This window comes from Erigeron canadensis, chromosome 4, assembly GCF_010389155.1.
Source record: "Erigeron canadensis isolate Cc75 chromosome 4, C_canadensis_v1, whole genome shotgun sequence".
In the NCBI taxonomy this organism is placed as follows: domain Eukaryota; kingdom Viridiplantae; phylum Streptophyta; class Magnoliopsida; order Asterales; family Asteraceae; genus Erigeron; species Erigeron canadensis.
In genome coordinates, this window is record NC_057764.1 from 7,610,631 (window position 1) to 7,754,809 (window position 144,179).

Here is a 144,179-nt window from a genome sequence, read left to right on the forward strand (position 1 = left end):
GATGAAAACATAGATCCTAACATATGTGAATCAGGTATTACTGATAATGGAATAGTACAGAGTTGTATCATATTCCCTTTTATTATTATTATTATTATTATTATTATTATTATTATTATTATTATTATTCTTCTTAAAATTATTATATTATATTTTGATAGGTCCACTTAATAACTCAGGTCAAATCGGTTCTCATGTGGTTGTTCCCCTTGTGTCAGAACATACTCAATCGTTTGTTGTCACCACTTCTCAGATAACGTTGCTATCCACAGAAGCTAATCCTCTCTCTGATAGAATGTTGCAACTGCCTAAGTGTTGATGTGTTCGTTCATGTCTGTCTATGAATGAACCCACGCCTATGAGTTCTTCCCCTGTTGTTTTACAAGATAATAACGCAAACGTAAGTTCAAACACATCTAACTTCCTGCCTGATGCATCTACACATGCAACTGAGTTATCTGAATTTGCAACGAACACGACTCCGCGTCGACGTGGTCGTCCCCCTGGATCTAAGAGCATACCAAAGGTTACAAGTTCTGCATTAGTTCGTTTACCATATAATGATGAAAACGTAGATGCTAATATATGTGAACCAGGTATTACTGATAATGGAATAGTACAGAATTCTATCATATTGCGTTTTTTTAAAATTATTATCATTTTTTATTCTTAAAATTATTACATTATATTTTGACAGCTCCACTTAATAATTCAGTTCAAATCGGTTCTCATGTGGTTTTTCACCTTCCGTCAGAACATACTTAATCATCGACACAAGCAACTGAGCTATCTAAAATTAAAACGAACACGATTCAGCGTCGACGTGGTCGTCCTCTTGGATCTAAGAATAAGCCAAAGGTTACGAGTTCTGCATCAGTTCGTTTACCATATAATGATGAAAATGTAGATCCTAACATATGTGAATCAGGTATTACTGATAATGGAATGGTACAAAGTTATATAATATTCCCTTATTTTATTATTATTATCACTTTGTATTCTTAAAATTATTACATTATATTGACAGGTCCAGTTAATAACTCAGGTCAAATCGGTTCTCCTGTGGTTGTTCACCTTTCGTCAGAACATACTAAATCATCTGGTATTGCAGTTGTGTAACAGTTTGATATAAGCTTGCCATCTTCAGCTTGAACATACTCAATCCAACTGAGAGTCGACGTGGTCGTCCACCTGAATCTAAGAACAAGGCAAAACCTAAGATTTCTCAATCTGTTTGTTTACAAGATGAATATGATAACGTAAATCCTAATGTAACAATCTCAAGTAAGCAACGTATAACTTCAAGGACAATTGTAGATGCTAATGGGGATGTGTTTCATTATACTTCTTCTGCTCCGGTTACTAATTCGGGTGAGAGCCTTTCATGTATTCGTGATCGCATTCCCTCGCAAAATACTGAGTGTGCTGATAATAAAGCTAATCATCACAATGAACATCGCATCAGTAAGATACCGCATTCGTTGTTTATTCATCGTTGTTAAAACAAAAGAATTTTATTTTTTTGGTAACATGCTGATAGTTAATGTGCAACTTTGCATCAGGTGATGTTGTCTACTGGGATGCAGGTGATGCACAATATACATGCCAGTGCTGCCAAGCGAGGGTTTGGTATAACGAGAGGACAAGAATGACTTGTAATCCAATAGTACATAAGTTCTCATTATGTTGTGGTGAAGGTAAAGTTCGGTTACCTATGCTTACCAGACCTCCGCCATTATTGGATGAACTTATGGATTACAATGGAGGTCGAAGTTCCAAACTTTTTAGAAAGCATATGAAGCTTGTGCCGACACATCAGGATGGCATGCCTAGGTTTGCGCAATTATATATAAATGACACCGAAAACGAGGTTGAGAATCATTTTTTTGCGCTTAATTGTTGGCTGCCCAATTCGTCTGATGATACACTTCTACGTCAAATTGTTCGACAATTGATTGAAATGTTAAACCGTCATAATCGGTTGGTTCAGGTGTTTCTCATGGCTAAGGATAGGTTGTCCCATGGGTCAACGCATCCTGTTAGGCTTCGCCTATTGGCTACCCATAACCGTGACGGTAGGCAATACAATCTGCCAACAGCTTCAGAAATTGCGGCTTTGATTCCTGGAGATGGCAATCCGACCGATAACCGCAATGTTATTGTTGAGGAGATAGGTTCTGGAAATGTTAGGCGTATATCAGAGTTGCATCCAAGTTTTATGGCACTTCAGTATCCGCTTCTTTTCCCTTATGGTGAAGATGGTTATCATTTAAAGATTCCCTTGAGTCGGGAAGATTCGCGGCGTCGGTTTGTCTCGCTTCGTGAATATTATGCTTTTCGCTTGCACACGCGGTTGGATGATGGAGGTGTTCTTCAGAAAGCTGGCAAGTTGTATCATACATTCATTGTCGATGCGTATGCAGCTGTTCTAGAAAACAGTCTTGAATGGTATAGACGTAATCAAAATACCATTCGTGCGGAGTTGTATAACGGTTTGCAAGACCGGATTACAAGTAGAGAGACGGACATGAATGGAGTTGGAAGACGAATAATTTTGCCGTCGTCTTTCACAGGTGGTCCTCGGCATATGGTTCAGCAATACTAAGATGCAATAGCGATATGTCATTGGGCGGGTACTCCTGACCTTTTCCTTATAATGACTTGTAATCCCTGGTGGTCTGAGATAGAGCGTTTTGTACAGCAACAGTATCCGGGACAACTGTCAGTTGATCGTACAGAATTAATAACACGTATGTTTAAGATAAAACTTGATGAATTGCTGAATGACATAAGTAAGAAAGACTATTTTGGAAAGATTAAAGCAGGTAGTGATACAATTACGTTTTTCTAACGTGTTTATGTGTAGAATTTTATGTTGAATACGTTGATTAGTTTCCTGTTTTAATTAAATGATTTAATTTTGCAGTTATCTACACAATCGAGTTTCAGAAACGTGGATTACCTCATTGCCATACGCTCATCTTCCTAGAAAGTAATGTGAAGCTACGGACAGTTGATGATATTGATCGTTTTGTAAAAGCTGAACTGCCGTCACCGGTTGACGACCCTATTGAATTTGAAGTTGTTCGTCGACATATGATGCATGGCCCATGTGGTGAGAAAAACCCTCGTAAGTCGTGTATGTCAAGATATGGATATACCAAGGGGTTTCCAAAAGATTATTGCAATGAAATTGTTATTATGGGAGATGGGTGGCCGAGATACAAGAGGTCCAACAATGGCCGCAAAGCGAAGGTTGGGCATAAAGAAGAGGATCTTGATAACAAATTTGTGGTTCCGTACAACAGAAACTTACTGGTGAAATTTGATTGTCATATGAATTTGGAATGGTGCAGTCAAGGTTCATTGATTAAATATTTGTTTAGCTACTCGACCAAAGGTTCCGATCGAGCAACTGCTATAATACAATCTGATCGTCCCAACCAATCGCGTAGAAACCAAACTTCTTTTCTTTCTTTGATCAATACAGAAAATGAAATCGAGGCGTATATGAACTGCCGATATGTTTCGTCTTCTGAGGCTTGCTGGAGACTTTTAGGATTCAATATTCATTATCATTCAGTTGCTGTTGAAAGGCTGCCGTTTCATCTTGAAGGTAAGCATAGGGTTTATTTTAGGGGTTCTGATAATCCTAGAGCAGTTGTTGCTAGAAGAAGTTTAGCTGTTACTAAGTTTACAGGGTGGATGATTGCTAATGAGCGTTATCCAGATGCACGTAATTATACATATACTGAATTTCCCAAGCACTTTACATGGCATGATGATACAAAAGAATGGAATCCTCGTGGGAGTAAGGCCAACATTGGACGAATGAATTATGTATCTCCTGCTGCTGGTGATGAATATTATCTTCGGATGTTACTAAATGTAGTGAAAGGCGTTTCTTTAGAGGTTGTGTTGAGTATCTAGCCCCAAATGTAATTCACCAAAGAAGATGTCTGTTTCGTAATGCTGCTCTTGAATTTACTCGGGAAGAAATTCAGAATTACATTTTGGAGGACATCCAAAGAGTTCTAAATACCTATGGAAAGAACCTTTCAGATTTTCCTGGTTTACATGAAATTGACTACCGTTTGATTAACGTGACAGGAAACATGTTGATTGCAAATGAGCGTGCCTACAATGTTAACGAGGAAATCTCTCGGTTTCACACGTTACATAGTGGCCTTAACCCACAGCAACTTCAGGTTTTCGATACGATAATGCAGCACGTTGATGCACATAATGGCGGAGTGTTCTTTGTTTACGGCTGTGGAGGAATTGGAAAGACGTATTTTTGGAAAACAATCATTTCAAAAATACGTTCACGTGTCCAGATTGTTTTGTCTGTTGCTTCTTCTGGCATAGCTTCTTTGTTGTTGCCTGGTGGTAGAACTTCTCATTCTAGGTTCCGTATACCTATTGAAATAGATCATGATAGCTGATGTTCAGTCAGCGTTGACTCCGATCTAGGTGAGTTGATTAAAGTTGCTTCTCTTATTATATGGGATGAGGCTCCTTTGCAACATTGATTTGCTTTTGAAGCGGTCGATAGGACCTTTCGAGATGTTTGTAAGGTCAATCAAGTTTTCGGTGGTAAAGTAGTAGTGTTGGGTGGAGATTTTCGTCAGATTCTGCCGGTTGTGCCAAATTCACGTAGAAATGATGTTGTTGGTGCTGCAATTAACAGGTCGGCATCTATATGGAGGAACTGCCGCGTTTTCCACTTGACAATTAACATGAGACTTCGCGACCCGTCTGTCTCTGATGCAGACAGAGCTCATATGGCACAATTCAATAAATGGATATTGGATTTGGGGGATGGAAAACTTCCTGCTGTAGCACTTGACAATGAAGACGAACCTACTTGGATAACCATTCCTGATGATATGTTGATTCCTGTTTGTCGGGAACCTATTGCAGCCATTTTAGAACACACATATCCTGATTTGCAAAACGGAATGACTGACATATCATACTTGAAAGAGAGGTGTATTTTTTGTGCAACCAATGATGATGTTGACACAATTAATTCTTACATAGTGAATAAGATTCCTGGGAATCTTCATGAATTATATAGTGCTGATTCTATATGTGCATCTACTGACCACATTGAAGAGTTACAGCTGATGTACCCACAAGAATTTCTAAATTCTTTAAGTTTCTGGAGTTCCGAATCATAAACTTGAGCTAAAAGTTGGGGTTCCTGTTATTTTATTGCGGAATATCAATTTGTGAAGGGGTTTGTGTAACGGAAAACGGTTGTTTGTTACTCAAATATCTAGGTTGGTTTTGGAGGTGAAGATAATTAGTGGTAGTCATAAAGGTGAAAAAGCGTTCATTGGTCGTATTGATATGACACCGACTGATACATCGTGGCCTTTTTGATTAAGACGTAGGCGGTTTCCAGTTAAGGTTTGTTATGGGATGACTATAAACAAAAGCCAGGGTCAAACCTTTAAGTTCGTGTGTGCCTACTTGAAAAAACTAGTATTCACACATGGCCAACTTTATGTTGTGTATCTCGTGTTACTTCACGTTATGGTCTTCGTTTTTACATTGATAATAATGGTTTATGTGCGAATAATATGACCAAAAATGTCGTTTTCAAGGAAGTTTTTTATAATATTCCTGAAGGTATCAGTTTTGTTAATATTTTTACTTCATTGTAAAAAGTTTATGTTAGTATGGTGATTTCAACATAGTTACTTGCTTTCACTTTCTAACGTTTTCTGTTTTGCAGGGCCCAACGAGCCAAAATGAATGATGGTTTCCGATATATTGATCAATTGCACAAAACTTCTTTGGCCGAATTGAATCTAAATATAATGGTGTCTCGAAAATGGACAACGTTCAATCCAATGAATAACAACATATTATCTGATGACATGATATTGGTAGATGAAAAGGTAACCAACAAATCTTTTAATTTTTACAATTTGAAAATTTTTATTTTTTTTTTTGTTTTGCATGTACTATGTGTATGATGTCATTGAGAGTAACTTTATCTTCAGGGTTCTTTCATACATGCAAAAATCACTAGGCATCTACGTTCCAAGTTTAATTCGACTAAGGAAGGCCAAGTGTATAGGATTAATAAGTTTGCGGTATATCGCTATGACTGCAAGTATAGGCCCGTCAGACGTGAGATGCACATACAATTTATGTTTCAAACACGAGTTACGTCAACAGGGATTATGCCATTTAACTTCCGTTGGTATGTATTTGATTTTCTGCCATACCAGGATATTCCTAAGCAGCTCGATGATGATCTACATTTAACAGGTTAGTTAATTTTGACTTGATGTATGATATTAATGCTAACTTACATATTCATTGGCTTACGAGTTTGACGTATATTATTCTTTTAGAGGTGTATGGTTTGCTTAGACAATGGGGGCCCATCGAACAAATTAGTGGTAGAATCACTTCAGATGCCAGGAAGATTATTATTTCTGATTTACAGTATGTAAACGTCATCTATATATGTGTACTTATTATCTGAGTTGTTCAGTTCATTATGACATATACAATATTGTTAATATTGATTTGGAATTGTATAGGGATCAAATGTTGCATGTTACGTTGTGGGGTCAAACATCTAAATATCAAACTGATGATACAATTCTTCAGAAAGCTAACAGTAACATTGTCGTGACGCTGACAGGCTGCATGGTTCGAAGACATGATGGTTAGTTCCACTTAGTCATGATATGGATATATAATATATATATATATATATTTTTTTTCATGCTATTAATTTGATTTTTATCCATTTTATTTCTATATCTGTTGAAAGTCTCTTTGCCACCGGATCAAACGAGATTAAGTATTTAATGTATAAGTGCGAAAATTCTTATACACTAGCAATCAACAATAAGAACACGAATATGAATAAACTGGAACTGTATATTACTTCGGTAAATACAATTACAAGTAAATACCAAGTCCCTAAACATGAAAATACAATGACTAGAAGATTAACCTTAAACATAAGGTTTAATCTCTATTTATAATAAAACTAATGGACAAACGGACCTCGAATTTCATGGACCGTGCCCAACTCATATGCCCATTCGAGCTTGACCAGGTCGAGCTCGACCAAGTCAACTCGTTGACCAACTTGAGGTTGACTTTATTATATGAAAATCTGAACGTTTATTAAAAGTACATATTCAATAGACTCAAGACAAACTTCTATAATGATGTTGTCACCCGGAAATGCACCAACAGACTCCCCCTTGACATCAGCATTTAGAAGTTTTCATCGGTCTTCAAAGTCTTCACTTGTAATGAATATAAATAGTAACAAAAATGCTCTATCAAGCACTCATTGACTATTGTTATCAATTCTGACAATCATTATTTAAAAAATATGCAATCAACAAATTTTCGTTAACTAATAATATTATGTCTTCTTTCGGTAAGACTTGATCTTTATACGCTACACACTGATCTCCAAACTGCAAAATCTTTGTATCCTTATGACAATTAACAAATCCAATACTCAGATTGTAATTCTCCCCCTAAACAGTAACATCCAAATTAAGCTCCAAGCAATATTATCATGTCAAACATCATCACTTCAAAGTAATACACATCATTGCCTCCTCATGCAATTTGGATATCATCACTCCAGACATTATGCAAAATAACATCGCTCAATCTATTTTGATCTTCAAGCTTAACCGACATATGATAAAGAAGTTTAATCTCCAACAATCAACATCGAATTTAATCAGCTCTCACAGCGACAAGAAATTTTGTAACTTGAATTTCAGATATGCAGCACTCACAAGATCCATGTCTTCAACCAATAGTGTCTGACTTTGCCTTATATCTTCATGAATCCACCAATCACCTGAAGTATTTCATATCAAATCTCCCCCTCAAGGTAAGCATCTCCAAAATACATAGAGAACCACTTAATCTGCAACCTCTTCACTAGTCACCGGATTAATCATATCTACATCATTGGCATTAAATAAAGGTTTGATTTTAATTACTCGGCTACAAATGATTAACTTTATCAACAAAGCTTTTCGACAAAATCCCAAACACATGTTAAGCGAAGATCATGAACAGTTTACTCGGAGTTTCAATCCTGGTCTTCAATCTTCATTTGATTCATCTGAATCACCTAATCTTTAATCAGGCGTCTTTGATCCAAAACTAGGTCGGACACATGTCACACAGATTCAAAACCAAAATGATACCATGACTAAACCCCATCGAAACACCATGATCTTCATTGCTACGAACACCAAAGAATTTTGCATAGAAAACATGGAAGCTTTGAATTTTTATCCCCCCCTTTTCTTTACAAAATTCATAAAACAACCTATATGTTTGTTTTTGGTTATAATACATCTCCCATTCTCATCTTCATCCAACGGTTGTTCACATATGTAATCCAGAGATAACACAGTAGCTCATTACCATAACAACATCATGACACAATTGTTCACATATACAATCAAGAGATAACCCCGTAGCTCCTTGCCAAAACAACCTTTTTAATATAGTCTTGAATTCCCTCTAAGATTTCTCAGAATCTTCTATAAAGGATAGACCTTTAGTCGTCATTGATTCGAGTTGTCTAAATTTAGAACCTAAAGGTGATCAAGTTTTCAAATCTATTGCTTTATTACAGAAATCGAACCAAAACTCAAAGAGTTTACAAGTTCAATATTCCAACAAGCTTAGACCAAGATTAAATCAAAATCACAAGTTCTTGACAATTCGAAAAGTAATAAATTAGATCCAACGTTGATCAAGTTTACAAGTCGAAAACTATCGATTAACAAATATCGAACCTAAACTCAAAAGAGTTTACAAGTTCAATATTTAGACAAGTTCGGAACCTAAACATAATCAAAATTGCAAATTCTAAAAAACCAATCACTTGGAGCACAAAATTTGATTATATAGTCTAACAAGAAAAATCGGAACCTAGTCATTCGAGCCCGAATAGGTCGAGCTAGGATAGGTGTAACACCCCGAGCTAGGCTCGAAATATTACCGAAAAGATATAGCGTATGCATGAAATTATCGCAGAATAAGTCTAAATGAATAAAAGGGATCCGGTGAATCCAACCGCGATATAAAGTACAAAATGCACAATTAAAAGACGGCTATCGATCCTAAGCATAAAGTTAAGCAAGGGGCGAATGAATCATTGATCCACGAAAGTCTAAGCCCGAGTCCAACATAAGTATCAAACAAACTTCACATCCAAGAAATTCTTGATTTCCTGAAAAGTGTACAAAACAAAGTCAATACTAGGTTGGTGAGTTCGTAGTAATGGTTCACAAGGAACCATTGACAATAGTCACAATGTAAAATCACAACAAGGATACATGGTATAAAATAGTCACGTGTAAAAGATGAGCACAAGTGGTGAAAATATCCAAGTCATGTATTGTGTGTATGCATATGTCGGGACGGATATCCAATGTAGACTAACCATGTCACAATGTCATATCAGAATAAGATCATATATGTAGTTGCGTGTAAAGCGCGACAATATGTATAGTTGCGTGTAAAGCGCGACAATATGTATAAGTTGCGTGTAAAGCGTGAAAATATGTATAGTTGCGTGTAAAGTGCGACAATATGTATAAGTTGCGTGTAAAGCACGAAAATATGTATAGTTGCGTGTAAAGCGCGACAATATGTATAGTTGCGTGTAAAGCGCGACAATATGTATAAGTTGCGTGTAAAGCGCGTACATATGTATAGTTGCGTGTAAAGCGCGTAAAGTCTCTCATCCCACAAATCATTCAAACCACCATGAACATACATTTCATACGACTTTACATTTAAGGAATCATTGATGCTTATATATAGGGTCACCCGCAGCCTTCCCACCATATCTCAAATTCATTAAATGTATCATCGTCTTCCATATATGTACAACTATCCTAACCACATCTCATAATCATAAACGAATGTATAATCAACCAACTGACATATGAGTATATGATGCATAGTAAATACGTGTAATGAATGGCCACAAGTAGTGCCAATATCGAATCATGCATAGTATGTATGTCCATGTCATAATGCATATCAAACGTATGTCAACCATATCACTAAAGTACCAAATAAGGTGTGCTTGCGTGTAAACCGCTCCAATCGTGTATAACAATGCGTATATGTTCATAACATTACAATTAAGCCAAACCAATCCAAACAATCAACAAATCCATCAAACCGACAAACCGACAATTCAAGCAATCAAAGAAGTAGTAAGACAATCGTAACTCAAGCCAATCAAGCAATCAATCAAACAATCAAGCATGTATGTATACACTTTTCAGCCCGAATCTCAATTGAGTAGGAAGCTACGGAACTCACCTTGATCGGCAATGAGAAGTTAAGATCGAGTTAAGCTGGGTTTATAAACGTTCAACGATCGCCACGAGTCCACAACCTATCAATGTACATCACATTACAATCAATCCCAACTCTAATAACCTTAACAAGTTGGTCTAGCAAGTTTAAGTCGAGTCACAAACCCACTAACGCTTAAACAACCTTCCCGAGTATAAATAAGACACTTAGACTCTACATATTTAGAAAGATGTAGGAAGATTCATCCCACATAAATGTTATCAAAAGAAACTAGACTCTCTTACGATTCCAACGATAGGTCATATGACTCGATTGGACTTACGGAACAAAAGTTATAAGTATATACATATATAGTTTGAGTTAAATTCTCAAGTTTGATTCCAAAAGTGACTCTCGACTTTGAACGGATGGTTTATCTTGTGTAGGGCACCAATAAGGTCATAAGAGTACATTCCAGAAAGGTCGGGACGATCCTAGGATTCTAGAACCGAAGCTAGGAAAAAGTTAAGTGACTAAGACCCCCTATTGCACCGCAACTTAAGACTGCGCCGCAACAGAAAAACAGACAAGTCTAGCTGCGCCGCAACTAGTATAGTTGCGCCGCAACCCACCCAGTTCTGAACCATGACGAGCCAAACACCTTCCAAACACCATTTTTGACTTCCAAAATGATTTGTGATGATCCAAGACTCGAATTTTGGCATTGTTAGTCATAATTAAACATAAACAAACATAACCCATCTCATAATCTTCTCCCAAAACATCAAATTCATCATCAAATCCTTACAAATCAACCCAAAACCCTAATGAGTCCTAATTCACTCCAAATCCATTTTTGACTCAATTTGTGAACTGTAAACACTTGAATACAACTAGAAACATGTTCATAAGTATAAAATGATGATTAAATGATGAGTTTCACTTACCATATCTTTCACCAAAAGCTTGAACCCGAAATTGACTCGAAAGAGGGGTGCTTTCTTACACTTTGAAACCCAAATTTTTTTATATGATGATAAGGAAATGATGATGATTATTATTCTAGTTTTTTTTTTTTTTATCTTGCTTAAGCTTCATTAAAAGGGATGGAAATCTAGTGAGAGAGTGAGAGTGTGTATGTGTTCTTGCAAGAGAAAAAAGAGAGAGAGAAAGAAGATGGAGAATGAATGGATAGGAGGGGGATAAGGTGGGTAAGGAGGATGGGTGTAAGGGTTGGGGTCATGGGTTATGGTTAGACTCATGGGTTGACCCGTCAACATTTCTAGTTTATTAATCAACGTTAGTTATCGTGTCATGTAATAAGTCGATAGTTTGACCCGTTAAGCATATCACTAGTCATAATGTCTCGAGACAAGACATTTTTATTAATAAATTAAGTTAATAGTCAAATTACGTGAAAAGTCAAACGGTCAAAATTCACGGATGTTACAATAGGTCGAACTAGGATAGGTCGAGCTTGACTAAGTTGAGTTTGACTAGGTCGAGCTCCAGACTAAATCGAGCTCCAGACTAGGTCGAGTTTGACTAGGTCGAGCTCCAGACTAGGTCGAGCTCTAGACTAGGTCGAGCTCGAAAGGTCGAGGTCGAGCTTGATAGGTCGAGGTCGAGCTTGAAAGGTAGAGGTCGATCTTGATAGGTCGAGCTCGAGTGGAGCGGCTGAAGCTTGTCTGAACCGAAAAACCGAAAGAAAACACCTTAATCGTTGCTGAAACCTTAATCCCGAACCAATAGAATACCTCCGTTGGCTCTGATACCAATTGAAAGTCCCTTTGCCACCGGATCAAACGAGCTTAAGTATCTAATGTATAAGTGCGGAAATTCTTATACACTAGCAATCAACAATAAGAACACGAATATGAATAAACTGGAACTGTATATTACTTCGGTAAATGCAATTACAAGTAAATACCAAGTCCCTAAACATGAAAATACAATGACTAGAAGATTAACCTTAAACATAAGGTTTAATCTCTATTTATAATAAAACTAATGGACAAACGGACCTCAAATTTCATGGACCGTGCCCAACTCGTATGCCCATTCGAGCTTGACCAGGTCGAGCTCGACCAAGTCAACTCGTTGACCAACTTGAGGTTGACTTTATTATATGAAAATCTAAACGTTTATTAAAAGTACATATTCAATAGACTCAAGACAAACTTCTATAATGATGTTGTCACCCGGAAATGTACCAACATCTGTATACGGGTTACATATTTGAAAACAACATGCGCAATAAGCTTCTCCATTGATCTTCCGATTCCAGAAGTTGCTTAGTTAAAGAAAAGGTTTTTCTTATCAACTTAATGAAATTATTTACATGAACTATACGTTGAATATGATATGTCTTCACAGACCACATCAACATGTTTTATTTACGGATTCTGCCCCGGTTGTTGATTTTAAAGCAACCAAAGTAAGATCAATTTTCAAGCTTCTTCCGGACAATGTTACAGTGGTATGTAGAAACGCGTCCAAATTTTACACTAATTTAATTAAAACTTAAAATAACGATGTTTTTTGTTTGTAATAAAAACAAAATTTAACGTAATTAGATGTTGTATTGCAGAGAACGGTGTTTGTTGTTCAAGGACATGTTGTTAGTGTTGATCTGTCAAATGACTGGAAATATGTTAAGTGCTCACGTTGCCATAAGGGTGTTGTCATGCATTCGAATTTATATTTTTGTAATCAAAAATGTCATTTGCTCGTGAAAAACCCACTGCTTGGGTAAGTTTCTCAACCTATATGTTTTTGTTATTATGCAATAGTTTGTATTTGCATATTTTTTAAATATTTTATTTTATGATGATGTACGAATTATTGTTTTTATAAATACTTTTATTTGTAATATTTGTATGCATGTTTGACATTCAGCAACCTTTTTTTTAGGTATAAATTGGTAGTGCAAATCAGTAATGAAAAAGATATAATGAATTGTACATTTTTTGATACTGATGCTTGTAAGCTACTTGGAATTACAACAGATCAACTTCATCGCGAATCTATAGAACAGGTAGCCTTTTTGTAAGACTATGTCGTTCATGTTGCTTAAATGTGTTTACTGACCAATATTATTTTTTTATTTTTTTCGTGTAGGCACCTACTAATCCTACTACCTGGATGTATAGTTTCTTTGAATCACACCTATTGATGGATCAAATAACATTAACTATTTGAATAGACCCTCATAATCTGAAACCTAAATGTGCCAAAGTCTTCACTGTATTTAAATACCATGGACGGAATTTGAATATTGAATGGAAGGAAGAAACACCAAATTTGATAGGTCTGACACAAGATCATACAATGCTGAAAGATATTCAGAATATGCATCAGCAAGATATATCAGTTGTAAATGTTGCATCAGGTGATGGTGTTCATGTGTATCCATCTGATAACATAAATGTCGCAACATGTTCGTCTTCCCTCAATGTAACTGATATTGGCATTCAATCAAGTCCAAATTCTAAAAAATCTGGTTTGGATGTTCTGGCGGAAGTGATGTCTTATATGTCGTCTGATAACTCTTCAGTATTTTGTAGTAACGCTGTTTAGTTGTAGTTGATCAAACTTTTAACACATTCAGCCCTTATTCAATATACTTGTAACTTTAAATATATGTCTTATATAATTAGGGTATGTTACACCTTTTTTGATGCAATTTATTTTATGTGTGTATTTATTTTTTATTTTCTTGTATGTGTGTTGATTATTAATCTGAAGATAACCCAAACATAATATTCACAATTAAAAATATTAATTGTATTATAAAAAAATCTTGATAACTAGATCATAACTAATAGTTAGAATAAATTGATAGTACTGATTAAAGGATTGACTTTTTTCAAAAACTGATAAGACATGGGAAGTGTGAACAGGCTAACATTAATTATTTTTTTTTAACGACAACAGGCTAACATTAATGTGTTTACATTGACAGACGGTTCCAATAACGTGTATATATCCTTCTAACAAAAAGATCATTACACATGACAAAATGAAGGGGTAAGATAATATAAGAGAATTAGTGGATTACATGTGTCAACAAGTACTGGTATTGATCATTTTGCATATATATATATATATCGAGTATCATCGTACATTGCATATTTAAATTCTACAAATTTTAGTAACAACATTCTTATCAAATGGCAGAAGAAATCCTTTCAGTATGGTGGTTTGTGATAGAAAGTTCTTTGGGATAAGTATCCTGAAATGTAACAAACTTTGGACTAATGTCTATAGTAGAAAATAACTAAAGTTGTGTGTATTGTATGTAAACAACTTTAAAAAATGTTTATTGTATGTAAGAAAACATATGTGGCAACCATATAGAGGTAACACTTGTCTGATTTTAATTGGTTGAACACATTTTCTTACATACAATAAACATTATTTTCAAGTTATTTACATACAATACACATAACTTTAGTTATTTCCTACTATAGACATTCGTTCAAAGTTTGTTACATTTCAAAATACTTATCCCAAGTTCTTTCTCATAATGACCAATGGAATCAAAAAGATATACGAGTCGGCACGAGGAGTGATTAATGATTCTAGCCGAGATAATCATAAAAGAATGTACGAGTTGGGCATCCCTCCAACATGTTATACGGATGAGACTGAAGCACTTATGAGAGTTTTGGGCAAGATGTTTGATCAAGAGAATGAGGATGATATTGATACTATAAATGTATCTTCATGGGAACTGTTACCTGTATCATTTGATATCAGGGTTACATGGAGTGATGGACAAGTTAAGGATTTCCAACCCAGGGAAATATCTTTCTCAGATGATATTGATTTTTTAAAAGAGCTAAGCAAAATCGAGTTGGTCAACACAGGTGATGAATTATTTGGATCCAGGCTTCAAGAATTGGTGAGAGCTCAGGTTAGCCTTTGGGAAGTAGATCCATTTTCTGATGATGATGGGATGGATGAAGATAAAGATGAAGAAGAACTACAAGGTAGTTTAGGATTCGAGTGTGAACGTGCCTTAGATTTTATTGTGACAAAATGATTAATTATTATTAATGTAATCATTTGAATGGTTTATATATAAGTTATAGTATTTATATAATACTGTTTTTTTTATATAAATTTTTATATTAACATATTTTTATATTTATATCTATTTCTAATATGTTACATTTCATTATTTTAAAAAAAAGTGTAAAACATTAAGTGTTTTCTATTAAAAGAAAAAATGTCAATTTATATAGATGATACGTATTTGTGTTTTTTTTTAACAATTTTGTTTATTATTATTATTATTATTATTATTATTATTATTATTATTATTATTATTATTAAATATTATTATTACTACTCCCGGACAAGGTCTGGGTATGATACTAGTTATGACATTAATAACATCCTTTATAAATGTAACCGCATTGTAGATGAATAATCATCGGGTGGCATTTTGATATTGTGTATATTTCTTCGCTTTTTTTAATCTACTATTAATTATGAATTAAAAATCTTGAATTCAATCCCGTTCAATTTTATATATCCCGACCTAATTATACTTTGGTTGGCATGTAATGGTCATTTAGTTGTGGGTTTTTTTTTTGTGTTGATTAACAATTATGAATCAATTCTTTATGACCTTTAATATTGAATAATTGAATAATAATGATAATGAATGTCAAAGTGATGGTTGGGCTTCCTAATTCCCCACCAAATCAATTAGATAGTTTCCATACTGTGATTTTCCATATCCTAAAAGAGGTATGTATGTCTCCTCTGTCTCTATGTAAAATGTGATAATAGCCTTTGAATATACTATGAATGGATTCATCTCTTTTTTTTTTCAATGATTTTGGTTTTGCTTTATTGTAGGAAAAGTAGTTGCCTTCAAGGTGTTTGATGTTATGTCTCAAAGAAATGATTGTATGTGAACAAGGTAATCGTTTTGATCATTCACACTCCTTGAATTTAAGGAGAAGGATATAGTAGTGCTACAGCTAGTCTAAACGCTAAACTATGAAATATTCTAATATTTTATGTTTTGCAACATAAATTTTTTTGTATAGTGAACTGCTTGATGGCTGCTGTGGACTGTTATTCATGTCTGTTGTTACCAATTCAGTTAGTTTTGATGACCTTTTGAAACACACAAGGTTGGTTAAAAAAAACTGCAATTTGGCTACGGTTCCTTTTTGTATTCAGCTCTTCAAATGTGTATTTTGCTTCCTTTTTTCCCCTCTTTTAATTAATTTACTTTTTTCCCTGTTTAATCGATCCCACACTATTTATATGTACGCCTCATACAAATTTGACAGCCTTATATATTTATGTGAGTTGTTTAATGAAGCAAACCAATCATAAGAGGAAGGCTTCTGAAGGTTTGGTCCTCTCGGCCTAAGTAGTTTTTAACCAACATATCACCAGCAACCTTAGATGTTTTAAGGGGAAGCGTCGTAAAAGGCAGACTGCTACTCCCCAAGGTAAATGCCTTAGGTACTTTAACCTATTATATGTATTAGTTCTATTGTACTCACATTTTACAGTCTTGCACGTTGCTATATAAGGATCCCTACACAAGCAGCTTTCTCCTCAAGAGGTGAACCCCCACTTTTTATAACGTCATTATGCCTTGGTTTCCTGTACCGGGCTCATATCTCCTACATGATCCTAATGTGATAATACATGCTTTAGTAACGTGTGAAAGCTAACAACGCTGCCAAATACATGAGTCTGATGATATTTACATTCTTACCAAATATTAACAATGTCCATAATACATGTGAAGGGGTGCGTGTATGATGCGTAAAACACGCAATAACTTAAGCACAACGGAAATTAAACAAAATGGAATTAGATATTTTTTGTATTTTCTAGATTTTATGAAATGAACAACAAAACAAGACGATAAATAAAAGGATAGATAAAAGAATCCACCATTAAGATTCATAAAGGCCAAGCCACCGGAATCAAGGATAAAGGAAACACTCCAACCCACCACTATGTTTGATAAAGGTCTAGCCACCACAAACACAGATAAAGGAATCGAAGATTTAAGATCTCACCACTATATTTGATAAAGGACGATTCACCACAAATATAGGTAAAGGGATCACTCCAAAACACCAAGATCAAAGATCTATAAAGGTAAATGAAGATTTTTGAATAAAAAATAGAGGTTGCTCTATTAATTTTATTCAACAACATAATATGCTTTTCAAAGAGGAATACAATGCCTATTTATAGCGACATAAACTATTTCCTAGGAGTTATCGAAATAATAATAAAATAATCTAAAAGTTGTCATGTGCAAAGAACAACCACTAATTTATTAGCCAATGAGAAATGGACAGATAAAGCTTCTAAAAAGATTCCTTTTGCAAGAGGGCCCACAAACTGTTAGAAATAACATGGGCACTTATTCCTTTGTTGTCATCTTCTTTGGACAGCTGTCATCCTTCCTTTATTGGACCCGCAAACTATTAGAATCTTGTACCAGTTCAGAAATAGACTTCAGCTCAGAATTTAACTTCATTTCAGAATCTTCTTTTCCCTCAGAAATTTTGGTCATTTCAGTTGTTTTGCTCCGCTCACTGGCAAGGGCCAGTTCAACGAATCTGGACATTTCGTCATCAATGTAGCTTATCTGAACTTAGTAAGACGAACATGCAAATGTCAATCTTGTGTTGCAATCATGTGGTAGGAAGAGAAGAGCAAGAGCACAAAAGCAACTGATATGCGTACATTCTCACCGATCTGCCAAGATGGCAAAGTTTTGTTTGTTGGAATAAACATGATTCGATTCGAGTGATAAAACATCTCCAATCATCCTGTGAAACCTGTAAGAGCATAAAGCATAATTGCTATTGATTTCAGGTTCCCATAACAAGGTGATTGAGTAATAATGGGATGATAAATTTGGCTGGAACATGATGCACGAATTAGAGAGGAATACCCACATTTTAGGGTTTATTATGTGTCGTGATTAACCTTAACTTAGGGTTAATTACCCTCTATTTATAATGAGAGTAATTACACATTCAACCCTTTAGTATTTACACATTTAACCCTTCTGGTGTTTAATGTGTGTATCATTAGTCCTCTTAGTTACAATCACCTAGTGGGAAACTCTATAGTACGTCTCTAAGAGTAAATACGCCCATCATATATTACCTAGACAAAGGGATTTTAGTTATTGTCAATTATCATATCAGGAATGAGACATAATTAGTGACGGTCACACTAATGTGGTTCCAACATTCTCCCACTTGACCGAGCGATCATTTATCTATGAGTATTCAAATAAGTTCCGGAATAATACTCATTTTGTTTTAAACCGAAATCATAGCCAATAAGTACAGTCGTAGAGAAGAACATCAACTCAGGACCCCCACTAGTCAAACTATGACTCAAATTTAAAACTAATAAGCAATGATCAATTGACTAAGACAAATTTTGTTATATAATGTCTTTACACTGTTATGAGCTCGAAGTGTAACTAATAGACAAACAAAATCTGAATAAGGAGGAAAATTTTAATTAACATAATAAGAATGACCAATAAGTACAACATGCTATCATAATATGTTTTTAAGTAAGCCTCATCTTCGATACGTATCCTACGAAGATTTTAGGAGGAAGACCTTCGGTCATTGGATCCATTAGCATATTATGTATACTTATGTACTCAATACAAAGAACATTTTCTTCAATCCGTTTACATAAAATAGATACTTTATATCGAGATACATCTCAGCGCCAGTTGAACTGTTACTGTTCAAAAAATTACGGTAGCTAAGTTATCACAGTAAAACTTCAATGGTCTAATAATAAAGTTGACGACTTTCGAGTCCACTGACGAGGTTCTTTAACAACATCTCATGACATGAAATTATGAACGTTCAGACATCATAGTAGACGTTGCAGTCAGTTTCTACTTATGACTCCGTCAAAAGATATGTTTGCCAGCTAATCATAAATATACATCTAGAAGTAGATTTCTTATTGGAATTAGAACATCTCACTACTTCTAAGTTGTCACCTCTCCTATAAGTTAATATGTAGTCTTTAGTCCTTTGCAGATATCGTAGAACCTTTTTAGCCATTTTCCAATATGCTAATCCGGGATTATATACTTAACTCCCAAGCATACCGGCAATATGAGCGATATCTAGACGAGTACAGACCTGAGTGTACATAATGCTCTCATCTACTTATGAGTAAGGTATCATCCTCATTTGCCCTTTCTTTAATCTCAATGTTCAGACTTTGGGAACAATCACATACGTTTCCTTTTTACTAATAGATCTATAGTGGGTGTGTAGTGTTGCAAGTTATTGCGTTCTAAGATATGTTCAATATAAGTCTTTTGAGAAAAAACTAGAACATCATTAAAGGCATTAAAGGCATCACCGAGATCTTTTATGTCGACATTCTGCGAAAAGTAAACGCTTCGACTAATGCAACATATCCAAGTTGTTACTTGCAAGTATATCATCCACGTGCAAAACAAGGATTGTAAGTTTACTCCCACTGATCTTGAGATAGGTGCATTAATCCACTTGATTTTCTTAGGAAGTCTTATCCTCTTATGACTTCATTAAACTTAATGTACCATTTTAGTGATGCTTGCTTCAACCTGTATATGGACTTATTCAACTTGTAGATCATGTGCTATTTACTTTATGGAACTTTAGGTTCACATGTATCCTTCTTAATGCAAGTTTGCATTTAGGAAAGTGGTCTTGACATCCATCTAATGTAACTCTAAATCATAATGAGATACGAATGCCATGATGATCCTTAAGGAATCTTTATGAGACAGGAGATAAGGTCTCTTGATAATCGATTCCTTCCTTTTGAGTAAAGCCCTTCGCAAATAGTTATGGCCTTATAGCGTTTGACGTTTCCATTCGGGTCTAATTTGGTTTTGAAGATCCACTTACAACTTATAGATTTGGATTCTTCAAGAAATTCAACCAAGTCCCAAACGTCATTATGCTATATGGAATTAAGCTCTCAAATTATGGCTTCATTCCAGTAAGCGGCATGATCGCTATTAATGGCTTCTTAATAAGAGTTAGGATCAGTAAGCTTTCCAATGTCCCCAACTTCAGTTAAGTTATGAAATCATCAAAAGTTATGGTCATGAGTGACCGAGATGATCTCCTGAGTTGATTTTCAGGTTCAATAAGGAAGATGCTTTAGCATTAGTAGTAAGATGCTTTGCTTTAGCATTATTAATAAGATGCTTTATCATTAGTAGTACTCTAATTAGGAGGTTTAGAATTCTGATAGAGAAGGTAGATCAGTGATATTAGGAGCAGCGTTGGGTACAAGAGGAGTTATCGGAAGAGTAATAATAACCGACGAGTGGTTCCCCCCGCTTCTTGTACTTCCTACAAATCTTAAGTTATGATTTGTCGTGCTCCCACTGATCTTTTAGTTCTCGAAAAAACATGACATGCTACGTGTCAATAATGCTAGTAGTGTAGGAAAGATAGTAAGACTAATAACCGATAAAGAAACAAGTAAGTGATTTAGGATTCAAGTTAGGGTTATAGAGTTATGCTTTGGCAGAACAGCCTCATACGTTCATATATTTTAGACTCAGTTTCTTTTCTGTTCAGGAGTCTTAAGGACAGATTCTAATGGAACTCTTATTGAGTATATAAACAGCTGTGCGTAAGACCTCAGTCCAAAAGAAAGTAGGTAAGTTAGTGTTGACAAACATACTTTTCACCATGTCCATTAAGGTTCTATTTATCCTTTTAGCAACATAAAATTTTGTTGCAGAGAACCAAACATGATATATTGGTTACTTATGTCTTGTTCCTTTCAAAAGTTATGGAAAGGATTAAGAGCTTAACCAATATCAATATGTCAACTATAATACTCACCTCCTTTATCTGATCTCACAACTTTTATTTTATGATCAAGTTAATTTAAAACCAAAATTACAAGATCAATAAAAGTCTCTAAGGGTTCAGATCAAATATAGGTGCATATAATGTGAATAATCATTAATGATTCTAATAAATGATGCATGGATGCGGGATAGGGGCCACTAACATCAGAGTGAATTATTTCCAACAAGTTGGAACTTCTAGTGGCTCCTTTCTTAATCCCTTAAGCCATTGAATACATGTTTCAAAATCACAAAAGTCAAGAGAATGTAATATTCCATCCTTTATGAGTCGTATCATGCAAACTCGTGAGATGTGGCTAAGGTATTTATGCCACTATATGGAGTAATTCTCTTAATTAGTTAGGTGATTTTGTCTTTGTTTTAGTTATGTCATCAATATTAGGAGACAACAAAGACTGTGAGAAAGTATGATCTAGTTCTAACTTATACAACAATCCATCAAAGAAACTATGACCAAGAAATTCATTATTATGAGTAATGGCAATCTTGTCGTAACCATGAATTATTACATAACTTTCAAGGTCTTAAACTAGAGATATAGATACAAGGTTCCGAGAAATTCTCGGTACACATAACGTATCCACCAGTCTAATACGCTTTCAAGTGTTTATATGTAAATCATAAGTCTCCATGGTTTCAACATATGAGAGATCAACCCTTCCAACTCTAAGCTTTCTTTGGTCATTTGATAGCTTCTGAATTGTATGGAATGCTTATGTTGAGTTAATCACATGAACCATAGAATTAGAATCACTCACACATGTATTAGAAGATACATTAAACATAAAAGAATCAAATATTACATGAAATAAGTTACCTTTCTTAGCTAGCAGTTCCTTGAAATTAACACAATCTGGGCACAATGAGAATTTGCAATTAGGATTGCTAGTCAAAGACTTAAAGCTAGAGGCAATAGCACCATGATTATTCTTTTGAACTTTATTTGTAGTCTTATTATTGTCATATCTTTCCTCTTAATGGAATTAGCAGTGGTAGTAAGGTGAACACTGTAGGTTGGCCCAACTTAAGACGACCATTTTCTTGCACACACATTGCATTTAGTTCACTCATCGACCATTTAATATCCTTCATAGCGCTAAAGTTAATTTTTGAAGGTATCAAAATGAGCATGCAATGGGGTCATTAGAAAAATGCACAAGAAAATTATCAAAGACTTTCAATTTTAGGACTCTTAAACTTATGAGTCATGTCAGTCATATTCATTATGTGTTCACAAATACTGTTATTTCCTTTATTCTTAAGCTACTTGCATACGTTTTATACATTCCCTCAGATACTATGATTGATGAAGTTCTTGACCATCATTAGTGACAAGTGATTTGCCCTTTCCCACTTTCTTAAAAATTCGCTTTATGAGCTGCAGAAAAGTTAGCAGTAATAGCAGTGGGTTCATTATGGCGAATGACATAGTCAAGGTCTAGCATCTTTAGAAGTAGAGGTAATTAACCTTTTCATGAAGCAAAGTTTGCATCAATAAGTGGCTCAATGCCTAAGTTAGGTACTATAGTGGAAATAAGGAGGATATCAATTTATGATACAAATAATAGAAGATTATTGAAGTAATGCCTAAAACTAAGGGCAATAAGATTATAGTGGCATAGTTAGCTATCTAAGGCAGACTAAGCAATATCTATAAAACTAATGGAATTAAAGTAATGCCTAAACTTAACTAAGGGCTAATAATAAAGTTTCTTATAATAACATAATTAAATATCTAAGGCTTATTAAGTAATGTCTCTAAAAGTAATGGAACTAACGTAATGCCTAAATACGTAAGAGGCTAAAGTAATGTTCCTAAAAGTAATGAGACTAAGACCATTATACTAATAAAGTCAGTGATAAGTAACCTATTGTAAACACCAAAAAAATAAGTTGACATAAGGCTCTACTTAGATTTACATCATCTTTGGGCAGAAGTAACTAATATCTAAGTACACATGAGCATTAGGGACATGCGGCACAACGCTTATCTTTTGACCTTTGGGCACAAAATTAAGAATCGTGTATCTTATGCGTGAAAAAACATTCCTTTTAGCACACAAAGTGTATTAAATCACCTTTGGGCAGAATCAATATACTTAGTGTTCATTATCCAAAAGGAAAAGAACGCACCATGAAAATCATATTTGACCTTTGGGCACAAATGATGAAACCATGTACATTAGTGTGAAGCCCCCACACATTATGGGGGTCCGGGGGAAGCGCCCCTGGAAGCGGGGTCCAAGGGGCGGCAGCCCCTGGCTGGGATCGAGCTGGATATGTCCTATGGCAAAAATGTCTTAGAAAAAATTGTTTTTGAAAAAATTAGAGACAAATTCAGCCATAAAGTTATAGGGTAAAATAGTAAGCACGAACACATTCATCAGCTAAGATCTTCTTTAGTATAACACGAACTTAAGTCATAACTGGTAACTTAATAAGCATGAAATAGTTAGTAAGTTCGTGATAATGTAAACACGAAGACATCCTTTAGTCGTGGAGACGTAAGCACGAAGATGAATTCGGTTCGTGATAATGTCAGCGCGAAGTTGTCATAAGCTCGTGATGACTTAAGCACGAGTTTGTATGTAATTCGCGTATGAGGATAGCTGAAGTTCGTGTGATGACGTAAGCATGAATTCGCCATGACGTAAGCGCGAGTTAGAGATGACATAAGGGCGAAAATGAGCAGAAGGCATGATGATGTCAGCACGGGATGACGTCAGCACGAGGATGACGTCAGCACGAAGTGAGCTTTAGTTCGTGATGACGTCAGCACGAAGCTCGTGTGATAATCTGCAGATTTTTAGTTCGTGAAATTCATCAAATTCGAACCAAATCACGACTTATTGTTCGTAACGAGGCTCTGATACCACATGTTGGAATAAACATGATTCGATTCGAGTGATAAAACATCCCCAATCGTCCTGTGGAACCTGTAAGAGCATAAAGCATAATTGCTATTGATTTCGGGTTCCCATAACAAGGTGATTAAATAATAATGGAATGATAAATTCGGCTAGAACATGATGCACGAATTAGAGAGGAATACCCACACGAATTTTAGGGTTTATTATGTGTTATGATTAACCTTAACTTAGGGTTAATTACTCTCTATTTATAATGAAAGTAATTACACATTCAACCCTTTAGTATTTACACATTAACCCTTTTGGTGTTTAATGTGTGTATCATTAGTCCTCTTAGTTACAATCACCTAATGGGAAACCCTATACTACGCTCTAAGAATAAATACGCTCATCATATATATACCTAGATATAGGGATTTCAGTTATTGTCAATTATCATATCAGGAATGATACATGATCGGTGACGGTCACACTAACGTGGTTCCAACATTGTTGTCTAGGCTTCTTGATGCTCCCGAGCCACGAAGAAGATTGTTAGAATGTCACGGCCTGCCTACGTCTAAGTTCAGGGAACAGATTAGAGTTTACAATAGTATGTTCTATTTCGCATCCTTTGGAGGAAAAATTGACCACGCTTTAAACAGCAGAAGGGAGCCTGTACACGTTTAAAATAAGCGACAAAACTACCGTCGAATGGGTTATATGCTTCCTGTCGAAAGAGAACAGCCTAGATGTGCTCAGCTTTACTTTTACGCCACCCAAATGAAGTAAGAAATCGAATTGCTGCCTTGATTGGGAATCAGAGTGATGACGATAAAATAGGCGACACAATATTTAAAGAACTAATTACGATAATACGATGTTAGATGAGCATAGTTATGTAGCACAAGCATTTCGTATGGCTCGAGACTGGTGAGCAGAATGCTAACAATAACTATGAGCTGCGACTGGTCAGGTAATAAATGCATCACAGTATAATCGACCACATGTTTTTGTAAATGGTACATATTTTAAATTGCCATTTTAGCATATCAGTAGCACCTTTGTTTATTGATATTTGAGGTTTAATCACCTGATTCTTGCTTATACCTTTGTTGTTATAACCGATCTTGTGGATTTAATTAAAGCTCAATAACTAGATGCTTAAATATGTATATATAAATTTTCAAAAAAATATGTCATGAACTTTGATAAACTTATGTACTCAAACTATTGAGTGTTCTACTGTTTCTTAATTTTTTTCAATGATTTTTTCCTTCTTCATTTATCTTCATTCATACCGTTGTGTTTGTTTATCTTTTCTTTGTTGATCTTTTTCATCACAAAAACAGATTTGATAAGGCACTAAGGCTTTTTTAATTCTCTAAAAGAAATTGAAGGCTATACATGCTTTATACGGGTGGTGCCTCTTTCAATTATTCAAACTGAAAGTTCGTTAACTTGGCCTTGATATTCATATGCTCAAATAAACTTAAATACATAGCTCAAACGTGGTGTTGATAGTTAGCTGGCCTTTGTTTCCATATTAACACCAAAATATGTTTCCATGTGAACCTGTTCTAGGCCGCTGGTACCAAAAATGCGGGTACCAAAACTATAACCTTGGTACCGACCGGTTTGGTACGATACATTCGGTTGGATACCGAGAACCATCCCTACTTTCCATATCAGTTTTAGCACCCTTATTCCTTTCTTTGGCTCCAACCTTGTACTACTTTGCGGCTATGGCAATTTCTTTTTCATTTTGCCTGGTGTACATGAATCAACTTTTCCTTCCCTTTTCTTTCTTCCTTCACCATGAGTTTCACGCGTTCCTACAATGAAATTTCCGCCATTCTTTCACTTTGATACATGATTTCCTTAAACTAATCAAGGTGTTCCACAAGAGTATCCAAAATGTAATGCCCCTTGCTCCTAATTAATATCCTCTGCATCCATTTTCACTTGAGTCTCAATTTAGTTTCCTATAAATTTGAGATCAACTTGGTCATCACTCTATTCTTTTCTTAAACTTAAAAGTAATATTAAGTTAGACTTTTCTTCTTCAATAGAGGTCTATGTACGTGGTGACAATTAGTTATAGAAAAAGTAGTTTTCTAGTTTTGCTTCACTAGTGTCCTTCGAGACACGTCACTTTGTTTGTTCTCTTCAACTAATTATTTACTTGGTCTTATTGTAATACCCCAAAGCCTAAAGCAATGAACTACTAGGATATCCTTTCCGCGGTTGAACTAAACGTAATGGTGAAAGGATACCCGTAGTGTATAGTAGTACACAACTTTAAGCTTATAAGGGCCTCATTGTTCTTTGATGTGTGTACTTGACATTGCGTTTCATCGGTGACATATATATAGGTTATGTAAGCATTCTTAAGCAAACAGTCCATCGCACAATTAGCTTAATCTTTTTGTGTCAGTTTCCTATCAAATTCTTTTTCTTCTTTTGTTTTGTTTTTTTTTTTTTTTTTTTTTTGCCCGCTTCTTCTTACCTTGCAAAATTGAGAAACTTCTTTGACTTGTCTATTTTCTTGTGAGTATATCCTCCATAGTGTTAGTTCGATTACTGGTCCATCTCAGCAAGTCAACCTCTTAATCTTTAACTTCATAGTATGTTTTATTTGCTGATCAAGGATTACTTATTGGTCCAATTGTTGGACTAACTAGCGTTGTACCCGCGCGATGCAGCGGGGAATAAGAAAAAAACGCCGGTGGTTTGATGGTGGTTTGTGGGGCGGCGGCGAAAAGAAAAAAATAAACCGGCGGCAGTGGATGCTGGTTTGATGGTGGTTTTGGGGGCGGTGGTGGATGGTGTTTATGGGGGGAGAAAATCAGAGAAGGGGGGAGGGAGAGAAAATCGGAAATCGGATGAACGTATGTGTGTGTAATGAGCGTGATAGAGAAAAAATAGGGTAGTGTAAATTAGGAGGGCATAAAAGACATTTTAAAGGTAGAGGTGTTAAAAGGGGGTGGGGTAGTTTGCTTATTAATGGAGTATAAATAGACAGTTATAATATAAATTACTCCGTACCTTTTTAGATTTCTCTCAGTTAACCTTTATCTTAATTCCCAATCTCTATATATATATATATATATCTCTATCTCAAAGCGTATACGTGGCATGTCTCTGGTGTCGCCACATCATCTTTTTCCTACGTGGCGATCATATGTTGATCATCTACCAGAACTTGACAAATCATCATCCAATCAGCAGCCACATGGGCATTTGCTTTTATCAAATAAATAGGCAATTAAAAAGTCATAAACGAGATTAGAACCCATAACATCTAACTTTTAATGTGAATCATAAACCACTTGATCTAATAAGATTTTTATTTATTTTTTGCAACACATAATTATTATACGGTCTAAAATCTCCAAAATTTATAAAATATATTATTTACATATAAAAGATATATATATAGTTATAGTTTCTTACCAAAAATATTGAATATTAATAATATATATTATGACATATATATCTTAATGACATATTCTAAATTTATAAAAGTTTTCATATTTTAAAGATTTTGTCTAATTACTACTAAAAAATAACCATGATTCTTTTTTTAAAATATCTTTTAAGGATATAAAATTTCTAATTTATGTTCAACTTTTACCTTCCAATACAAATCTATTGCAAAAAGATAAGCTTCATATTACTCGAAACATAAAAAATAAAAAAATAAAATGCGAGTGATGTTATCACACTCAAGTTTAATTTGTTAGTGCTTCGTAAGTTATATGTATAATTGTTAATAACAATTGATCATTACAATAATAGTAATTATAATTAAATAAGAAAAGTGAATGTAAGATTGTTATGTAGCTAAGTTTATACATAAATACGTTCACATACTTTACTTTTTTTTATTATTAAGTTTATAATGAATAAGTGATTATATTCTCATTTTTTTTATAATTGTACATTACGTGAACAATTATTAAATAAGATATATATATATATATAACTTAATTATATAATATGGGTTTATGCTTAGTTTTATAACTATCTTTAACCCACGTGTATCAAGATGAGTTATTTATAAAAAATTTCATTAGTATTATAAGTATCATCAAATTTTTAATAATGAGTGAGCAAATTCGATGAATATGTTTTCTTAATCAGGTCTACATAGAGAGTCCACTCGCAATCCCTGATTATATCTCACCTCTTTCATTCCAACATTTTTTTTTCAAAATATGTTATTATATATTGATAGTAAAGATAATAGTTGTTGATGCTCTTTATATTATTTTCTCTATAATAGTCGTCTTTGTCACTGTCTGATTCAAGATTTCTCTAAAAGAAGTTATTAGAGAGTATATAAACACATAATAAAGTGTGACCTTCAAAACAACTTTACTATATTAAAAAGTGAGATGGTTAAAATTATTTATAAATATATACAAAACATGTAATTTATAATGTATCTCGTTTTGGCTTTTAATTTGTTAACCATTATGATTTTTGGTTGTGTTACATAACGAGTCACTGCAAAAAATGTTGTATTAAAAATTGAATTTATGTTTTTATATACTATATGTTTAGTTTTTTGATGATGGACGGAGTACGGGGTAGCAAGGTGGGGACCGATCGGTGACCAGGTGGAACGCTGACCCGCCTATAGTACCTATGGGGTGGGTAGCAAAGTGGTGATGGTGTTGACGGTTTTTCCTCACCCTCTCACCTTATTTGTTTTATTTTTCCTTGTCTTCTTTTAAGTGGGAAGAGATGGAAAAAGAATGGTGAAACAATCTTTTCTTGTGGGGAGAGGATAAAGAATAATGAAAAAAGAGATGAGAAGTGGGGAAGCACTCCGCTTAGGTGCCCACCCTTGATATTTATTTATTTTTTTTGTAATAATGTTTAATACTTTGTGTTTTGTTGACATTTTATTTAAATTTCATAAAAATTATATTCATTCCTCAATGAAAGTTATTTTTTTATATTAATTTTTTATTGAATTATTTTTTATAAATTTGTGTTAATTCGTGTAACGCACGTGATAAAAACTTAGTAACCTTCAAGGCTATAACATCTAATTAACCATCGAAAAAAATATTAAGGAAACAAACTTTACTTTTTAAAAGACTGTCTAGATAAAAAAAAACTATTGCCAACAATTGTTTGTCCTGAAGCAAAAGGTTAATGGCGGCCAATCTACCACTTTTCTTTACTATTATACGATGACTTTACAAATAAAACAAGTTTTTATATTTGTCATGATACACGAAAATCCTCACGTTCACCGATTCTTCACTGGTTGTCTTCCTTTTATTCATACTTACTTAGGTATTTCTAGTCAGAAATTTATATTATCTTTTAGATTTTAACATATTATAAACCTAGTTGCATCAAAACATAATATAGACACAAGAAGACTACGAAGAAAAACAGTATAGAATAGTCAGATTCATCAGTTTTAATATATAATAATGTCAAACTGGCGAGGGATTATTCTTTGTACAAGCTAGACATCTTGTGGTACTATAAATACAAGCAACTAGTTAGTTTAGGAAAGTTATCGATGTGCAGGTCCAGCAACAAGAGTTTCTTGGAGAAAAATTTTGAAAAATGGTGAGGACGCCGTATTATGACAAAAACGGAACCAAGAAAGGTGCATGGAGTGAAGACGAAGATACGAAGTTGAGAGCATATATTGAGGCAAATGGCCATGGTAATTGGCGTGAACTTCCTAAGTTAGCTGGTAAGATAGATAAATATATACACATACAAGTTCGCGTCTATGTGAATATTTATACTTAATTGGTTCCATTTTCAGCTATAAAACTATATAGTACGTATATTAAACTTACTGCTTCGCTTTTATTTGAATGTTCAGGGTTATCAAGATGTGGTAAGAGTTGCAGGCTTAGGTGGGTAAATTATCTTCGTCCAAGTGTGAAACGCGGAAACTACACAAATGAAGAAGAAGAAACTATAATCAATTTGCATAACTCTCTAGGCAGAAAGTAAGTAAAAGATTATTGCATTATTTCTTAATCCAAATAATAAGTTAGTTGATCAACACTATAAATAATAAGTATTTTGTCCAACAAGATATAATGTATAAGATGTAAATGTAGATGGGCAATGATAGCTGCAAAATTACCAGGGAGAAGCGACAATGAGATTAAGAACTATTGGCACACACATTTGAGGAAACGTTCTAAACAAATTTACTCAAATGATGGACCCCCAAATCTAGAAACAGGTGAACGAAACAAAGACATAAAGATTTCTGATGCGAAGGGAAAAGTTAAATCTGACATATTAATAGAAGTTTTATCTTCAACAGCATCATCAGTAGCAGACATTAAACAATCTTCATCTTCAACATCTAACAGCTCATATGATGTGGCTACGACTAGTGGTTCATCACTACTATCTAATGATGAATCATTTGAAGATTTCTGGACAAAGCCGTTTTTGCCAGATGACACTACTACCTCTAACGGATGGATGTCATCTATGTTTATAGAGAACATATATTATTCTTTTTCATCATATGATCATGAGATGATCATCGTTGATGACCATTTGTGGTGAATATATATATATATATATATATATACGGGGGAAGGGAATATGAGGCTGTTAGGCACTCAAGTTGGGTGAAAAACCTCTCACATACCTTTTTTTAAAAGGTAAAAATCATGGGGGGCCATGTATTTATTTAAAATATTAAAATATTAGTATGTGAGGGGTTTTTCACCCAAGTTGGATGTATAACAGCCTCATACTCACTTTTCCCTATATATATATATATATTGATTCATTATTGAATTTTATTTTTTTTTACATTACTAGCTTATTACCCGTGTAACACCCGGGATTTGTACAATTTTTTGCATTAAAATTTTTTTAGTATCTGAAAACTATTAACATATAAATAAATATTTACAAAATTTTGAACCATAATGGTAATACCATATTCATTATTAAGGAAAAAGGTTAATAATGTTGTTAAAATAACTTATTTGTATAAAGGTAAAGTATGAGGGACTAAAAATGTTATCGACTAATTCTTTGGTTAATGATGATGTTATCAAGAGAATCTAATGGTAAAAAATAAAAGTTAAAACTTAATCAATGGCTCATACCTTTTCAATTTTGAACTAGATTTAGACTCGTGTCCAATATACGGGAGTTTATGATATCAATATTAGATACGGAGTATTAATTTATTATACTTTAAAACTTAGTTTACTATTTTTATTATTAAAAAATAATTTATATAGTAAACCTTTGAATATTAATCTTAATTCTTAATGTATACTATAAGATAGTTGAACTAATGACTTATTAACTAATCAAATCGTTCAATTTCATCAAATTAACTATCGCTTATGTCATCATTTAGATTAACTATGAATAAAAAAATCCCAATAATCATTATTCAAATATATTATTATATTAGTATTTATATTAATTTGTAGAAAAAATGTCATTAATTTACACTTTTTTGTTTTACAACAATAATTTACATTTTTTAGCTCTGAATACTTAATTTATATTTATTTTTAACCATCAACTTGAGAAATTTTTAAAAAATTTACAATCATTTAATTAGTTAAAAAAAATTTCAATATATTAAATATTGTCTACAAAAAATTATTTCAAAACCTAATGACTTATTAATAAATATTAGATTAAATTTTTATAAATTATTATAAATATTAATATATAGTTTAATATTTAATATAAACACAATTTGAACTCTAGAAACATATCCAAAACATAATAACAGATGACAATATAACATCTTTATCCTATACAAATTAGGAATCACAAAACATGAAACGGTCACAGAACAATACACGATTACAACACAGGGTTACTTGAATACTAAATTGAAGTCAATATGAACTCTATCCAAGATGCATTATATCTCTCAAATCAAAAAAGTACATAATTTTTTAATTTTTTTTTATATTAGGTGATGCAGAAAAGAAGCGATGAAATGACTCAAGAACATAATGAATAATCAAAGACTATAAAAACGAACCTTCTAACATTATTCTTTCCATTTCAATAATCAAAACTCTCTGTCTTCTTTTCTAACATATGAAGACTATAAATAATTTAATTAGCTCCTTAAAACAAGAAAGGCAACCAAATCCTATCAAATATTAAAATTCTAAGAACACGGCAAATAGATAATTTCTAAAGCTTAGAATATATGCAAAACAAATAATCTCCTAAGATATGCATGCATTCCAAATACATGTTTTGGCATTTGTGTGCTACGATATGTATCATCCCACATCATACTCCTCGTCTTTGAAAAATCTCGTCCTCGAGTTTTGCCTGCGGACCAAATCCATTTGAATAAAAGAACCACCAGGGTCGAAGGGAACATTAAACCGCTTCCAATTTACTTGCCTCTTGGATTGAAACATAACATCATGCTCGTGATACTTAGGTGAGACGAAACAAAGCTGAACTTGATGGCCTACTGCTGTAATTGACTTAATTTTTATTGTATCAACCACATCTCTTTGGCTAGTAATATTATGATATGGTGAGACTATAAACTTTTTGACTTCACCTATAAGCTCCACCGACCCAACCATTGTCCTTAATTCTTTGCAACACTTTAATTCTCTTGAAATAAATGAATTACCCATGGTAAAACTTCCATACCCACGTTTACTTCCACCAATCCAATGCTCAGATTTTTCAATTAAATCATCATCATCCACATTAATTATGTTATCTTTTTCCTTATACTTGACAACTGTCTAGCCTTTATTTTCGGTCATATCCTTACCTTGTGTGCTTGGTCCTTTAGTTGAGATCTCCGAAATAAATGGAAGCCGAGAATTACTAAGATTATCTCCCTCTTTGACAACTCGTATTTCCTCCTTATTTTGCAAACTCAAATTTGTAGAATCTCCCATGTTTAGCAAGTCACCAGTCAATTTTGCTATAATTAGTGGCTCAAAAGTTAGCACTTCCAACGATCCAGCCATTCTAAAACCTGATTTTTCGGATCTCTCACACACCTCAACGAATTCCTCTGCTTCATACGTATCAAACACGGGTAGAGAAGCATAGCCAAACTCCTCATCTTCATCAAATCTCGGTGTCTCTTCTGCTACAAAAACCGGATAGATTGGTTCAAAGAATTGGGGGTTGGAATCAAAAGAAGGATACTCCTCCTCCTCGTTCACATCGTCCTGGATGACGTATCTTGATTCGGTTTCCTTCTTTGTCTCCCGTTGTAGCTCGATATCTTGAATCCTTTTCCGGATTTGCTTGATCTCGTGTTGTATTTCAAGATCTCGGACTCGCCGTTGGAGCCGTTTGATCTCAAAGATATCTCGTGGGTCACGTTTCACCATCTCGTTGCCTCGGTCGGCGGATCTACGGTTACGGTAGAAGCAATCTCCACGAGCACGTGTATCATGACCATGTTTTTCGTTGCCTCGTTCGGCGATTCTACGAATACGATAATCAAAAACACGTTGAGCCATTTTAAACCAAAGCTCCAATACCAAATGATGCGGAAAGGAAGCAATCAAATGGCTCAAGAACGTAATGAATAATCAAAGACTATAAAAACGAACCAAAAGGTTCAAGAACATTGTTCTTTCTATTTCAATAATCAAAACTCTCTGTCTTCTTTTCTAACATATGAAGACTATAAATAATATTGCTCCTCAAAACAAGAAAGGCAACCAAATCCTATCAAATTATAAAATTCTAAGAACACGGCAAGTAGATAATTTCTAAACCTTAGAATATATGCAAAACAAATAATCTCCTAAGATATGCATGCATTCCAAATCCATGTTTTGGCATTTGTGTGCTACGATATGTATCATCCCACATCATTAGGTTTGCGTATTAATATTTAAAGTTACAATTGTCAAGAATCGTAATTGTTATCAAAGAATCAAAGAGTATGAAAACAATCTTAATTGTTATCTAATTATCATAGGACAGGTGATTAAAAATAAACCTATGCGTGTTATGGGTCCGCATCATGATCACATACATATATTTGAATGTCAAATACATGATCAAAAGTATGTTTATATTTTAATTCATAATTATCTTTCATAATAATATCACATTATGAGTACAGTTAGTTTTCAAAAGTTATATAATAGAGAAATTATTATAACATGTGTCTCATTTATCCGTTGAGTTTGCCATGAAGGATCTTGGTCCTCTCAGTTATTTTTTGGGTATCTCTGTCACCCGCTCTTCTAATGGGTTATTCTTGTCTCAAATTCATTATGCCTCTGACATTATCCAACGGGCTATGATGCAAGATTGTAACCCTGTTTCTACTCCTGTTGACACTGCGGGCAAACTTGGTGCTCAAGCCGGTGTTCCCTTTGATGATCCTACATGGTTTGGCTGGTGCTCTTCAATATCTTACCTTTACTCGCCCAGATATCTCGTATGTCGTTCAGCAGGTGTGTATGCACATGCATGCTCCTCATACTGATCACTTTCTTGCATTAAAACGCATATTGCGTTATATTAAAGGGACTATTGATATGGGTATATGGACGCGACCATCTTCTTTATCTACACTTGTTGCTTACACTGATGCTGACTGGGCTAGTTGCCCTGATACTCGACGTTCTACATCCGGGTATTGTGTTTTTCTGGGGGACAATCTACTTTCTTGGTCCTCTAAACGTCAGTCAGTTGTTTCTCGATCTAGTACTGAGGCGGAATATCGGGGCATTGCAAATGTTGTTTCCGAGTTATTTTGGATTCGCAATTTATTGCTCGAGCTTGGCTGTCCTCTTCGTCGCGCCTCCTTAGTATATATCGATAATGTTAGTGCCATTTATCTTCTTGAGAATCCGGTCCAGCATCAACGCACTAAGCATATCGAGATTGATATTCATAAGTTCAACGCGGTCAAGTTCGTGTTCTTCATGTTCCATCCCGGCATAACTTCTCTGACATCTTTACCGAAGGGCTACCGCATGTTTATTTCATTGATTTTCGGTCCAGTCTTAGTCTCCGGAATCCTCCGCCTTAGACTGCGGGGGTATATTAAACCGTATTATGTATTAGTTTAGATTTAGAGGTAGTCGAATATAATAATTCAAGGTAGTCAAATGTAATTTGTAATTCTATAAATTAAGATCAATGAGAAGGGAAAACCCAAAGGGATTTATCATCTTACATTGTGTCTAAATAAAACTCTTGATTTTTACGGAAAAAAAAACCCTTCATTCAAATGTGTACGTACATGTACAACTCAACAAACTGAAAGGGATATTTTTAAAACGAGAAGCTAGTATGTAAAAAGGAGCGATGCATATATTTAATAGTCATGATAAGTACGTGTCCCTCTTTTCCTGGTATCATATTTCCCATCCTGATGCAATGTCCTGTTTTGACGACCTTTTTAAACCATTTTACATTCGTCAAACCTATACATATAAGTTTTCATCAGAAGTTCAAAACTCAACCATTTACTATTTAATTAAGTTTTGACCATGCAATAAACTTACAAACAACAACATAATCGGTACAAACATAATAATTTTACACCCAAAAATGCTAATCATTGCAAACGTCCAAAAGAAACTTCTATGGCTATTAGTTATAATCGGTACAAAAAACTTGTACGACTAAGCTTGGCTACTCTTCCCTTCATCGCTAGCTTTCACAACACGGCAACACCTATATCAACAACAGAGGAGTAACATTTATCAGCTTCGTGGGTACCAAGAGCGTTCAACATTTAATCACAATTTTATACAAGTAATTATCTTCTTTGTAAAGGACTAGAAATACCTTGTTTACGTATTATTAGGAAGTACATTAACATAAATACGGCAGTAAAAAGCGACAATACAATCAAGAGAAATATTAGAATTACAAATAATTTACAAATAGAAGTTTCTAAATGTTTCTTAATGTCTAAATACAGAGAATTTCTAAATTCTGTCATTAACTTAAAATCTTAATCTTCACAACCAATAACTGAATATTTTTTGGTTTTAAAGCATGTATGTTGTATTAGTAATAAGAAAAGGAAACACGTTGAGCAGCTCATGCCTCATCATATCATGCATTTTTATTTTTTTATTACTAGAAAAGGAGTTACAGATCTTAAAAGTTTAAATTCACTAAAGCCTATCCATCGTAGATTCATAGAGCAGAATACTAAGAAGCCAACATACTTCTAATTTAAACATTGCCACAACTCATTGTTTGTTACTTCCAGCCAAGTAAATAGAAGTGGATTTGTGCTATTTTGGATTTCCACATTAGATTCCTGCATCTACTAGAGAATAACAAACAGACTCGACTGAAAAAAGACCAAGTTAGATAACTAGTGTCAAACACGTAAAAGTCATCTAAATTTTATCCAAATGCAAAAACCCTTACGGGTTTATTTACTAATTTCGACATACTGCTCAATATCTACCTTAAATTAACACGGCAGAAGAGATTAAATTCTACACTGGTTTCTTATGACGGGAAGCATTTGATCATTGAAAGTACAATGTTCTTCAGTATTGATATACAGGATTCCAGGCTAGAAAATCCTGCCAAATGTTTTTATACATAAAACATGGATTGTTAAGCAGCCATGTCTGCCCATAAACCACGCTTTACAACACTTCTAAATAAAAAGCCCTTTCCCAGAAAATACTATATCCAAATGGCTACTTACAAATAAATACACGATCAACTTCATTCTTACCCAAATCACGACCAGAAGCTCTCTTCAACCTTCGGATATATGAGAATGACACGATGAATTTACATGTACTATTCTCCAATATCTTGAGTTTGATATAAACCTGAGTTTTCATTAACCAACTACTCCTTTGTAACCCACCTACGTCCACGAATCTGATACCCACCATACATTTGCTCACTACTGCTTTCACCACCGCTTTCTGCACTTGTATATCCTGACTTCTTACGGTGTCTCTTTTTCTTGGTGGTTGCACTGTCACTAAAGCTTCCATTTAGAAGGGGATCATCAATTCCAGATATTATTCTTTTCTTTGGTGAAGTGTTGAGACAACTATCATCTTTGGTTCTTCTGTTTATGTTTTGGGAGATCTTGTGCAGTTTTTGATTGAATCTTGTGAACCCTTTCTCTACAGGTTCTACAGCTTGGGTCATGGTGAACCTCAAATCATTAACTATCTGTGGTCGGAGGTAAGAAATGATTACATCAGCTAAGTATTTAGAAGAAAAATACTACAGATGTGTATGCCAAACAGATTATATGGATCAAATGAATGTTTTTTAGCTATAAATATAGAGGGTCAAACCGGTCACCTAGGTAGCAGAGTCAGCGATATTTGTACAGTAATGCATAGAGCCCTAATTCAATGTACTCAAACATTTAGATTATAATTGCACTGATGTAAGTGTATTTAATGCACAATTATTTATAGATCTTTTTCAAAAGTTTGCTTGGTCAACGCACACCCAGTCTTGTAAAACTGGGCCGACTCGGCTGAGAACTTGGACTCGGATTGCGGATCGGATCCTCTACAAGTCAAGTTGAGCTTAATCGGACTACAAATCAGTCAACAGCCCAGACTCACGTCAAGTTTGGTCTAGCTCGTCCGCCTTGGTCACTCAGGTCAACTTTGGTCAAATTATTTTTTATTTAATATTATAACTTTTGTTAAAATCCTAAATTAGTGTAAGTTTATGTTTCTAATCTACGAAATTTGAACTTTTGAAGTTTAACACATACAATTTCAAAAACATTATTTTGCTATATACAAAACCCAATCCGGGTCCGCCGAAACCGATCCAAGTTTTCAGTGTTAAACTGTTGAGTGTTTGACCCATTGTTTAGTGTTTTGAATAGATCTCGGGTTATAAACAGTTTGCAATGAAAGTAATCACACTATCTCGTATTCTCGTGCAGTTGAGTCGGTTTCTCAATCCAAGCCACCAGCCTTCTTCCAATGATTATTTCTGCAAGTAGTAACGTATGCATTTATGTGTATCACCACATTCACCACAGTATTGGACTTGTTATTTTGACTCATATAGCATATATATTTTTTAGTGTAACACCATTCTACCATATAAATTCGTAACTGGTCTTCCTTTAAAACTTGCCTTTAAATTTTAATGATACTTTGTGAATTGTGATTGTATCTGGAAGTGTATGTAACTTAAGTTTTTTTTTCTATTGTATGGAAGAAATTTAAATTCGGTTCAGTGTATGTAATCAACCTGTAATCTTGTGCATTGTATGTATCCGGGTATATGTGGCACCATTATAAGCTGCCACTGGTAAGTATTTGATAGGTCGAATACATACAATGCACACGATTAGCACGTTAGTTACATACAATGAACCGGATTAAAGTTTCTTTCATACACTCCCAAATACTTAACCCTAAAATAAAACACCTCATTTCACCGGATTTTCACCTAAAAGGCTATGACTACGCTAATCAATCTCCTCAACATCATTTATTATTAATTTAAGATAACAGATTTCATCTAGACATGCTACATTATTTGTTCCCAATACACACGCTAATTAAGTGCCTTGTTTCATGCTATCAAAACCAATTAATAGCAACGTATTTCAACATAGTTCCAACTTTTCCCAAACAAGAATAATGGCATATCATCATCCACATCCTTCAAAATCTTGTAAAAGAAGGATAGAATGACAAGGGCTTGAATGACTGCTTGGTGTAACCCCATTGAAACAAGAAAAAGGTGATGATCCATACACCACCGTTTTTAGCCGTACCCCACCAAACATGTTTTAAGGTATTGTACATTTGTACTGTACAATATTGTCAAGCATGTTTGGTGGTGTACAGCAAAATAATTAGTGGTGTACACCCATTCCTTTGTTGCATAGTAGCATTATTTCTACAAGGCCATCAACAACATTATTTGACCACTAAAAAGCACGATTTTCTACTTATTCTATTGTAGTTCTCCATGGTTCAACTAGGAAAACAATTATATTCATTCCTGATCTTCTAGGTATACAACACAACAGATTTCAAGTTGTCTTAGTCTAAATCTCCCATGCTCACATAGTTCTCTTCTATAAAAACTAATCTTCTACAACACACTGATCTTCAACCCCTCTATAGTTTGTACAATTCACATATCCTATTAATTCTGGTTAGATTACAGCCGATTTAATCCTGATTCATCTGACATCTTCTTTCAAGAGTGTGCAGAAATTGTTCAAACAGTAGAAACCAGTAAAGCAAAGTAGAATACTGTGTGCTTGGTTCTTGGTTACATATATTGTGTAAAACAGAATTTTTGGTTCAACTTGCTTTCGCACCAGTTAAAACATGACACAAACCGAGCTTGTCTGGTCATAGGTTTCATTTACACATTGTCTAATCTACCCAAGATCAACTCTGAAGATTATTCTCATAAATAAATTAACTGATAAAGCATAAATTAGATATCCCTTGTCATCTGAGCTTGTACAAGGAAATCAAATTATGCCAGAAAGCCATACTAAAAATAGTCAATCAGCACCAATATAACCCACAATCCTAATTCTTGAGTCCTGATGCACCTAATGTCTAAAAACTAAAAGATTTCAAGTTAAATACATATAATCAGATAACTATAGTTATCAAATTTCTTCTGCAATTTAATTGTTATGTGTTATGTAGGCTAGATTTTAACAACGCAATTTATAAATTACTTTTTTTCCCGAACATTCAGTCGGTATACGACATCGGGGAAACCTCACCGTATAATGGTGAAGCCTTGCACATACCCTAGACAATGAGATGTTGATCATGAGCCGTTACAAGTATTCAGAGGGAAAAACCCCAAGGTTTTGCCATCCCTAAGGATCGAATTCAAGACCTTGGGTAAAACCGGGAGTGCCTCTGACCAAGTAGCACTAAACATATTTTAGAAAAGTTAACTCGCCACATCAGAGAATATGTTGGTATGCACATATTTCATTTTATACTCAGAATTTATATGCAGCAACCATAAAGTCTCGCACTACGACCAGTACTCTACCCTCTAGATATACTGGTGAGTCAAAAGAAATGTAACAGCTTATATCTGCTGCTAAGGCTAAAACAACATAGAGGGGAGAATAAACCATTCGGCGTAAAAAAATAAGAAGATTTTTCTAGGCCTTACGTGAATATCGTCAGACCATATCTGTTTTGTTATCACTCAAATCCTGGTGAGTTTCTAGCACTTAATACTTACATTATACAAAAATAAAAGTTGCACACTTGCCCAAAAGATAACTTACGGGTGATATTAGTCAAAGACACATACTTGTCTGTTGCAAAAAGCCGAACCCAACTTGATAGAAAAAATTAATAATGGAACATGTATAGAAGAAAGGTATCTCGAATCTTCTCAAGTTAAGACTACATATAATCTATATCCTTTATGAGTTCTTTGAGTAGCCACTTGTTCATCCAAATGATGGTACTTACTAAGTCTAGAACCAGACTTTAGAGAGAGAATACCATAGCTAAACCCATATCTAAGTTGACTTTGTAGGAAGTACATACACCCATCACTAGAGGATTTGTATGAGGCGGAAGCTCCGCTTACGGTTATGAAAGCACATTGAGTGCAGATATAATATGAAAAGGTGAAAACTAGAGCGCGAACTCAACAATACAGCGACAAAAAGAAATCTTAAAATTTGACATGAATCAAAGACAATTTACCCACTGAAGAAAAAAATGATATGATATACAATTGACCCTTTAAGATGTTTAATGCGGAAACAAAACTAATTGTATTGTTTGGACCTTCCCCGAACATTTGGATAGAGATGTGATGCATTTGGCACCCCCAGTAGAAACATGCATAACAAAATAAGATATGATGGAAATACTGATAGGGGAGATGGACATACATAGTGTCTATGACACCCTCACGTCTCATAAGTATTCAGCAATAATGATTTGTTGAGGTTAATACGCACATTATCATTCACGTACTCTTAACTTTCCATATTATTTATGCAATATATTATCAAGTAATACGCATGACAAGCCAAAAAACAATTTATATAAAATCAGTAAGTAAGAAAGAAAACTTACGTATTCACCGCCACCAACAAAAACATCACGAACACTCTCTCTAATGGCAGTCTTACTCTTGACATCATCATGAGGTTGAGGGAGACGTAGTTTTGTAGGTCGTTCACTATCCCTAACCTCATCAGGGTCTACAGGACAGTCAGTAGATGCATAGTCTCCAAGAACTGCGACATTTCCCTTGAAAAGGTCACCCATTAGCTCATATGGTTTTGAGGGAAACACATATAGGTGAACCACAGAAGCAATGCCCATCTGTACTGGATTAACACAAAAACGTCATAAGGTTGAAGTTTTATATACTATGCAAATATCACGATTTAAAAAAGAACTGAAACTACTAAATAAAGAATAAAGAAAACTCAAATTTCTGTTACATTTTATTCCCACTCTGACATTTTTAACGGGTGAATTTCTATAGTTGCTTATCATTCCCTATGTTGTTAATAACGGTGTTATAACGGTGGTATAACGGTTCTCAGTCCTTCCCCAAAATAACGATTAAAATAACGGTCCCGTTATTAACAGTGGTATTTACCGTTATTTTACCGATATTTAGCTCTTGATATTTCGGTTGTAACGGTGTTATAACAGATTTTTTTCTTTTCCCCTTTTTTTGGGCCCAAAACTAATAAATACCTTGTTGTTTAATAGTCCATACTACTAACTAAATAAAAGCCCAGATCCATCTATTATTTTAACACAAGATAAAGAAGAAAAACATGTCCTACCCCTAATTTTCAATCAATCGATCGATCTATAGCAGCTCCCATCAGCAGCTTCTATCAAGTACACAGCAGCTCTTTCCTTTTCGTGTTTCAAATGATTTTAAGCTTGACTTTTAAGTTTAATATTAGTGTAAAGTATTAATTATTTTGGAATTTTTACATATATATATATAATTAAATATAGCATAATATTATGATAACCGTTATACCACCGGTAGAACCGATATATCAAATACTGGTGGTCAACCGTTATTCGACCATTAAAAACATAGATCATTCCCCGTGCAAAATTTATTTAGTTTCATATATATATACATATACACACTACAAAAAAAACAACTAGATCAGATTGAGAAGCGCAAAGATTACAAGAACCTCAGCGAGTAGTTTGAAGGGTTCTACAAAAAGACTGAAAAAGGGGGAAAAATGTCTATATTATTATTAATTAGCATGACTTTGGCAACTAGAGCCATGTGATTAAGCATAGAGGAGATGGAAGATGTGTAAAGGTAACTCTATTATAATAAATCATATCCAATGACCAAACAGTATAGCCAGTAGTACAACAGTAAGTTGATCAAAAATTACAGACGGTGGAAATCAGACGTGATCAAAGATAATTACCTCAATGCAGATAATGAAATCCTGGATACTAGATTTGAACTGTAACGTCTGAGCTATTGGACTTCTGACTAACCCGAATGAATAAAAAAGAGCAATAAGCACACCTTGCCACCAGGTCAAAAATACTATCGACTTAAATGTTAGAAACTTGGCCAGAGGGTGTATATGAGCTAGCTCCTCTGCAGTAATTTCATAAAACATAACTAAGCAATAGAGTGCCCATGACTGACTAAAATTTAAAACAACAGCCAGGTAAGAGTACCTACACATTTAAAAAGTTTCAGAAAGGATGTTAGTCAACTCTTCATTGTTTAGAATGCATTTGGCAGATATGACACAGCAGAAAGATGATATCTTACCCACAACCCCATTTGAAGTCTCCTTCACAATATACATCAAATGCTTCAAGAATGACTGCTAGAACAGCTGTCACAGCCTTGATAATCATCTGTTGCAGAAATCTTGTTACTCATTGGTAACGGGATCAGATCTTGTAGAGAAAAACTAAAAGATTACTTAAAATCTATAATGAGCAGACATTAGTTTTTCCGTATGAGGAAACTTACATACTGTACAATTCCTATTTTGATGATTAGGTAAACCCTCTGACCCAACCGCCATGGTTTTAAGAAGAGATTCATTGGAAATATATGCTTCACGATACCACTTTCATGACTTTGCTCTAGTAACGGGGCTTTTGGTCCTCCACGTCCTTCCCTCTCTAGGAACTCAATTGTCCTGTTTTCACCCCCTAACAAATGAATAAGAAAACTATAACCACAGATAGCAATATACGTGAACCCGCAAAAAAACTTACACAAATGTGTAATGATAAACTAGTATATGTTAACTTTTAAAAACTAAATTTTGAGAGTAGAAAAACAGTGAGGGCACAAGAAGGTTCGGCCCAAAATAAGATGAACAGCAAACATTTATTTGGAAATAAGATGATTAGAGAAACAAAATTCAATTAACAGGGCACTACAAGCTTCCTTATAAACCAGCAGCTAAAATGTTAACCATATTATGAGTCTCCCGTCTCCCACAAAAAAACCGATGATATAATATATATATATATATATAAGAAACTCAAGATGAAGGTTACTACCTTCTTTAAGAAAGTCAGAAAAAACATACCCAAGCATGCAACAAGATATCTCCCAAAGCAATACATCGCAAAAGCTTCATAGCAATCTCGCAGAATCCCAATATCAACACTAATTGATGGATTCAAGAGTGACACAAACTGCAAAAATGAGTTCTAAGAATACTATATACAGCATATGGCTCGGATCATAACATAAAATTGCATAAATATGGAGAACTAACATTGATCTCATCTTCCTAAGCAATACAGTATTATTTGTAAGACTTTACTACGAACTATAGCCTCCAAACTATCAAGGTAATTATCTTTTGAGATCATACCCAATGAGGTGATTAAACAATACTAATGTAGTAATTTTAAGAAACACTTCCTCTTTCCTATTTCAATAATTATCCGAAATTTATTTTGTTGTCTCAACAGTCAAACTTTCTCTCTCTAAAGTTAAAACAACTTATGGTAAATATTGCTTGGAAAATAGCTAATATAAAAATCATGCCTCAAGCCCTCAACTCATTCATGTTAAAAATAAAACCCAAACGGCCAAACTTTTATTAAATCAACGATAATTAATCCTGTGTAGACAGGGCGGCCTAGCTTTCCCACATAAATCAACCAATTTTTGTTAGTTCTTTTTTCCTACCATTTCTGCAAATTTACATATCTTTTATACTTTGAAACAGAGTTTACTACAGCTGGCTGTTTGGTGCATATGATAGAAAGTCTGTCTAGATTTTTGAATCAGATCTCGATGACTAGAGGTCTCTAGACAGATAGGTCACATTAATCTAATCCACACTTTTCAAGATAGATAGGTCACATTAGTCACATTAGACCTCAATGACTAGAGAATTCTAGACAGATAGATCTTTGAATTAGATCTCAATGAATAGGGATTATGCATAGCTTGGCTAAGAATTTCAAATATTCTTTCCACCTTGTCGACGGGATTGATCATATGAAGATAATTTTTACTAGGGGTAGAGATTATTTTGAAAAAACATTTCTACATGATGAACATCGTAGGTTTTTTCTATGTGATTTTCCTCTAAAATATCTTGCTCAATATTTATATCGATCAACATAATTGATGACTTGCAAGATAAATGTTTGGCCGTTTTCTATAAAGCTAAACTATCTAGCCTTTCCAAGTCTACTTGAACATTGCCCATTCATGCATAGTATAATGTTTAGTAAATACAAATGGTATATGTGCAAATTGAGACACCAATTTGTCATATGTTGTTCAAAATTCAATATCTGATGTTCATCTGTTTGTAACCTACTTTGACGATACAAACAGATAGGCTTGCCAGCCAATTCGATGGTCCAAGTGAAACTCAATCAGACCCAGATCTAGCTGCAAGCCAAGAACAAGAAATACAAGCTTGGGTTAATCTAATTCAATGGAAAAGTGCAGACAAGTGATCCTAGGGTGTTGAAGTCTTTCACTATGTTCTACACCAGTTATTTTAGTTGCTTTATATTTTAATATAGTATTGTATTTTAGCACATGTTCTGACTTAGTCATGGTAGTTATTTCCAATTCCAAAAGTGTAGTCACAAAGCGGGGAGAGCAGTTTTTTTCGTTACCATCTTATGTATCCAAACTTATATGGAAAAGAGGTGGTTCTTTTGGTTCATTTTTCTCTCCAGACGATATATCATTGCTAACTTAATAAGTGGCATAATTAAGTGGTGATCTTTGATAGCTAATTTTATAACACTAGGTGAGTCTGTATTGTGTTTAAAATTAGAATCCGCCCAACAAGAAGTCCAGGTGGTGAATCTGTAACTTGGAAGCTTGTTGCCTTTTTTTTCTTCGGGATAATTGTTATACCGAAAAAAAAAAAAAAAAAAAGAATTAAACAATACCGAAAAGAAGCACACATGCAGTACATCAAACAGGGATTTAACAAAACTAACAATAAGCAAACTAACATTTGAGAGCTAGGTTAAATGTATCTATATCTATCTATGCAAAGAAGAAAGGGAAAGAAAAGAACAAGGGAGGTGGGGTTACAGATTCAACAGCATAACAAGGTGCCATGATTATGATTCCAAACAAAAACTTTTGTTCCTGGTAACAAAGTCAAACATCAAACAATCAGTCAAAGGAAACATGTATGTAGGTATACATACATATAGAATTATGTATAATAATAATAATAATACCTCTGGATTCTTGTAAGCAGAGAGATGCTCGAACAACAAGTATATTGAAAGGGTCAAGCTGATGAATACAAACACTCCCGCCACTAAATACGGCCATGTGGGCGGTCCAGATGATAATAATGATGATGATGATCTCAGCTTATCGATGATATTTAATAAATAATCAAGGGGTTTTACTAAATTGTTCATCTATCAGTAGTAATTAACAACAGGGTTTAGTGATTAATCATCCAAGACGGAATTTTGGAAGCCAAACTGGTGTGGTGGATTAGATTGATTGGATTTTGGATGGATGGGCGTGCGGGGGGATGCAGAGGGTTGATTTTTTCAGGGAGTATCAACAAATTGAAAGATTTCTTTTTTTTTTCTTTTTCTTTTATTTTTTCCTTTTTTTCAAACACAAGTGGCATCGGATGACTACCACAAGGCACAAGCAACAAATTCTTGATACACCTTTTTCTCATATACCTTATTTTTTGAAATTTTTAAGTTTGATTTTACTTTCCTTAAAATGAAATATTTAGTAAAAAAGAAAATAACAAGTTACTGGAGTTACTATTCGACACACTACAGTCAAATCTAATTAAAAAATATGTAAGGGTAAGTCACCACCAATTCATTAATATATTTAATCCTTTTTATCTTACACAATATTTATTTATAGAGTCCAAAAGTGCAATATATGATAACTAGTTAAATACCCCCGCGTTGCCTGGGGTTAAAGTCTTTACATGTATATCGTAATTTCATGCGTTATTTATTTTATATTAACATTAAGATTTTCACATTATCAAATGTTTTCATCTTGTTTTATTTTATTAATATACAATACGTACATTGTGATGCGAAACATGAAATGGAGACAAAAAAAAAATGTAATGGTTAAAGAGACATTAAGCTTTAGTCCATACAGGTTACACATTAATTAGTTATGTTTAACTAACATAATAGGTAAAACTAAAACACTCATACTCTTTGACACAATAGTTATGTCTTTTGACTAACCGATTGACTCAAATTACAACACTTTTTTGCCAACTATTTTCATCAAGATTTGACAATATATATGATTTAACTAATAGAGTATTACTCTATCTTATTTGAAAAACAAAATTTATATAGCTAAAAAAAAACCACCCACAAAAAACAAAAAAACCATAAACAAATCCATATACTCACCCACCGTTTTTTAGTGGTATTTTAGTTTTTTTATTTGTATTGCCAGATGTCCTCATTTATCTTCACTTTTTTAACAACACATCAAAACAACTTTCATTCCATCAGATGTCTTTATTTACCTACTCTAACATGATGTATCCCTTTTCTTTTCTTAAAATAAACTCATATTCATCTTCTTGATAAGTTCTATCAGTCATACCTACATATTAGTTCGATTTGAAAAGAATTTCTTTCTTATCTAATGTATCTATTATCATTCTTTTAGCCTTACAGTGACCCCGGGTCATCGAAAAACCCAAAGGTATGACGGTGGCGGTGATGAGAGGAGGGACAGCGGCGGCGGTTTTAAATTATCAATCAACAGCATAAATTTCTAAGATTATGAAGAAAGCAAGTCAACCCTTTTAGCACAGGCATCATCAACACATCTATTATCATTCTTGTTCAGTGGTGGTTGTTCCCGACGGTGAAAAGAGATCAGCGGTTGTTCCCGTTGATTATTACAGTTAGAGTTATTGTTCTCGGTAATTGTCAACGGTGGTGAAAGGAGACCGATAGTGGTTAGTTGCGGTAGTTGTACGTTTGCGTTGATTGTTTCGAAATGATTGCTACTGATGGTGGTTGTTTTCGGATTGTTAACTACGGTGAGAGAAGATGAGTGGTGGTTACCAGCAGTGGTTAAAAAAGATTAATTGGTTTTATAATTTGGTTTTTATTTTTATTTATATATATTGTGTATACTATATGAGCTGTACCTACTGTTTAGAAAGGTGTAAGGGAATTGTAACTAAGCTTGTTACTGTAGCCGACTAAGCCATTGGAGCCCCTACTGTAGTAGTTCACTTTTGAATTGTTATATATATAATGTCTAGTGTAACTTAGTTACACATGTGTGTCTGTGTAACTAGATATCTTTAAAGTATTCGTGTTTAGCTCAAATTTGATATCTTTAGACTATGAGGAGTAGAGGGTTAAGGGAATGACCCTCTTCCACTCCTTACTTGACATGTGTCATAGCCTAATCATGAGGGACATTCCCCCATTCCCTTAGGGTGGAGAAATGCCATAGGGGCAATCATTTTATTATTAAAATATAGTAAAGTGTATATATAAAAGGTTGGGGAATTAAAAAAATGTCAAAAGCTTTTTTTTTCTTTCTTGGAAGTGCCGAACATTCAGAGGGACCACCAAAAAGGTAGAGAAAGCTAGAAATGTAACGCGTTAGAAAACGGACGGGGCTCACGAATTAAGGAAGGGGAACGCCCCCCGGGGCCGAGACCGGGCGTTCCGGGGGCGTTCCCAGGCGTTACGCACGAAAAAAGAGTGTGGGAACAAGCTACTCCTCATGGTCTTAAGGTACTGTACTTTTTACCTAAGCTTTACCCCGAAATATTTAATATTAGGAAAAATTATCTAGATAGTCTAATTTTAAGGTGTGTATCTTATTTTAGACACCTTCATAATTTTTTACTTATTTGGTCAATGAATACTTACTATCTAAATTTATGGTAGGAGATAAAATTATCCAATCAAATTATGCCAAGTGTCACTAATACATGATATATAATTATCTCAATATTTTTCTTTAAGTCCTTTAACTTCAATCTTTAACTGAATGACCATCATCAACCACGTACCAATTGATATTTCTACGTAAAATTAAAACTTTGTAGATTAAAAAGATGGAAGAACGATAAAGACAATTATAAGTATTGGCTTGGATTATACATGCTACATATATCCGTGGGATTATGGCATCGGAGTGTAACAAACTATGACTCAATGGTTATGTAATGTAGTGACCTTTCAAAATGGTTATGTGATGTAATAACCTTTCATTTTTGTTATTTTCATGTATGTTACCGAGTAACATCCAAGTTATACCTGGTAAATGCCCTGTCATGCCACGTCACTTGCCAAGTCAACCCTTAATGCCTACGTGGACTTATTTATTTATATCTATATTAATTTTAATATATTAACATATTTATTTATTTAAACCTTTACACATTACGGAGGACATTCCATTCCATTACATTATGGGAAAATGATTTATGCATAAACATTTATTTATTATATACAGATCTGATTTTTGCCCAAGATTTGCAGATCTTGAAATCGGATTACTTTTATTGACGATGATGATGATGATGAAATCGTTGGAAGAATACTGTCGGAATCTGGTGGTGGTTGCCGGAATCTGCTACGGTTGCCGGAATCTGCTGGTGTTGCCGGAATCTGCTGTTGTTGTTGTGGATGCTGCTGCTGTGTCTAATATCAGTCTTTTTACCCATTTTGAACCATATATGTTGGAATCTTGAAATCGAAAGAAATCCACTATGATTTGTTAACCCCCAAAATAATAATTATAATAGTACAGATTTGGGTCTGAGTTTGACTAAATCTGAGTTTGACCTGAGTGTGTTTGAAAAATGGAATGATTATTGAAATAATTTGTGAGTTTGAACTCTGTGTTGCTACGTAATCGTACTGCTTGCTTGGCCAGTTTGAGAAAGCCATTAAAGATTGCACATGGCCTTGAATATACGTCCCTCTTATATGTGTTTATATATATATATATATATATTTATAAATTATGAGTATAATTAAATGTTTTCTGATTTATAATCAAATATATTTACCAAGTCATCATGCCATGTAGATGTTTCCAAAAATAAAACTAATGTTGTAACCGGCTACCTGTACAACAGGTCAACCACTACATAAAAAGAACAAAAATGAAAGGTTATTACATCACATAGCCATTTTGAAAGGTCAATACATTACATAACCATTGAGTCATAGTTGGTTACTCTCCGATGCCATAATCCCTATATCTGTATACACAAAAAAAAATATAATATATACTAGAGCATGTTGTGTCACAAAAAACAATTACAAGACTTAACTTCATTATTTGGTGAATTAGTTTGTGTTCATTATTTCATGGAGCTTTATGGGGTTACCGATGGGTTTTAGGATCACTGCAATTGGGATGATCAAACACACCATACAATTTGGAATTTTGTTGATATATTTGAGCTGGGTAAACACAATTCGCTAGAAACCAGTAAATATATTTTGAGTAAAAAATAATTATATTGTGGTGCAAGTTTTAACATGTTATACTTCCCTATCATATCATTTGGTATGATTTGATTGGGTAGTTTATTTCTTACTTAAAAGGTTAGATGGTAAGAAAATATTGATCAAATTGGTAAAAATTTTTATAGGTGTTCAAAATAAGATATACACTTTGAAATTAGACCATTTAGGTAATTTTCCCTTAATATTACGTGTGTATATGTGTTTAGCTCAAACTATATAGTATCTTTTAGGGTATTCCAAGCTAAAGCAAGCGTAATTTTGAACATTTAGTCTAGTTATTTCATATGCTTATTGAAAACACAAAGCATTTTGGAAGCCACATGATTGTATCTCTCAAGCTACATCAATGAAGCATTCAATTAACCTTGAAAACAAAGATTGAAGATAGCAACCCGAGATGTATATGAGTATGAGCTTAGGGTTGAAGTGAGCTTGAAGAATACTTGACACTTAATGATAAGTGTAACAAGCTGTCTCACTCGATCCAAATGATATGAGGCTAAAACATTAAGATTATTGATAATCTCCTTAAACTACTAAAGAAGATTACCCAACCTACATCACCAATCCGAGTTGTCAATCTCCTAGCATAGCCACGTTAGTTCAGATGATGTTGTGCTTATGTAATTCGTGTGTTTTTCAAAGTGCTTTTGGTGTGTATTTTAACATAACTTAACAGCAAAAGTTAATTGGATTAACGGAATATTTTGAACTTCACTTTCAAACATCCCGCCTATTTTTTCCCCCTTAATTTATGTCCATGTCCTGTTTTTCGATTGAAGATACACACACTCATTTTTTCAAATTTCTGATTTTCGATTCAAGATACACACCTTTTGAATTTTAAAACATCTTTCACAATTCCGTACACCCAAATCTTTTCTCTTCCTCCCTCTCTTCCGTTTTATTATTTCTTTTAAAAACAATGTCTAACAAAAACATCACTTATGTTGATCAACTGGATGTTAAGAAAGACTTTGTCAACATGAAAGTTAGGATCATCAAACGTTGGATCCAGATATATTGTCTTGATATGGTTTTCATTGATGAGAAGGTAACCAAATTTCTACCTTTTTTCCGATGTTCAAACATCCAAATCAGTTTTAACTTTAACCTCACTTTAAATTTTCTGCTCATCTAGGGTGCCAAGGTTCAAGCCAGTGTTAAGAAAGAGTTGATACCCAAATTTGATGACCTTTTAAAAAAAGATTTTGTTTTGTTGATCAACAAATGTGGTGTTGGTGTTTCCGATGATAAATATCCTGTAGTTAAAAACAAATTGAAGCTAAATTTCTACAAGTGTACCGAAGTCAATGTTGTTCATTCATTCAGTGGCCATCCTTATGGTTTTGCTTTTGTTCTATTTAAAGAAATCAATGTTTCTAAGGCACATGATCCGGATGTGTCGAATGTCGGTAAGTATATCTTACTCTAATTTAAAGTTTTTATATACATCTATAGCTGACAAACTAAATCAACCTTTTCCATTTTATATTTTAAATAGATGTTATTGGTTGTATAACTTGGTGTGGAAATCTTGATATATTCAAGTCGTCAAGTGGCAAAGAAAGCAAGCGTTTCATCTTTCATCTAAAAGATTTAAGGTCATACTTATAAATTAGTGTTCACTCAAATTTTAGACCATTGTTCATACTTATCACACACTAATTACCTTTTTTTTTACCCTGAATTACAGTGGTGTAATACTCAAATGCACACTTTGGGGAGACTATGTTGTTAACTTATTACAGTGGTGTAATTGACTTACCACCGATTCTTTATATGTTTCATCTCTCGGTAGATCTAAACAGTATTTGGAAACCCTAATCACACATTACACAAAAATATAACATATTTAACAACAATATACAAACAAAAAATATTGATAAATTTATATAATAGTATCCACAAACAAACTTTTAATATTTAAATAAGCAAAACCCTAATCACACATTACACAAAAAGAGGTGAAAATGTTATTAAAAATTGAATCATATTAAAAAAAAAAAATTCAAAAAAAAGCAGCAAAGAACAATATACAAACAAAATTTTTTGATAAATTTATATAATAATATCCACAAACAAACTTTTAATATTTAAATAAGCAAAACCCTAATCACACGTTACACAAAAAAAAGTTGAAAATATTATTAAAAATTGAATCATATTAAAAAAAAAATTTCAAAAAAAAGCAACAAAGAACAATATTGCAATAGGAGCAAAAGAAAATTCTTACTTGATTGTAATCACCCATAACGGAAGTTTTTCCAATTTTGTGAATAACTGTGTTTCCTTTTATTTTCTTTTTTGACAGATGTAGCGTTTTAATTTGATCGGGTGTGGTATTCGATGGTTTTTTAGTGCATTTATTCATTTATGATTTCTGATTACCAATAAAAAAAGACGGGTTATTGTTAATGTTTTTTTATTTTCACGCAGTTTTCTAAATTTTAAGTTTTCACAGGCCCAATAGATTTTTATTTAGACTCATCTCGGTTTTTTTTAGTGGACTTTTTCTTATGTATGTTATTTTTTGAAACCCAATTAAAATAAAGGAAATATTTTTAGTAACATAAAATCGTTACAATTTTATTTAATAAAACTTTATTCCACAACCCCGGGTTTTTCCCGGGATTTAGACCTAGTTGTAAAGTAACTACTAAAAGATTCCATTGACGTTACAGACTTTCCGTATGTGTCCAATGTTCGTTGGTAGATAGTTAGACACAAAAACAACATAATCAAGGAACAAGGTACAAAATGTTGTTGTCCATATTCTCTTTTTGTGCAAAACCACCAGAGTTCGAACACATTATAACATTCGACATTTGAGATGATTCATAGTTGGGCTATGAAATAGATCCCTCAATGAAGACACGAAATTCAAACATATTATAACATTAGACAAAAAGTAATTCATAATTGGCCTATAAAATCGAACCCTCAACGAAGACAGCGAGCAACCACACATTTCAACATCCTTATAACATTTTTCACTTCAGCTCGGGATATGTTTATAAATTTAGTTTAGACTATTATATTGTATTGGATGATGATTAGATTGTATTTGTCATTCAGCTAATTAAACTATACTAATTTGATATTTCTTATTTCACATCTAGCATCTAATTATTCGATTCAAACTAATAAAGAATTAATAATTTGAAAGTTGCATCTTGAACTAATTGTGTGTAATTAATCTATTACTCATATATTTTAAATGTGTTTGTGGAACAAATTGAACAAGATTTTTAAAAAATTGGTAAATGGATTAATATCATATCTACAACCATTTATAAATACAGATAATTTTGTCTTGTGATAAGATTATACTTGTATTTTTTTATATCAGTAGGAAACCAATAACATATTGGCATAACATTGGTCTAAAGTCTAAACACTAAGAGGGCGTTTGGTTCACAGAATATTTTTTAAGGAATTGGAATCCGTCAAAGGAATTTGAATTTTAAGGAATTAGAATTTAAAAGTTTTAAAATTTGTCATGTGTTTGGTTGACAGAATTTATTTGAATTCAGTCAAAGGAATCTAAATTTAATTTATAAAAATGACAAGAATACCCTTTATTAAATATAAACAATAATAATAATTTTAAATGTTAATAATATAAATAATATTAAATTAATAATAATAAGAAGAAAAATAAATGATAAAACTAATAAAAGTAATATTTTAATAGTCATAAAAATAAGAATAAATAAAAATAATGCTAATAAAAGTTATATTAAATATAAATAATATAATAATACATTATGTATTATTTTTATATAATATTATTGTAAATATATAAAAATAATAATAGTATAAATATATAAAAATATAAATAATATAAATAATATAATAATAATAATATTATATTATTATTTATTATTTTTATATCATATTATTAAAAATCTATAAAAACAATAATAGCTTAAAGATATAAAAATATTAATAATATAAATAATATAATAATAATATTATTAGTTTATTTATGTTATTATTTTTATTATTTATATATAATATTATTATAAATATATATAAAATAATAATATAAATAATATAATAATAATAATATTATATTATTATTTATTATTTTTATATCATATTATTAAAAATCTATAAAAACAATAATAGCTTAAAGATATAAAAATATTAATAATATAAATAATATAATAATAATATTATTAGTTTATTTATGTTATTATTTTTATTATTTATATATAATATTATTATAAATATATATAAAATAATAATATAAATATATAAAAATATTAATAATATAAATAATATAATAATAATATTATTATATTATTTATATTATTATTATTTATTAGTTTTATATAATATTTTTATAAATATATAAAATAATAATAATATAAATATAAAAAAAGGATTAATAATATAAATAATAACATAACATAAGTAATAATATATGTTATTTAAAGGCATTTTGGTAAATTTATAAACATTACATTGGAATGTTAAACATTCCATCCATTTTGTGATGGAATCTTGAATTCAATGATATAGAGAATTTGAGCAATTCTAATTCAATCAACTCTTTCAACCAAACATGGTAAACTATGGAATTCAAATTTTAATTCCTATGAATTTTTGAGAATTCCGCGAACCAAACGCCCCGCCCCTATGAATTTTAATTCCTATTATTGTGATAACATTTTTTAAAATATTTATTTATGGGTTGGGCATGCGCCGAACGTAATAGAAAATGGGCTAAAAGTTGGGCTGCTGGGCTTTTTTAGGGGATGAATGGCAGTTGTTAACTTATTATAACGAAACCCTAGCTGTACCTTACCTCCATTTCACTTGTTCTTCAATCTTCTTTCACCCCCCGCCGTTTCTGCTTATTCAACCAACCCAAAACAATGGTAATCTCTCTCTCTCTCGCCCTCTGTTTTATTATTTTTATTATGAACATCAGTTGTTACTATTATTATTGTATGTTTTTTTAAAAGCTGATTGGTTTGATGATGAATGATAAATGATAGGCATCAGAGAGGAAACAAGCGAACCCAATGAGGGAAATAAAAGTACAGAAACTTGTTCTCAACATTTCAGTTGGTGAGAGTGGAGATCGTCTGACCCGTGCCGCCAAGGTCTTGGAGCAACTCAGTGGTCAATCCCCTGTTTTCTCCAAAGGTATTTATATAAATACACACATACATTTATTAAAACACAATATCTTTCTTACTTAATATATACATATATAACATTGATTTAATGTTTATTGCTTTTTTTTTTAGCTGAAACTAAGTTATGATGTTAATAGTTTAATTTTTACTGCCTTTTTATATCTCTTGTACGAGTATTTATCTGCATATTTATCTTAGTTTTTGATGGGTAAGTCTTTATGTGGTCTATCTATTGTTTTATCCTATGATATAAATATGTTGAGGTAGTTCTTTTACTTTATAAATAAAAAGAGTTTAGCTTGGTGAATGATTACTTAGTATATATCGTTCATATTCTTGTCATTTGCGTCGAAATTTGTTGGGGTTCTTGATATAGTTAGTATAAATGATGATGTAAAAAATATAATCTTTTTATTTCAATGAAGACCGAAATAAACGGGTTTACAGCATGTAAGTAAGAGATTCCTTAGAGCAAATTAATCTTTTTGTATGATTATGATAATACATTATAGACGAGTCAAAATTGCATTGTTGTACAATGTGTAGTTGGATGAGCACATAGGAAACAGTTACTAATTTATTCAATGAGCACATACTCGTATTTGGTGTCATAATTGGTTTGTATTATGTTATAAATGATTTTGATATCTTAAAGAACTTGTTTCATTTACTTTACTGACATAGTGCTTATTAGTTTTGGTTTAACAAACATTGTCAATTATTTTTTCGTTGGTATCATATTTTGTTTCTGCATGACTAAAGATTGTTATTCATTTTAATGGTGGAACTAGTTTTGGTTTAAAGTGCCTACTTTTTGCTAAAGTCACTAGGCACTTTGCTTGATTGCCAGTCTGTTTGTCGTGTCTGATTTTTTTTTATTTTTATTGTATTGAAACAGCAAGGTACACTGTGAGGTCTTTTGGTATCAGGCGTAATGAGAAGATTGCATGTTATGTAACTGTTAGAGGAGACAAGGCTATGCAGCTGTTGGAGAGTGGTTTGAAGGTCAAGGAATACGAGTTGTTGAGGCGCAACTTTAGTGACACTGGATGTTTCGGGTTTGGTATTCAGGAGCACATTGATCTTGGAATCAAGTAAGATGTCGCTACATACTTGTTTACTTTCCTTCAATATCTATGTATAATATCTCATTTTAATTTGAATACTGTTTATTCTAATAGAGTGATAAAGGGCATTTCATAATCTGGGATATTTTAGTTGCTTAACGTGTTTTTTTTATTGATATCAATTTTTGTCATTGCAGGTATGATCCTTCCACTGGTATCTATGGTATGGATTTCTTTGTGGTTCTTGAACGTCCCGGTTACCGTGTTGGGCGTCGCCGTAGGTGCAAGGCACGTGTTGGGATCCAACACAGAGTGACCAAGGATGATGCCATGAAATGGTTTCAAGTGAAATATGAGGGTGTTATTCTCAACAAATCTCAACAGATTGGAGCTTAGATTTATTTCTTTTTGTAAAATTTTGGAGTTCAGTTTTTAAGATTTTACTATCAAGGATCTTCAAATGTTGTGCTGTTTTGGATTTCAGGGTGTTAGTGCCAGTGTTATTTCTAAAGTTTGGGTGATGCTTTTGTTCTCTTATGCTTTTTTTAGTATTTCTGAATTGTTTTTTTTCCACGTTTGCACTTACTATCTCGTATCTCTATCAGATAGAAGTGTTCCATCATTTTTCTTGGTTTGTTTCCGTCAGGTTTGTCTGAGTATGAGTAAAAATCATACAATACAAGAACTTAAGGTAGCAAAAAGCGGATCAAAGCCACCGCTTTAACAATTGACTCCGTTTTTGTACAAAAAAAGCAGCTTTGTCAGAATCGAATATGAGCTGTTGGCTCATTCAATTATCCTGTAATTTGCTTTAGTAGGTATACGGTATACCAACAACTATTATCGGTAGATAAAGGGGAAGAAGTGGAACATCTCAATCTTTTGTTACCTATTCTATAACCATACATAATGTTAGCAATATAACTTTTGATTCCTTGGGTGATTACTTCTAGTTCGGTCACTTTGTCGAGAATCAAACCAAGTCAAAAATTTAAACAATCGCTACTGAGATTTTCACATAATTTATGTATGAAAATGGTGATGCTTCTGAGAACGGTCCATCACCATCTTTAACATTCTTTACTAGTCCTACAAGAATTTGGTATGCCAACATTATCCATTGCAAATAAAGATTGGATCAAAAAGTTGTAAAATAGCAAAAAGATGTCTTCAGAGCAAATGTCATCTGCTAGGATTTGAGATTTTATCTTGAGAGCTCAACAACCTCATCATGAGTTCAAGTCGCAGAATCAATTGATATCCATCAAACAAAAGGCAAGTATATTAGGTCTAGATGCCACTGTGCCAGCTCAAATAATGTACATATTTAGGAAGAAAAAAAGGTGTACATTGCTAAACGCCTAACCCTAATCTCACAAGAATTTCAACTCTATATGCCTAAACTATCACATAATCATTCCTTTAAATGTCTATCAAGATTTAATGATATACAATCAAGAAATCAGAAAATATTACGCCAAAAACCAAGAGTCAAGATCTACATACATCCCCCCTTTTTTGATAAAAAAAAAAAAAAGAGAGCAGCAACATTAGCAAGCCTCATCAGGAACAAATTTACAAATAATCTGCCCGAAATCAGTAAAGAAGATGCCAGGAAGATCAAGTCTTTAATCAGCCCATCTTGCAGTATAAATTAGGTCCACCTACGGAAAGTCAGAATAGCAGAAGAGCCATGGTACAATTGAGTGATATATCTTTGACCTATCATAAAAAGTCACCAGAGAAAGAACATGTTAAAGCAAAGAATGAACAAAGCCTTACAAATATAAATAAATAAATACTCCGTCCCTCAGCATAAATGCTATTTCTGAGGTGGTATATATAAGTATAGTGAGAGTCTCGGAAACATAAGAATCACCTAAAATGCGACTTAAAAAAAGAGTAAAATGAAGCAAACTAGTGGACCCAAGTCGATGTCACGAATATCTTGTAACGGTTGCTAATGAACAGTATGTAAGTTTGAAATTTGGATTGGAAATGGAATCATACTGAAAAAGTAATTGTGGAATTTTTTTAAGACAACCTAAATCATCATTTATCCAATGAACTGCATGCCACATAATCGATGTATCAGATCTTATCATGTACTGAAATAAGTTAGAGCAACTATCTAGGAATTTAGTATATTGCTGTAGTTGTTATTCGTTTTCTTCAAATTCTAGTTGCAGGGGACAAAAAGAAACAAAAAAGCATAACTTCATTACTTACCTTATACTCTATACTTCTATATTACTTAAACCAAGAAGCCTTTGGACCAGATGGGGGAAAATTAGATAATTTTACTTCCAGACAAGTTGACACAAGAATTACATAATTTTACTTCCAAACAAGTTGACACAAAACATTATCCAAAGTCTTTTCGATCTACTATATAACCAATATTATATTATGATACAGAGTTGCATACTTACAACTTGTTTGAACCATTTCCTGTTAGAAAAGTAACCTAATAAGTGGGCTTTCTCAGAAGTAAATTCTCTTGAAAGTAAATTCTCATGCCTGAAAAGTAGTATAACAGTGACTTACAACTTGTTTGAACCATTTCCTGTTTGAACCATTTCCTGAAAAGTAAATTCTCTTGAATGACCCCCCTTTGTTTTAAACCGATATTACAAGCTAAAGTAACCTAATAAGTGGGCTTTCAACCCCATAAGGCCGTAAGAAGCAGTTGAAGGGAATTTTCCAATGAGAAAATGGTATGGGAGTGTGTGACTTGAACTATTGATTGGTCTATGCAGATATGTGCCCTTAGTTATCTTTATCTGCCACATTTAAATGTGTCTTTGTTCCAACCATCACGTAAGCCCATACAGGAGATAGGCCGTTTTGCTTGTACATGCATATTCATACAAAATCAGTGATCGTATTACATGTATATTGTATACTAGACTGGGAAATAACCACTAGAATGGTGGTCCATTGGCAATAACATAAATCATGGATCAAGCCCTCTCAGGGGTAGAGCCGAAGAATGTGAGCTATACAAGTTAGCAATAACATTCACATATGGTTCATTGGGAGATAAAGAAATAGATCGAACGACCGAGCCGCTTGCCTCGAAATGACCTGGACCTATAGGGAAACCCCAAAATGGTGAGGAAATAACCACTAGAATGGTGGTCCATTGGACCTATGCCTTTCAATGTAGAGGTCACAAGTTCTATCCGTGGCGTAAAACACTTAGTGGTCACAGAGATTCACCCGCTGTGACTTTGGGCTCACAAAGCGAGTGGGATCACTTACGCTCGTAACTTTGTAAGAGGCAAAAAAAAAAAAAAATCTAGATAGGGAAAACGTAAGAAGGCGCACCTTGAATACGATGAAGCTCAGTTCCTGCATCTTGTGCTATAAAGGAGCAATACACTCATGCAATGATATCCTTGAATGCTCATATACGAACATAGCTCCAAAATCGTTCCCAAATGAAGAAAACAAAGCTATCTATTTTTCCATTTAAAATCCTTTGGACCAACAAGATCATCCCGATATTCATTCATTTCCCCCAAGAACTTCTGTGCTAATTCTGATAAACCAATTGTCTTCAAATTATTAATTAGTGATCGATAGATATATATTGAAGGGCGGATATTCCCACGCTTCATATCTTCAAAGAGTCTCAACGATTCTTCTACGTTCCCTGATTTGGATAAACACTCGATCAGTGCAGTGTAAGTTATCAAATCAGGCTGCAGTCCCAGTTTCCCCATTTCTTTTGTTAGTACCACACACAGATCAAATCTCCCCACCTTCCTCAAGCTATGTAACAAGGTATTATAAGAAACGATATCAGGGGCAATATCAGCTTTTTTCATAGACACAAACACGTCAAGCATCTCGTCCACACGTCCAGCTTTACCTAATATCCCCAAGACAGTATTATAAGTAACCAAATCTGGCTTAAACTTAAAACTCTTCATGTTATCAAATACAAGGATGGCATTATGAATATGTCCACAGTCTGCAAACGCATATATAATCCTATTAATCACTGTTACACTTCCTGAACTCATCAGTTCCGAGATTTCCTTTACAAATGATTGCACAAATGTTAAATCATTGCTCTTAGAAATCGCCTTAGCGACATTAAAATACGTAGCTGAATTCATCAATATATAGTTGATTAACATATCTTTAAAGATATGAGATGCAATCTGTGTATCATTCTCTTCACAGGCGGCAGCCAGTAGGTGATTATAAGCCGGCAGGCTATTGATTGCATGTTTATCACGCAACAGCTGCAGCAGCCGAGCAGCTGCTTTTAGCTTTCTCCTTTTACAGAGTTCATGGATGTGATTAGTACATAATTCCTTCACTAAACGTGGACTTCCCTTTAAGTCGGAAATAAATTCATTCAAAACTTGATTTGCCACCTCCTCATCCTCACTAGATGGCGATGCTTGTGTTACCAACGACGATCTTCTAAATTTAAACGTACTTAGTATAGGATATGACGGACATAGCGATACCTGTTGAGCTGTTATGATACTCTTCTGCAATTATAAAAACCTTTTGTAAGTATCCAATCATAAATTGCATTATGCAGCTAATAAGCATTAGTGCATTACATTATGTAGTCGATAGGTGCAAAATAGTAAAAGTCTGCCAACTCGCCTGTTTTATTTGCTTATACATATAAAAAGCTAACCAGAGTAACCTTTTACCCAGAAAACCAAAAGTCAAACAGTCCGATACATTTTTCTCTATCTCCAAATTATTTCAGTCTGGTACTCGCAACAAACTAAACACATTGTCCAGGTAATGCATTAAGTTTTTCTCAATTTTAAATGAGTAACACAAAACTCAAGAAAACATTGGACATGATAAAACTGTGATTATATAAATATCTATCAGTTGCAATAATTATATACACATATATTTTTCAGTCTAATGGATTTTGTAAAGTCGATCATTTTTTAAATATTAAAGTCTATAAAATAACAACATTTTTTTCTGAACAGCCAAAGAATAAAGCCAGGCTACCCAGATTAACCTAATGGCCAAAGGCAACCCCATATGCTCGCTACCGCAAACAGTGCCGGTTGGCCCAAGCCTACAAAGGTAAAATACCAATTTGGGTGATTAACTTTCAAAATATGTTCGAATAATATATTAGTAAATAAACTCGTGACTCACAACCATAGTAAACTTGATTAATAGGGGTACACTATAAAATCTGCATCATTATAGTTGGCAGACTATCAACTATGTACGAGTATAGCTAGTTTAAACCTTCACTTCGGAGACATAAATGAAGATAAATATAATACAAATAAATAAATGTAAAAAAAGGATATGCATGACTTACAGTGTAAGGGAAATGAGAAATGAGTAGACATGATGATGTTGCAATTGGATGGTAACTAGTAGAAGATAAAATGGAGGATAATAAGAATAATTTGGAGGTTTTCCATGTGAATTGAGACAGCATCTAATTCGATTGATTGATTGTTGAGTTTGTTTATGCTTCAAATTTTTTAGGGTTTATGATATTGGGATACAAGTTAAAGAAAAAAATGAATGAAAATATGCATAATACAAGTACCAAGTAACTCGTGGATTGTTTTCACTTTTCTTTTCGCCTCTTCTTCAACGTCTATCCAATTTTCACTCTTCTAAAAACTACCTCTAACAATAAGACTTTTTATCTTTTTCTCATATCTTAAAATAAAAAAAATTTATTTTATTATATTTTAACCAAGATATTAATAGAACTTTTATTTTCATAAAAATAACAACATACAACAAATTAAACTAGTATATTTTAACTAATACATAATTTAAATTTATTAAATTTTTAAACATTAAACATTTTTTTAGGTTAGTTTCGATTCAGACATGCTAGGGGTAATTTTAATCAGCATTTTGCTAGACCTCCAACTCCATCATCATGAAAAAATACCTTAAGATGAGATCCTAAGACTCAAACCCGAGACCTTGAGAAAAACTCATCTCCCGGATCTACATAGTGAATATATAATATACTCTCACCAACCCACCTAAGTGGAGTTGGTTAAATATTAAACTAATACATAATTAAAATCTTACAAATTAAACTATTACAGTTAACTAAGAAATAAAGTAAATAAAACTATTCTTCGTCTTCGGATTTGTCGTTGTCCCCACCTTCAGCATTGTAAATAGTTTTGGTACGCCATATGAGCCTTAAAATCCTTCCTCGATAAACTAGCTGGAATTGGTAGCGTATGAATGTCGTGTTTTTGATTTCGTATTTATTGTGTGTGATTGTATGGTAATGTTATTGTTAAAAAAGGACTTATATTAAAAAAAAAAAAAAACAGGTTGGAGGTACACCTGACACCCATAATCTCTCTTTTTAAGCCTAATTCTTCCTCCTAATTAATCTAACTCTCTCCATTTTCTAGATTTTTTTTTCCAGCTTATTAAATAGATAATTATATTTATAACTCCATCATAAATCTTATTTTATCAAAATATATATTTTTTAAAATGTTAAAGATATATAGTATCCTTAAAACTTTCTTAATAGATTAATCTTCTTCTTCCTATCTTTAATAAACAAATCAGGTTTAGTAAATTTCTCAACAAAAAAACATACGGTATTTTGTTCGTGTTTGTTTTTTATTTGATATTGAATTGTTGTATTATTAATATTTTTTTTTATCTTTTTTTAATTTAGTTTGTTGTCAATTGTAGTTTCATTATGACTTCTTCTTCTGCTACAAAAGGATTTATTCTTTTAAATTTGTTTTGTTTATATTTTGTTATTTTTCACCTGTTTTGTTATTTATCATTTTGATATTTATCTTTGATATATATATTTGGACTTGCTTGGTTTTATAAGCAAATATATATATTTGGACAAGGAATTTGGAGGATACATTTAAGGAAACACTTTTAATTCCTTAAATGCATTGGTTAAAGTACAAAGATAAAGTCACATTTGATGTGATTTGTCTTACTTTAAACCAAACACCTTTATACACATGTTTACTTTTATCAATAAACAAATGGATTGTCCGGGTAAAAGCGTGTAAAGGTATTTAAGTTAATTCCTTGTAATCAGTGTTCAGATTGGTAAGTTTTGAAACACTAACATATGCTCCAGTTTTCAATTAGTTAAGACTGCTAGTGGCCCCACCATTTAGTCATCTTCTTTCTTCAAACTTCAGGTTTCGACTTCAGTGGGAATGTTTTCAGTGGAATAAATTTTGACTGGAGTGAAGTCAAGTGAACTTAAATGACGTTAACTGGATTTTCTGTACAAGTAAGACATTCACTAGTCTTCAATTATTTCTGGACAAATCTTCATTAGGCTCTAGATGATTGGACCAATCCAGATGATTCAGGAGCAAGTTCAGTAAATCCTGAACTAACATATTTTAAGACTATTCGTCTATTAGACAGAGTCTGAAAAGTAGTAGGGGATAAAGAAATAAGAAGGGGATAAGGAGATAAGAAATATACAGATACTTAGGGGAAAGCCTTTTGCTTGAGCATAGCAATTTTTTATATCCATTAAATTATTATCACAAGAAACTTTCAAAAATTAATTTTTTGAAAATTAAAAAACCATATTTGGCAATTGTTGAAACTAGAGAATAAATGTTTAAAAGACATTTAACGGCCCAGAAACCTTGATATGCTCGTAACATAAGTTGTGGTCATTCTCTCGGTTCATATCTATTCAAATACAAACATTAGAACGTTCTCAAATACAAATATCGTATCCGACTGTATATGTTCGGTGAACCACTAAATTGATTCAATTTTTGATTAATTTGATCGTATTATTACATATCCACAACAATTGACAGTGGTGAAATGCTAATATATAGTACTTATGGAATTTTTTCCGCAGAGTTAGAAATTGTTAACTTATACACAATACATGACATTACCAATTTAGATGTGACAGTAAAACATGAATATGAGCTAATGTTGTACGTAGAGCTAGAAACAAAACAATAGATTATCTCTACTACATTATAAAATATTTCCCCCCTCCAAACTTTCAACTTTCAACAAGTGAAAACCTTAAGATACCCTATCAGTTATTTATAATACCCTTATAATAAATCTCAACCATTCATTTTTTTTCCCAATCTCCTCAAATATCAACCACTCGTTTTCTCTCTCATCTATAAATTTCTCCAATTCTTTCAAAATCTTTTATCTAAAAAACCGTAAATCGATAAATTATAAAAATTATACGGGTGTTCTTAAAATTTCATGTCATTTCATTAGAAATGTTATTCGATATACTTTAGACGAATTTTTAAATCCGAGGGTGGAGCCCGTACGGCTAAGGTATTTGGCTATCACATTCTTTGACATATCACAACCTATGGCCTATCACCCTATCATCTTACCGTCGCAACGAACGAGTACTTACTCTCGTTTTAAATTAAGCAGATATGAAGAATTATTTTGTTTGTTGTAACAACCTTTAATTATTTGTTCATTAATGTATGTCGTACTAAACTAAAACTTTATATTTTAAACTATCTATAACACTTTTTATAAAGAATTTGGTTCTTTTGTGCTTTTGTAACTATTTATTACATTTTCTAAGAATTTGTTTTTTTTTTTGATAGTTGTTGAAGGGCAATTTATTGATACACATATTTTACACATGTGTAAGGTGGTGATCGGAGATGATCATGGTGGTGGTTGAAGGCGGCAGTCTCGTCGAAGAAGAAGGAAATAAATTAACCTACACATGTACTTTTTTAATGCATGTATTATAAATAACCCACCTTATACACACACACATATACATACATACATACATACATATATATATATATATATTTAAATCACAAGATTTCATTCTTGAACAAAAATCCATTTTTTAATTTATTTACACCACGATTTTGAATCAGAAGAGAGATTTCAAGAAATGGCGACAAGAATCATTTGTTAGAACTTAAACTTGTCAAACATAACATGGTCTTCTTGTATGTATTCGATTTGCGCTTTTCAAAACACAAACTCATCATTCATTTGTATCACGTCAAATGTATTTCTGCCTTTGTAATTTAATATTCAATATCGAGATAAATGATAAGGTTAATTGAAAATAGTTTAGAATAAGGATAAAAAATAAATTTATACAGTATTTCATAATTCGTAATTAAGGTAGTAATTAAACAATTACAAACTCATAACTCATAAGGCTTTGAATGTACTTTTAGAAAGTTTTGTTTTTATTGCCTTACGTTTTGATCTTTCTATACTTCCTCGTCTGTAGATGTACTTTCTTTCTCATCTTTTTCTTTCAACTAAAATGTAACGCGCCAATTTTTAAACGGTAATATTTTAACTATGATATTATATTTTATAGTTAGTAAAGATAAATGAGTCATTTCCTTATAAAATATTAGTTCCTAAATGAAATATTAGATAAACAATAGGGGATAAAATATAACTAATAGTACTAATACCCTTAATTTAGTTAAAATTACAATTACATTGTAAACATCCCGGAACTTCTTATGTGTGTGTGGTCGAGAGTGTTCACCGACAAAAAAATAAAAAAATAAAAAAAAAATAAACCTACAAAGAGTAAGATCAAATTGATGGATCCATATTAATTAATTACTAGTTCTTTTTCTTTCCATCATAATAAACTCTCTAGTTCTACAACAACAACAATAATAATATATCCTTGAATGATGTAAGAGAAGCATGGAAGATTTTATTTAGGGTTCATCAAGAAAGAATTGGGGATTTCAAGTGTAGCTAGTATCTATAGTTAATTCAAGTGAAGGTAAAGTTATTAATAATTGTTACTAGTTATATGTTTAACACATGATGATAATAAAATTATTATCATCATTCTTTTAAGAATTTTTATGGAAACCCATATTATTATAATTGTTATTGTTGTTGTTTGGCTAACTAGAATTGGAATTGAAATTAAGATTTGAGATAACAAAGATATATTGCTAAGTGATAGTATGGTAAAGTAATATTATGTACTTGAGAATTTTATAAGAAAAGTGTATTATGTATTTAGCCAAACATAACAATATATGTATGTTATGGGTTAGTTGGGAAGTTAAATAAGCTATATAAGTAATCATGTATTTTGCCATTGTAATAGATTTTGAGTTCGAGTTATCTTAAGGATTAATTACAAGTTATCGTTAATAAGGTGAGTACAAAGTATATTTATGTTAGTAGTTAGACTACAAGAATTGGCGTTGTCCATTCTTGTAGGTAGTTAGACTACAAGAGTTGGCGTTGTCCATTCTTGTAGGTAGTTAGACTACAAGAGTTGACTTTTGGTTTAACTCTTGTAGGTAGAGTTTAAGACTACAAGAGTTTGATTAAATTCTTGTAGGTAGAGTTAATAGTAGCTATGGATCCATATGCTTGTTAGTTGGCTAGTAAAAGTAGTTCAAGTAATATGATAAAGTGTTATGATTGTGCTAATCTAAGATAATTGATATGATGATAACTTGCATAATTATATTTTGTACTCACTAAGCGAAATTGCTTATCTTTTTAGTTGTTTATATTTTATAGGTTCAAGAAGATCAAAAAAGAAAGCCAAGTTGGAGTAATTAGCTAGAGCTTTTGAAGTAAAGGTAGTGTAAATTTGGTGTTAGTTAATCCCTTTTAATAACCAAGCTCTTGATCAAATATTTTGAAAGTGTTGTCTTTTGAGTTGTAATTTGGTCAAGTTTTAGTTTAAGAAACTATCGGTCAAATGATAAAGTTATGGTTGTATTATGTAATGATTTGAACATTAGACTAGTTTGTATGTTTTAGTCAAAATGTATTTTTGACATGTAATGTTATCTTTAAAGTTGTGTTAAGCTTGATAGTTAAACTAGTTTGAAAATACAGGCTGGATGCATGATTTTACGGATAGGGCATGCCAAAAATTTTAAAAAAAAGAAGTCAAATCAAATAAGTTTGTCGTTTTGTATTTGAGTCTTTACAAGTGTTATCAGAGCTTTGGTTTAAGGGATTTAGGTATTCGATCATTATAGAATAGAATGCATAAGCTTAAACCATAGTATGTGACTGGCCATAAGTGAGATAAGTTGTTTTATATTAGAGTATGAAAATATTTAACTAATTTAACTCAAGGAGTTATAATATATAATCATAATAATGACTGCAGCATTATTACGATCATATAGTAAACATCTAAGTTAAAGGCGTTAAATATGGAAGTTCTCTAATATGAGACTTTAGAGCTCGAGACCTTGTATATGATATGATTGTATTTAATGATGTAGAATATAAATTTTGTAAAGTTAATAGATTGTTTGAACTTTCAGATGGATTATACTAATCAGGATTTAGGTGGCCCAAGTCATCATGATGCGGGCGTAGAACATCATTCTAATGACGATGAACAGGTTGATGCCAATGATGATAGTATCTCAGCTCAGATAGGAAGAGCCCTTCAGAATTTTGCTCCTTATTTTACTCGTCAAATTCAGGATACTGTGCAAAATATCGTTACTGGTGACATAACTACTATGATCAAAGAACAGGTTCTCAAGTTGTTCAGGAGGAGTTTGATAAGCGTTTTCCTCAAACTCAAGGAGGTCAGCCTAAAATTCAAACTGTGGGAAGCGAAGGTACTCATATGGCAGAGACTACATCTCAGAAAGAGTATAACTTAAAAAATTTCACTATTTCTCATCCCCCTGAATATGATGGGGATCCTGATCCCATTGTTAGTACTAATTGGATATCTGAGATCGAGGGTGCTTTCAGAATTACTAAATGCCCTCCCGAGTTAAAGACGATCTATGGAGCGAGTAGGTTAAGAGGAGGTGCTAAGCGGTGGTGGGATGAACAAATCAGAGTTAAAGGCGAGGCTTTCATCTCTACCTTGTCTTGGGATGATTTTAAACAAGAATGTTACAAGTTTTTCCGTCCTGAAGCAGAAATTGCTAAACTTCGTGCCGAGTTCTTAACTACACCTCAGGGGTCATTAGACCTGAATTCTTTTAAAACTCAGTTTTTGGATAAAGCTCAATTCTTCCCAGAGTATCTTAATAATGATGATTTGCTTAAAGAAAATTTTCATAGGCTACTCCGTAAAGATCTACGGGAACGCATTAGTCTTGTGCAGATGAAGTCTTTTACTGAATTATATAATGTTGCACGAGGCTTTGAAGTAGAGAAAGCACAGAGTGAAGATTTACATCAGAAAAAAGAAAGTTTGAGCAAACTAGTTATTCAAGCAAGAAATTTAAGGGAAGCGGCACGCCAATGGGGAACCAACATAGAAGTGGAAATTCTCCTCGTTGTGATATTTGTGGGAGGATGCATTCAGGCCAATGTCGAGCTAATTCGGAAAACTGTTATAAATGTGGACTGCCAGGCCATTTCATGAAAGACTGCAAGTTTCAGCCAGGGAAAGTGACACCAGGGAAAGTGACAGTTTGTTTCCACTGCTTTCAGGCAGGCCACAGGAAGAGTTCTTGTCCTTTTTTGTCGGAGGAGGAAAGGAAAGCTGAATTGAGGAAAGAAACCAAAAGGAGGTTAGCAAAGATGACGGGGGCTCAAAAGGGAAGAGCTTTTCAGATTTTAGTTAATGAGGCAAAACAGGCATCAGATGTTGTGTCAGGTACCTTTCTGGTGAATTCTATACCTGCTAAAGTTTTATTCGACTCTGGTGCAAATCGTTGTTTTGTAGCCTCTAGATTCTCCCATTATCTTATGAAAACCCCATCTAAATTAGATTCACCCTTAGAAGTAGAAATTCCCCAGAATGAAAAGTTACTTCTTTATGATGTGTATCGGGATTGTGAACTAGTTATTGATTCTAAATCTTTTAAAGTTGATTTAATTCCAATGATCTTGGGTGAGTTTGATATTATCATAGGAATGGATTGGCTTGGGTTACATAAAGCCAACATTTCTTGTGATGACAAAAGTGTCCATCTCAAGGCTCCTAGTGGGGAAGATATGATTGTCTATGGAGAGAGGCAAAAATATCCTTTATCAATCTGTACTTATGCTCGTGCTCACCGTCATATTCATCATGGGTGTCAAGCCTATCTAGCTCACGTTATTGATTCTAGAAAAGAGACAAAGTCTTTGCAAGAAATTCCGGTTGTTAATGAATATTCTGATGTTTTTCCTGATGACTTGCCGGGTGTTCCACCTGACCGGCAAGTTGAGTTTTGTATTGATCTTGTTCCAGGTGCTAATCCTATTGCCAAGGCTCCTTATCGTCTAGCACCGACAAAAATGCAAGAGTTAATGAGTCAACTCCAGGAACTTTTAGACAAGGGTTTTATTCGTCCAAGTAGTTCCCCGTGGGGTGTGCCTGTTCTCTTAGTCAAGAAGAAAGATGGTACTATGCGCATGTGTATTGATTACCGTGAACTCAACAAGGTAACCATCAAGAATAGGTATCCTTTACCTCGAATTGATGATTTATTCGATCAACTTCAAGGTGCAAGTTATTTTTCTAAGATTGATCTCCGGTCTGGATATCATCAGTTGAAGGTAAGAGAAGAAGATATTCCAAAAACTGCGTTTCGAACTCGTTATGGGCATTATGAATTTGTTGTTATGCCTTTTGGTCTTACAAATGCTCCTGCAGCTTTTATGGACCTTATGAATCGTGTTTGTCGTCCTATGTTGGATAGATTCGTGATTGTTTTCATTGATGATATTCTAATTTACTCAAAGAGTCAAGTTGAACACGAACATCATTTGCGTGAAGTCTTGGAAACTCTCAGAAAAGAAAAACTTTACGCAAAATTTTCTAAATGTGAATTTTGGCTAAAAGAAGTGCAATTTCTTGGTCATGTTGTAAGTAATGAAGGCATTAAAGTTGATCCTGAAAAGATAGCGGTAGTTATGAAATGGGATCGTCCGAAAAATCCCACAGAGATTCGCAATTTTCTTGGGCTAGCCGGTCATTATCGCCGATTCATTTTAGACTTTTCAAGAATTGCTTCTCCTTTAACAAAGTTGACTCGAAAGAATGAAAATTTTAAGTGGGGTAACGAACAAGAATCAGCTTTTAATACACTCAAACAGAAGTTAAGTCAGACACCTGTTCTAGTTCTACCAACAGGAGTTGAGGATATGTCTGTATATTGTGACGCTTCTTCTAATGGTCTTGGTTGTGTTCTCATGCAACGTAGGAAAGTCATTGCTTATGCATCAAGACATCTCAAGGAACACGAGAAAGGATACCCAAATCATGATCTTGAATTGGCAGCGGTTGTCTTTGCCTTGAAAATATGGCGTCATTATCTTTATGGTGTTAAGTGTACTATTTATACCGATCATAGAAGTCTCAAGTATTTCTTTGATCAACGAGATCTAGATAATCGTCAGAGAAGATGGTTAGATCTTCTAAAAGATTATGACTGTGAAATTCTCTATCATCCTGGCAAAGCAAACGTTGTAGCAGATGCTCTTAGTCGAAAAAGTCGTCATGGTAATATTGAAGTTGCGTCCCTAAGAATGATTATTACTAACAAGTTTTTCGATCAAATTAAAGAAGCCCAAGAGAAAGCTTTACAAAATGATGAAAGAAAAGAACGTATTAAAGGTCAAGTTAAGCATTTCTCTAAAGATTCAAGAGGGCTTATTACTCGTTATGATAGAATTTGGATTCCATTCTCAAGTAACATTAAACAGATATTATTCGAGGAGGCACACAAGTCTAAATATTCCATTCATCCGGGAGCAACAAAGATGTATTATGATCTCAAGAAGGATTACTGGTGGCCTGGACTGAAGAGAGATATTGTTAAATACGTTCAAAAGTGTTTAACATGTTTGCAGGTTAAGACAGAGCGTCAGAAACCATATGGGAGTTTACAGCCTTTGGAAATACCCAAGTGGAAGTGAGAACATCTCATTATGGATTTTATTACAAAGCTGCCAAAGACACCTCGTAATCACTATGACACCATCTGGGTGATTGTAGATCGTCTTACAAAAAGTGCTTTGTTCATTCCAATTCGAGAATCTTTTTCTTCAGAAGTGTTAGCTGATCTTTATTTGAAAGAAGTGGTGGCAAGGCATGGTGTTCCTATTTCTATTGTCTCTGATCGAGATACTCGATTCACTTCTCAATTTTGGCATAAATTCCAAGAGGATATGGGTACTCAGTTAAATTTAAGTACCGCGTATCATCCCCAAACAGATGGTCAAAGTGAAAGGACCATTCAGACTCTTGAAGATATGTTACGCGCATGTATAATTGACTTTGGTGGAACATGGGTTCTATACTTACCGTTAGCATAATTTTCATATAATAATAGTTATCATACCAGCATTGAAATGCCACCTTATGAAATGTTATACGGTAGGAAGTGTCGTACTCCTATATGTTGGGGAGAAATGGGACAAGAGAACTAGGTGGAACTGACATTGTACTTAAGACCACCCAGAAGATTGATATGATTAGAGAAAGACTAAAGACAGCTCAAGACAGACAAAAATCGTATGCTGATAAATGGAGAAGACCTATTGAGTTTAATGTAGGTGATCACGTGTTGCTTAAGGTTTCTCCTTGGAAAGGGGTCATTCGTTTTCGTAAACGTGGAAAACTTGGTCCTCGTTTTATCGGCCCTTTTAAAATTTTGGCAAAAGTGGGGAAAGTTGCATACCGTCTTGAATTGCCCAAAGAACTCGCAGGAATTCACAATACATTCCACGTCTCACATCTTCGAATATGTTTGGCTGATAAAACTATGTTAGTACCGTTGGATGAGATTGAAATAGATCATAAACTTAACTATGCTGAAGAACTGGTTGGAATAGTTGATGAGCAGGTTAAGAACTTTCGTAGGAAAACATTAAAATTGTATAAAATCCAATGGAGGCATAAAAAGGGTTCAGAGTTCACCTGGGAACCCGAAGGAGTCGTGCTGAAGTATTTTCCATCGTGGCATATGGCGTGGATCACGAGGTCGTGATCTTGTGTAAGTGGGGAAGAGTTGTAACGCCCCGATTTTTAAACGGTAATATTTTAACTATGATATTATATTTTATAGTTAGTAAGGATAAATGAGTCATTTCCTTATAAAATATTAGTTCCTAAATGAAATATTAGATAAACAATAGGGGATAAAGTATAACTAATAGTACTAAATACCCATAATTTAGTTAAAATTACAATTACATTGTAAACATCCCGGAACTTCTTATGTATGTGTGGTCGAGAGTGTTCACCGACAAAAAAACAAAACAAAAAAAAGAAACTACGAAGAGCAAGATCAAATTGATGGATCCATATTAATTAATTACTAGTTCTTTTTCTTTCCATCATAATAAACTCTCTAGTTCTACAACAACAATAATAATAATATATCCTTGAATGATGTAAGAAAAGGATGGAAGATTTTATTTAAGGTGCATCAAGAAAGAATTGGGGATTTCAAGTGTAGCTAGTATCTATAGTTAATTTAAGTGAAGGAAAAGTTATTAATAATTGTTAATATTTATATGTTTAACACATGATGATAATAAAATTATTATCATCATTCTTTTAAGAATTTTTATGGAAAACCATATTATTATAATTGTTATTGTTGTTGTTTGGCTAACTAGAATTGGAATTGAAATTAAGATTTGTGATAACAAAGATATATTGTTAAGTGATAGTATGGTAAAGTTATATTATGTACTTGAGAATTTTATAAGAAAAGTGTATTATGTATTTAGCCAAACACAACAATATATGTATGTTATGGGTTAGTTGGGAAGTTAAATAAGCTATATAAGTAATCATGCATTTTGCCATAGTAATAGATTTTGAGTTCGAGTTATCTTAAGGATTAATTACAAGTTGTCGTTAATAAGGTGAGTATAAAGTATCTTTATGTTAGTAGTTAGACTACAAGAATTGGCGTTGTCCATTCTTGTAGGTAGTTAGACTACAAGAGTTGACGTTGTCCATTCTTGTAGGTAGTTAGACTACAAGAGTTGACGTTGTCCATTCTTGTAGGTAGTTAGACTACAAGAGTTGACTTTTGGTTTAACTCTTGTAGGTAGAGTTTAAGACTACAAGAGTTTGATTAAATTCTTGTAGGTAGAGTTAATAGTAGCTATGGATCCATATGCTTGTTAGTTGGCTAGTACAAGCAGTTCAAGTAATATGATAAAGTGTTATGATTGTGCTAGCCTAAAATAATTGATATGATGATAACTTGCATAATTGTATTTTGTACTCACTAAGCGAAATTGCTTATCTTTTTAGTTGTTTATATTTTATAGGTTCAAGAGGATCAAAAGACAAAGCCAAGTTGGAGTAATTAGCTAGTGCTTTTGAAGTAAAGGTAGTGTAAATTTGGTGTTAGTTAATCCCTTTTAATAACCAAGCTCTTGATCAAATATTTTGAAAGTGTTGTCTTTTGAGTTGTAATTTGGTCAAGTTTTAGTTTAAGAAACTATCGGTCAAATGATAAAGTTATGGTTGTATTATGTAATGATTTGAACATTAGACTAGTTTGTGTGTTTTAGTCAAAATGTATTTTTGACATGTAATGTTATCTTTAAAGTTGTGTTTAGTAAGCTTGATAGTTAAACTAGTTTGAAAATACAGGTTGGATGCATGATTTTACGGATAGGTCATACCAAAATTTTTTTAAAAAAAGAAGTCAAATCAAATAAGTTTGTCGTTTTGTATTTGAGTCTTTACATAAAACCAATAAAATAATCTCCTATTTTTGAGAAGCTATAACACCGGCTTTATCAACACACCATCCACGTAGAAAAAGCCCGGTAATGTAAACTTTAACTTTATGTGTATGTGTCAAAGCCCGGTGTTAACAACACCGGGATTCCTATTTTTGCAAATTATTTTGGAAAATGTACTACAAATATCATTACCGCTGGAATTGTTATCATCTGTACAAAATTTATTTATGATACCAAACCTTTTGATGCCGTTTAACACGCATTCAAATTACTCAAGACTAAAGATTAATCAAAAGACTGAAAACCATTGACAAAACGTCAATTTTCTTATAACTCAATAATATTCAACTGAATTTTACAATAACCAAAATCCTTATTTATACTAATCTTAATACCTCTAAAATAGGAAACAAATCAAGTTATAGTTATCCTAATAAATAAAAAGATAACTTATTAAAATAAAAAATTATTTATTTAAAATAAAAGATAACTTGAATTAAACTCCACTGGCGGGTGTGGTCATGCAGGTTACGGGTCTCCTGCATCACCTGTATTAAAACAGCGATGAGATGAATTTGGATTGCTAAGTAAATTTACTTTTTATTGGCTTATGTAAACTGTAAAAAAAAGCATTCCCACTGAGTTTTTAGGCAAATGATACAATTTTATAAAAATACTATTATGACTTTTTTTTTTGAAAAAAGCACCGTTTTGTTAAATATTTTTTAAAATACATCATGTAAGTAACTATTTTCTCTAAAAACACAATATTGGTTAATAACTCCCTTCTTTTGCTGTAGGACTTAATAAAGATGACGGATTTCATTGACACCGTGTGCATGCTTATGGGAAGGCCACGCGGCAACGCGAGAGTGACCCCAGTCGATGTTGTACATTGTTTTTAATTTGTTTCTATCTATTTATTTGTGTTATTTGAAATTATTTATGTTTATTGTTACTATTATCTTTGGACATGATCGAATTTAAAATTTTAAATACACTAAGTATTTAGTGTGTACGTGTATATATATAAATATAAATTTACGTATTAGATGTTGCATATCTTAAGCATCGATCAAATAACATAAAAAAATCACGGCATGTTTTTGATTGAAGATTAAACATTATTTGTTAGTCCTCGAAACCACTTATGTTATCTACGGCCAGTATCTGCTCGATCTGCTGGTATTTCAACTTTTTTCATTTACTAAAAACAGTCGCATTTCTAATATGCAACGTATAATTATGAGATAGTAGATAATAGTAACAAAAGTTCATACAATAAGTTAATGGACTCCAATTGTGTTAAAATGGAAACAACACATCCGCAAAAAGTTTTCGAATAAGATGAGTATTCACTAATTAACCATATATTGGGTATGTTTGGCAAAACTAGCTGGTAGCTGGTAGCTGTTAGCTGTTAGCTGGTAGCTGGTGGCTGTTAGCTGAAAGCTGTAGCTAGAAGCTGATAGTTGAAACTTGTTAGATATATTTAAATGTTTGGCAGAATAGCTGGAAGCTGTTAATAAAAGTCTAAATGACAATAATGGACATGAATAAAATACACTTAAACCACTTTATAGATGTTTAGTAATATAAATTAAAAATAATGATATATATAAATACTCTTTTATAGTTTTATCTGTATTCGATCAGTTTATGACATTGGATAATTTATAAATAAACATTTGGCTTTAAATTACACAACATTGAGTCTCAAGGGGTTTTTTTATAAAAAGATTACCCAATAGCTTTTAAAATCACTACACATCCTTTTGTACTTTACCAGAAACCACTTTATAAAAAGTCAAAAATCATGTGAGTAGTCTGCAAGTTTGTTAAAGACCCATTAGATAAGGACATGGATTTTTAATATTTAAGAAAGAAAACCCCATGGCAGATTGGCAGGATTCCTAAATGATGAGCTTGTTTAAATCCGTCTTCTATATACAAGTAAGTCAAACTAAGCATTGATTTTTCCACTTTCATCTTCTCTACAAACAAACAAAACCTTCCACCAAATCAACGATCGTGACAAGCTGTGAGACCAGCCGGCATGAAGCTGCGATGTTTCCGGTCAAATCAACAGCGGTGACAAAACTGTGGTGACATAACTGGGACGATCCTTTGACGGTGAATTGACCGTGTGTATATATGTATAGTTTTATAACGTGGAAGAAAGTGATTTTGGAAATTGGAAGGTTATTTATGTATTTTTGTATGTAAAAGCTTACAGCCTTTCGTAAACGCTTGTGAAAGTAGCTTTCAAATAAGGAGCTTTTTCTCCCATTTTAAAAGCCTAAAGCTCTTCTGACCAAACGAAGCTTTTCGTCAAAGAGGAGTTTTTTTTTAAAAGCTTGAAGCTCCAAAAAGCTCCTAAAAGCTGCGTGCTAAACGTACCCATAATAAAAAAAAAAGAAAGGTTCTTTTTGGAGTATTAACTATAAAATAAAATAACGTACTGTAAAAACATAAAACATAAAAACCCAGAACCTAGCTATCTGAAATTAAATCGGTGTTATTTTTGTTGGAGAGATACAAAAATAAAACTCATCGATCATTATTTATACTTTTATAAAAGATAACCTAAATACACCGACCAAAGTTGAACATCTAAGAAATATACAAATCATCTTTAAAAGTTCATCATACATCTTTACTCAGCTCTAACTCTTAAGAAGTTAAAAGTTCAATGTTTTATGTCTGTCCGTGTATACGTACGGGCCAAATATCTAATGAAATATGATATGTAACAATGCAAAATTTGATGGTTTTTCATGCGAGAGAAAATATGTTTATTATTTCAAACTTTTACAACATACCTGCCTTTAAAAGTCACATAATACGTGAGTTTCTAAGCTAGTATCCGGTAATTAAGCAATTTTTTAGTCTCCGTATATATATATATATATATATATATATTTAGAACAGCAAGGGCCAGGTCACGGTATCCAGACTGTTTACCGTAGACCTAAGACCCGTTTCCCTCCCCCCTGCCCACCCCACCCGGTAAATGCTCCACGAAGGCCCAGGAAACCTAAAGCCTATAAATCTCACGCTCGAGAGTATCGAACCTGAGACCTCACAGACAAACGTCCAGGTGTCCAACCACATAATTAGTGAAGGACAATCTCCGTACATCAATGTTTTAAAAACCGGTTTTTAGCTATACCGGCGTGAAAAAGTTTTCCGGTATTACCGGTATTATCGGTAATACCGGAAATACCGGTCGATACGACTATTTTTAATTTATTATATTTTTTTGTGTAAAAATCTTACAAAACTTATTATAATTTAATAAAAATAGTCAAAATGCAATTATAACTTACTCAAACATAATACCAAATATGTATTTCATAACAAAATATAGGTTTTAAAGTTCACAAGTAACAAAAAATAACATTAAAGTATCATAAAAATAATTTTTTAAAAAAATCAAAATTTATTTTTTGAAAATACAGGAAATACCGGGTATACCAGAAATACCGGCCGGTATTGAATAGTGAAAATACCGGAAAAATACCGGACTTAAAATACCGGCGTGGTCTTCGATACCGGTAATACCGGCCGGTATATACCAGTATTTAAAACATCGCCGTACATATATTAATCAATCAATCTCCGTTTTGTATATTTTATATTAAAATATATATTATTGTTCATTATTTTTTAATTATTAGATTAAATAATACGTAGTACTTTTTTATCCATTAATTTTAATATTACCATCTAATATACCTATAATATTCTATAATCTCAAATACTTATTTTTTTTTCTCTTCTCCATAAATTATTTTATTTCTCTAATTCATTCAAAAACTTTAATCTCAAAAACCGTACCTCGAGAAATTATAAAATTTATATCGGTGTTCTTAAAATTTTATGTTAGCTCTTTCATTAGAAAGGTCATTCGATATACTTTCGACGAATTTTTAAATCCGAGGGCGGAGTACGTCAAGTAGATCACCCCATCACCGATCACCCTATGACATATCTCCCCTTATGAACGATCACCTCCTATGACCTATCACATTTTATGACATATCACTCCACAATCTCACTGTTACATTGCGCGAACATCTAGCTAGTAGTGTTAAAAGTATATCGTACGTACGCCTTATTCTCTCTATATATTGGTGCGCATATGGTGAGATTATATATAGGCTGCTTGCTTTACTTAACATTACGTACGTTTGTGTGGATGCTTTATTTCTCTCTTTTTATTTCTTTTTTTTTTTTACAAATTACAACATATTTAAAGAGAATATATGTGAAAAGTGTCGTTTTTGTCATCTTCTTATGTTTTAACATAAATATATAATTTTCCAAATAATTAACAGAGCTCAGGTTGGTCCAATGTTTTATGTGTTGTCATTTGGTCCAAATAATAAACAAGTCGTCAATACGAGGTAATGGGTACATGTTCTTGACGGTCAACTTGTTCAATTCTCTATAGTCAATACACATGCGCATAGAGCCATCTTTCTTTTTCACAAATAGGATCGGAGCTCCCCAGGGTGATGAACTTGGACGAATTAGTCCTTTTGCTAACAACTCTTGAAGTTATTCGGACAATTCTTGCATTTCTGATGGCGCATGGCGATAGGGTGCCTTGGCCACGGGTGCAGCTCCAGGGACTAAGTCTATTCCAAACTCGACTGGTCTGTGAGGTGGAAGTCCAGTCAAATCTTCGGGAAACACCTCCGAAAAATCTTTAACTATTGGAATATCTTGAATGTCTTTACCCTCTGGCTTCCGTTCGACCACTAGTGCCAAGAAAGCGGGGTATTCTTTTTGTAAATACCTATTCGCTTTTATCGCCGACACCAAAATCAATTCCTTCCCTGACTTGTCTCCTTGCACTATCAATGTTTCGTCATTTGGCAGAGGTATTCTCACAACTTTCTCGTAACACCCAATAACAGCGCGAACTCTAGACAGCCAGTCCATACCAACTATCACATCAATACTTCCTAGTTCTATGGGAATCAGATCTATCTTAAAGGTTTCACCAGACAATGTTAAACTACAATCTACCAAATGATCTCTAGCAACATACTTTTGACCGTTTGCATATTCGACAATATAAGTTTCTTTCATGGGGATAGCTACTACATTAATTCAAGGCCTAAATTCTAAGGATATAAAACTTTTATCAGCACCAGAGTCGAATAACACAAAGACATAATGATTATTGAGTATGAATGTACCTATCACAACGTTGGGATCACGTCGTGCATCAGCAGCATCCAAAGCAAACACTCGGCCTCTTCCTTGTCCTCCTTGATTCCTTCCCTGATTCCCAGCTTGATTGTTCCCTGCATTGTTCTTGATTGGAACTATAGCATTGTTGTTCGGGGCTTGATTGAGTCGTGGACAAGTGGGTCGCATATGGGTTTCGCTCCCACATTCGTAGCATTGACCGGGTGTCTTGTCCCTACAGAACTTTGCTAGATGTCCCGTCTTTTTACAACAGTGACAAGTAGGACAATTTCCTCGGTGATGAAGATTACACCTGTTACATTTTGGGTCAGGGCCAGTGTACCTCTTGACCTCCTGAGTAACCACAGCAAAGTTTCTAGCTGTCCTAAACCTCTTGCCATTTCCACCGTTGCCAAAACCACTACCAGAGGCATAATCATTTCTTTTCTTGTTCACATCAGTTCCAACAGAAGAACCAGTGGTTCTTTTCAAGTCTATCACCATCCGGTTGGTGGCACTAACTGCCGCTTGAAGTGTCAAAGGATTAAAAGCGGCTACCAACCTTCGGACATCAGGTGACAAGCCATAACAGTATCTTTCGATCAATTTCTCTTCCGTATCTACCATACGAGGAACTAGCCTTGCCAATTCATGAAAACGAGTTGTGTATTTCTCGTTGTCTAATCCGACCATACTATGATTCCAGAATTCACCTTCCATTTTCTGTACTTCCTCCCGAGGATAGTACTTTTCCATCAACATCCTTTTAAAGTTCAACCAAGGTATGCTATTAGCTGGCTCTCGACCACGAGTCCTTATCTGCTCGTTCCACCATGACAAAGCGTGCTTTTGAAATTGAGAGGCAGCATATTCCACTTTGTGCTCTTCGGCACAACGGCTAATATGAAGCACCGCCTCTATGCTCTCTAGCCAATTGATTAGGCCGACAGGACCTTCGGTGCCATGGAACTCCTTTGGCTTGCAATAAGTGAAGGTCTTAAAGTCACTCCCGTGCAGATGAACTCGAGGAATAAGTTGTTCAGCAGTAGGTTCCACATTGTTACTATTGTCAGCATGATGATTATTATTGGCGTTCATACTCGCTGTGATCTGAGCGACTAGAGTAGGCATGGCGGCCAATAGTTGTTGTGTCACAAATGCCGCCATATTATTTTCCCCGCCAGCAGGTGGGGTAGATCTAAGACCAGTGTTCACATTTGCAGCAACAGTTTCTGGTCCTTGTTGGATCACAGGTCCTTCCTGTTGAGTATCATTAGGTCTAGGAGTTGATCGAGTAACTCTCTTTGGAGCAGTCTTCTTAGCTGGAGTCTTTTTCTGGGTCTTGCTTCTCTTCTTAGGAGCCATAAGTCTATGACATGAACAAAAATGTCATTTAGAGATTTCCATGAGAAGTTATATAGAAAGTTGCTTTGAAATATAGATGATAGTACAAATACAAGTCAAAATCTGTTGACTTGTATAAACTCATGTACTAAACAAGACAAGAAATATGAAACATCATAATTCTAGAGTTAAAATGAACAAGTGACGTAGTTTGAACAAGTATATAAGTCAAAAGATGATCGTATTTCATTGATGTCCAAAATTTACATAGTCAGATCGATACGGTTCAAAGATATGTGGGAACTACAGCCACAATGATAATTTACATAGTCGGACCAGCACGATTCAAAAGACATGTGGGAACTACATCCACAATGATAGACTGCAACTTAGGTACAAAATATGAGTTGTTATCTGTTCTAGGCTTACAATACATAACTACTATAGATTACATCTTGATAAGAACGACGATCAGCAAAGCCATGACCAAAACCACCAAGACTGATAGTATCCATATCACAGTCCAGATAGTCTCCTTCCCCTCCATAGCAACAGTCATAGCATCAGAAGCACTCTCCTTCCCCTCCCTAGCAACAGTCATAGCATCAGAAGCATGCTGATAAGCTCCAGTCAATCCTTGAGCTTGATTCACAATAGCCTCTCTAGAACGGATGAGAGAGTTGTTCATCCTTGACATTTGTCGGAGAGCATATTCCGACCTATCAACTTTAGTTACAACGGGCATAACAAGATTGGGGTTGTAAACAAGCACTCTGGAGGGACCCGCAGCATACGGATCGCCCAGAAAGAATGAAGGACCAAACCCAAGGTTGTCATGGACTGGTGCAGAAGGACCAGGAGCATTAGGATCTCGAGGAGCATAAGGTAGACGAGCTCCCTCGGTAGTTCTCCTTTGATATGGAGCTACCGGTGACAGAGGTGGTTGAACATGGATAGACACATGCTCATTTCCAGATTCACTGGATGATGATACCAGATTGACGGGGCGAGACTCAGTGCCCGAAGCCTCAAATGGTTCCTCTTCAGAAGAGTGAGGAACACGGGGAATAGAGTTAGCTACCACAGGAACTCGAGGAGTAACAGGAACAACAGCATAAGAGCTAGCTCCGTCCGACATGATTAGTCTGAAAGGTAGACAACATATCCGTATAAGTCTAATGGATGAGACAATACGAGTCAAATGACTGAAACAGTACGCAATACATGAGTTTTTAAAGAGATCTTCGTCTAAATGTATACACATATGATTTGGGTTTCTATTTCTAACATACCTTCAATGTTTATATATAGGGTCACCCGCAGCCTTCCCACCACATCTACAGTATGTTATTAATATAGTCCAAATTATCACGTATATACAAAATCTAGGATATTTATTTCGAGCCTTATATTATTTTACATAATCGGGACGTAGTTGATCAGGTTAGGTCTAATTATAAACAAATAATATAACTCTTGAAATAAGTATCCTAAACCTTAATAGACTTAGATTTCCTTTTGAAACGACAATGGCTATAGATTGAGTTTTTCCTCCGGAAAAACTCTGTATTAACTATAACCTTGGCTCTGATACCAATTTTTGTCACACCCCGTTGTAGCGGAAATACAGGGTTAACAAATAACTGCGTACTAATCAAAGGCTAATAGAAATTACATCCATTTAATACCAAATACAAGTCTAATACAAGTACAATCGTTCAAATGTGAACCCCAGAATACGGATATAAGTCATCCATATATGGAATTTGGCCCACTGAATACAAGATAAATATTTGGACAGTCTAGTACGATTAGAACTAATAAGATGATAGTTCTCATATGTCTGATGCTAATTGTACGTCCAAAGTCAAAAGAATGGCCCTAAAATGCCAAGATGATCAAAGACTTACTGTTGGTTACCTGAAAAGCACGAAATTTGAGAGGATCAACTATCGAAATAGTTGGTGAGTTTACAGTGTATTTGACCAAAGTTTAGTCGTCATTGAGAATACACAATGACATGTAGTTATTTAAGACAAGACAGCTGGGAGCAAAATCCGACAATATATAATGACAGTCCAGACCTAAGTCCGACAATATGACTAATATGCCTCGCACAGGATTTCCCGTCTAAAGTGGGGTGCGGACCAGAACCATGACAGTCAGGAACAAAATCTGACAAGACAACCATTAGGATCTCATAATGGTAATAACTACATAAGGGGAACATTTTAGTCTGTCAAACACATAAACATTTAGTCAGCCGACAACATGGCAAGTCTAAGTCACATAGAACAAAATTTCATAAGACATGTATACACATTTTCAGACAGCCGTCAACATGGCAAACATAAGGCAAATGATTTAAGTAGCCAAATCACATGACATAGACAAAGACAAATTATTTATAAAGTAGTCGTGTATACAACAGTACATGCTTTTCAGGCCCAAAGTAAAAAGGAAAAAGGGCGCCATAAACTCACCTTAGCGATCAAAGAGCTAAAAGGGAGAGCAAACTTGAGAATGAGCAATCTAGTCTCCACGTCTATCCAAAACCTAGGATATAAGTACCAATAATGAGGATCAACTCTCACGATGTCAAGTATCCTACGTACAACTACTTAGCTATCAACCCTAAAATGCCACGATCAAGAGTGTGATTTGAACGTCCATTTTATTTGACTTTAGTTTCTAATGTCATTGACATTGTCATTAAAAATGTAGACTCAAGTACTAATCCATGTAATCAAAGTTCAAGTGTTAGTCATCAAAAACTAGAAATGTCAAACTGTTCAGCACCTCGTGGCGCGACCTATATGTATCGCGACACAATATACCAGATTGCACTACATCGCGGCGCGATACTAACGACTAAAATCCGGTTGTTGACCATATTCCGCGATCCAAAATGTTTTATAATCTAACCTTTTCATTAAAATGACTAGAGACATGCTCAAAGAAATGAAAACTATCCAATTACTTACCAACAACAATTCCGACAGTGTCAATTTCAAAGCTTACTTTTATCCAACTAATCCACAGATACAAAACTCATTTCATTTCCAAGATAAGTAATTCATTCAATATAAATAAACTAAACCATGTGTTTAAGTTTAGACAAATACAAGTTTGAAGAAGAAGTTTACTTACAATTTGATGTTCTTCAAATGTAATAAAAGAATATGGAGATCGATGATGATGATGATTTTTGAAATCCTTGCCCTAAATTATTTTTGTTATCAAAACCCCAAGTAATCTCCTTAAATTTGTACTTTGATTTCTCCTTTTGATTCACTTGTCAAAATATTTCAGATTATGTATGTGTTTTGGTGTGTGTGTGTGTTCGATCAGTAACAAGGAAAGAAAAGGGGGAGGGCTTTTGTTGTTTTGTTTCTAACCACAGACAAAAAAGGACGGCCCATGTGGCCTATTTTGAGATATTTTGGTACCTTTTATTCGGTAAAATGCTTACGATTAAATACCGTATGACTAAAAGGTTTTAATTTAAAGTAAAGGTATTTTCCCTCGTGTTATTTAAATTAAGACGAGTCAATAATATTTCGCCAAAGTCAACTTTGAAATATTTAGTCTAGACCGTATATTTATTTTGTACAAGACATAAACCTTTAAATATTTATTTAAAGTTATTTTTAAGACTGGGCATTCGTCTAGATAGCTAATAGTCTACGTCATCAGGATACGTCTAGCTGAACTAAGTCAAAAGTCCAATTGTCTAATAACTTCCACGTCTAATGACCGTCTAATTTAGACGAGATTATGATAATGACTAAGCTTAATGGAGATTAATACTAACCCGATGTTAATTAATTACGAGTTGTCACATTAGTAGCTTTTTTTGGGCCTAATTTAGATTTTGGTTTTTTTAACCATCAAAGATACCATATTTTTTACATGCGAGTATGTAACGAAATATATAATACATGCAGTCATGCATTGCCATCGAGAAATACATGTTCACTCCACGTGTTATATTATTTCCTCCACATGTAGTGACATATCTTATAAGTAAAAGACAAAAGTCACAAAACTACTCATCATTTATCAATGTATTTTTCCTTTTCATCACCACTCACACAAAACCATCATTTTCACCGGTAAAAAAAGGACCGCCATGAATGTACCGTTTTTTCTTCCGCCACAAAAATATATTAGCTAAGGACAAATAAAGGCATGCCCTTAGGTAATAGCATCCTTCAAAAAATTCTTAGTTTTGGACAAGCTTTAACGGCAAAGAATATCCAAAGACAGCTAAGGGCGCCTAAAAATACCCCATTGGAGATAGCCTAACCGACATTTTTAGCTACAGTGAATTCTCTCAGTGGCCGACATTTTGTGAATTGTTATTATATAAGTTATTTACGTTTGTTGATACTATCTATCTTCATAATTAACTAGAAGAGTGCCCACGCGTTGCGGCGGTATAACAAATTACAACACGTTTAATGTGAATTCGCGCAATGCGGTGGCAAACGGTAATTTACTTGCAATTCTATTCATCAAAATCTAGTATAAGCAAGTAGAGAGATCAATCAACCAAATTGCACATCAAACATCTCTCATTCGGTAAAACTGACCTGTTTTACACGTTTTAGAAAGAAACAATTGTTAAGTTTGATAAATTGACCCGATCGTTAAAACATTGACATTAAGAGTTTATATACAATTAAAAAGAGCACTATACATCACTTGACAAATCAGTTTGTAAAATTGTGATTGTAACTTGTTTGTATCTTTAGCATTTCTTTATTTAAAAAGCACAATTACTATCTCAAAACATATGCAAGTTTCTTGTTCTCTCTATGATTAGAGAAGTAAATCACCTCGTCAAATAAAACTCATTTCATCAAAAACACTACTCTTTGGCCACCAGTTCCTTTTCAAATGCTGATAAAATTGGCCGCTTCAAAATCTGTACGAACATAAGAGTGTGGAGATTAAAAAGAGAACACTTACATATTAGTGAACAAATGTGCAAGCCAACCACAAAGAAAGTGAGAGATGGAACTATAATAACTATCTTTCTCTCTGACCACCTGGGAAAAAAAACTGAACATATAAAGGTATAAACTCACTTGTTCGCTAAACTTCATAAACGCATGTGTCTCAAGACATTATAGATAAATCTTATTACAAACAGAACTGTGAGTGCGAAATATAGATGCATAAAAAACCTTAACGACTTTTTTGAGACACACCATTTCACCAATGATCCGCTTATTTAAAGGCACATATAACTTTATGGTTTAAAGACTTCTGTTTTCGTCTGATAAGTATTGTTCAAAGACAGACGCCATATGATCGCAAGGTTACTACAAAAGATTTCCACTTAGATTCTATGCTACTAATATCATGTCGATAAAGTTCCGTTCTAGTAATCATTAAGCATGTCAACCGATGTTTTTACGGAAGCATACTTGGCCGGAACACTTCCTCCTCCAATGAGAACGGCTCCTTGAAAAACACACTCAAGTTCAACAAAGAAACAAAAAAAAAACAAATAAAGAACACCAAATTGAATAAATTTTTTCTTTTCAAAAGGCCGAAAGGCTAATTTTGCCAATAAAGTACTTCTTTTCAAAATGCATAAAACGAATAGTAGCTCAATGATGAAATCCAAGTATGTAACTTTTTGTGAATGCTCCATTATGTTAGATACCTATTAGCTTTCTATATATTCAAATTAATTACTTGAACTCATGGCATAGTCCTAAAAGTGAGCTTAATGCATGTTTAGAGCCGGAGTCCTAAATAGTGTGCATAACTATTCTGAGTAAGTGGTTTAATTGGAGTTAAGTATTACGGGCATACAAATACATTTTCCGTCTACTGCCAGCACAAGGCATGCTTCTTATCAATCTGAAACATTAGGAAAAGAAGTTTTAATCTGAGATGCATAGTTTGATGGCCCAAGTGCATAAATTAATGATAACATTAAGATAGCTGGACAAATTGTAAAACAAAACGGTAATCATAATAGCATTTGAAATCATAAATCATATCTATCTAATTACATAAACCCACAACAAATTTTAAAAACACCCAAATAAAACTAGTGAAAACGATGAATCCGAAGATGATGCGGTGGCTGGTGGTGATGTATCCGGCGGTGGTTGGTTGTGATTATTCGGTGTGAGAGACAGAAATAATATGCACAACATGATAAAAATTAATTAAATTCTAACAAATTAATTACAGAAAGATTATATAAACCCAATAAAAAAATTTCAAACACCAAAAAGAAAACCTTGTGAAAATGATGAATCCAGTAGTGATGAAAACGATATATCACCAAGATTCTGGTAATTAAATCGAGATGAGGAAAAAATTTGTCAAAACAAAAGATCTAAAGAAAACCCTAAAAAATCGATTGTCATGGGGGCTGAATTTTTTGATGGCGTTGATGGCGGCCGGAAAAGGAGGAGGGAGGCGGTGGTTGATGGTCATGAAGAATCCGGCGGCGGTGGCGATAGAGAAGGGATCGAGACAGAGTGGCGTGGATCGAGACAGAGAGGGTTTTTCTTTTCCAATAAGTTGGAGGATATTTTAGTCATATCAGGTTCTTACTCCCTTAAAGCTAATTTGCTTTACAAGGGAGTATAGATATCTTTGGACATGAATCTAACATGTTAAATACACTTGCATATGTTAAGCATCGATCAAACATAAAATAATCACGGCTATTTTTATTGGAAATTAAATATTTAGGGAAATGCTAAATACAGCCCTAAAGGTTGTATTTAACGTGCATAAAAAAACTTGTACTTTTCATATTAAAAGTCCGCCCCTTGATTTTCATGATAAATGTACAAATAATTTATGCACCTTAAACACAGCCCTTAAGGCTGTATTTAACAAACCCCAAATATTTATTAGTCCACTTCTATAAAACTGGAAAATGGGCGTTGGAGAAACACGCGTGGATAATCCATTTACGTTGGAAATTTCTGTCAAATTTTTGGGGCATGAAAATATATAATATAAAATGTATAGCAATAACATTATACGATATGTTAAAATTTGTGACTACAAATACTTGATGTTATGATATACTTTTTTTTTTGAAAGTTTATTTTTAATATACTTTTCTAATTTATATATTGTGTAACTTTTCGTCTCATCTGATTTGACACAGAATATAGAAGACATAATCGCAACACCGAATGATGATCACAGAAGATGCCGATGCCGTTGGACTATGGCCCTCATATATTTGACGTCCCTTTTAGGATTCGGATTATTCATCTACATAATAATAATTAGCTTAACTTTGGACGATAGTCATCCATATTTAAAAAATGTTGGCATACAAAGTTCGTATGCCAAATTTAATACAGTTAACAATAATACATTATCACTTGAAGCTAGATATATCCTTCAAGTTAACTTTAAAACAAGGAAAAACATTAAGGCATATCCTATTATAGGGACTTACAAGTTGACTGCAACTTTTATTGGTCGAAACCTCATTGAAGCATTTTCTAACGGTACATACTCGGTGGCGACGTCAGGTTTTTGGAGGTTTCAAACGAGATTAATTTTGGGAGTCTAGTTCATTACCATATAAATTAAACTAAAAACAAAAAAAAGGAGCTCGACTTTTGTTATTTAATAAAAAAAGATGCAAATATTGAAGCAAAAACCAAAAAGGTGTTACTATAATGCATATTATATAATAATACTTAGTCTAAAATCCAAACATTAAGTCTAATATACATTGAACCATTAAAATTTTGAGGGCCTAAAGCAACCGCCTAGTCTCGTAGTACTGTTGAGCCAACTCTGTACATACCATATTACTGAGGAACGAAGAAACTATTTTAATGAAATTTGAGCCAAATTTCAGAAGAAATAGTCAAGCTTTTTCGAACGAGTTCACGTTACAGAGAAATATGGATAATGTTGAGTAGTGGGGATTTAAAAATGCGGCTTAAGCTAAAGCAAGCTTTTCCAGACGCATACCATCATTTGTATTTTCGCTGTAAAAGTCATTATAAAGCGGCCATCCATGGCTTGCAAAAATGTTATGTTAAGTGAATTGAAGGACGACGACCTTCGTAAGGATGTTATTAGAATAAGTTATATGTGTATTTATTAGAATAAGTTATATGTGTACGTATTACACCGTGACCAGGCGTGATGCAATTCTGGATAATTATATACTCGTATAATAGATTGAATGTTAAATAAATTAGTTACTGACTTACTGATGATTTGATGAATGAGTAGTACGAAAAAAAAAAAATTATTTTGCTTAAGAACTTGTGAATATTACGAGTACTAATTAAGGATGTAATATAATGTACTAATGTAGGTATGGCTTATTAAACGTATAAGCATTTCAGTTTAATACAAGGAATCTTTGGGCTTGCATACTATAACATGCACATAATAACATATGGAGCATACTACATTACATCACATCAATATTAATACTAGATATTAGATACATATCGTTTTTTCATTATTACAGGCTTCAAACGACTTTAAAATGGATTTACAAACATACGACCTATACAGCCTCTAAAACAAAGAAAGATTAGACCAATTACAAAAGCACCTTAGGTAAGTCCGGAACAGAAACTGCTCAATCCACCTTCATTTTCTTTCTGGATCTGAATGTCATTTGCTTTAGGCGAGTTGTTTCAAACACAGCCGTTACCATCTGATCAACTGATCCCTTCCTTTGTTTGATCAAAAGTCTTGCATTTCTCTCTTGTCAAATAAATAGACCATTGCTGCATGCTAGCATTAACTTGAAACAACAGTGAAGAACGATCTCTTTTTAGCCAAATAATCAAGTCCCAATCAGTGGAGAGCTTATTGATGTCATCATTCTTATTAACACCAAGCCAAACCTGTGAAGCATAGGAACAATGTAAATATGATTCAGAGTGTGAGTCCGGTTCTAGTCCACAGAGTGTGCATACTAACGAAGCTGTAGATAGTTGTAGATCACATTGACTTGGTGAATGATCCTGAGTCTTAAGTTTCCAATTCTTCAACACGAGCCACAAAAGAAAGGAGTGCTTTGGTATACAGAACCAGGCCAAATAAGATGAAACCAGACAACTTTCATAGCTCTAGCTCGCATAATATCCCAAGCATTTCCAACTGAAAACCAAACCAGCCTACCTCCCCTGTCTCGCCATTAACCTGATCTTGTTTGTTAACTATCAGGTCAGGAAGATCAAGATTTGGAAAATATTCACCTAATGAGCAGGCCATATCCACAAACCATTCTGAATTAATTCAGCAACCTATGAAGACAATTGATATCATGAGTGGACCATGAGCTCCCCAATTATCATACCAAGCCGATGCTAATAGACTGTTACCGATAGGAGAAGAATAATTTGAGAGAGAAGAGATATTTGTAAAATCTGAATTAATAATCCCAAATGAATTACAAACCCTATATATATGGTCACGGCTAGTAACCGCCACTAACAACCATATGAAATAGTACACTAGACACCTCTCAACTATTACACTTTATTTATTTAAAGCTAAACTATAATATTCTATAATATCTTGTATCAATAGCCTCCTCTTCAAAGATTTTTGCCCTCAAAAATCAAAGTCTAGAATCTGCACTTCATATCTTCTAAGTATTCCCAAGAAGCCTCAGTGACAGGAAGTGTATCCCAATGAACCAGAATCTTAACAGCCATCTTGTTACCTCTCTTGACCACTTGTCGATCATGTTGGGTTATATAACAAATTATCGAATCAAATCACAAAGCATGCAGCGGAAGATAAATCTATGTAGTTAATTAATTAACCAAGAAAGAAAACGTGTACCTTAAATTGAAGAGAATAAAGTTAGAAACTTTATAATAAGGTTTAAAATAAAACATCTCTATGATCGCACACACAATGTTAGAATGTATGCGTGCTAGCACTTGATCACGAACCGGCAACGATTGGCTTCTCCTTTTTCCTTGCTTTGATCGAAATCACCAAGAACCCTAAAGGGTTTTTATTTTCGGTCCTTAGAACCAAAAGAAAGAGAGAGAGAGAGATATATATTTAGGGTTTTGGAAAACCTTTTGAATTGTGTGTTGAAAATCAATTAGGTTAGCCTTCCTTATATAGGAGTAGGAAACTTGATGACCAAGTTAGTTAGGGTTTTAAAACCGTCCATACGGCCGGCCCCCCTAGAATATTCTAGAGAGTTTCCTAATTGTTTTCTAATTACAATTATCTCCTTCGTTAAGTCCGTTAATTAAGTATCGTTAACTATTAACCTTTTAACGGAAGATCGTTAGTTTTTCGTGATCTAATTAATTAATAAATTACATTTAATATATTAATCAATTATGGTTATATTTGTGTTGAACGTGTGACCCCGTAGGCTTAAATACTTTTCGGACATACGTTCATTTTACGTGATCATATTCTAACAGCTCCCACTTGAGCTCATAATGAATGAAGGTAATAACATTGGTTAGCATCTAGCAACACGCCAATGTTCCTAAAAAAATTTAAGTATAGTTTCTTAAAGTGTATTTAAAAGGTTGAGGCTTTTATTATCCCTTTGTTCAGATTCCTTGTTAAATATGAATATGGATCAAGGTCATTTCATAATTTAACGATTATGTTTCTCATTCAATAACTAATTAATGATTACCAAATATAATCGAGAACCATCTGGATTTATTTGAGCACGGCCATGCAAACATCTTAATTAGTCCTAATGAGGGCGTCAATGGTATCATACTTCAACTTTTAAGTTGAAGGAACAAATCCTGTATTGACTACACGTGTCAATCATCATACTTCATTACACTTTCTGAAAATAGCCCTTTATGTACTCCCTTATTCAGGAGAGTTAGAACTATATCTAGTAAGTGTGATTCATACATGCTGACATGCTTGTATCTCAAGTCAAAGGATCAATAAAGTAACCATTTACGAATTTCACTTAATGACGTCGATCCATAAAGTGATAATTTGTTAGTGGGGTAGTCCGATATGCATCAACTATGGATATCATGTGAGTTTGGTGGGACCATCCATTACATATTCCAAGAATATAACCAATCACTCAGACTTGTCTTAATTTAATTATATTCCCATATAATTAATCGACAATGGACAATTTAGAATATTTAATAAGATATTCAAGGATTAAACATGCAAATATAGGATACAATCAATATTAAATGAAATCAAACATATCAAGTACTTTATTTCATTATGGAAAATATTAATTGTTTAACATCCCTTATCTAAATACCGAAACAACAGATTTACACGAATTAACTAGCTAATTTAAGTCCTATGCCCTCGACATGCCTTTCAAGCTTGGGCCTAGCCAAAGCTTTTGTGAAAGGATCAACTAAGTTAAAATCTGTGTGAACTTTGAGTAATTTGATCTCCCTTAGTTCGATCTGCTCACGAACATAGTGATATCTTCTAGCATAATGTCTGGCACCTTTCTGAACTCTGGGTTCGTTGGCAATGATTAATGCACTAGTGTTATCACAGTACATATCATTGGGTAAGTCACTCGAGGGGATCACGTCAAGACCGCTTATGAACTTCCTTATCCAGACTGCTTCCATTGCGGCTTCTGAGGCGGCAATGTACTTAGACTCTGTTGCAGACATGGCAACAGTGGTTTATAGCTCATAGCATTCCACCATGCCTTCATTTAAATAATGAAGACGTATCCCGACTGATATTTTGAATCATATTTATCAGTCTGAAATCCAACATCACAGTATCTATTCACTTTGAATTCTGGATCAGGATTTTTTCCATACACCAAAAATAATTCTTTAGTAGCACACATGTACTTAAGAATATTCTTTACATCAATTCAATGATCCTATCCAGGATTTTGCTGATAGTGGCTAACTATATTTTGCGCGAACGCAATATCAGGTCTAGTGCATCTTACCGCATACATAATAGATTCCACCGCCGAAGCATAAGGGATTTTTCGCATACGCTCTACCTCATTAGGAGTAGAAGCACTGTTCTTGCTAGATAAGTTAAGTCTTTCTTGCATGAGTGTAAACCCACACTTAGAATTCTCTATCTTGAAACACTTCAAGATCCTTATCAATATAAGCACTTTGACTTAATCTAAACAATCGCTTTGATCTATCTCGGTAGATCTTGATTCCAAGAATAAATGCCGCTTCTCCTAAATCTTTCATGGCAAAACACTTTCCAAGATGAGATTTAACATCTTGCAACATTGGAATGTGTTTTCCTATGATCAATATGTCATCAACATATAAGACAAGAAAAGTAACATAACTCCCACTAGCTTTGCGATATACACATGGCTCATCGGGATTCTGAAAGAAACCAAACCTTTTGATTTCTTCATCAAACCGCTTATTCCAACTTCTTGATGCTTGCTTAATTTAGTCCATAAATGGACCTTTGAAGCTTGCATACTTTGTTGGGATGTTTTGGATCAATAAAACCTTCAGGTTGATCCATATAGACTTCTTCATCCAAGTAACCATTTAAGAAGGCAATCTTAACATCCATTTTCCATATCTCAAAGTCATAGTACGCAGCTATGGCTAAGAGAATCCTAATAGCTCTAATGTCCGCGACTGGAGAAAAGGTCTCATCATAGTCAACACCGAAACTTTGAGTATAACCTTTAGCCACGAGACGAGCTTTATAGGTGTGTATATTTCCATCCATGTCCGTCTTCTTATTGAAGATCCACTTACACCCAACAGTTTGAGCATTTTGTGGAAGATCAACCAAGCTCCAGACTTGATTGTCTTTCATGGATTTCATTTCCACCTTCGTAGCTTCAAGCCATTTGTCAGATTCCGGATCTGATAATGCAGCTTAAAAATTCGGAGGCTTATCGAGATTTCCAACAACGTCTTCTTCTACCATCAGACATAGTCTTTCGGTAGGATGTCTTGTCCTTTCGGACCTACGAAGTGGAATCGCTTCATTATCATCGACTTGAGGTTCATCACTTTGAACATTCCCCCCCCCCCAAGTTGATGATTGTTAGGAGCTTCAGAAGGTAACACATCTTCCTCTTGAGTTTCATCAAGTTCTACAGCCCTCCCACTGTTCTCTTGAACTAATTTCTTTTCAAAGAATTCAGCATATCGAGCAACACGAACAGTGTTTTTGGCGGGATCATAGAAGTCGTAACCCATCGTTTCCTTAGGGTATCCGACAAAGATGCACTTAGTAGTTCTGGGTTCAAGTTTGTCAGGCGTATCACGCTTCACAAGTGCCTCACATCCAGACTCTTAAGTAAGACAAAATAGGGAAACGATGCTTTTAGATAATCCTTAAACTCTTGGCTTAAGTATTCACCACCTCGATCCGAACGAAGAATCTTGATGGTTTTACCGAGTTGATTTTCTACTTCATTTTTAAACTCTTTGAATGTTTCAAACACTTCATGTTTATGTTTAAGCAAGTAAAACATAACCATAACGACTGAAATCATCCATAGAATAATGAAGTAGCTAGTACTTTTCCTTGACATATGTCTAAAAGGGCTACATACATCGATATGTATTAGTCCAAGTAGTTCCTTAGCCCTCTCCGGTTTTATGCGGAAAGGGTATTCTTGTCATCTTGCCGAAAGCACAAGACATGCATTTGTCAAATGATTCATCATTTGATTGTAAGATCCCTTCACGTTGAAGTTTTTTCAATGCTTTTCTTGCTAACGGTAATTCGAAAGACACGCATTTATCAAACGATTCATCATTTGATTTGTAAGATCTCTTCACATTGAAGACTTTTAATGCGTTTCTTGCTAATGATAATGCCGAAGACCGCATTTATCAAATGATTCATCATTTGATTTGTAAGATATCTTCACATGGAAATCTTTAAATGCATTTCTTGACAAAAATTAAACAAGATGACAATGTCAAAGATAGAGTCCAAGTTAACTTGACTCTTTTGCTATTGAATTATCATTTGAATCTCATCAATACTTATAATTCAGTTAAGAAGATACTTGAAGAACTGGTTAAACCAACTTGCTTCTTCTTCTTTTTGTTCAACTCAGCTAGATACTTAAGACAATTCCTCTTCCAGTGTCTCACCTTATCATAGTGATGACAAGACTGGTCTTTAGCCGTATGCTCCTTTTTCTAAAGGGTCTGTTAAGGTTTTGAGACTAAACACTTTGTTTTCTCTTACCTAAGTTCTTGCCTTTAGCTTTACGGTTGTTTTGTTTTCTAAACCATTCCCCCCTTGATCATAAGAACTTGGGGTATCTCAGATTTCTTGAAAGGTTTTCTTCATACTCAATCAACTTGATATGAAGTCTAACTATGCTATGCAAATTTGTAAATGTCTCTTATGCCCATAAGAATCGGTAGAAGAAATGCATAGTTTTAACCTTTCCATAATTGCTCAGACTCTTCATCTTGAGTACATGAGCAGTTACCCGTTTCCCATACTCGTGTTCAAGTTATGGAGTGACTCAATTAACTCAACTAATTCAACTCCAACTTGTTTTCCGTACATAAACTTGAGTTATTTGATCATATTACACAGATTTTGCAATCCGAATTGCTTTTTGAAGTTCAGCAGACATGCTTCTAGCATCAAATAAGAAACCTCAATATGTTTATTGTACCGAGTATTTTATGCTTCCAACTACAAAACAATGGCATTCGCATCAGGAATAGCGGTATCTGAGTTTCAAATGACATCGGTTTTCTTTTCAACTCTTAGAACAATTCTCTATTGACAAAACAGTCATTGAAATTGGTTTCAGAAAGTTTTCTCTTTCTAGCATCGACCTGAAAGCCGATTGGTGTATGTTTTGTGAAGGATTTGTTGCCTTTTACAAAACAGATTCAAGTTCAATTATCGGTATTTTTGATAATAAATCCTTAAGAAATTAATTACCCAACATTTATAAAATAAACAATTAATTTCATTAAGGCTAGGATCAAATTGACATGCAACCATTTCATCAGTTGATCTGCTATAAATGATTGCACTCAAAAGGTAAGTGACGACCAGTAATTGCATTACAAGTGCAATTCCTAGTAAGTATGGAACCTACGTATGACACTTGATTCATCAAGTGATCCTTTGTAGTCATGTTTTGTCCCATCTTTTGCCACTTGATTCACCACTGTTGGGTTATATAACAAATTATCGAATCAAATCACAAAGCATGCAGCGGAAGATAAGTCTATGTAGTTAATTAATTAACCAAGAAAGAAAATGTGTACCTTAAATTGAAGAGAATAAAGTAAGAAACTTTATAATAAGGTTTAAAATAAAACCTCTCTACGATCACACACACAACGTTAGAATGTATGCGTGCTAGCACTTGATCACGAACCGGCAACGATTGGCTTCTCCTTTTTCCTTGCTTTGATCGAAATCACCAAGAACCCTAAAGGGTTTTTATTTTCGGTCCTTAGAACCGAAAGAGAGAGAGAGAGATATTTAGGGTTTTGGAAAACCTTTTGAATTGTGTGTTGAAAATCAATTAGGTTAGCCCTCCTTATATAGAAGTAGGAAACATGATGACCAAGTTTAGGGTTTTAAAACCCTCCATACGACCGGCCCCCCTAGAACATTCTAGAGAGTTTCCTAATTGTTTTCTAATTACAATTATCTCCTTCGTTAAGTCCGTTAATTAAGTACCGTTAACTATTAACCTTTTAACGGACGATCGTTAGTTTTTCGTGATCTAATTAATTAATAAATTACATTTAATATATTAATCAATTATAGTTACATCCGTATTGAACATGTGACCCCGTAGACTTAAATACTTTTCGGACATACGTTTATTTTACGTGATCATATTCTAACAGATCAATGATGGAACGTGGCTTCAAAGTAAATCTTGGGCCTTGTGGTATTGGAGCAGTCATTAGTAGTGGTCCATGAGCCTTCTTCAAAAGTAAAACATGGAAGGTATTGTGAATTTGAGCATTGGCTGGAAGGTCTAACTTGTAAGCCACCAGAATCAAATAAGGACCAAAATAATTGGCAGACAATTTCCTGTTATTGTGAGTTTGAAGAGATTGTTGGGCAAAAGGATGCAACTTGACATACACATGATCTCCTGGTACAAATTCTCTGTCACTTCTGTGAAGATCAGCTACTTATTTCATACGATTTCTTGCAGTTTCCAAATTTCCCTTAAGCTTTTGAATCATACCTTCCCTCTGCCTATGCAATTCCTCAACTGCTGCTATTGCTGTATCATTAGGTATAAAAGGAATGTGGAGTTGGGGTTTGACACCATAAAGTGCTTCATGTGGTGTCATTTGAATGGCAGAATGCCATGTGGAATTGTACCACCATTGGGCCAGGGGAACCCACTTGACCCATTCTGAAGGGGAATCCATGCACATTGCTCTCAGGTAAGCTTCTAAACATCTGTTAAGTACCTCGGTCTGGCCATCTGATTGAGGATGATATGCTGAAGACATAGACAACTGAACACCTTGCAGTCTCATGAACTCAGTCCAGAAGTTACTCAAAAAGATGGGGTCCTTGCCAGATACAATGGTAGTAGGATTGCCATGCAATTTGAAGATATTATCAAGGAAAACTTTTGCCACTGTGGCAGCAGTAAATGGGTGACTAAGAGTAATAAAATGACCAAACTTGGTCAATCTATCAACCACAACCAGAATGGTATCTTTGCCTTGCACCTTAGGGAGCCCTGATACAAAATCCATGGATATGTCACTGAACACAGTATGTGGGATTGGAAGAGGTTGCAACAATCCTGGATAAGGGATTGCTTCATATTAAGCTCTCTGGAAAACATTGCATTCCTTTATGAATTTTTTTACATCCTTAGAACACCCTTTCCAATAGAAAATATCCTTGATTTTATGAAAGGTAGGAGTCACCCTAGAATGTCCACCCATAGGAGAAGCATGGAATAGGGTCATAATATCATTTCTCAGTTGTAAATTCCTACCAATAACCAATTTATTTTTCTTTCTAAAATATTGCCCATCCCAAGTTCTATTAGGAACAGTCTCTCCTGCTTTAAGCTTGTCAATGATGAACTTGGTATCTACATCATCTTCCCAAGATTGTTTGATTCTAGTCATCAAGGCAAGTTCTAGAGAACTGACACTCATCTCCAACAATGTATGTCTTGCAACCCTGGACAAACTATCTGCTACCACATTCTCACACCCCTTCTTGTACACAATTTCAAAATCATACCCCATCATTTGAGATAGCCATTTCTGTTGGAGAGGTGTAATGATCTTTTGCTCAAGTAAATGTTTCATGCTTTGATGATCAGTTCTTATGATAAAGTGATTATTGGTCAAATAATGGTGCCAATGTTTCACAGCCATAATGATTGCAAGTAGTTCTTTCTCATAAACAGACCAACCTTGTTGTCTAGAAGAGAGTGCTTTGCTAATATAAGCCAAAGGGTGGTGATCTTGCATCAAAACAACACCCATACCAAAGCCTGAAGCATCAGTTTCTAACACAAATGTCTTCCCAAAATCTGGAAGTTGTAAAACTGGAGGAGTCATTAAAGCAGTTTTGAGTGCTTTAAATGCTTCCTCTGCCATGTCATTCCATAGAAACTTTTCTTTTTCGAGTAGCTCAGTGAGTGGTTTGGCAATGACACCAAAATTCTCACAAATCTCCTATAATATCCTGCCAATCCCAAAAATCCCCTTAACTGCTTGACAGTTGCAGGAGTTGGACATTCTTGAATAGCCTGAATTTTTGCAGGATCCGTCGCTACTCCTTCTTTAGTAATAATGTGTCCTAAATATTCTACTTTCTCAACAGCAAAAGCACATTTAGACCTTTTTGCTTTCAAATTATTTTCCCTCAAAATGACAAAAACTTTTTCTAAATCCTGTAAATGATTATGCCAATTATCACTGTAAACGAGTATGTCATCAAAAAACACAAGCACACACTTCCTCGGTAGTGGTTTGAATGTGGAGTTCATTAGGGCTTGGAAGGTAGCTGGAGCATTTGTAAGGCCAAAGGGAAGCACCAGAAATTCAAAGTGACCTTCATGAGTTTTAAATGCAGTCTTATACATATCAGCTTCATGCATTCTAATTTGATGGTATCCTGATCTCAAGTCTAATTTTGAGAAAATTGCAGCTCCTTGCAACTCATCTAACAATTCCTCTATCAATGAAATTGGATATACATCTTTGATTGTAGCATCATTGAGCCTTCTATAGTCAATACACATCCTCCAGGATCCATCTTTCTTCTTAACTAATACTACAAGAGCTGCAAATGGGTTGTGACTATGCCTGATCACCCCTGAATCTAACAGTTCTTGAGTCATGGATTCTATTACATTTTTTTGAGCTTTTGGATACCTATAAGGTTTAAGATTGAGGTCTGCTTGATCATTTTTGAGATTAATCCTATGATCACAGCTTCTATTAGGTGGCAATCCTTATGGTAACCCAAACACATCATCAAATTTTGCCAAAAAAATATCCAACTCACTATTGTTACAAAAATCAGTGAGCAAAGGTTGATGCATAATATGAGGATTGTCTAGGTTCTTGTAATGTATATAATTCAGCATGTACCACCTCACTATTTTCCCCCAAATAATTGCCAAGTTTCTCTATGGAACATAAGCTTACTCCTTGTTGAGCCACTCCTTTCAATTCAAACTTCTGATCTCCAAGGGTAAATTTCATAGTGAAGTGCTTAAAGTTCCAAATAATATCATTCAGAGTAGATAACCACTGTACTCCCAATACCAAATCATAATTGGTCAATTCTAACAACAACACATCAGCAGTGAACCAATTTCCTTGCATATACCACTCAAAATTCTGACACATGCTCATACATCCCATGGCATTGCCAGTGACCACAGTTACCTTAACATTGGGGATTGCTAATACAGAGCATTTCAATTTCAAAGCCAAAGCAGTACTCATGAAATTATGAGTGGAGACACTGCCTACTAAAACATGCAACCTTCTATTTCCCACAGTTCCTAACACTTGCATAATTGAATATGAAGGTATTCCCATAATAGCATTTAGAGAAATGTGTGGTTCTCCCTGCACCAATGGCATTTGTTCCACCAAGGCAACCTCCTTACATGCTAATTCCATTTCTGCAGCCACCTCTTCTTCTAAAGTATCCTCAACTTCAACTAAAAATAACTGTTTTTTGCCCTGACACACTCTATTGTGGCCTGGTACAAAATTCTGATTACACTATAAACATTCTCCCTTAGACCTCTTATCATCCATGAACTTATTGGTTACTCTAGTAGGTACTAATGCAGTTGAAGGCACAGAATTCACTGGTGTGGCTAGCAGTGGAGGTTTTCCAACATTAGTCCACTGTGAGTTAGTTCTATTACCTCCTCCCTTAAATCAATAATTTGCAGTTGTGCCACTAGGTCTAACAAGAGCCTTATTACTATGACTTTGCAATTTAGCTAAGGCATAAGTCTCTCGTAGAGTTTTTGGCTTAAACATTCTAATAGGACATTTAATTTCAGGTTTGAGACCTTCAATGAAACAACTAACAGTACAATCTTCAGGAAGACCAACCTTAGTGAGTAGCAGATCAAACTCGTCATAATAAGCCTCCAACTCACCAATTTGAGTGAGAGATTTCAATGAACCCATAGGATCCTCCATCTGAGTCACCGAAAATCTAGCAGTTACAAATCTCGAGTAATCACTCCATAGAATATCCTCCATAGCTTTGTCATGAGATTTCATGTAACCGAGATGCCACTTCAATGCTCTGCCTCGCATATGAATCGCGGCGTATCTCACCTTGCTGGATTCTAGTGTAGTATCAATGGTGAAGAAGTGTTCACACTTATACAGCCATTCATCCACGTCATCGTCGTCGAATCGAGGAAATTCAAGCTTCGTGAGTTTGTTCGTCGTTAAATGATCGTCGTCCGATTGAATCGCTAACTGCCGTTGTTTTTCCAGTTCCTCAATTTTTTTTGACATAGCTTCCATGGCGGTTCGCATCGTGAACATCGACTCAACTGAAGCAGCGAAATCCTTCTTTTGTTGCGCAAAATCCTTCTGCATCTTCTCCAAATCCTGATTTCGTGTATTAGGCGCCATCGATTTCAGAAGAAAGGGATTTGATAACGGCCTAAAACCTAATTGGAACTTAGATTTGATGATGTGTGACCGGAATTGGTGGTCGGAAATGCTCCGGTGATCAGATTGTCTCTGATACCAATGACAGGTGTAGAATAATTTGAGAGAGAAGAGATATTTGTAAAATCTGAATTAATAATCCCAAATGAATTACAAACCCTATATATGGTCACGGCTAGTAACCGCCACTAACAACCATATGAAATATTACACTAGACACCCCTCAACTATTACACTCTATTTATATAAAGCTAAACTATAATATTCTATAATATCTTGTATCAGTTACCTAACTTATAACAAAAATGATCAGGAACCAACGGTTTTTTACATTGTAATTGTTTATGGCTGTAGTATATATATATGATATTTTGCACCAAGGATTATACGGTGGTAGTAAAACACCATAATCATAATCCGTGAACATACGTAACCTTTATTAAAATTGTTGATGATCTTTTGTAGTTCTAATATTTTCAAAAATCATTTTATTGGATATTATTCCAAAGGTACTCTTGATGACCATTCAAAGTGTACAGCTTGGAGTTGATTATGATCACGATAAACAGTTTTCTATGGTAGTTTTTTTTTAGAACGGCAGAAAAGATATTATTAAAAGAGAATCTAGCAAGGCGCTAGAGCTAAGAGTACAATTACAAGTAATCTAGAATTAAACAAAGCAACTAAAAACTAGACTCGTCCCGAAACATTAACTGCGAGGACTACAAAAGAAGCGAAAAAAACTCGTGCCGATTACGGTGACCCAAGACACGAGAAAAAGCTCCCAACCCCGAAGGCCGAGCCACCGGTTTTCACTTTGGGGTGTTTTTGATGTATTCCCAACCATGTTTCGGGGGACAACCCATATCAAAAATAGCTAAAAACCAAACGATTTAACCAAAATGACATGAGACCTGACACATACCAAGTAACCAAAAACTACCAAATACCACAACTGAAGGAGCATGTTAATCATCCTTGCTTTTGGGGGTTCTCTATCCAACTATTCCAACCATGATGACTTTTCTTATCCCGATTAGAGATCCATAAAAAAGAATTCGAAATAATGGAATTAAAAATGTCATGGATACTTTCCTGTTTACCATTATATATGGCATTATTTCTCTCTTTCCAAACGTGCCACCACCAAATAAAAAGTATCGCTTGAAAGACCCGTTTAGTATCAGAGTTTTCTATGGTAGTAATGAATCGTTTTATGCGAAGGTACCAATACGCGATTAATTCTAGCTCCATCTGAAATAAAGAAATGACTCCAGAAAGACGGAAAGAAATATCTTAGAAGACAATAAAAGGAAGTAGGGAACATTGGACTGAAAAATAAGCAGAGTAAAACAGAGTGATTACCATTAATCTAAGATTATTATTATCTTTAATCTTCATATCTTTATATATATATATATAGAGAGAGAGAGAGAGAGAGATTTTTCTTATTTTGATTACCATTTTTTTTAAGAATTATGAGAACTCTTAAATAATATCTTTGTTCACATGTTTATTTTTGTTCATTCACATGTGAAATACTATAAAAAGTATGTTGTAGAAGAAAATTTTTTAAAAAACCTTCAAAATAGCCTTTTGTGAACTTGTGAATGAATATGTTCATGTTTTCATTTACATGTTAACAAATGGGTATACATAAGGTTTTGAAAAAAACTTTCTTCTACAACATGTACTTTTATAACATTTCACATGTGAATGAACAAAAAAAACATGTGATCCAATACATACTTTAAGAGTTCTCAAGGTTATTACAAAAAATGGGTTCTCAAAACAAGGCTCCCCTATATATATATATATATCTATACTATATTATTAAATATATATATATATACTAACTATATTATAAAGCAAAAAGTCTCTGTCTAAATTTTAAGTTTCAACATTTACTTTCTCAAAATGCCCCTCTAATCTATACTATATTTACCTAAAATAACTATATTACTCTTTCTCTCTCCTCAAATATCAACCAATCATATTCTTTCTCCCTCCTCCATAAATCATTTATTCCTCCAATTTTTCAAAAAAATTTATCTCAAAAACCGTATATCGATAAATTATAAAAACTATATGGGTGTTTATAAAATTTCGTGCTCTTTCATTAGAGATGTCATTCGATATACTTTCGACGAATTTTTAAATCTGAGGGCGGAGTCCGTACTGCTAAGACATTTGGCTATGACTCTTTATGACCTATCACACTTTATGACCTACCACCCCACCATCTCACCGCCGCAACGCGCGGGTACTTGGTCTCGTATATGATAAAAGTTTAAAAGGAAGCTCTCATTCCATATTGTATCTAATCCAGATACACCATCCTAGAAAGAGAACTAAAGCACCCATAAAAAATAAATTTCAAAATCTGCTCTTCGTTAATACAGGTAAAGAAACTACATTTTTATAACGAACACAAAGTGTTTGATAAATGGCCTCAATGAAACATCGGATATTCTTTGTGAAGGATGTTATTATTATTGATTTAGGTTAGGTCCTGGAGTTTTTCTATACCATATTTCGTATGGAAGTGTGGAACACATGAACTTGAGTACTTGAATATGCCTCGTGTTTTATCCCCATAGATATCATTGATAAATAAGCATGATATTGCTTTAGAGTTTCCTTAAGTAAATAGTAGTAGTCTTTAGCCTCTTTGATTTATCGTACAACTTTTGGAACAATTTTTATATTTACTTCTTTTTAGAAAAGCAAATGGTAGTGCATTCCCAAAGTGCTACATAAGTATTAATTAGTATAGCTGAAGTTCATGAGGTCGTTCATTTGGTTTTAGAAGCTCTTTCCGAATATGAAATAATTTGATTGTCATGGTGTATTTCTGTTAGCTTTATACCTTTTGGTGTTTAGTTGTAAAATTATATTAGTTGAAGGGGTGTTAATGTTAATTAGTGAAATGTATAAATATCCCCTTCCACCCCTATATGTAATTAACACTTTCATATAACAAAATCTATTTCTATTCACTTACCAAGTCTCTCTCAAAACACACACTAAATCTAATATATCATATACCCATATTTAAGCTTAAATTTATATATTTCAATTGGTATCAGAGCAAAACAACAATAGTTGATCGATCCATCCCATCAATTTCAAAAGTTTGAGCTTAATTCGTGCTAATTGGTCATTAAATTTATTTGTCATTCTGTTTTGTTCAACTTTGAGCCGTTCCTGTTGTTGAGCTACAGTAATTCACGTGATGTCCTAGATAGAATCAAACGCAGGTCTCAATATCTCTACGGTAAAAGCAGATTCATTTTTTTAATTTCAGTTTATTAAAAAAAAATAGAAAATGAAGAAAAACAACAAAATATTTCCAGAACTTCTCTCTTCAAATTCTTGATTGTTTGGCATCGAATTGATCTAAAAGTCACAAGGATTTTCTCACGGTCAAATTCTGAGAAGAATCATGGTTCCAATTTTTCGATTCATCGAGTTTTGTTGACGGCTAACTTTCCGGCGAGATCTTGAATTTCCCGGCGATCTTCGATCTGAGTATTTTTGGTTAGGGTTTATGCGGACTGTGATTGTGAGTATTTTGGTACCAATTTCGTGTCCTAATTCAAAGAATCGGTGAATAGATCTAGTTTTTAAGATTTCCAGCGAGTTTTCCAGCCGCCAGGATCTTCTTCCAGCCTTCCACTGCTGCTGCTCGTTTGAATATCTGTTCTAATACCGGTATTCCTTTACCGGTATTCAAAGTTTACTTTTCCAAAAATAAAAAATATATATATATAATTAAAAAATTAAAAAAAAAATCTATACAAATACCGGCTTTCGTTTTACCAATACAAAATACCTGGTTTACCCCAAAACCGGTATTAGTTCTTTAATTTTTTAGTTCACAAAAAGTCACTTTGCCCAATTTTTCTCTCAAAAACCGGTATTAGTTCATCAATACCAAAACCGGTATTAGTCCTTCATTTACCAAAACCGGTATTAGTTCTTCATTTTTCCAAAACCGGTATTTGTTCTTCAATTTCAATTTCTTCACTAATACCGGATTTTGTTCGAATACCGGTATTAGTTCATCCAAAGTCGAGTCAAACCCATTCTTCTGCAAATCACTTGAGTTTTCGAAAACTTGAGTTTTGAATCTTGGTTGTTCGTGTTGCCTGCTTGATATTCTGGCTTGTTCGTTATAATCTTTGAGCGAGTGAATATTTTGTGGTATTGTTTTTGTGAGAAAGAGGGATTAAAAGAGTCATAAATTGAAAGATAGTGTGTTTTGTTGTGTGAAACCAGAGAAATTGTTTGAGAGAGATGCTGCAGTGTGATCATTTTATTATAAATCGCATGTCCGGGAATAATTTAAGCCTACGGGGTCACACGAAATGACACGGTAACTCAATAATATTAATTGATATATTAAAGTAATATATTGATTAGTTTGATCACGAAATGATTAATTAAACATAATTAAAGGGTTAATCGTATTTAATTAATTAAAGAGGGGGATTAAAATGTGAAAATTGGAAAATGGATTTGGGCTCTACAACTAAAGGGGGGGACGGTTGGGTTAAGGCTTTGTAAACCTTAATCTAGCTTATTTTCCAAGCTAAGTTTAACCTAATTAAGCCCTATAAATAGAGGCTTAATTCTTGGTTTTTCACACACTTTTTCACATAAGCTTTCTCACCTTTTTCTCCCTTTTTCTTTGAAGTGGCCGAAATCTCTTTTCCTTAAGGGGATTTCGACTTCAAGTTAAGGGTTTGAACAAAGGGTTGTTCGATTAGTGATCGGGGTACTGACATACATTATTCGGGGTGTCTAGTGTGCGATCATAGAGGGGTTTTGCTTTAAACCCTAAGCAATAATAATATTATTGTTATTATTATCTTATTGGAGCTTTGCATAAGGTACACAACTCAATTCTATTTTTTGTTAATTAATTTGATTGCATATTTGATTTGATTTCTTCCGTTACGCTTACTCGTGACTATGTATGTTTATGTACTCGTATTGTAACAAGAGAGAGAAAGCGAAGATCAAGAAAACTATTTGAGTGTTTAGTGGGTTTTGTATCATTTTTCTTGTAAAGTGTTCCGTTTAATTTTTTTATTATTATTAAAGGAAACATGTTTTGGAGATTGGGTCACGTGTGTTGTTTCTACCTGCAAAAGAGTTAGGCGTGTCATATTTCTATTGGTGTTATCATGGGGTTACGCGTTTTCTCTTTTACTCTTTTTGAGTTGTCAACCTTCCTAGTACGCATTAGCTGGCTTCTCATGAATTTTCCTTTAGCTTGGTTACTTCAATTGTTTTCCATTTAATTTAATAAATTGTGCCTAGTATAAATTTATGTGGGGTCATAGATTTGTCAGGTAGTGTCACGTGTTGTCCAAGTACAATCTTTCTCATTGCATTGGTCACTTCCAATATTGTCCATTTTATTGTTTAAGTACGTGATTTATATTGTCAAATTTGAGTCTAGTGTTATTTTTTATTATTATTTTCTTTAATTGTTTTATTTGGGCCAACTGGTTTGGGCTATCAAGTGGATTTCTTTAGACTAAAAGTTTGTTTAGGCCAAGATTTAAACTAGTAATTTGTGTTGGGCTAAAATTTGAATGTGGACTTAATCTTTAAATTTTCTTGTGCGGTTATTTTTTTTAGGATCTTGTCTTGTTTGTTTATTTAGATTCTCACTATGTTTTGATTCAAAATGGCTATTCAAATAACGGACGAGTTTGTTGCAAAGGTGTTAGATTTTTTAATGGGTGAAGAGCCAAGTTGGGAAGAAATACGTCGTCATGATAATCACATTTGTTGGTGTATCAATTCATATCCATGTGCAGTGATTTGTTTTGAGGAAAACAAAGTCGATGTGAATACATTTAAAACTTTTGTGAGAGAACACAAAGTTTTTCAACTTCAAATTGACCAACTCAAATCTGAAAACAAAGAGCTTAAATCTGCAAATGATCTCATTTTGTCAAACATGGAAAGTCTTCAAAAAGAAAATGATCAGTTTCAATCAAAGATTTCCAAATTAACAAATGAGTTGGACAATTCTCTCCACGAGCTCAATCAAAACATTTTGGACGGTGAATCGAAAGAACTTATTTTGCAACAAAAGATTTCTAAGCTTAACCATGAGTTGCAAAATAAGTCTACCATTTTTGAGAGAAAAATTGAAGAAGAAAGAATGAATTTTTGTGCTCAAATCAAGTGCCTTGAAGACAAGTGTTTGCAACTTAAATCAAACGAAACATTTTTGACAAAAAGAATCTCCGACCTTGAGATTGAATTACAAACACAAACCAAATCTTTTCAAACTCAAACTCATTCTTCTGTCTTTCTTGACCCACCCAATGAAGTTGTTAAAGTTTGCACTCAACATGATTGTCCTATATGTGAATTTGTGAATTCTCCTGTGCAAATTAAATTTGATGTTGTTTAGACCATTGAGACCTCAACTCAGACTGATCCTGATTTTGTTTGTGACAAGATTGAGGTGTCTAAAAGTTTTCCAAAACCAAATTCATCCAAACCAAAAGTCGATGTTCCAAAGAGGGTTTACACGGGTAAATCCTCAAAACCTTTTAAAAGAAAGGTCCCTTAGTTTACTAATTACTCCTTGCAAAAGGGTAAGAAGTACTCTAAGAAACCTATTTTTGATGGAACGACTAATTTTGTATCTTTTCTATCCTTCGAGGATAATTCTCACCACATTTCCCAAGCAAAATCTCAGTTGACTAAACCGATTTCAAAAGATAAGTCGGTTGAGTGAAAATCATTCAAATATTCATTTTATGAACTTTATGATCTTGCACCAAAAACTGTGAAAACAGTTGTGCAACAAGTGAATGAGTTTGCTTCGAAAAGTCATTTTTTAACTCAATCTCTAAAGATTGACAAGTTTTCAAAGAAATCAAATGATTTTTCACCGTTGCTTCCACTAAAACTCTTTTCAACTAAAACACCGGGTTTTATTTCTCCATGCAATGCAACTTCGATTCATCAAATCGATGAGACTTACATTTGGTCTTTTACCAAGTCAAAAACCGTTGAGCCTATTCTCAAATGGGTTCCAAAGGCAATTTCTAAGTGATTTGATGCAAAGTGGCTTATACACACTTCAGTGTATAACCCGTGCTAAAACCGTTTTCGTAATTTGATCATTTTTAAAAAACTCATACTTTCGAAAAATCCAAAAAGATTTTCCCTTTTCATCATTTTTATTTACTTTGTCTTTTAGTTACTCACAATGTATTAGGATGAGATGCAAGACATCGAATGCCTTTGTGTACTGCCTTCGTAGTCTCATTTGTAATATTGTGATAAACTTTCAACCCTTTTACTCACCCTTTATATGCAAAAACTTTGTTTAAATCATGTATATATTTAGGGGGAGTTTGTTTATTTAATTAAAACTTTCAAGTGTTAAACCTCGTTTGCCATTTTCAAACACTTTGGATGATTTTCAACCATTTTCGACCTAATTTAAAGAAGTTCGGTGTTAGATTTGCACATGAGAGTTTAGGCCACTCATAAAAACTCCATGATCTTGTCATCACCTATGCGATCTAACCCCGGAGTTAAATTCTCAATTCTAGATTGTGGGGGTTTTTGAGTATGAAGATGTTTGTGCAAATAGGACATGACGGAGTAGTCAAAAAGTGAGAGGTTATGGTGAAATGATAATGTGAGAAAGGGCTAAAAGAAATAAAAGCCCTCCCCAAGATACTCAAAAAGCCGGGTCAACACGTTTCTATCGAATTTCATTTGTTGATTTCTCGATATTGAAGAAGACTTCATCGACCTAGTGAAGCAATGCACATCTTTTCCTAACCACTCAAGTATTTTTTAACAAATGCTTGTTTTATTATCATGGAGATTTTCACATTTCTATCGACTCTTCATTTGGAAGATGTCGATATTGAAAAAGGGAGACACTTTGCTCCAGTCCCCGACTTCTTTTGATCACTTATTGAGTCTAGAGCTTATTGATATATCAAACTTTGATACTTTCTTTTCATAGGACACATCGAGTAATTATATGTCTTTGTGACATTGCATATCTTTATGATATTGCCGGAACATTCGTAGTGATATCATATTTTTGATATTCCACGATGATCGAATGGAAATCCTACCAATGCTAACATCTTTTCCAACGTTGAACGTAGGTCTCACATTTTCATTTTATGAATTTTTCGAGTTAACGAGAAGTCTAAGTGACCTCGTATTTATTTCCCAAAGTCTTTGAGGAATGTTAAACATGGTTATCGATACGCCTTTGTGACACTAACCATGTTCTACGTTCTTTAAAGCAATCTATTGGTTGAAAAGCCGTAGACCGAACCATTTAGAGATAAGCTTTGTGCATTTCTCGATGATAATGGGAAGTCCTAAAAATAGTAATCGTATTTTTAGGCCACACCATTAATCATTTCGATTTTTGGGTGTGTCAACGGATCATTCTTATCCAGATTTTATTTCTCTTCGCACAAACACAAAGAACACCAACACCATTTTAAAATCTTTTTCCAACAACGCAACCTCAATTTTTAGTTCACCAATAGGTTCATTGGGAATTGGGAATTGGGTTGGGTTGATTTGCTTCCATGTTGTATGCTTTCATCTACCGTTATGCTATGACTCGTTTCACATATTCATCATAAGGGGGAGAAATGAGTAATTGATTGATAGATGGAATTCAAGGTTATAGGTAGAATTTGATAGGTAGATATTGATTGATGATAATCGTTTTGATTGGTTGTTCGAAAGATCATTAGTTTAAGTGAAGAGGGTGAATAATTAACTTGATATGTTGAAAGGTGTAAGATTGTTTCGATACAGTAGAAAGATTGTTTCGAGAATATTCAAGATGAATTTAGTTTGTGAAAGTACGTGGTCGATAAAGGAAAGATTCATTGGGAGAATGACCATTGTTCGATGATAAGAATGTTTGAGATTGGATGGAAGTTGTCCCTTTGTTGATACTTAAAAAGAAGAATATTAACTTAGATAGTTAAATTCTCTCATAGTTTGAACAGATTGTTAAATTGAGGGGGAGCAAGAGTAAATTCATAAATTGATTAACGGTTAAAGATGCTTCGAAATGATTGTTTGTTTGAGGGGGAATAAGAAATTGAAGATCAATCATTTATTAGATAAAGTTGCTTTGAGAGGGTTGTTTATTTGAGGGGGAGCAAAAATTTATTGATCAAAGGATCAAATGCTCCAAGATGATTGTTGATTTAAAGACAAGTTAGATCAAGAACTGAAGTTTCATAGTCAAACCAAATTTCCACATTCCAAAACCAAGCTTCCGCAATGCCAAAAGAATTTAAAGATATCCAAGCTTCCGCAATGCCAACAGAATTCAAAGTCAAAACCAAGCTTCCGTACGTTATTCAAAATTCAAATTACTTCTCCAAGCAACATCAAGTTGAAATCAAGACTCAAAAGTTCTAGTGTTCAAAGCTAAAAAGTTACAAAGATTTCAAAGATACACCCCAAGTATTCAAAAGTTGCAAGAGAAGATTAAGATTTAGAAAGTCATCGTCAAATATATATGATTGTTGAGAAGATTCAAAGTCAAGGTTGATACAAAACGTTGAAGACAATGAGAAAGCTTCAAAGTCTACTCAACATTGAAGATTTTTAACAAATGGGCTCATCATGTTTATTTAAAGACCGATGACGATTCATCATTTACAATTCAACACCAAGGAGAAGATTGTTAGGTTTATAACTTATGGTGTTTAGTTGTAAAATTATATTAGTGGAATGGGTGTTAATGTTATTTAGTGGAATGTATAAATATCCCCTTCTACCCTTATTTGTAATTAACATTTTCATATAACAAAATCTATTCCTATTCACTTACCAAGTCTCTCTCAAAACACACACACACTATTTAAGCTTAAATTTATATATTTCAATTTCAAACATGTTGAGATAGCGCATGTCAATTTAAGTGGAAACAAAGAGTTTGAATATTTAGTTCTAATACATATCATTGTTTAGTGGTTGCTAACTTATTATTCCATATGAGTCAAAGTATTTAGTGTTTAGGTATGTCTGTATACAGGAGTTGATGCTAGAAGTCATTTTTGCAATAATAAGGGTGCGGTCTTTCTAACAAATTTAGTGTTAAAGAAGCTTTACATTGACGATGAGGTTTTTGCTATGCTATCCGTATTAAAGAAGGTGTTAGAATCATAAAAGTGAGAGTGATAAACGGCCATGTTTTGACAGCCCAAGAGATTGTCAATAATGTTAATGGACGTGACAATGAAAATAGCATTTAGAGTGTGAAACTGTCATGGTGTGACAGAAAAAATTGCCATTCTTTGGCATCTTGGAGCTTTTAACGAAGTAAAGCGTTTTTGTGATAAATATGTATGGGGCTGCAGCAGGGTTCAGTACTGATGATTTTTAGGAATCAAAATTCATGGGTAGCCTGGAGCCCGACATAGTGACAAGGTCAGTCAGTCCAACTCCAAAGATCAAAACTTTAGTATTTGTGTGACGTTGGCCAGGCGAAAACCATTGATACCAATGCTACGTGTTTTATACATGGCTTTGTCTTTCATGCTAATTAGGTGACGGTGAGGTTATATCTCCTAGATTTGTAATCGTGAAAATAACTATAGGCAGGTTGAGCATATATAGGTCTGGTTATCAGTTTGTGAGGATAATCCAAATTTGAGAATGCCTTGATAGATCGAATTGTTGCTAGAGAACTTTGTATCTCGGTAATTAACTGCGAATTGTTGCTAGAGAACTTTGTATCTTGGTAATTAATTGCTTCAACAAAACACAAAAAATCTTTTTTTTCCCTGAAGGGTTTCGGGAAATGACATGGGTCACCAAGTCATTTCGGTGAAGATTTTACTTTTTAGCAATGGACCCTTGACAGGTTGCTGGACTTATCTAAGGAGTGTTAATGTACACATACTTGTTTTGGATGCTGACAACCCTCCTAGATATGTGAATTTTTCCTCATTTACAATCTCATTTAAGCCAATTTGTATATGTCTTGGCTGATGTGATAATTAAGATTAAAGTACTATAATATATTTAAATAATACGAATCCGAGGCCTAATCTTGATGAAGATTTTAGACTCTTGGGCAGTCTAAATATCTGACTTATCTTATTTGCGTATCTATGTAGGCATAAAAATTATGCTAAAATCCCATTACAGTATATGGTGTTAAGCATAGTTACTATATTGGTAATTTGCAGGCTGAAGGCAATACTGCAACAATATCATCTCTCCTCATAATTATATTAATGTGTTAATGTTATTATGTGTTAATATGATTTATATCCTGATTATGATTATGATGACACGTCGGTTTCACTTTTCAGTTTTGGACACCCTGATCGTAGAAGAGATGCTAACTGATGAACCACATAAGTATAATTTATTGAGAAGACGGTTTTGGAATGCCATCAGACTCACCAAGGTATGAGTATTCTATAGTTTGTTGGTTGTTTTGGTTGGGTTAACCTCAGATTGAAGTTGGTTAATTAAACTGCAATAGGTTTGACAGTCTGAAAGTCAACATATATACATATATCTTCTAACCTACAAAAACAGCCTGAAAACCATTATAAAAAAAGCATACCTGCAATAAAAATAAACATCACAAATGCTGTACATTATTAACCATAGAACAACCTGCAGTAAGAAAATTATTAATTTATATTTACCTCTCATTATCAATGATGAAAATTGAATTAAGAAATTAAAGAAGGATGCAAGAATTTGAAATTGAAATTCAAATGATAATAAAAGATGAGAAACACTCACCATTCATAATTGCAAGAAACTGGTTTGTTGCACATCAATCAATTCATTCCCATGTTATAGACATGCACTATTTGGCTGGTTTTATTAAGGTACATAATTTTCATCACATTCGACTGCAATTAATGATATCAAGAACGTAAACAAATTCTAATAATTCAAAGTCAACATTTACAGTACCATTTTGCAATGTTCCCTGAAAATACTACATGTTAATCATTGGAGAGTTTACGATCTGATAATATAGAGGCTAGGATGACTGCTCCACCCGTTGTTGCCTTCTACCTCCAACTGAAACTGCCTGCTTGATTGGGCCATCAACATGATGGCTGATGTCAACAATATTGCTATGGTCTTTGCCCAAATATGACAAAGGTTGGTATGATGCAACGAGCATTCTTATACTGAAGTTTCTGTTTACATGTACGTATTAAGAACAGCATACGAATTGATTAATTTTTTCAAGTAGTAATGCTAATGAAGCAGAAGTTGACATATATAAGAAAAACTTAAAGAAGGTATCCATTACTAGGAAATCTGGAAACAACCAATTTAAAACCATCACATCCAACAAAATTCTAAATCACTGTACTATACATCTCAACAAAGTATTGGGCTCAAACCGATGAGAAGACCTTATCAAGTAGAAAGGTTCAATCTAGAATGCAAAAGCATTAAACATGAAGTACAAAATGATTTTAAACATATTCAAAAAATAATGTCACTAGAATTTATGTTGGTTACTATCTTCTTGAGCTTCAATAACAAGGCCTCTCATTTCATCTTTGTCATAACTACCGATGAAGTGTCATAACTACCGATGAAGTCCACCTGCTGTTGCAATGTAAGATGAACACCAATCTGCCAAAATATGCAGTTAAAATCGCGAAAATAGGACAAAATACTCGATGAATCCAAACTGTTTCCTAGCAAAGTATGTTGGAATTTCCTATCGATCCAAACTGGGTATTAGCTCAAAAGCTTCTGCAGCAAAAATCAACGTCCTGATTTGATGCTTCCGCCAATTTCTGCAAACTAAACAATGTAAGTTGATTAAATTAATTTACTTGAGAATGAAACATACTCTTACATCAGATAATGGGGTTAAATTTGCAAAATCCTTAAGGAAACTCTATATATCTGAATCACTAATGCTACCATTTGAGCTAATTGCCACAGATGGACAGATAAAAGGAAACACATGATATCCTTTGCCACTTCTTAAAGTTGTAATGATACTTTGTAGACAAAGACATGTACTAAAACATAAAGCCTCACTAATGTGAATTTATCAAAATAGTTGTGTTTCATGAATGACATTTCTTTCATGTTCGACACAATTCTGTAGAAAGTTACGCAAAGGCTAATAAATACTAAATAAATTCCTTGTATATAGGGAGGCAAGAACCGGTACCATTTGGATAATTGAAACCATAGTCGACAGGTGACTCAATAAGTAGGACCACTATTAACCACCGCTGCCATAACAGCTCCAACCAGCACTAGTTAATCTTCATCCAGTTTAAACCTTGAATATCAGATGCGAATGAATAACTTCAACCTCAATAAAGGACATAATAAAGCATAAAAACACACGTGACATAAGAAAATATGACATTACAAGACCTTACATTTCCCAAATCGGCATCCTTATCAACGATATTTGATGTTTTGCCTCTTGGGCCAGGAACTTCAACCTACAGTACCCAGATATCGCACATTAGCACAAGAGTCAATGAGGTTTACCATCTAATTTGTATTACTAAAACCTACAGGAGTGATTTCCCATGTGAAGGCACCGTTATCTCTGGCAGCAATACCACGCTCAAAGCTTTGTATAGCAAAGTCATCCTGCATTCATCAATTAAATTTGTTACTACTATAAAAACTGAAAGCAGAACAAACAAAACCAGAGAGCTAGAACTTAGTTTGTATAAATATGATACACACAGAATCAGTATTTTTAACATTGCTTTCTAGAACTTGGTATGTAGAAAATGGGACTATTAATAGTGCATTAATATATATAGAATGGCATGCAATTATCAGGTAAGTGAGTTGGACTTGATACAATATATGACAAGTAGTTTGCGTTCTCATTCACCGATTTATAATAATAGGTCGAAGAATGGAAACCGAGGTTCCAAGAAGCAATTATTCAAACTTTAACGATTTAATAAGTAGATAGCAGATTCCAGATGTGAAATCTGTCATGCTTCCTTAATAGCTTGACACTACATAATGGACCACTAACTATCTATTAACATTTCAAATGTCCATCACTCTGTCTTAATGTAACAGGGGAGGAGGTATTACTCACCTCCATTCGAGAATATATTACTCACCTCCATATGTGTGGGTCCAATGACATCGAGAGCTTCCGCATTGGCTTAGCCTCAGGCTCACTGAAACGACAATTCAAAAACCAAGTGACTTCAAGCAACTACCAAAACTGAATGGACAATTCAAAAACCAAGTAACTTTGAGCAACTAACAATCTGTTGGTCTACATGACAAAACAGTCAAGAAAATCAAACAAAGATAAATGCTTGCAAAGTAAGATTTCATTCGTTAACAAAGATAAGTGTTTGTGACAATAAGTCCATGGATCAAGATGCCAAATAAAAAACAACCACAGAGAGCCTATCTAAGCATACATTAAGCCCGCTATTTTAATCACAACACTTAAAACAAAAGATATATTCCTTGCATCCTAAATATCAAGAAAAGCTCCTTCAACCTCAATGTTGATGTTTGTCTTGCTACTTATCATGCAACTTGGGTATGATTACTTTGACTTCAAATTCCACGTACACGTCACCACATTATAAATAATCAAAAACTAGCGCCTGTAAATTTTTCTATTTATCTAAGACTAGGTGTCTCATATGACTTTGCACACTGTACCAAAAATTATTTGTCAATGTCAACAATGCCTGATCCTACTCTTGTTTCCACTTCCACCCAACATATGGTTACCCTGCCCAAAACAAGGGCAAGAAAGAATGTGATATTGTCATTAATGAGAAAAAGAAATGTAAAGGTCACACCTAGTTCATTGAAGAGCAATACATGACGGGGACATCATTTGACAAAGCTTGGATGCTTAGATTGAAGTTTAATAACTATAACAGGTTCACCATATATCATGATTTAAATAGGATCTTATATTGTAATATGTTGGCAAATAGAAAGTGTGTATATAAAACGAGCTCAGTGGCACTCATTAGTGAGGTAGAGAATCTCATCCATGTTCCTCAATCGACACTATTATTTATATAAAAACCTCCATAAATAGTACAGATACTGATAGTAAATTTTAAAGCAAGACAAAGCATACCTCCATATATAGTACGAATACTAGTGATAAAATTTAGCACTAGGCAAAGCTTGCTCAAATCTTGTACGAAAAAGTTATCAATACAAGGATTTATGGTAATAATGACCTTGCTTCAGCAATGTATTTGGGGACATTAGACATGCTTTCCATACCACCAGATACAACTATATCATTAATGCCCAATTGGATGCTCTGTGCTGCCAAGCATGGTTGCTGCAGTTACAGAAAAGAGTATGTTACACATTTTTTTTATGAAATTTCCCATAATCTAATCTCATAATAACAAATGCACAACTGTAACTTGAACGATATTGTCACAAATTAAAAGATGGTGCATCCCCGATGCACAAACTTTGTTAATCGAGGTACTAACTACAGTGTTCGGAATTCCTGCACCTAATGCTGCTGCTTGTCTTACACGACCCTGACCCAAATTCGCACCAAGAACGTTTCCAAAGTAATTCACACAGTTGAGATTCAGATTCAGATTCAACGAAAATGACTTCAAAAAAACTCAATTGATAGCACGTAGTTACACACACTAATTCACACACATATATCAATTAATGACAAAAAATGATTCACTTACATAATCAAATTGAACAAAACGACTTCAAATTAACCGTGACAGTATAAAATCTAATTCGGAACATAAAATTCCACAATTACTTAAACAAACAAAATTTCTAAATTTTTATAGATACATATATATATATAGATTCAAAGAGAATATACCAACGCATTTATAGTGAAAGCAGAACAGAAGAACAGAGCGATCATTAACATGCTCTTCAATAGTATAAAGAGGAAAAACGACGCCGTTTGATTCACATAAGAAAAGCGTAGGCCACACATTCCGTTTGTTCCATACCTACAATGATCATAAGAAACTCAAATCATGAATCGATTAAACATGATTAATCGCAAAGTAGGCCGGATAATAGACGGCGACCGGAGAAAAAAGGAGGTCGGAGAAGAAAAGGAGGGCGGAGAGGAAAAAGAGCCAGAGAGAATTAGGGTTAGACATGAGAAACAATAAGTGATTTGGGGTTTTTGTTCAAGTGGTAAAATGACGGATATACCCCTCCGTGTTTAAATTTGTATGTAGGGAACAAGTTTTAATCTGGACCGTAGATGATGATAGATAGATGACCAGGATGAATTTCTTGGTTTTCAAAAAAAAAAGAGTTTTGCATTTGATCTTTTACCCTTAAGATATTATTATTATTTATTATTATTAGAAAACTAGAAAAGTGTTTGTAGATATGTTTACAAAGAGTGGTCTAAAGTGGTATGTATTTTGTATATGAATTAAAAATATATAGATTATAGATTATATATATAATTTTATTATATAAATATAATAAGTTGGGTAGTGAAGATGGAGATAAGTCATCGGTGCCACATAAGCATTTTTTTCAAGTCAATAGACATGTTTGCAAAATCAAATAAGTCAGCAGTGCCATGTAAGCATTGGTATCTAGTCACCTGATAGGTTATGTTTTTTGGACAAAATGCGTTGTTATTTACAAGACACTTTGAGAGATCGTTACATTACACTCACATTTCGTCATAGTTATCTACGCTCACAGGTCATTATCCCTATATTATATATATATATATATACTAGAGCGATATCCTATATTAACACACGGTTGCTTATACAATTTTGTTCGAATATTCTTAAAAGTCGACAATCTATTATTTAGCATTTTTCTTTTTACTAATAAGAAGTTGTAATTTAATATTTTGTTCTTGACATTTTTTTTATCTGGGCCGACAATCATTATACTTTGTCAAAAAACTTTAAGATTTCAGTGGGTTTTAGCTTTTTCTCTTTTCGGTTGTTTTCAAATGCATATATAAGAAATTAATTAACAAAAAACAAAAAAATAAGAAATTAATTAATAAATCATGACATTAACATAAAAAAAAAACATTGTTGACCTGCTTAGTTTGTTGGCACATCAGTTAAAATATATATATATATATATATATATAGGGTGAGGATCCTGGAAGAAGGTGGTTTAAGAAGGGAAGGGAGAGAATTTGCTATTGTCCAATAAAAAGACGACATGTGTAAAATTAATTTAAAACATGCGGTGGCAATATTGTAAATAATGCAAACTTTTGTTATAGGCGACGCGGTGACAATATTGTAAATAATGAGCTCCGTTACTAATTAACATTCCGTTATCTTCGTTAAAGGAATTTAAATTCATATCCATACAAAAAAAATAATTTCAGATCTACAAGCATTTATCAGATCTGTCTTTTTCAAAAACCAAAGTTTTTTTCTTTCGACACATATTTTGTCTGCACATATGGTGGATCTTCAAGAATTACATGGAAATGCTGGTAATTATTAATTCTTTTTAGTTTTTGTTTTTATTTTATTTTTTTAAATTTATATTATCCTTTTTTTTATATACTATTAATATAATTTTGAAAAAACATTACGACAAAAAAGGAACCAGTATCAGTTTCAACATGGATGGGATTTTTAATTAGTATTTGTTTAAAGCTGAATTATTTTCAGTTTTAGATGTCAAGCTGATAGACGTAGCTGATAGTTTCATTAGTTGAATATACTGTGAAGTTGATCCAGTCTTAACTATCCGACTACATGTGTGTAGATTATTCATATTTAGGTGTAAAATAAAAAAGGTAAAATCATCCACATTGTGTAGATTATTCTGAAGATATTGTAAAGCTGATTCAGTTTTACATATCGCCTACATTTATGCAGATTATTCATATCTAGGCGTATTAAAAAGGTAAATAATCTACATTTGTGTAGATTATCTGAATATACTGTGAATCTGATTCAGTTTTAACTAACGAACTACATTCATGAAGATTATTCATATTTAGGCGTATTAAAAAAGTAAATAATCTACGTTGTTGTAGATTATTTTGAATATACTATGAAGCTGATTCAGTTTTAACTATCCGACTACATTTATGTAGATTATTCATATTTAGGGGGTAAAATAAAAAAGGTAAAATCATCCACATTGTGTAGATTATCTGATGATATTATAAAGTTGATTCAGTTTTATATATCGCCTACATTTATGCAAATTATTCATATTTAGGCGTATTAAAAAAGTAAAGTTATCTACATTTGTGTAGATATCTGAATATACTGTGAATCTGATTCAGTTTTACCTATGCAACTACATTTATTCAGATTATTCGTATTTAGGCGTATTAAAAAAGTAAATAATCTAGGTTTGTGTAGATTATTTGGATTATATTCTGAATCTGATTCAGTTTTTAGTATCCGACTACATTTATCTAGATTATTCGTATTTAAGTATTAAAATTAAATAAAATAAATTTATGTAAATTTATGTAAATTTATGTATAGATACTGTGAAGCTGAGCTAGTTTTGAATGTTGGACTATGTTTATGTAGATTATTTCTATATTCTACATTTGTGAATATTATTTTTTTTTGCAGAGTGCGAAGCTGAGTCAGTTCAGTTTTTTTTAGCTTGTTTTTTTTTATTAACATAATATTGGTTCTTTTAGCGACATTACATTAGTGTAGATTATATGTGGATAGTGTAAAGCTGATTTAGTTTTAGTTATGAATTACATGTAAATTATGTGTTTTTAAGATGAATGATAATTAAATGTCACACGCTTTTACGCCTAGGTTTTTGGTTTTTTTTGTGAAGCTGAATCAGTTGCAGTGTTTGTGTGTGTTTTTTATTGTTCATAATTTTGACCCCAATTCGCAGTTATTTATGATACAGGATCATCTTCTGCTGAGCTTTCTCAAAATGGAACCCCTCATGCAATGGAGATGTTACCACCTGTTGGAATTCATAAAAAAAGCCTAATGGCGGAGATGCATTCGACCCAGGTGTTGATGATGCCCACAAACCTTTTAAAGGGAAAACATTTCAGACGATTGAAGAAGGTTTTCGTTTCTATAAGAATTATGCCAGGAAAGGAGGTTTCACTGCAAAATTAGGCAGTTCTTTTGTTTCAAAAGGTAAAGATGGTGTCAGGACTATGACAACAAAGTATTTTAATTGCGTGAAACAGGGTAAAAAAGCTTGATTAGCTTTGGGTTGGGTCATCTTGGGGTTGGGTTGTGTCAACTTGGGGTCTGGGTCAGGTTGCGTCATGTTGGGTTAGCTTGATTGGCTTTGGGTTGGGCCAGCTTAACACAATCTACACAAAATGTAGATTAATCTACAAAAATGTAGATTATGGGTTTCGGGTTAGCTTAGGGTCAGGTTGGGTCATCTTGGGGTTGGGTTGGGTCAGCTTGAGGTCTGGGTAAGGTTGGGTCAGCTTGGTTAGCTTGGTTTGGGTCAGCTTGACACAATCTACACAAATGTAGATTAATCTATAAAAATGTATATTATGGGTTTCGAGTCAGCTTAGGGTCAGGTTGGGTCATCTTGGGGTTGGGTTGGGTCAACTTGAGGTCTGGGTAAAGTTGGGTCAGCTTGTTTAGCTTGGTTTGGGTCAGCTTGACACAATCTACACAAATGTAGATTAATCTGAGCCAAACTGAGTCAGCTACACACAATCAGGCAAAAAGGTCTAATAGTAAAAACTCTGAAATACTTACTTATTAACACCAAAAAACACATAATTTACATAAAAAGAGTCAAAAATTATAAAACTGAATCAGCTTCACATATAATCTACACAAATGTAGATTATTTAGGTTTCAAAAACAAAAAATGTAGTGTGACCAAAAAAAGGCCAAGCTAAGTGTAACAACCTAATGAAAACCAAACTGACTCAGCTATAGATAAAGTCTACACAAATGTAGAATATTTACACATTTAAAAAAAAAAATACAAAACTAACTGTAACAAGCTAAATAAAATATTAAAACGAATCAACTTCACATTATCTATACATAAAAATCTACACAAATGTAGATCATGTAACAATTTAGTCTATCAGTTCGGTCTATCAGCTTGGTATGTATCAGTTTGGTATATCAGTTTAGTCTATCAGTTTGGTGTATCATGTATCAGTTTTCCATGGAAAAAAAAAATAATGACAATTAAAAAAATAAAATTAAATTAAAGACACAAACTATTGCAAAAAAATTTGAAAAAGTTACCTTTTTTAACATCTTTCCACCATTCGCAAACTGGTTCTGAATCTGAAAAAGCAAGCTCAGATTCATCTAACTCATGTGTTATATTTTTCCTTATTTTTAGTAATTTTTTAACGTTTCCTGCAAAAATTAATAAAAAACTAAAATTAATTAACTAATTTCTATTTAAAGTTATTCAATTTCTGTAAAATACGTACTCTTAGATGAAGATGTATTCGATTTAGATTTCATTCTGAATAATTATAAAAAAAATCTGGAAATAATTGGATTCTTATGGAACACAACATAGGTTATATCGAAAAAAAATAATAAATAATAAAGGATGTACATGGAGTTAACGCACGTTATATAAACTAACAGATCGTTAATAGTTAACGGAGAAAATAATTACAAAAATGCCACCTCGTCGCATATAACAAAAGTTCGCTTTAATTACAAAAATGCCACCGCGTGGTTTTTTTAATTTGACACATGGCGATTTCTAATTAGACAATTACATCTTTTCTCCTTTCTCTCCTTAAGTCACCTTCTTATTTGATCTCTCATATATATATATATATTTGACACATGGCGATTTCTAATTGGACAATTATGCCTTCTCTCCTTAAGCCACCTTCTTATTTGATCTCTCTCCTATGAGAACTATTTGATTTTAATTATGTAATATATAGTTTAACTTTTAGTATTTTAATATTTAATTATTAATTCATAATATATAGTTTTATTGATTTTTAAGTTAAAATAAAAAAAATTAAATAACTTTGAAGGAAGATGTGACTTTATTATGGGTGATTATATTTTTTGGTATGTTTAAAAAAGAAAAAAGCCAATACGATAGTGAGAAAAAAAAGTAAAAAAAAAAAAAAAATACTTGATGGAAGTGATCTTAGACAAAAGAAATCATAGAATCTTTATCTTTATATCTATAATAAAGAAGGATTGTTTTTTCAAAAATATTTTTAGAAAGATTATGATGTGTCATGATCATACATTTTTTAAAAAGTTTTTTCTTTCATTTATGATGTCATATTTGACAAAAAAAAAAAATCTCACTTAATGCTTATTTAAAATTCCTAATCTTTTATTTGAAACAAATAAATCTTAATTTTTTCTATAAAATATTATGAAATGTCTTTTTATACTATGTTTACGCAACATGACTCTTATTTTACGTATCATTGTGTTAATCGATTCATTATCTTCATATAAATTATAATATATTGATAAGAAAAATTACATACATTCTTTTACATTTTTTTGATTTTAAAATTTTGATTACAATGCCCGGGTTGAACCCAGGTTACTTAGCTAGTTATGATTATATATTAAGATTTACATAATAATTCCTTAGCATGTCGTTGTCATAATCTAATAATCAGACATGCAACAAATGCAAAGGGTGCCTTTACACGATGAGTCTACTAGGGATCCTCCTATAGGCATGTTATTTAAGCACACTTCGGCACAAGGATCATATTCGCAGCGTTTTGGAGCCATATCAAAGATATACGTTTTATATTGATCACTGTTTGACAACAAAAATAACATACACAAAAGTTAGCCAACAAAAAACATATATATATAAAAGTTAGGAATATAAAAATAAATAATCTACTTTCAGGTAGTTAATTAATACAATAACAATAAATCTGTTAACTATTAGAATAAGTCAACTATATATAAGAGAATTATAATCACTGAAGACGAAGATGTAACGCAACTAATATAGTACCATAACCCTTGCAAAATTCTTCTTGTGAGGCAACAACAGCAAACATGTAAATAAAGAGAAAACACATAATAATCTTCATTATGAACTCAGATTTAACAATGTAATATTATCACTATTAAAGAAGAATACTTTAAAAAAAGTAAACGTATTAAATCCCAATAAGAGTATTACGAGTATATCCCAAATGTAGAGGTATTAAGCATGTTGATGATGACCTTATATTTATAATGGCCTTGGTATGTCAAAAATATAATTATTTTTAACAATTTAATATTATTGTCAATTTGTCATTCATCTAGAGGTTTTTCTTTCATGTGGGGAAAATCAAAATTTAAACTTTGACATGATGTAAATTAATAATAATTGATATATTTATAATATTATAAGTAAAAGAGGAGGTTGGAAATATCTTGACACCCTTAAAATCTCTTTTTAGGTCTAATATTTTATCCTAATTAGTCTAGAATTTATATTAATATTTAAAGAAAAAGTCTCATTAATTTAAATTTTTTTTGTTTTCCATCATAAATTTCCACTAATGAAATATTGTACATTGGTATGTCAATACAATTTTGATGATGTCGTTCAATTTAATAATATATTAGATTATATTTTTATAAATTATAAATATTACTAAATTTAATATTTTATATGAACACAATATGAACTTTAGATATCTATCCTAAACTCCATTCAAGATTCATTTTGTCTCTCAATCAAAAAGTATAAAATTTTATCTTTTTTTATTTAATATTAGTTTTGCGTATTAATGTTTATAAAAGAGCAACCTAGGTTTTAAAATCTTGATTAAGAAATTGAACATAAAATATTCATTTCATTTTCATTAATCTAATTATTTTTATCTAATATATCTATAATACCTTAAATGAAATAATTCACAACATAAATTCTTTTATCCATAAAAAAAAAATATACACTACCTCCTCTAACATCAATTATTTTATATTCACCACCATTGTTGCCCCCACCATCTGTCACCACCTCCATTTGTCACCACCACCACCACGCGCCATTACCAGCATCGTCGCTGTATTGTGCGTGCATATAACTCGTATATTGGCCTTAGTACGTCAAAATTATAATTATATTTATCAATGTAATATTATTGTCATTATTTCATTTAGTACAGGTTTTTCTTTCATATGGGTAAAATCAAAATTTAAAGTTTGACATGATGTAAACTAGTGGTTTTTCAAGGGCTTCGACCATCGTGTCTACATCCACAATTACAGTTAAATGTTTGCAATATAAAATAAAAAGTCGCTAACTAGAAATCTTAAAACATTAATTTATATATTATATATATATGTATATGTATATATATATATGTCTACATATGTTATATTAACATATATAAATATGATAAACCCGGTGTGTTTTATTTATTATATAAAAAAAACCAAACTTCTAGGATCTACGCAAGAAAAACCAAAAAGGACAACGATTTGGTAAAATCCGAAAGGTCATACGAGTTGAGACATAAAAAATAAAATGTAAAAATAAAAAATAAAAAAAATAACCCTGCTTAAAATTTTGTCATATTAAATACATAAATAAATTTATTTTTTAAAAAGAATTTAAAAAACAAAGCAAATAAAAACATTATAAAAAAATAGATGAGTTACATCAAAAACAAAGATAGACAAAATCTAAAAAACCTTAAATAAAAACAATATAATTACAGACCCGTTAAAAAGTTTGGCATATTAAACATATACGTTTTTTTTAAAAAATAAGCAAAATAGCATACAGCTGAACAGTAGCCTACTAACTTGCTTCACTATTTATCATTTGATCCCTCTTAATAGAGGTATATATAATAAGTATTAATTAATATAAATTGAGAGTTAGAAAAAAAAAAAATTTTTAAAAAAACAATTTAATATTATCACAAAATTTTTTCTTATCAACTATCAATATATGGTATTTACTCTACATTTTAATGTATAGTGTTCAAATCTTGAAAATGTTTTCATGAATGGAGACAAGTTTTACAAAATAAGTTTAAACAAGAATTGAAGTTGGATAAATAAAAAAAAATGTTAAATAGAGAGTTTCATTTAACATGTATAAAAAGTTCGTACATTTTTATATTAAAAGTCTACCTCTTAAATTTTATGGTAAATATACATCTATTTAATACATTTAGATTATTATTATCATTGAAAATCTTTTTTACATTTGAGAGTGTAAAAATTAATTGTTAGTAACAACATATCCGCTCACATTAAATGGAGCGTGGTTATGATTCATAAAAGGGAGGTGATTTTTATACTGCAAACTTTACTTCTCTTACTGCAACAAAATTTTTAGTATTATTTTGCCCTTATTAATTAATTTTAATTTTTTTTATTACTCCGTAATTTGATCTAATCACAAGATATTTACCCTATTTTTTTCATCTTTTCTTTTTCTTGCTCTGACGCTGGCGGCACATCAAGACACAGGTAATCATAATATCTTATTCCGATTGAAACTATATGTCGATCATATTACAAATTGCATTTCATGTGACAATCAATATTGTTCATTATTAACACAACATGTCTTTCATTTGAGAAAAAAACCAATTATTATATACTATTGGTTGAAAAAAGAAAAAAGGATACAGGACAACTTCAACTAGTCGAGATCCTTCTAGATTTGAGCACGTGGAATCATTACAAGCACACAACCCTTTAAGCTCTACTTGTGAATTTCAGAGTAGATGTGAAGTGTTCGAGGGATCTAGTTATATGCATCTTGAGAACGACTTGCTTGATTTAAATGTCTGTCCTAATATTTTAGGTGATTCTATTTTGTTCAAGTAGGATGTGATGGTCAAATATGAAGCTATATTTTGTTCGAGTAGGATGTGATGGTCAAATATGAAGCTATACATCAGCTAGGTTGACTTTAGCTTGGCCCATGGCTTTTGCCAATGTTTTGGGTTGCTATTGTGTTTTGGTCATCGTTGGATTCTAAATACAAACACTTTCTTGGTTGTATGTTCTTTTTTTCTTTCAATTGTGTGATGAATTTTTGCAACTGGTCATGTATGGCGTAGTTTTGAACTTGCAAGACAATATCACTTTCTTGTTTTAAAGTATTATCTTTCATTCCAAGTAATTTAATGAGTTGTTGATTAGTATTTCTTCTCAAACTCAAATAACATATGTTGATCTTTATTGTTACTGCATTTATAATCTATATTTTTTTCGTAGTAGCAAGTAGTTAAAATCTTTGTGACTAGTTCAGTTACAATATGTGCACCAATCTATCATAAGACTTATATCAAACAGTTTATGGGCACTACAAAATCAGAGAAAATAGAGTTTTATATGACAAGCACCAAAGCTCAAAATATCATGGATTCCAAAAATAATAAGCAATAAACGTGATTAAATGTTCGTTGCCAGAAAAAGTAAAAGACATAAATGAGAGTGGGGGGTAAAACTAATTTTATGGGTAAAGTAGTTACTAATTTAAAAAATTTTAATTAATATGGGCAAAGTAGTCATAACCAATATTATGCAGTATAAGAATAAAAGTCTGTAGTATAAAAATCAGCCCCCTTCATGGAACTTGAATAATGGTGTTCATAAAATTTATCTAATATTCATTTAGTAACAAATTTTTTTTTTCAAGATTTTTCTTGTTAATTCCCCTGTTAGTACAAAATAAAGAAATTTATTGTATTTTTCAAATAATTTTATTTCTATACATTTCATTTCTTTTGTCAGCTTTATTTCTTTCAATTTTTTTTTCATTCAAACACACACTAAAAGATTTAACATAATAACATATAAACAGGTCTTGATTTAAAAAATACTTTAGCCCCAAACAACTTGAGCCCCTATACTATAATTTTAATAAATTAATGTTTGCGTACAACTTTGTTTTGAGGGAGGGACTCATCTCCCTCAAATTACCTAAACAAATTACTACACATCATTTCAACTTTCTAATATTTTTTTTCCAATAATTAGTGGCAACCATCACTCCCAATCTTTTTTTCATCTCTCTCAACTCCCCAACTTTTTTTCCATCTCCCTCATTTCTCTCCTTAACTTTCCAACCTTTTCTTCCATCCTTTCTTCCTCTCTCCGCGAGAATAATACACCCCACCCAACCTTTTCTTCCATCTCCCTTTTATCTCTCTTGAGTGCCGGCCAAGTCCCTTCTCATCTCCCAAGCTCTCTTTCATCTCTTTTAAGATCCGCAAGCCATCACCATTATTCATACCCAGCTACTGCCGTCGATGCTCGTTATGCCACTGTCCCTGCTGCTCATTAGTTGTTAAGACATTGCCGGTCTCCATTACCATCACTCAACCACTTTCCTTGTCTCCATTAATCTGTATATAGATATAGATATTTATAGGGTTATGATAGGTCCCAAAGGAGATAACATGATGGTTTAAGATGTCTCAAAGAGTTGTAGAGAGGGGGGTGGTCGTGAATACAACTTTTAACTTTAAACCAATCTGATGAGCTTAAAATACTTTTAATGCGGAATATAAGTTATCTTCAAGTATTTAGACAGATTCAGTTTGAGATAAACATATTTAATGAAACTATAAGTATATGAACAGAATATAAAGAAAGTAAAGTAAAGTGCAGTCTAAAGAACAAAGTGCAAGCTAATTTTCATATAATTCTTTTATTGAAGAATAAAAAGAAATTACAAGTAGTTGTGGAACAGATTAGCCTACAAATCTAACTTCTTGGCTGAATAACAAGTTACAACTTTGTTTCATTACTCTACTAGCTCAAGCTGAGTACAACGTGGATCTAAGCTGATTAGCTTTAATCTTTGTGAGAGTAAATGAATGGATGCACACATTCTTGAGACACAATGGCTGGTTTATATAGGCATTAATACTGCCTTGGATGCCGTCCATTTCTTTCCACACGTCTTGATCTAATGGCATCTGCTTGATCACCTGGTTATAGTGACTTGTCCTTTTTGTTGTGCAGCAACAACTATAAATGGACACCTCAAGAATGTTTACAATCAACAACTGACACTTCTAGAATGTCCTTTCTGATACTTATCCAGTTGATTGGTGATATAAACAAAGTTGTAACAACATTGGAGCACTTGCAAGACTCCAGACTGAGAATGTACCTTCCAAGCTAACTACAAGACTCAACTTGATTTCCATCCATCAGATTGATCTTCTATCCTTGTTCTTCATATTCGATTTAGACCAAGTGCTTGTTCTTCGTTGATGTAGCTTGAAAGATACTATCTTTTTATATGAAGATATTCAGGTTGACTCAGCTTGGAAGCATCAAAGCTGACTCGGCTCCAGAACCAAGTACTTAAGTAATTCTTAACATGTTTGTCATCATCAAATCTTTAAACTGTTGGCTCTAACAGGTTATATATAAAAATATATATAGGGAAAAGTGGGGGTGTGATTGTCATATACCTAAGTTAGGTATAGAACCCTTACATACTAATTTTTTTAGTATTTTGAATAAATGATTAGACCCCTATGTTTTTTTTTTTTTTTTGCATTAGAAAATAATATGTGAGGTGTTCTATATATAAGTTAGGTACATGACAAGTTGACAACCATATACTTTCATCCATCATATACATCAAATTTGGTCCTTTAGAGTGAAAAAGGACACCAATACCTTCGCGTGAAAAACACGTGAGGGAGTTAACAAATGGGATAAAACATCCGTTTACATAAATGACTGAATGTGATCCTTATCCTCCCAAAAAGACTATCAATATCATTTTGAATGTGATCCTTATTAGGGTAAACCACGGGTACGATTTCAGCCGTTAACTTATTATTTAAAGTGTGGATTAAGGAACAAAACGCTTTGTAGATCTATGTGATATGGTTATGGGTGTAAACGAGCCGAGCCGAGCTCGAAGAGCTCGATAAGTTAACTAAGCTCGATTATCAAAAGTTCGTTGTAACATCCCAGTATTTTAAGGTAATAGAAAATTACCTCTTTTCGTAGTTTTGACATTAAATTAATTTCCTAGTATTTTGTTTTGAGTTAAGGGGTTAATTTAGTTGAAACTTTAGTGGCCAACGGGTATTTTACCCACAAAATACAAAGTAGGATGGGCCTAGCAGGGAGAAAAGCCAGCCACTATGTCGATGATTCATGTTTTCCCACTCAAACTCTTTTCTCTTCTAACTACTTCCCCTTCTCAAAATCCTTCAAATCCATGCAATTGAAGCTTCAAAACTAAAAGTAAAGAATTGTAATCCTGAAGCAATAACAATAATCATCTCCAATTGAATTAGAAATTGAAGTTTGGGGCTTTCTTGGAGGTGGTGGTGGCCGAAATATTAAGGAAGAAAAAGGGGAAGAATTTCAATTTGAAAACCCTAATTCTTTGTCTCTCATTCTTAAGGTATTGATTTCATAACCCTAGTTTTGTTTGTTATTGAAATTTAGGGTTCTTAACCTTAGAATTTGGGGGTTTTTGTTAATTGAAATTTCCAAGAAGAGCCCTAATATTTGGAATTGGGAATTTGTTAGTTTGATTTAAGAGTTGGTGATAATGGAAAATCCCCCATAATAAGAAATTCATATTTGGTGGTGTTTGGCTAGAAATCATGAAATAAAGTTCTATCATGAAAACTTTAGAGTTTGTTGGAAAATTGTTTAGTAGCCAAACACCATAATCTTAGAGTTGTTGAATGCAACTAGATGTTTGAAAGTAGTTGAGTCATGGAACTCATAGATGATATGTGATTATTCATGTATAGGTGTTGAAGAATAAATTGTTGAACTTGTAGCCTTATTGTGTCAAGTAGCCAAGTTTGAGGTGAGTGTATATGCATATAATCATGTTCTTGTCACTAGAGGTAATAGGTGGGTAAATTCCTATGACCCATGTGATAGTTGTTTGTTAGAACTAGTAGGTGGGTAAATTCCTACTAGTCAATTTGTTTGTAAGAGCTAGTAGGTGGGTAAACTCCTACTAGCCAAATTGTCCATGGCCATGTTGAAAATGAATGTATGTTGTTTGAATTGTATGATAATGCCAACTTGCTAGGCTTATATGGTGCTTGATGCACAAAGTTGAAAAGACATGATTATGATTATATGTGTATGCATTCACTAAGCGTTGCTTATGTTTTAGTTGTTTAACTCTCTTATAGGAGTTGGTAGTAGCAAAGGTAAAGAAGCGATCGAGTGAAGTTAGAATTGGAAGCTCTTGCCATTTGGAAGGTTGGCATTTTGGATAATTTGGGTAGATGATCCCTTTGGTACCCATTGGCTTTTGATACATGTCCTTTGGTCAAATTATTTTGAATAAACTTCTGAAAAGTTGTAGTTGCGTTGGATACGTTAGTAATGGTAGGAATTGTAACTAACTTGACAATTACCCAAGTAGGGTTATCGACTTGTTTGTGAAATTTTGTAGTCAAAGGTCTTGTAAAAAGGAATGATTTCAATGTATGGGTGATCTATATGCTGTAAATGTCATGTTTTAGTATTTGGAAATGTCGAAGTTGAAATGGTGTTTTGGTGTCATCAAAAAGAGTCAAGTGCAGGGAAACCTGATTTTTGATCAAAAGTTTGCTATAGGTAGCTCCACTGCGCCGCAGTGGGAGCCTGTCATAGCTCACTGCGCCGCAGTGGGCTTTTGGTTATCTGCTGCCAGGGAAAACCACTGTGCCACAGTGGCTGTGTGGTGCCTCACTGCGTCGCAGTGAGCCTTCTTTCATTTTCTGCTGAAGTTTTCCACTGCGCCGTAGTGGAGGTGTTTTGCCTCACTGCGCCGCAGTGGGCACAAAAAAAAAAAATTATTTGATTTTCGTTTAAATAGGTTTGGGTTCTTACATTCGTTAAAAAGCTTGTTAGTCTATAATATATTAATTAATGTGCATAAATATTGTTATATTATATATGAAAGCTCGTTTAAGCTCGCGAGCTTGTTCGAGTTATGTATTCGAAGTTCGAGCTCGAGCTCGATTAGTAAACGAGTCAATAGTTAAGCTCGAATTCGACTCGAGCTCGTTTAGGCTCGTCTCGAAACGAGCTTTTTCCGAATCGAATTTGAATAATTCGCGAGCATGATTGACTCGTTTACACCCCTAGATATGGTGTATGGTTGTTATAGGTTAGGGACATAGTTCGAATCCTAGCTCTTACCTATTTCCACTTTTTTCTCTTTTCAAACTTTATGTATCAGTCAACTTTTTGGGCCTTATGCTGCCATTGGGCCTAAGCAGATTTTTATATTAAAATTTTCTGAACCCCATATCACAATTTGCTAATTTTGTTTCATTAGAATTTACACGTGCTTTTTATCTTTTTATTTGGGTTTCTTAATTTATTATTTATAAATAAATAAAATATTTCAAGGTTAAATACTTTATTCATAGACCACCAACACTATTAGTTATAATATTATCATTTGTTAGGCTTATATTTACATACTAGTGCTCAAACCCATCTAATAAACAGGTAGTTTCAAAATATATTAATCAAACTTGAAAATTGTAATATTAAATAGATAGCGAATAAAAATAAATTCCCTAAAAATAAAACATAAAACGAATCAAATAAAAGAAAAAGTTGAGGAAGTATGTTTATAATTAGAACGTAAAATAAACTAATTGAAAACATGTATTCAAAAATAGAGAATTTGTAATATAAATTATACAAAATAAATGACTTATGTGAAGTTCAAATCAATTATCAGTCATGTTAAATACTACATTATATATAAAGTCTTCAATAATCATAGGATTGTTCGACTCATTAACTTGTGTCACATCTTAAACATACAATCTTAACATAATGTGAGTATTAACCTAACAAAACTAATCAATAATAGTAGCACTAACAATTAGCAGCCCATGAAAATTTTAGACTCCAACTAAGAAATAATACAATACATGTATGTATTCATCTATATACATATATAAAAAGAGTAGAGTTGGAGTAACAAAAAGCAGCCGATCATATACTTACCCAAAGAAACCACAATGTGATAAACCAAATTTTATAACAATATACCTAAAAAAACTAAATAATCTCTTACAAACTATAATTAAGATATTGAATTTAGTTAAACTTTTTTTTCAATTTTAGTTAAATAAAAAATTTATAATTTGTTATATCTAAATTTAAGACAAACACAAACAACAATTTTAGATATAATTATGCAAAGTAAAGAAGGAAACATGTTAAAATTAACTTCATATAAATATTGAATCTGGTTAACCTTTTTTTAAGACAAAGACATGCAAACAACAATTTTATACTATAATTATGAAAACTAAAGAAAAATATATAATTTGAAAAATACATACTAATTCATCAACAAAGACATCTCGAACTTTTTGATTTTCTTCGGATTGTGTCAACTCCAAAACAGTCCATACATGCATAACACGTAGTCGTAGATGATGATTAAATATATTAACAAAGTAAACAATTCAAAAAACCTTTTGGTCGTAGGGTTTTTTTAATGGCAGTAGGTTTTTGTTTGGGTTTAGAATATGTGACGGTTTTTTCTATGATGTATATATATAGATAAATAAAGATAATAATAATATAAGGTCGGCCATTTGTTTATTTATTAAAAAAGTATTAAAAGAATAAAGGATTAATAAGGAGAAAGAATTAAGCTCAAGGAGGGTATTAGGCCAGTGGCGGATTTAGCAAGTCAAACGAGGGTATGCAAATTTATACTATGATATTCTTTCATTATCAAATTCCGACAAATATTTGTGTTATTTATGGTCAGGTCGGATCGGGTCGGATTTTTGGATTTGCTTTTGCTTTTTTTTTGGACCAACCTGCTCTAAAAATCATAAAATCCTTAAATATACATAAAACAGTAACTGAACTCGTAACAATTAAATCAAATTATAACATTATAAACATCTAAAATTGTTAAATATCTATTCATATATCTATACATTAACAAAGTTATATTTTAGTTATACATCTATATAAATTAAATAATAAATTCTCATTTTAATGTTTTTATTTGAAAACCGAATGTGATGTAATTTCATAATGGGAAGTGATATTCGTACCACGAAATTTGATAAATTTACCACTAGTATGCTATAAAACATATACAGTGTGGTAAATGCATCAAAACTTGTGGTACGATTATCACTTCCCTTTCATAATAATAGCAACTTTAAATTATTTAAAGTATATACTGATACTTTGAAACATATGACACCAACTTAAAATGAAAAAGCTTTTAAAGGTAAAGGGTTACTTTTGACATATTTAAAAATGTAAGGTAATATGTAAAAACCTGAAAGAAAAAAAAAAGGCATCTTATCTTACTTTATGACTTTATCTTTCTCAATTCTCACCACACTTGCCGACCTGAAATTGTATTACTCCGGCAGTACCTGCAACTTCCGGCCAGAGGTTTGCACCTCTTTTTTTCGAGTTATACACTCTTAAGAAATTAGGCTAATAAAACCTCTAAACTTATTTAATTACCACTATAGAAGAAATCATAGGGTGTGCAAGTGCATACCATAGCTTGTATATAGATCCGCCCCTGGATTAGGGGTGTCAGACGTACCCCAACCCTCTGTTTTAGTTATCTTATAGATTTCGTACACATACTTATATTTGTTTATTTATTTTATATTTGATATGATAAGTTTTTAAACATGGTTATAATATTATGTTTACCAGGACATATTTTTTACAAATTTCGTATTGCAAATTCTTTTTTTCCTTGTATTGCCTTTAAGTATATACATACAGTTATATTGATATTTTTTATATGTTTTTAGCTGTGTGCCAACATGGTGTTTGTTTTTTTTATTTATTTTATATTTCCAACATTTTAAGTTGGTTGTAGACGAAAACAGAATAATTGGGGGTTTTCATATTTAAGGTTATTTCTATGTTTTTCTTGGCTTCTATTGCCGGAATTCATGCTGGAAAAACTTGCTGATGCTCCTAACGTATAGCATCGTTATTTCCGGTGAGATCGGAAAAACCCCTTTTTGGGGTTTCCGGCCAGAAACGTTCACTTTTTTACGGCTAAATCGTTGTTTGGCTTTGGTAAGGGTGTAGTTGACACATTATTGGCTCTTTGGATACTTTAATCGTTTTTCCAGTGACCCCTTTTTCGGGGTTTCCGGTTTAATCGATTTTCTGGTGATCTCTTTTATGGGGTTCTGGTTAGATTGTGGCTACATGTAATCCGGTGACTCCTTTTTAGGGTTTCTGGTGGCGTTGCTACGGTTTTCCGGTCACTTCTATTTGGGGTTTCCTGTTGCCGTGGTTTTCCGGCGAGCCCTGTCTTGGGTATCTGGTTAATTGTTGCTGCTGCTACCTTCTGTTGCTGCGGTTTTCCGGCGAGACCTTCCTTGGGTTTTTTAGTTAACTGTTGCTACTGTTTATTGTTGCTGCGGTTTTTCAGCGAGCCTTTTCTTGGGTTTTTCCGGTTAACTGCTGTTGTTGCTCCTTATGCTATATATGGGAAAAGTGAAGGTGTGAGACAGCACCACCCAATTTGGGTGAAATCCCTCTCACATGCTAATTTTTTAATCCATAATTTTATAATGAATAAATGATGGCCCCCCATGCTTTTCATGGATTAAAAAATAAGCATGTGAGAGGGATTTCACCCAACTTAGGTGCCTAACAACACCACCTTCACTTCCCCTATATATATATATATATATATATCTTCTTACATTGTCATTAATTGCATGTTTGTGATTAGCTTGGTAGTGTTAAGTTAATGGTAGCATTGCCAGATTTTTCCTTGGTAGTGTTGCCGTATATTGTTCCATTAAAGTAATAGGTAGCCGGAAAGAGTAGTTTTAGCCGATGATGATATCGTTGAACAGTTAGGTTGCCGGTGTTACATTAAATAGGTGATGATGATACAAAATTGTTCGTAAAAATGGGACTTGGATGATCCGGGGCGTATTTTGGCGAGTTAAACCTTCGGGTTAGTAGTCATGGCATCCCCGACTTCTGAAATTTCCGACCCCCAAATTCTGAACCCAAGAATCCTTTTTATTAAAAACGGTCATTTTTTTTTATCTTTTCCGGCAACCTATAAAACTTTTCCGGCTACATATAAACTTTTCCGGCATCAGCATTTTAAGAATTGGCAAGTTTTGTTGCACTACACTTTGTGTTTTGGCAAGTTTTTGGCAAAAACACGTGGCACATTTTGATTCGTCAAAAACTTGCCAATGAGCCAACTTGTGGCACTATACTCTTGTCCCTTACACACATCGTCACTTTGTCGTCTTCATTTTTCAGCCGGTGAAGTTCTACAACCAACTGTATCTCCGACCAAAACCAGATTTCTTTCGTAATAATAACTCCATGGTACTCAACAAATCAACAACACATTTGTAACTCCTAACTTAAATAATTACTATTGAATTTTTTAAGTATTCTTACCCCCAAAAAAAACATACCTCCGTAAATTACATATCAATAAAGAGAAACAACTCATAATACAAATATAATTTGAAGTAAATTACTGAAATGGTACCTGTGGTTTCTCAAAAATTACTGGTTTCATACCTGTTAGATTTTTATTACGCCTGTCATACCCAAGGTTTACAAAACCCCACTCGGACGGTACCTGGCCATGACGGCCGTCTACAGTGACGTTAAGTCACCCCAACGTGACTTGCACGTGAGGGGCAGTTTCGTATTTTCTCACCCTCTCTCTTCTTTCCACGTTCTTTTATACCAAAACTCTTCATTTTCTATACCATTTCTTAATCTTTCTTTCTTATTTCATCCCCTTTATCCCCAATTCTTAAATAATCCGAAGATCAAATCCCTCATTTCATCTATTCGCTCGCGATGGTGGAATGGAAAATGCGTCCCAAACATAAAGAAGACTACGATCTTGAATGTCTGTATGGTAATAATCTTTCCCAAAATCTTTTTTAACATAATTAAATATGAACCCTAAAAGAATATGAATCGTTTTTATGAGCATTATGATATTATTATCTTTATATTAAATTATTATTATGATACTATTATCAGTATATTAAATTATTATTATTATTCTTATTTTTAGATGGAAACCCTAGCATGTTTAGTTTGAAGATTCATCATGGGGATCAGATGAAAACCGTTGATGGGACTAGTTATTATGCTGGTAAGAGTACATTTGTTGATTTCATAGATTGTGATTGTTTTTCAATAATTGAAATCAACCACATTATGGCAGAATTAGGTTATAGTGTAACAAGCATTATTAGGTCATTGAAGTTTTACATCCCTAAATGTGATTCTCATAAAAGGATGGGTGATCTAAATAGTGACAAAGGGATGGGTCATTGAACCTATGAAGATGCCATGTTTGTAGAATAGGATGCTTGTTTAATGTCTTTTTAATGTATTTTCTGCTATGTATTTTGAATTGTCTTTTGAATGGTCTTTTGAATGGTCTTTGAATGTCCTTGTTATGCACTGTCAAGGTTATGTTATGCAGAAACATTGTAGACAGTCTTTTTAATGTGTAATTTAGATTTGCCAAGGTTATGTAATTTGTGTTTTAGATATTATCTTGTGTAATTTATTTTGAATGTTTTGATATATTTGATTATCTTTTGTTTTTCAAAAAACTTGTGAAAGCCAAATTAAGCCAACTTGGTATATATCATATTACAAGAAACTGGAGAAAAGTAATTTTTGCTAGAATATTATTCAAAAACACAAAATAAACATGTCATGTTAAATTCTCTTCTACTTCTTAAACAAAAGAGTACATATCTGGTGAAATGTCTTCTACTTCACGAATAGCCAAATACATCTTGAATAGCCAAATCTACACTATCATTACAATAAATACAACAATGAAAAAGATCCAACTAATAGCCAAATACATCTTGAATCTTGTAAGTTCCTTTTCTCTTGATTTTAATTTCGCATCAACAACATTCGTCGATCGCAATAACCCAGGTATGATAGCCACCGAACGAAGACACATACGCGGATCGACCCAACCTATGAATCTACAGTTCGAACGCTGGCAAAAAAAAAAAAGAAAAGACAAATCAACAACCTTGTAATCGACATTAATGTGAGTGTAAAATTTCTTCATTTACCTGTTCTGGATATGAATAAAATCGACGTCCAGGGTTGTTATCTGTCCATGAAGTTTGAACAATTGCATTTCTCTCACAACGACAAATCACCATTTGATTAATTTGTTTGTGTATTGTGTTTTAGTGTTAGAACCCTAATTTTAGGGGAAGAAGAAAAGAGATAAAAGAATACAATTTGGGGCTTAATTTCTGTATAAAAGAACGTGGAAAGAAGAGAGAGGGTGAGAAAATACGAAACTGCCCCTCATGTGCAAGTCATGTGGGGGTGACTTAATGTCACTGTAGACGGCCGTCATGGCCGGGTACCGTCCAAGTGGGGTTTTGTAAACCTTGGGTATGATGGGCGTAATAAAAATCTAACAAGTATGAAACCAGTAATTTTTGAAAAACCATAGGTACCATTTCAGTAATTTACTCTATAATTTGGCTTGGTTGTTGATTTATAATTTATATTCTAGAGTATTAAAGAGAATTATTTGGAAGTAAAAGTAGAAAAATTTTTGACAGTCTAACCATGAACATCAATCAACAACACTAGAGACGATTACCACAACACTCATGAAATGTTAGAATTGCAAGCTTTAAGTTGTGGATGTGGGCTATTGATTGATGTTAATTTGTTCTGTTTCATGTTAGTGGTTATCTCATTTCTTCTTCGACGACTGTGGTGTGGAGTGTGTAAAACTGTTAATCTCCATTCTTTTGCAATGACTGAGGTGTGGTTATCTCCTTCATTATGTGATGATGTTGTCTTCTTTCTTCTCTGTCGACAAAGATGGTCTGTTTCCTCAAAACCGTCGGGAATTGGAGATAGTGTGCTGATAGAACAAACAAAGCACATACCTTGTGTGTGGCTGTTAAGGCTGTGAATTTTGACACAAAACCTATTAACACGACACGACCTATTCTTAACAGGTTTCGTGTTTGACCTTAACACGTTTCATGTCTTAAGAGGCCCGAACCTATTAAGACTTGTTAAGATTAGTGTCTTAACAGATTCTGACCTTTTACGACATGTTAAGACTTGTTAAGGTTATACATATATATAATATACTAAGAATTGATTATTATGATTTGATATACGATTTTTATAAGGTAAGATGTGTATGAACTTTTGTAATGTAAAGATTATTATCGTTATATAATAGTTGAGATTTGTAAGAATTTTTGTATCGCTAAGGTTCTTACGGGTTTTTGTATCGTTAAGGTTCTTAACGGGTCTTAAAATTAGTCAAGAATTCTATAAAATATATGTTAACAGGTTTCTTCACGGGTCTTAATAGGTAGACCTGTTAATTTTCGTGTCGTGTTCGTGTTTGAAAAAAATGTCAAGATTAGTTACCAGGTCGTGCTCGTGTTTGACCTTAACATGTTCGTTTCTTAACAGATTTCGTGTGACCTATTATGCAAGCCTAGCTTGGTGGCTGTATTTATGTTGTAGTAGTTGTCCATCTATATAAATTTTTTTTATAAAGAAAACAATACCTTATTTTTAAAAGCGTTGAAAATTATGTAATAATTTCACCTAATATCCTAAAAATACTTTAACATACATGATTCCCTAACATTAATAATTAAATTAAAATACAGATATTTTATTTTTAAAAATATAATTCAATTAACTCTTTAAATCAATTACTTTTACATTAGTTATTTACATCACTCGACGCCGCCTTCACCACCAACAATCACCGTCGCTGCCACGATCATCACCGCAATGTCTTGGTACCGTGCTAGTTTAATTTAAAATTCTGTAAAGTCTTGAAGTTGTACATTGTGTTTAAAAACTTGTAAAAACCATGTTGCACCAACATATATAGATAATAACACGCAACACAATTGATCATTCATCAAATCTTATTATTTCAGGAATGACTATGAGAGTTAAGATAAGAAATGTGAAATATGAAAATCAAGGGTAACAAGACATATTTTATGAAAACGAAATATGGTTAACAGATGATTAAGATAAACCATTTTTAGAACCTCGTTTTGGTTGAAGCACCATCAATTCAAGTCGCAGTACCATCAATGCACAACCATTCTCCAACAAAAACCTTGTCACAATTCAAATTCGGATTGAAGGATTTGAAGGCGTCAGTCGTGAGGCCAAAGCCCTTTATGATACTGAAGCATGTGTCTCCGGCTTGTGTTCCGTAGATCTCGTTACACAACAATGTTGGATTCTTTACAGATGACCCTAATATTTATAGACATGAACGTCAAATATAAAAGTTAAAAAAAAATATTGTATGTTACCAATGGAAAAACCAGGTTTTTAGGTCCCGGGTGGTCAAACAGCTTACAAATATAAAAAATAGACCGATAACTTTAAACTTGAGTCGGAGCGAACGTATGAGATTCTAAGTGTATGTTTTGTTGGGCGGCCAATGAGCTTTGAACTAAACTAATACATAAAAATAAGTCTATAGATAGGGGTCAAGGAGCTTTGAACTAAACTAATATACAAAAAATAAGACTAGACATTGAGGGTCGTCACAACCGCCTTGACCTGATGACCTCCATGAAGCTTTCCCAATGCTTGCTACGGAATAATGTCTAAATAATCGTACAATGTGCATACATAAATCTACATTATTAAGTATTTCAAGTTCACTACTTAGAAAAAGAGATGGGGGAACTTACTACTGTTATAGGTCATTCTGCTTTCTCCCATTGAGATAAAGAGAGCAAAGGCTAGCAAGAGGATGACGCTAAAGAACATGGTGCTTTTTTGGCTTGGCATTTTCGGTCTTTAGCTTTATGATATTAAAAAGTTATTAATGGTGAAAATGGGATGATTTTATACTTCATAGTAAAGAAGTATAAATAGAGGAAAAGGAAACAGAACTTCCATTGAAACAAAAGATAAAACGATAAAATATAATATTGTTATGTTCATTAAACAGCAGCGGACGGCTTCTTTGTGCACATAACATGAAACAATGACAAGTTGCATGGGAATTATCAATTTTGTTGTAAACATACCATGACTTTTTCCTTTTCAACAATAATGTCATTTATAGACTTCTACAAAAACGGAAAAAAATTTCATGTTACAAGTTCTTTGAACTTCTTCAAAGTTAAGTGTTCAACAAAAGCAATTTATACCAATATTTACTATGATCATAACCTTAATTACGATATGTAGCGGTGAACATGTTTTCAACTTTTCAGTTCAACATCCGTTCACTTCCTCATCTAAGATTCTTACTCGCAATTTCTAGACTCGATCAAATCTTTGAGTTAAGTCCATGTTGTCGGGGTAAAACAGTTATCCAAAAAATAATTTATCACCAAATAGTATATACACATAGGTAGCAATGTAGCATGTATTAACAGTTAGTTATATAATCCCATGAAAAAAAAAAGGTAATTGGATGAGATTTCTTGATCTCATGTACCATTTGATACCACTAATCCCTCAGTCAAGTTAGTGTTCTGGTAAATCTGAACCACTTAATAATTCCTTAATTATTTTAAGTTTATATTTCGCAAGACTCGAACCCAGAATTCCTCGAGGAAGTGGCGACTGATAGGCACTGCCAGTGACAAGATCAACAAGTATGCAATATGATTGATTTCGTAAACAGAGTAAGTATGAATTGGAACTTAGTGTCACTTGTGAAAAGTTGAATTAAAAACTAGAATGCCTCAATGTATCCATCATCAAATTCCGAGTACTTATTTCGGTAGTCATACTAGCGAATTTACCCAGGTTTAACCTGGACGTTTTCATTAAAATTATAAAACTAAAAGATATGCATGTAATTTTTTTTATTAATATATTCTAAATCAATTTAGAGATAGTGAATTGAATAATACAATAATTTGTAAATTAAAATACTCATTGCATTAACAAAACATAAAAAGATATTATAAAATATAAAATAATTTCTTTATCTGTAATAAAATATTAAGAACTTTAAATAAGCATTTAGTGAACTATTTTTAATTAAAAATGTTGTAAATTACTTATGACATCATAATTAAAATAAATAATTTTTAAGTAAAATTGTAGATTTGTCACATCATATTTTTTTCTAAAAATACTTTTAAAAGACACTTGTCGTTTATTTATTATAGAGATAGATACACAAAGCTTTAATTCAAAGGCATTCTTTTATTTTTTGTTTTTTTTTAACAGCCTTTTCATTTCTTTCTATTTTACTTAAGACTACTAGCATGGTACCCGCGCGTTGCAGCGGATACTATTGACAATGTGTTCGATGTCATGATTACCAAAAACAGTTCAGTGAACAATTAATTAAGTGAGATACCACGATGATACCGTAGCTTCAATATCAACCAACAGTAACAAAAAAATACACGTATTAACAATATAAGTGGATATTCAATTGAAGTGAAATTGTGAAAATAGTTTAAATAGGAATGCATTTTAATTGAAATAAAAGAAGGACATTCTTGTACATTCACATGGTTACATTTCAACATTTGATGAGAGAGAGTACTATTTCTTTTATATAATAGTATAGATATATAGCCTCTAACCTCCATCTTGGGATATATCGGACAAATTAAATCAAGAGCCAAAAGTAATATAAACATTTAATTATAAAAGAAATAACTTTCTATGTAGGGGAATTCTAATTTAATAATATAGTTTTGCTACACTTATTAACAAATACTTAATAAATCCAAACTTTTTAGGAATGTAAAATCTGCATTTTAATATTCATTATATAATAACTTTTTATGTAAAACTTACAAATACAATAACTTAATTGATAACATGTTACAAACTAAAGAAAAGTTTGTTTGACAAAAGACAAAGCCATTAACCAATTGACAAAAGAACCTAACTATAATTACATGATGACTAATTCGCTACGGGTTAACAGTTTTTAATAAAAATTTTGAATTTCACAAGTTTGTTTCATTAAAGATTTGAAAAAAGTACTGGTAGCCGAGGTAAAATTTATTGAGCATAACAACCTATATTTATGAACCATTAATATATCCAAGTCACCCAACTACCTCAAATATAAATCATCCAATTATATAAATTATACATTTCATAAAGGCTTCTTTAAATTAAGATTAGTAAAACTACTAATGTACATACTTGCTCTAATCACTATGTCTAATATTGGTGTAATTTATAGATGGATTTAACTGCAAGAACCTGATTATGATTACTCGATGACTTTATTCGGTTTGGATTAACAGTTTTATATATATTTTGTATGTGGTAACTAGTTTTATATATATTTTGAATGTGGTAACTAGTGAGTTTCACAAGTTTGAATTATTAAAGACTTACAAAAAGGACATATGGCGAGGTAGAATTTATTGAGCATAACAACCAATATTTATGAACAATTAATGACCCAAGTCACCCAACTACCTCAAACATAAATCACCCAACTATCTTAAATATTAATCATACATCTATCTATAACGGCTTCTTTAAATTAAGAGTAGTAAAGCAATTAGGTGTGTATACTTGCTCTAATCACTCCCTTGCTCCTAAGTCATACCCCCCCACACACACAACACTTTACCAACCATCAGCCACCGTATGATCCACCACCGATCCACCCTTTTAAGGGTATATTCCATTTAGACAAACAAAATGTATGCTCGTTATTGATGTAATTTTTATTAGTCTTTTAGATTTTATGTGTAATAACTTCAGTTTTTTTCTAGGTTATTCTGGTTCATAATTTATAAGTTGGTTCATAATTACATAATTTGTGTCTTTGTTAGTTGTTTGGACAACTCTTAGTCCGAAGTATGTCTTTCCTTGTAAACTCGAGAAGAAAACAATTCGTCAAGTTGCAGTTTCACGACATGATCTCCTAGTTCAGTAACGAGTTTGATATAATTGCTACATAATTCACCATAAAAATATCAAAGCTAGCCTTCAAGGATCACCTCTTATTTTTGTCAGAAATTAAGATAGCATTGAAGAAAAGAACAAAGAGATATATCAACACCCAAACCAAATACTAGAATCCATTTTGAGTTTGCATACACATTCAAGAAGCAGCATAAGCTACAACAGGTAAAACAAACATAATGATGAATTTGAAGATTTTGAAAAGTAAAATCTTCAGAGTAGCATAATCTTCCAGTTTATACTTTTCTTACTTCACCATATTTAAAAAACGAACTTGCATTATCCCCTTGTTTTCTACCGACCATTCTTGGCACTTTGCTATCATTCAATCAACACCCTCTAAGACTTTGTAGAAATAAGAAATCAGGTTAATTGATATTTCTACATGTTATTTGAGAAATTTTAGATAGAATGGTAATAATTACCTATATTTGATACCGAGCTACCATCTAATTCCATCTCTTAATTGCTTGAGAGATACACTAACAATGAATATATCCTCTTTATCACCACTATAAATGTGCTCATCCCACTCCACCTCACTATCAATGAAACTAGCTGATGAGGAAATTGATCCTTTCATATAAGCAAGAGTTGACCCTTTCAGAGAAGCCTCTTGCTTAAACCCACTCCTCTATATCATATAGCTTTTTTATACACTCAGATATACGCTGTTTGACTTTTTTGTATCTCTTTGGGGTTCGAATTACAAAGCATTACTGTACAGAGCCGTGCTTTCCTATATAGCACGGGGTTGGGTTCATATATATCATCCTCCAGAATTTCATTAATATTAGCCTGAGTTATGCTCAGCTCATCACCCAGGCTAAGATTTGTGATACACTCGTCAATAGGTTGTAACGCCATTTCAGAAATGACATACCGGTTTGGAAGGAGGTCTTTAAAGATCTTAGTTCCATCCATTTTTTAAGGTTGTATCAAGTCTTAAGACGTAGCTATCACCATCCATATGGTTTGCAAAGAAGTGTTGGTCGAGATGATACTCAGTTAAACCTGTGATATCAATATATGGAAACCATTTGTTGACTTTGTTTTCCCTCTTTTATGAGGCTCCAGCTCTTCGCTCAACAGGATGTTATCTTTTAAGTAGAAAAAGTTGATTTTCAGAAGCTGGATAAGCATATGGGAACAACAATGAGCTCGATCCTTCATACAACTGTTCAATTTTTTTGTCTTTATCCTTTCTTTCCCAAAATGTTCCCCTCTCTTTCCTTGTATCCGACTTGAGATAAATCATCTCTTCCTATTATTTTCTAGAGAATCTTCTCACCACAATAATAGTATTCAAACACTCCTGTATCTGCTTCTTTTGAAAACCTCGGAAACAACCACATAGGGCGTTTGATGCCCCACACATTGTCAAACATATGAGTGTAGAAATTACTTGAAACGTCGAATCGAAATCTAACAACCATCCTGTGAAGACAACGCTGAAATTTTATAGATTTACATCGGAAATTTGAACTAAGTTGAATCAAAAGCTTTCTATTGAACATAACTATTCCTGTTGAATAGTTGTGTTCAATAGGCACCTTTTGACTCAACTTAGTTTAGATATATATAATTTCTGTTCTAAACTTAAAAACTTGTGCGTTATCTTCGCAAGATGGTTCTCACATTTCGA

General features: G+C 33.3%; 6 protein-coding genes and 1 long non-coding RNA gene across 10 annotated transcripts; 2 read left to right on the top strand and 5 right to left on the bottom strand.

Annotated features, from left to right (window-relative positions):
• Nucleotides 1-9,014: 9,014 nt before the first annotated feature.
• On the bottom strand, nt 9,015-11,361 carry LOC122595046. Its single transcript, XR_006323185.1, has 3 exons — nt 11,283-11,361; nt 10,360-10,435; nt 9,015-9,253 (listed from the first exon to the last, which is right to left on the bottom strand). It is a non-coding gene; the product is annotated as an uncharacterized LOC122595046 (long non-coding RNA).
• An 18,342-nt stretch (nt 11,362-29,703) lies between these two features.
• Nucleotides 29,704-30,678, top strand: LOC122596921 (transcription factor MYB13-like). The gene is made up of 3 exons (XM_043769566.1): nt 29,704-29,836; nt 29,972-30,101; nt 30,216-30,678. Exons 1-3 carry the CDS (start codon nt 29,704-29,706, stop codon nt 30,676-30,678), a joined length of 726 nt encoding a protein of 241 aa, XP_043625501.1.
• Nucleotides 30,679-35,550: 4,872 nt separating this feature from the next.
• LOC122595591 (protein LAZ1-like) lies at nt 35,551-46,232 on the bottom strand. Of its 4 annotated transcripts, XR_006323236.1 has the most exons (9): nt 45,801-46,226; nt 45,649-45,705; nt 43,658-43,766; nt 43,087-43,271; nt 42,880-42,968; nt 42,521-42,782; nt 41,172-41,423; nt 36,821-37,275; nt 35,551-35,790 (listed from the first exon to the last, which is right to left on the bottom strand). XR_006323236.1 is itself a non-coding variant. In XM_043767984.1 (8 exons), exons 1-8 carry the CDS (start codon nt 45,987-45,989, stop codon nt 35,767-35,769), a joined length of 1,167 nt encoding a protein of 388 aa, XP_043623919.1. In that variant the 5' UTR covers nt 45,990-46,232; the 3' UTR covers nt 35,551-35,766. The 4 variants fall into 4 exon arrangements, 2 of the variants coding, with proteins under 2 accessions (XP_043623919.1, XP_043623918.1); XM_043767984.1 differs by lacking the exon at nt 36,821-37,275 and having other exon boundaries at nt 45,801-46,232; XM_043767983.1 differs by lacking the exon at nt 35,551-35,790 and having other exon boundaries at nt 36,562-37,275.
• An 8,636-nt stretch (nt 46,233-54,868) lies between these two features.
• On the top strand, nt 54,869-56,818 carry LOC122595759 (60S ribosomal protein L11). The gene is made up of 4 exons (XM_043768193.1): nt 54,869-54,976; nt 55,097-55,247; nt 56,139-56,334; nt 56,505-56,818. Exons 1-4 carry the CDS (start codon nt 54,974-54,976, stop codon nt 56,701-56,703), a joined length of 549 nt encoding a protein of 182 aa, XP_043624128.1. The 5' UTR covers nt 54,869-54,973; the 3' UTR covers nt 56,704-56,818.
• A 792-nt stretch (nt 56,819-57,610) lies between these two features.
• LOC122596922 (pentatricopeptide repeat-containing protein At1g11900-like) lies at nt 57,611-83,392 on the bottom strand. Its single transcript, XM_043769567.1, has 4 exons — nt 83,337-83,392; nt 82,983-83,055; nt 59,638-60,818; nt 57,611-58,029 (listed from the first exon to the last, which is right to left on the bottom strand). Exons 1-3 carry the CDS (start codon nt 83,390-83,392, stop codon nt 59,766-59,768), a joined length of 1,182 nt encoding a protein of 393 aa, XP_043625502.1. The 3' UTR covers nt 57,611-58,029; nt 59,638-59,765.
• Nucleotides 83,393-99,866: 16,474 nt separating this feature from the next.
• LOC122596923 lies at nt 99,867-100,583 on the bottom strand. The gene has a single exon (XM_043769568.1). It carries the CDS (start codon nt 100,581-100,583, stop codon nt 99,867-99,869), a length of 717 nt encoding a protein of 238 aa, XP_043625503.1.
• A 12,341-nt stretch (nt 100,584-112,924) lies between these two features.
• LOC122596292 lies at nt 112,925-116,735 on the bottom strand. The gene is made up of 8 exons (XM_043768841.1): nt 116,720-116,735; nt 116,503-116,638; nt 115,874-115,980; nt 114,773-114,832; nt 114,201-114,278; nt 114,059-114,124; nt 113,842-113,955; nt 112,925-113,462 (listed from the first exon to the last, which is right to left on the bottom strand). Exons 2-7 carry the CDS (start codon nt 116,620-116,622, stop codon nt 113,934-113,936), a joined length of 453 nt encoding a protein of 150 aa, XP_043624776.1. The 5' UTR covers nt 116,623-116,638; nt 116,720-116,735; the 3' UTR covers nt 112,925-113,462; nt 113,842-113,933.
• Between the last annotated feature and the right edge of the window lie 27,444 nt (nt 116,736-144,179).

Excerpts from the sequence above, each read along its gene's own strand:
- LOC122595759 (XM_043768193.1), top strand. Across the intron at positions 55,248-56,138 it reads ATCCCCTGTTTTCTCCAAAG|CAAGGTACACTGTGAGGTCT; the intron begins GTATTTATATAA and ends GTATTGAAACAG. Across the intron at positions 56,335-56,504 it reads CACATTGATCTTGGAATCAA|GTATGATCCTTCCACTGGTA; the intron begins GTAAGATGTCGC and ends TTGTCATTGCAG.
- LOC122596921 (XM_043769566.1), top strand. The coding sequence starts at position 29,704 with ATGGTGAGGACGCCGTATTATGACAAAAACGGAACCAAGAAAGGTGCA. Across the intron at positions 29,837-29,971 it reads TGAACTTCCTAAGTTAGCTG|GGTTATCAAGATGTGGTAAG; the intron begins GTAAGATAGATA and ends TTGAATGTTCAG. Across the intron at positions 30,102-30,215 it reads CATAACTCTCTAGGCAGAAA|ATGGGCAATGATAGCTGCAA; the intron begins GTAAGTAAAAGA and ends ATGTAAATGTAG.
- LOC122596923 (XM_043769568.1), bottom strand. The coding sequence starts at position 100,583 with ATGGCGCCTAATACACGAAATCAGGATTTGGAGAAGATGCAGAAGGAT.
- LOC122596292 (XM_043768841.1), bottom strand. The coding sequence starts at position 116,622 with ATGTGTGGCCTACGCTTTTCTTATGTGAATCAAACGGCGTCGTTTTTC. Across the intron at positions 115,981-116,502 it reads CTTTCACTATAAATGCGTTG|CAACCATGCTTGGCAGCACA; the intron begins GTATATTCTCTT and ends CTGTAACTGCAG. Across the intron at positions 114,125-114,200 it reads TCACATGGGAAATCACTCCT|GTTGAAGTTCCTGGCCCAAG; the intron begins GTAGGTTTTAGT and ends TGGGTACTGTAG.
- LOC122595591 (XM_043767983.1), bottom strand. The coding sequence starts at position 45,989 with ATGAACAATTTAGTAAAACCCCTTGATTATTTATTAAATATCATCGAT. Across the intron at positions 41,424-42,520 it reads ATTTCATTATCTGCATTGAG|ATGGGCATTGCTTCTGTGGT; the intron begins GTAATTATCTTT and ends AATCCAGTACAG. Across the intron at positions 37,276-41,171 it reads TTGTTGGTGGCGGTGAATAC|ATAGTTAATGATTTGAGGTT; the intron begins GTAAGTTTTCTT and ends CTCCGACCACAG.
- LOC122596922 (XM_043769567.1), bottom strand. The coding sequence starts at position 83,392 with ATGGTCAACAACCGGATTTTAGTCGTTAGTATCGCGCCGCGATGTAGT. Across the intron at positions 83,056-83,336 it reads CCGCGATGTAGTGCAATCTG|GTTTTGGATAGACGTGGAGA; the intron begins GTATATTGTGTC and ends CTTATATCCTAG. Across the intron at positions 60,819-82,982 it reads TTAGCTCTTTGATCGCTAAG|AAGAGTATCATAACAGCTCA; the intron begins GTGAGTTTATGG and ends TTATAATTGCAG.